Source organism: Pygocentrus nattereri, chromosome 5 (genome assembly GCF_015220715.1).
Source record: "Pygocentrus nattereri isolate fPygNat1 chromosome 5, fPygNat1.pri, whole genome shotgun sequence".
NCBI classification, from domain to species: domain Eukaryota; kingdom Metazoa; phylum Chordata; class Actinopteri; order Characiformes; family Serrasalmidae; genus Pygocentrus; species Pygocentrus nattereri.
The window spans coordinates 24,828,479-24,972,657 of NC_051215.1; the positions used below are offsets into that span (position 1 = coordinate 24,828,479).

The following is a 144,179-nucleotide window of genomic DNA, read 5'->3' on the forward strand; positions in this document are numbered from 1 at the left end:
TTTTTGGTTGGTCTAATAAAATAGCGTTAAAAGCTTTTATTTGTCTTTTGCTTCATCAACAGTTTGGTATTTTGCATGCCATGTTACTAATCCCACAGTGCCCTAGACACAATGTGGGGTCATAACAATTCCAGTAGATGTAAAATGGCAAGCTTTTCTACTGTCCGTGCTCAGCTGTTGTGGTCTGTTCTGTTCCCTTGAGTACTGACTGTTTTAACTGCCACATGTAAGAGCACATGTTGAATTTGTCTTGTGTTTGCTGGGTTCTGTCACTTGCATTCAAACACATGTACTGAGTATGTTTCTCGCCAAATGTTTTCTTGAACAGTGCAACAAAGTTCATGTTTCTATGCTTTTTTTTTCTATTTTAAATAAAACTGCTCAGTCAATGCCCCCCCCCCCCCCCCCCCCACTTGAATGTTTACCTTTAAGGCTGACCTTTACTGTCACTTTCTCTTATACATGCACGCACACACACACACACTCACACACAGAAGATGAAGTGAGAAACTGAAAAAGAAAAAGAGCTTTTATATGAAATCAGGAAAAAATGCACAAAACAGACATCCAATTTAAAATTTGGTGTAAAATTCTAAATAGTGTATTTACACTGTGTTGTTGTGAGCTATGGGGTCCACTCAGTAAGCACAACTACTCTAACTGGGAGCATCCCACAGAGGGCCTGTGTGTGTGCTGTTGTTGGGAGAAAACTTTGTATCTTCATTTTTGAAAGTAAAGTACTTTTTTTCCTTTTCCTGTAAAGTTATTATATAGGTGCACTTCGTAATTCTGCAATTACAGACTGTAGTCCATCTTTTTCTCTGCATACTTTGTTAGCCCCCTTTTATCCTGTTCTTCAGTGGTCAGGACCCCTATGGACCCTCACAAAGCAGGTACTATTTGGGGGTGGATGATTCTCAGCACTGTAGTTACACGGCTGTAGTGGTGGTGTGTTACTGTGTGTTGCACTGGTATGAGTGGATCAGACACAGCTGCTGGAGTTTTTAAACACTTCAGTGTTAGTGCAGTGCTGAGAATGAGCCACCACCCAAATAGTACCAGCTCTGTGAGGGACCATGGGGATCCTGACCACTGAAGAACAAGTGGTCGTAATGTTATGCCTGAATGGCAAATACACATACACTGTATTTCCAAAAGTATTCACTCACCCATCCAAATCATTGAGGTATTCAGGTATTCCAATCACTTCCATGGCCACAGGTGTATAAAACCAAGCACCTAGGCATGCAGACTGCTTTTACAAACCTTATTGAAAGAATGGGTCACACTTAGGAGCTCAGCGAATTCCAGCATGGTACCGTGATAAGACGCCATCTGTGCAACATTTGTGAAATTTCCTTGCTATTAAATATTCCACAGTCAACTGTGATTGGTATTATAACAAAGTGGTAGGCTACATAAAATGAAAATCTGTGCATAGTGCGCAGAGGTTGCCGACTTTCTGCAGAGTCAATCACTACAGCCCTCTAAATTTCATGTGGGCTTAAGGTTAGCTCAAGAACAGTGTTGAGAGCTTCATGGAATGGGTTTCCATGGTCAAGCAGCTGCATTCAAGCCTTACATCACCAAGCGCAATGCAAAGCATGGTTTTCAGTGGTGTAAAGCACTGCCACTGGACTTTAGAGCAGTGGAAGCATGCTTCTCCATCAGGCAATCCAATGGACAAGTCTGGGTTTGACGGTTGCCAGGAGAATGGTACTTGTCTGAGTGCATTTTGCCAAGCATAGTTTGGTGGAGGGGGGATTATGGTGTGGGGGTTTTTTTCAGGAGTTTCATGCTCCCAACTTTGGGGGAACAGTCTGGGGATGGCCCCTTCCTGTTCCAATGTGACTGTGTACCAGTGCACAAAGTAAGGTCCATAAAGACATGGATGAGCGAGTTTGATGTGGAAGAACTTGACTGGCCTGCACCTCAAACCTTTGGGATGAATTAGAGCGGAGACTATGAGCCAGGCCTTCTTATTCAACATCAGTGTCTGACCTCACAAATGCACTTCTGAAAGAATGGTCAGAATTCCCATAAACACGGCTTGAAAAGCCTTCCCAGAAGAATTGAAGCTGTTGTAGCTGCAAAGCATGGGCTGACATCATATTAAACCTTATGGCTTAAGAATGAGATGTCACTCAATTTCATATGTGTGTGAAGGCAGACGAGTGAATACTTTTGGAAATATAGTATATAAGTTTATATGTTGCCCTGTGATGGACTGGCGACCTGTCCAGGGAGTATCCTGCCTTCCGCCCAATGACTGCTGGGATTGGCTCCAGCACCAGGGGGAGTTTATCTGGGGGAGTTGCTGTTTAGACACCTGTTGAAATTATACTCCCCCCATGATCCCATGACTGCAATGCTTGATTCACTTCAATTTTAATTTTGGCTGGTCTTTGTCTGTAGATTATACCCTGAAATACATTTTAATGTAGGTTCAACAGGAGGGATTTTATTGGGGAGAGTAGAATTTTGGTAGGTATTAAAATTGCATTGCCAAAATTCTACTCCCCCTGATAAAATCCTTCCCATTAAACTCATAAACTTTATATGGTATAACATGTTTCCAATAGAGTGAGGACCCAAATTAACACAATGCAAAAACCCTCCATGAAAAACAGACACAGAAAATCGTGTACCCTGCTTGGGAGAGGGTCACCAGGACCTACCCAAAATCATAGAGAGGAAAACTCTGACTGGTTTATGCACCAAACAACAAGTCAGAGTATTCGGCCTTCTTGGAGCAAGTGGGTGGGGTTCTGGAAAGGGTCTCGCCTACAGACTCCGTAGTCTTACTCGGAGACTTCAATGCTCACGTTAGCAATGACTGGGAGACCTGGAGAGGCATGATCAGGAAGAACAGCCTGTCGGATCTAAACCCGAATGAAGAATTGTTATTGGACTTCTGTGCCAGACATGGATTGTCCATAACAAACACCAAGTTTGAACACAAGGATGTTCATAAGCATACACAGTACCACAGCTCCTTGGGTCAGAGGTCAATGAACGACTTTGTTGTTGTTTTATCTGACTTGGGACCATATGTTCTGGACACTCGGGTGAAGAGAGGTGCTGAGCTATCAACTGATCACCATCTGGTGGTGAATTGGATCAGATGGCGGGGAAGACTGATGGTCAGACCAGGTAGGCCCAAGCGAATAGTGAGGGTGTGCTGGGAACGACTGTCAGAGGCCCCAGAACACTCTGGTGGACACCAGTGGTGAGGTAGGCCATCAAGCTGAAGAAAGAGGCCTTTAGGGACTGGATGGCCTGAAGGACTGCCGACTCAGCAGATAAGTACAGACAGGCAACAAAGCGCAGCCAGAACGGTGACAGAAGCAAAATACAGGATGTGGGAGGAGTTTGGTGAAGCCATGGAAAAAGACTTTCAGTTGGCTTCACGGAGGTTCTGAACAACTGTCCAGCCACTCAGGAGTGGTCGGGGTGGCTGCGCCCAAGCTGTATTCAGCAGGGGTGGAGAAACTCTGACTTCAAATGAGGATATTTTTAGTCGGTGGAAAGAGCACTTTGAGGAACTCCTTAATCTGGGAGACATGCCTCCCTCATGGGAGTCAGGGCCAGAGGCTTCTGGTGTGTCAAGCTTCATTTCCCTGATGGAGGTCATTGAGGTAGTTGGCAAGCTCTTCAGTGGCAAGGCACCGGGGGTGGCTGAGATTCGTCCAGAGATGCTTATTAAGGCTGTCATGGCTAACGTGCCTCTGCAATATTGCATGAACCTCGGGAACAGTACCCTGGGACTGGCAGACTGGGGTGGTGGTCCCTATTTTTAAGAAAGGGGACCAGAGGGTGTGTGCCAACAATTGGGGTAATACACTGCTCAGCCTCCCTGGGAAAGTCTATGCCAAGGTGCTGGAAAGGAGACTTCGACTGGTAGTTGAACCTCAGACTGAGAAGGAACAATGTGGATTCCATCCCGGCCATGGAACAATGGACCAGCTTTTCACCCTCTCACGGATTGTTGAGGGGGCATGGGAATTTGCCAACCCAGTCTATATGTGTTTTGTGGATCTGGAGAAGGCTTACCACCATGTTTCCTGAGATTTCTTGTGGGAGGTCCTCTGGAAGTGCCATGGCTGCTACTCCAGGCCATTCGATCTCTTTGCACCCGGAGTGAGAGCAGCAGTAATGTGATCACTGTACTGGACTGTTCTTTACTGGTCGGTCTACATTCCAACCCTCACCTATGGTCATGAGCTGTGGGTATTGACCGAAAGAATGACATCACAAATACAAGCCACAGAAATTAGCTTTCTTTGTAGGGTGGTGGGCTACACTCTATTTGATAGAGTGAGGAGCTCGGTAATCCGGGAGGAGCTCAGAGTAGAGTTGCTATTCCTCAGCATTGAGAGGAGCCAGCTGAGGTGGATCGGGCATCTGGATGCCTCCCAGTGGGATAAGACCCCGGGATCATCCTAGGCCCCAATGGATCTCCAAGTAGGCCCGTTAGTGGCTTGGGGTCCCCAAGAACACGACAAACCTTTACCATCACTTAAAACACAACCACAAACAACTGTATGAGGAGTGTTCAGCAAAAACGTCTGAAAGCACGGTTAGATCTACCTCTTGTCACGATGCAGCTCCAGGTGTAAAACAAAAATCCATCGCTCAAATGTTCGAAAGCGTAAATCCATATGACGTGGGCTCACGGCGTCACAAAGAAATAACCGATGCCATCACACACTACTTGGCTAAAGATATGGTGAAATTTAAAACGGTTAGCAAAGAAGGCTTTGTGCACTTACTAAACAAGGTGGATAAACGGTACAAGATCCCGTCATGAAGGCATTTCTCCCATGTTGCCATACCAGAGATGTATGCTCAATGCGTTAGAAGTGTACAGTCCGATCTGAAGCAAATTGGATTCTTTGCGTGCACAACGGATCTGTGGTCCAGCAGAACAACGGAGCCATACGTGAGCCTGACAGTTCACTTCATTAACCAGGACTTTGAACTGAAAAGTCGATGTTTGCAAACATCCTATTTTCCTGAAGAACACAGTGGGGAAAACATAGCTCTGCGCTTGCGAGACGCTTTGACGAGCTGGAGTTTGCGCGAAGAGTCCCTGGTTTGTGTTACCACGGATAACGCAACAAATATTATCAAAGCCACAGAACTGAATGACTGGCCTAGACTTCAGTGTTTTGGACACAGGCTCCACCTTGCCATTGGTAAGTGTTAGAACGTCACAGCATGGGGGGGGTTTGTTCAAGTTGAAGTTGAGATATTGGGGGGGCCAGGTCTCTCTCTCGCTCTCTCTCTCTCTCTCTCTCTCTCTCTCACTCACACACACACACACCATTGTCACGCATGAAACCTATTTTTATGCATACTGTCTGACCAACAACACCTGAAATTATAATAAAGTTGTTATTTCATTTATTATTCTTTATTTATTATTCTTTATCATTATTTACTTATGTATTTATTCATTTGTTTTATTATTATTTATTATTACTAAATGTTGAGAGAACACAGCCTTGCACCGCACAAAATGTTTGCACTATTATTACTTGTACACGTGTTATCTAATTTTAGATTTCATCTATTGTTGAATAAACCTGCAAAATATTTGGAATTATTCTGGATTCATTACACAGTAAAAAACAAAACAAATTAACGTGCTGCTGTTCAGAGAGACACTACATTTCTGTATTTTAATCTTAATTTATCGTGTTTCACATCGATATCGGGATATCCAACAATGTTATCGCACATCGCAATTCTAGTCCATATCGTGCACCCCTAATGATGATGATGATGATGGTTTAACATACTCACCAAGGTAAGTCTAATAACCACAATAGGTTTGATATGAATCACACCTTGAATCTCAGAGCTAAGTGGTAAGTATAATTTCAGTACATGTTAAAATAGCATTGCCAAAGCTCTACTCCCCCTGACAAAATCCCCCCGTAAAACTTGTAGACATACACTTTATATAGTGTAACATACAAACCAACATAAGTCATCAGAATAAGTTCAACTTTAATCAGACCTTGAATCTAAGAGATCAGTGTGGAGTATCTTTCTGGCAGGTGTTAAAAAACACTCCCCCAGTAAAAACCCCCCTGTTGAACCTGACTAAAATGTAGTTTAGGGCACAATCACCAGACCGAGTCATGACCCTAAAATAAATTTTCAACGAATCTGACTTTGCACTCGTGTAATCATGTGGGGAGTATCATTTTGGCAGGTTTTAAAACAGCATTGCCAAATTTCTGCTCCACCTGATAAAACACTCCCTCAGAGATAAGGGGGGGAGTGTAATTTCGTTAGGTGTTGAAACTGCATTACCCACTATTTACTGCTTTCCTGTTAAACTTGGAGGCGGGCCTTATATGGTACAACATACACCCCAAGATGTCACCAGATTAAGTTTGATTTGAATCAGATATTGCACCCCTCTACAATTTGTTGTGTTGTGTTTCCTCCTGTTCTACCTTTCTCACGCTTCACTGCAACTACTGAAACAAACATGAAAACCATTAAGTGTTTCTATTGGTTCTAATGGGTTTCGTAATGTGTTTTGGATTTTCTAGTAGATTGATATCACAATGTATAGGATCCCAATGGATTAAGAGGTGATCAGGGGATGATTCTGAATGCATTTGATGGGTTTCTAATGGGATCTAAAGGTGTTCTACAGCAAACTAGTGTTCTTTATCAGAAACGATTAAACCAATTCCCATAAGAAAGCAAAACCATTAGGTTTTAACCCTAATGGTTTCTAATGGTCCTTAATTCTGACAGCTCAGTTGTACATCATGAAATGATGTAGATGGGTCATTCTATAGAAACGTCCACTTTTCTATTTCTCCATAGGAGTCACTGGTGTTACCGATCCTCATTGGTGTATTCACTAGTGTGTATATGTTGTTTCATTTCACAGATGGGTTAAATGCGGAGGTGGAATTTCCCTGTTTGTGCGATTAATAAGGATCACTTAACTTAAAGAAGGTCACACCAGTGATGTCGGCTAAAAGCATCATATGAAATCAGAAAATCTCTGATAACTGAAAGACACAGTGGACTCACCATGTGCTTTTCTTCATAGATCCTCAGAAAACAGGTTAAAGGAAGTCAGCAGTGTGACTTTTATTTCAAAATAAGACTTTTTTTTTCAGTAACACCAGTGACATGGCTCATGAGGACAACATTCATTATATATTTTATAATATTTATCTGGTGTTTGTTTTCTTTGTCATTTAATTTCTGTATTTCACAGTCATGTATAGATGTTTGTATAGAAAACCAAAACCTTCACACATGACTGTGGGGACTAGCACTTCTTTCTAATGCTTGGAATTCTGGTGCTTGGTATTCTAGATAATTGATTAAAACCAATATTGCTAAATTGATGGTTCAAGATGGTGTAATCATTAAAATAACGTATTGTTTATTTTTTGAATATAAATAAATTATAACCCCAACATGCTTTTCAAGTGTAATATATCTGTAAATTTTAGGGACACAAAAATGGACGTGTCTGCAGAATGACCTATGACATAAAACCTGTTGACCTTGTCCTTTTTGTATTGCAATCCAACAGCCTGTTATTTACTGTAAATTTACATATGAATAAAATGTTCATTTTAGCAGACCTATATATGTTATTTATAGTTATTTGTTGTTCATTTAAACAAAAGTAGAAGGTAAACTAAACTAATATATTAGTAATACCAATGAGCATATTAATTCCCATGTATTGCTATTAGTGTGTTTTTTCTTTCTCCTGTGAAGTTAAAATTTTGGAGATACGAGGTTTTGATCTGACAGTAGCCATTTACACATTTTAGAGATATTTTTAATTTTCTTACAATTTGCACAAACATCACCAGATAGTACTCAGTATTCAGTGTAAAGCTTTAAAAGAGAGAGAGAGGAACAGAGAGAGGGAGAGAGAGAGAGACAGAGAGAGGGGGGTATAGAGAAAGAGGAATAGAGAGAGGGAGAGAGAGAGAGACAGAGAGAGGGGGGGGATAGAGAAAGAGGAATAGAGAGAGGGAGAGAGGAATAGAGAGAGAGGAATAGAGAGAGAGGGAGAGAGAGAGAAAGAAGAACAGAGAGGAATAGAGAGAGGAATAGAGAGAGAGAAATAGAGGGAGAGAGGGAGAAAGAATGGAATAGAGAAAGAGGGAGAGAGGAATAGAGAGAAAGAGAGAGAGAAAGAAAGGTATAGAGAGAGGGGGGAATAAAGAGAAAGAGAGAAAGAGGAATAGAGAGAGGGATAGAGAAAGAAAGAGAGGTATAGAGAGAGAGGGGAATAAAGAGAAAGAGAAAGAGGAATAGAGAGAGGGAGAGAGAGAGAGAGAGAGAGAGAAAGAGAGGGGAATAGAGAGAGAGAAATAGAGAGAGAGAGAGTGGGATAGAGAGAGAGAGAAATAGAGGGAGAGAGGGCGGAATAGTGAGAGAAAGTGAGAGAGAGGGGGGAATACACAGAAAGAGAGAGAAAGAGGAATAGAGAGAGGGAGAGAGGAATAGAGAGAGAGAAAGAGGGGAATAGAGAGAGAGAAATAGAGAGAGAGAGAGCAGGATAGAGAGAGAGAGAAATAGAGGTATAGAGAGAGAGGGGAATAAAGAGAAAGAGAAAGAGGAATAGAGAGAGGGAGAGAGAGAGAGAGAGAGAGAAGAACAGAGAGAAGAACAGAGAGGAATAGAGAGAGAGAAAGAGAGGGGAATAGAGAGAGAGAAATAGAGAGAGAGAGAGTGGGATAGAGAGAGAGAGAAATAGAGGGAGAGAGGGCGGAATAGTGAGAGAAAGTGAGAGAGAGGGGGGAATACACAGAAAGAGAGAGAACGAGGAATAGAGAGAGGGAGAGAGGAATAGAGAGAGAGAAAGAGGGGAATAGAGAGAGAGAAATAGAGAGAGAGAGAGCGGGATAGAGAGAGAGAGAAATAGAGGGATAGAGGGCGGAATAGTGAGAGAAAGTGAGAGAGAGGGGGGAATACAGAGAAAGAGAGAGAGGAATAGAGAGAGAGGGAAGCCTGTCCTTTAATGAAAGACCACTTTCTCTCAGTCCCCTGTCCATCATGCTGTGAGGTGCCAGCTCGTGTTTCTTTCTGAACACAAACGCCGCTGATGCAGTTTTCCAGCCGAACTTTCCGCGAACAGAACAGCCAGAAAAGCCGCGCCGAACTCGAACAAAGCGGCGCCACAAAAGATCGCTTGACACAGCAAAGGCCGCGCTCGCGAACAATGGCCGGCTTTCTGTTGGCGCGCGCTGCGGCGGGACGTCGTGGCCGCTGGAAGAGTCCAAATGCAAAGTTTTCTCTTTTTTTCTCTTTTTTTCTTTGGCTATTTCGCCGGACGGGCCGAGCGGGCGGCGGTCAGTCCAGCATGAGCCCTCAGAGGGTGAGCAGCCCGGTTTTCACACACTAAAGGCGGACTGAGGGGGCACTGAGCACTGGGACAACAGAGAAGCGCGCGCAGCCATGTTTAAGACCAGCTACACGCGCGAGGTGCGCAAGGAGAAGTTCGAGCGCTCGGATGTGTTCGAGGAGCCCGAGCCCGACAGCGAGGCGGGCCGGCGCGCGCACCCCGCGCTGCCCGCCTGGGAGAGCCTGCAAGAGCTGAACAGCCGCTTCGCGCGCTACATCAACCGCGCGCGCGTGCTCGAGCAGCGCAACGCCGTCTTCCGCAAGCAGCTGGAGACGCTGCAGCGCATGGAGGAGGCCGCGGGGCTCGAGGAGGCCTTTCACGAGCAGATCGGCGTCAACAGACAGCGCATCCGCGAGCTGCTGGCCGAGCGCGCCAAGCTGGAGCGCGAGCTGAAGGACGCCGAGCGCATGCTGGACGAGTTCAGCAGCAGGTTGATCAAAACAGCAACAAAAACTCTTATTCTCGGCTGCTTTAAGGTGACATTGTGATCTTTTTTAATAAGGAGTGGTTACACATTAATATTTTGAGGCCACGAGTTAAGATTTTCATAAATTCTTGTCTCAACTTAGTAATTTATGGCCTCAAAATAGTGATTTGTCGCCTCAACTTAGTAATTTATGGCCTCAAAATAGTGATTGGTTGCCTCAACATAGTAATTTATGGCCTCAAAATAGTGATTACTTACCTCAATATAGTACTGTATGGCCTCAAAAAAGTAATTTCTGTGCTCAGTATATTAATTTGTGGTCTCTATATATTATTTAAAGTGTGGACTCTTCACCTTTATCACAATTTATGGCTCAAAATAGTGATTTCTTACCTCAGTATAGTAATTTATGGCCTCAGAAAAGTAACTTCTCAGATATCAGACAGCTTTGAGCCGATTCTGGCTTTCCTGTGTGAGCATTGGTTGACTACGGGGTAGATGTGGGGCAGTACCAGGCCAAATCTTGGACCTCTTCATACTGTTTTTCCTTGTTTCTACATGTTTGGGACAGTTTTGGTGTGAATATTGTGGACCAACAGTGTAGTTAGGCTGGACTGGGACCAGATATGGGCCATATCCTTTAGGTCTGCTCACTTTACAGTGTGCGGGCCAGATCTGGGCTGAAGACCCAGCTGTATTCTGGGCCAGAACAAACCAAGGATGTGGCCCATAAGTGAACCAGACATGTTTTGCTAACTGGGTTGTGGGCTCAATATATTAATTTGTGGACTCAATGTATTAATTTGTGAGCTCAGTATATTAATTTATGTCCTCAAAAAGTAATTTTTGTGCTCAATATATTAATTTGTGGCCTTGATATATTATTAAAAGTGTGGACTCATCACTTTTATCACAATTTGTGGCCTCAGTATACCAATTTGTGACCTCAATATAGTAACGTGTGGCCATGTCTTATTAAAAAATAATCACTATGTCACTTTATGGGCTCTGTAGCCATCAGCCTTAACCTCTGTACCTATAGATCTATTAATGTTTAAAATTCTTGAAAGAACTTTCCAAAGTATAATCTCCTCTTAAAGGGGACTGCCACCTACTTTTCAAAATGTGTGCATAGTTAAATGGTTAACATGCAAACAGAGTTATTTAGAGTGGTTTTATGTGAAATGCTCAGCTCTAGAGATACTTACTGACTCAGATTTCAGGTGGTGGTGATAGGAACCAGGGGTTGCCATGACTACAACACAAATATAGCCAGTTATTTACTATCCAAAACCACCAATGAACCTACGCATGTCTTCTGGCATTTGTGTATGTAATCCTAATTGTGGTAAAAAAAAAAAGTAGTAAAAATGGTAAAATGATTTTCATTAGATACAATAAAAACGCTGTAAATTTACTAATTGTCGCATTACTTTTCTGTACCATATTAACAGTAAATAACAGTGGAAAACAACTGTGACTTCTGTGGGAACCTGGACCTCAAGATAACTGTGATGTTGCTATACACTTACAGTAATCAGCTGGAATTACAGTATTTTCCTGTATTTTTGCATAACAACCTTAAAACTGTGCTGCAACCCAATAGTCTATAATTTAGATATGTTAAAAAAGGTGACTTTTAATTTTGGCAGGCCTATAAATGTTACTATTAGTTATTTATTGTTAATTTAAACAAAAGTAAAAGATAAACTAAAATAAAAAATAATATCAATGAACATGTTTATTCACCATGTTTTGCAATCTGTGTGCACAGAACATCTTAAGGAAGCATTTTTACATGCATGTACACATTTTACAGATATTCAGGAGCTCTGAACGACTCCATTTATATCTTATCCTCTTATTTATACTGACATTTAAAAAAAAATCAGCCCAGTTTCCTCTTTAATTTCATTTACCCTTCAAAGACTTCATGAACTCATTTTGACTTGCTTTTAAATGCATATGTTAAGCTTCTCTTTGCTTGTAAGACAGCGGCCTTTGATTAATATAAAATTGATATATTGGTTCTGCCAGAAGAAACTATCATATCTCCAAAACAATAACTTTACAGGAAAATGAAAAAACCTACTTTACTTTTAATGCAAGTCAGTGGAACCAGGCGTCTTTCCAAGTCATATTGGGTCGTTTCCTTTAGTCTATTCATCTTGAAATTTACATACAATGTAAAAAGCAACAAGTACTTTCAAATTATTTCAAAAAACTGAAAAACATCAGAAATGGAGATAGAAGAAAGACGTTGTTCCTTTGGGCAGTTCTGAAAGTGACGAACATCGTCACTTTTCACAGTCTAGACTTACCAACCCTGATCCTGGAGAACTCCTGACCTTCACATTTTAGTGCTCTCTTTGCTCTAATATATACACTTCAGAGAGCGGGAGAGAGGATCCTGATGGCTAGTATTTGTCTCTCGTGCATCTACATGCAGTTCTGTGGGAAAGTCAGCCTTTGATTATTTAATTTCCAGTCAGAACAGTCACTAAGTACGACTTATACCTTTTTCAGTGTGCAGAGAAAACAAATTTTATAAAAACAATTATATATATGTATATATATATATTTTTTTTTTTTTCTTTTCTTTTCATATATATTGTGTCCACTGTTTGCCTACTGCAGTGTCCACTCTATTCAGGAGACTCACTTTCAGTTCTTCAAAGAATCTGCAGACACGCCTGGCAAGCTCAGTCTTAGAAGCTGCTTGATGATTTCCTGAATTAATCAAACACATTCAGTGGTGTTGAGGTCTGGCCTCTGGGGTGGTCAGTCCATTGTTCAGCTTCTTTGTTTGATGTGTCCGTCTCCTTTTCTCAGTGAGGTTCTTCTTGATCAGCTACACATCCTTTCAGACCCACGACGCTGAGTGGTCTTCTCACAGTGGAAGGATGGACAGAAACACCTGTGGATGTTTTCAGATCTGAAGCAGCCTGATTTTCTCCTCTCTCTCAGAGATGAAAGCTTTAAGTGCTGTTTATCTGATAGAGGCAGTTTTGGTGTTGACCAGGTCTTGCACGTTTATTAGGAGTCCTAATGTGTTTTTTTTTAACTTATTTTCCTTTGACTTTCTTCTTCCTTATGCAAGTGCATTATCTTATGTCTAATCTCCTCAGAAACATCTACTGAAAAATAACTTGTGCTTAATGGCTGTTTTGACTGGAAATTAAATAACTGAAGGGTGGCTGTGATGTTCATGCAGTATTGTATGTTTCAGATTAGAAAACACAAATGATGCCAGCTATTGATTCTCTGCAGACCACATCAGATGAGCATTTCTAGGGACCCCCAGAGATACAGAAGATACTGATGGATCTTACGTTTCTCTTACTTCAGCTCAGGATCAGTGTTTAGGGACTGAACATGTATTCTATTCACACACACCAGGCAGTGTCTAATAAGAACACCTGTACAGATGTCATAAGAACCATAGCGAACACTTATCAGTGAATTCCATATGCAGCTATGAAGTCAGGGCTTGTGGTTAATGTTTCATTCTGATAACTCTCTGTTGCTCACAGATACAGAAACGAGTGTGAATATCAACAACAGCTGCGTGGGACCCTGGAGCAGCTTAATAAGGTACGAGTGTGTTAGAGAATTCTTTGAGTCTAGAGGCTTCCCCACTCTATCCTACATGTTGCTTCCCTAATTATGAATAATCCAACTGGATGACATTTAAACCAGTTCATCAGTGTCCATAAAGATTGAATGGTAATGAAAACGTGACATGGCATGACTAACGGGAATTTGAGTTGGCGAGAACTCTCAGAAGGTTGTCTGGTTGATCACAGGCTTCTACTGTTTTGCTATTGATTTTCAAGCCAAGCAGCAAGTGTAATTGAGAGGAAAGCAAGGAGTGGAGGGTGATTTATCACTCTGGATGGATCAGGATTGCCCCCCCTGTCAGCAGCAGCACCACACATATACACATCCTCTATTAGATGCGCAGATGTTTAAACCAGAGAAACTGTGTCTTGTCTGTGATCTCTCTCTGAGCGAGTTTTCTGTGTGATCCGCAGGAGGCGGATGCAGCGCTTCTGAGGAACCTGGAGTATCAGATCGACTCTCAGTTCCTGCAGGATGACATCAACTCCACAAGAGACAGACATAAAAAGGTAAGGAGGAACGCGCGGCCGACTAATGATCTAGCTAGGATGGAAATTGGCCACTAAGCTCCCTCCCTTTGCAGGCCCACTTTTGTGATGTTATCATCTGGAATATGTGGCAAGTAAACTGAAAAAAGTGATGGAATAAATTTACTTGATTTAAATATTTACTTCCACAAGAGCCTGACTGATATACACACACACACACACACACACACACACACACACACACACATATATATATATATATATATATATATCAATATTAAGGTTCAGTGTGTTTACTAGTATAGCGAATTTCATATTGTACAGAACAAATGAAGTCATACACAAAAGTTTTGTTGATTTTGTTAGTGAAAATAAGCTTTCGCATTCTCTGCAGGGAATAAGCTTAAACATAGCATTTTTCTGCAAATTTCAGTTCACAATTCCTTTTTTTTTTACTGTGATTAATATATGGGTTAAAAGACTTTTTAGAGGCCACAATTTATGCTTTATTATTTCCCAATATGTTAAATTTCACATTTGTGTGTACAAACTGTTTACTATGGGAGTATATTTTATTTTTAACCCTATACAATTATATCAGCTCAGATTATCATAGTAGATTATCAGACATCAGCAGCCAGTTGCATAGCTAAACATTAGTTTGGCCATTTAACCTGATTTAATCACAGTTGTACAGTGTAACACAGTGTGTGTTTACATGCACTTAATAATCCTGCAGAAAATCAGATTTTGTTAATAATCTGATCAACATCTTTACATGTACTTGAGTAATCAGATAATGGGGAAACTTCAGGTCAACATGAATCAGACAGTAATCAGATTTCTGCTTTACAACCAGTCAATAAACTATAAATAAAATGACGTTGTGATGTAAACATAATATAAAACTTCACGCCGCAGCTTTTTTTAAAACATTGTGCCATTTTACCTGACAATATGATCAGATTTCATCTAGAAGATGAAGAATATGTAAATCCCTCATTTCATCGAGAATGTAGTCGGTTTCAGTGTCGCTCCAAAAGTGTTTGCTGCGTCTCGACTCTGTTCAAGTCAACTGTGTTCAGAGCAATAACAGCAGCTCCATCACTGCTCAGGTTGTGTGTGACACTGACCTTATTATCATAGAATACATAACAGTTAAATTTTTTAAATATAACTAACATAGCTAACATTACATTAGCCACAGCTTCCCTACAGTTACTGGTGGTTCATTGATAAAGTGCCGTTAAAATATTGTGCACGAGAACAAGTTTAAACATCGAAAACAATCCAAGCAGCAGAACAGAATAAACACACATACAAGAGACGGATGCTGCGAAGACGCAACTTCACTGTAAAACCGTCTCCTTTTGAAATATACCTTACACCACAGATGTACCTTAAGTGAAGTAAATGTAGCGCAGAAAGAGAGAAATGCGAGCCATTTCACTGCGTGTGGGCATCATGCGTGTAGTTTTTCCTGCTGAATGGCTGCAGGGTGAAAACAGCATTTGGTGTGACAGTGTTTTAATCTAAGATCACTTTACAGTGTTTGTGGTGCAACCGAAACTGTATGTCACTTGTTTTAAACAAAATACTCTCAACATAACATTTAAGATGGATTTACACCCCAACTTACTATCAAATATACGTTCAGCTTGTGCAACAGACTGCAGATATTTAAAATCAGTGTCTGTATCAGTATCGGTCATAAAACTTTCACATCATTTGGGCTGATATAATTTCTTCCATGAATAAAATGTATTACATCACAAAATATATTCCATTGACAAAAGTAAGTAAACTGAAAGACAGTGTTGTGGTGATATATTAATGTGGAAGCGATGTCCAGTGGACTGAACAATATTTCAGATCAACTCTGACACCAGACATGGTGATTCCTTCCTTACGTCTGATCAATATTCACATGATAAAGCTGTGTTTATTCTCTAATCAGGATCCATTGTAAAGTGTCATAACTGTGGCTGATTGAGGGTCGGGCTACAATAGCTGTAATAACTGCAGTCCCTGCAGAGGTCAGACAGGTCACTGCGTGGTGTGCTGAGCTGGGCCTTTTTCAGAAAAGGCTAGAACAGCCCTGTTTCTGCCAACTGCAACAACAAAGCACACCCAAAGCTACAAAGAGCCATTAGAGTGCATTGTGTACAGGCTTTGCACTGCTGCAAATGAGTGGCTCTTTCTGAACTCTGAATTCTCTGCACAACAAAAGGCTTGAATGATGCCTTCCAATAGCTCAGCTTGGCTTTAGAGTGGATATGAGAAATGGGAAGCATTTGGGCCAGCGTCCAAATTCAAATACAGACGTTAAGTTTTATAGTTCTGTGTTACAGTTTGTGTTTGGTGTTCACACACCATTAAAAATCTATACAGATATAATTACTGAGGTGTTAGGAAGCAGGCAGTAGTTTGCATAGTAGCTGTGAGTGATAAAGTGTACAGAGCCAGATGTATATTGGCCTTTCATTTTAATTGTGTTCTTTAATAGCCTTATTATTTTATTAAATAGCCTTAATAGACTTTAATAGCTGAATGCTCCATCAGCACTGAGAAAAGTGAATGCTTTGAATTGACTTAATGAACATGTGTGCATCATTTCAACATGAAGGATGATTATGGAGCATTTAACTTTAATCTAGAACTTGAATGTATTGCACTTGCTCTGCCTTATTTCTGTACAGCACATCTTTGTTTCTAGGTATCAGCACTCTCTCTTGTTTCTGCCTGTATCTTATCTTAAGGGTGGTGTAGCCTATTTGTTCAAGCTAGAATACATTCTGAGAATAGACAACAGAGCACTTTTGTGAGTTGCTGTGAATACGAGCATTTGCTAAATGCCATAAATGTAAGTGAATAAAATACATTTCATGAATGCAATAATTGCCAAAAGTGAGTAAAGTGAAAGGCAGTTTTGTGTTGATGTTAAGTCTTTTATTAATTGCAATTGGAAGATTTCTGTACAGTGGTGGTGATAGGAACCAGGGGTTGGCAAGTCTACAACACATATACAGCTGTTTAATTTACTATACAAAACTACTAATGAACCAAAATGTGTCTTCTGACATTTGTGCATGTAGACTTGATCATGGTAAAATGGTGGGAAAATTGCTGTAAAATTATGGTAAATTAGACACTAGTTGCATAACATTTAATGCAGTTTCTGTACCATATTAACAGTAAATAACAGTGAAAACCACCGACTTCTGTGACTTCACCGTCACCTGGACCACTAGATAACTGTGATGTTGCTGTACACTTACAGTAATCAGCTGTAATTGCAGTCATTTCCTGTATTTTTATATAACAACTTTAAAATTCTGCTGCAACCCTATAGTCTTTCATTTACTATCAGTTTACATAGGGAAAAAAGTTCACTTTTAATTTTAGCAGACCTATAAGATAAGATAAAACAAGGCTTTATTGTCAGTCCTGGTGGTGGTGACATCCTCAGCACACTTGCTGATGTATCCGAGGACAACAGATGTATAATCCTCTAGATCAAGCTCCCCATCATGCATAGCAGCATCCCTGAACACCTGCCAGTCTGTGCACTCGAGTCACCGTCGCTGGGCCACACAGTAATGGTCTTCTGTGTGGGTCTGGAACGTCTCAGCGGGGATGGTAAGCAGGGACCAGCATGATGGAGATGTGGTCGGAGAGGCCAAGGTGGGGGCGGGGCAGGGCTCTGTATGCGTCACGTATGTTTGTATATACACGGTCCAGTGTGTTATTTCCCCATGTTGGTATGGTGACATGCTAAACTTCGGCAGAGTGTTTGCCAGGTCTACGTGGTTAAAATCCCAAGCCACCACGTAAAATGACTCCGGGTGCTTGTTCTGAAGTGAGCTGATGTGATCATGTAACTCCTTCAGCGCATCATTAGCTTTAGCACCAGGCGGGATGTAGACCGTAATGACGAAAACCGCCGTGAACCGACGAATTAAATAATGAGGCTGACACTTCACAGTCAGGTATTCTATTGCCTCGGAGCAGTGGCTGTTAACCATAACACAGTTTGTGCACCAACCTTTGTTTTATATAATATAACTATAACTATAAATGTTATGTTATAGTTATGTATTGTTAATGTAAGTAAAAGAAAAAGACAAACTGAACTAAAGTAAAAATAATATCAGTAAATATATTTATTTACTATGTTTTGCACTTTATATGCACAGAAAATCTGACCATTTGTAAATGTAAATACACATTTTACAGACATTTTAATTTTCTTCTAATTTGCACAGACACCACCAAAATCTCAATCTGGCAGTATCAATAAACAGTAGTTTTTTGTCCACACCTCAGTATTTATTACTTTATTTACTCTCCAAAACCACCAGTGAATGTGCACATCTTTTTAGTTTTTAAATATAATGTTGAAGATGGTAAAATAGTGGCAAATCTTAAAAACTTTTTAAAAAGTTTTCAACAGAAAACAAAGTTTTCGCACCACCGTTAATAAACAATGTTTTAGGCCAAAGATTTTAGCGTAAAACTGCCTTCCATCCAATGACCGCTGGGATAGGCTCCAGCACCCCCCCGCGACCCTGATGGAGAAGCGGCTTAGAAAATGTGTGTGTGTGTCATGAAACAATTCCGTAGCTGTCGGCAAACATATTCATAACCCTTTGACGTAATACATTTATTTGAGGAAGCTTTAAGAAGCATCAAACTCTTCAGACGTCTGGTTCCTATCCCCACCACTGTGAACAATTCTGACTCTAAGTTTCTCTAGAACTGAGCATTTCACACCAAACCACTCTGAACGACTGTGTTTCCATCATATGTATTTAATTATGCAGAAATTTTTAAATATCAGTGGAATTCCCCTTTAAGATAAGCATCTGAAAGTAGGCTATGATGCTGAAACTACTTATTCATTTAATTAACTCCATAGGAAGTACTGTGAGTTCTGATTTAGGATGGATTTGTTCCCATCCAGCATTTTTTGCTGATATCAGCCACATATCCATGTCCATTGATACTGATATGCCATCTATGCTTGAAAATCTTCTGATATTGCCCCTCCCCTCTTTCTGCCCTCTACAGAACCTTGCCGAGATTCAGACCTATGTAAACATCCTGCATCAGATCAACCAGACGGCCGTTCTAATGCCCAACATGTCAGTTGGCTTCTCAGAGGTAGGCTGATCTTGTGGTGCATAAAGTGCCCCATTGGGAGTAAAAGAGTGCCGAGTGTGTCACTGTCAGGGAGCATCAGCAGGGCACAGAGGAGAAAGTGATGGCAGCAGCAAACTTCAGCCGTGCTGTGGTCTGTGTGACCGCTGTAATTAGACTCAGGTGGTGCTGCCCACTTTGATCTAGTGCTGAAAGAGCAGCTGCCCTTATTTCTGTTAAGTGCCTGGTGTACATGACCTCCGGAGCGTTGTTCTTCACTTAGATCAGGAGAGAGAGATGCAGTGCGAGGGAGAGAGAGATGGAGAGAGCTCAGTAATTTAGTGTTGTGTGGTAAAGATGTCTGCAGTGCAGGTAAAATTACTTTTATTATCAGAAAGACTGGTACAGTGGGACTTAAAAAAGGTAGCATTTTAAGTAGGTTTAGGTGGTATAACAGTAATCAGGTATATCACAGTATTCAAAAATGATGCTATATAAATGATGGTATAAAAAAAAATATAGAACTATATAGAATCTTTTTGAAAGGGGTTTTGTGTAGCACCAAAAGGTTCTTCTATTGTTACGATGTCAGGCTTGTTACAATAGAAGAACCCTTTTTGGTGCTATACCGAGCTATTTTTAAAAGGGTGCTATACAGAACCATCTACAGCACATTCTCTATGAATTATGTGATAGTGTGTGTTGTGCTGGTATGAGTGGATCAGAAATAGCAGTGCTGCTGGAGTGTTTAAACACCGTGTCCACTCACTGTCCACTCTATTAGACGCTCCTACCTCATCAGTCCACCTTGTAGATGTAAAGTCAGAGACGACAGCTCATCTGCTGCTGCACAGTTTGTGTTAATCATCCTCTAGTCCTTCATCAGTGGTCACAGGACGTGGCCAACAAGGTGCTGTTGGCTGGATGTTTTTGGTTGGTGGACTATTCTCAGTCCAGCTGTGACACTGAAGTATTTAAAAACTCCAGCAGCACTGCTGTGTCTGATCCACTCAGACTAGCATAACACACACCATCACACAGATGGACTATAGTCTGTAACTGTAGAACTACATAGTGCATCTATATAGTAAGTGGAGCTGATTAAACGTAGTACTAACAGAGTTGCTGAGATAATTAGCCTAAGGTGCTAAATAAGCATTCTGCCAGAAGAAAAAAGTATACGGTACCTAATTGTGAGGATGTAACTGTGAAGTGGTTAATTAGCCTTACATGTATTATTATAATGTAGTGGTTCTTCATCCTGGTCCTAGAGAACCCTGCTTTGCATACTTTCTTTGCTCTGGCCCACCTGATCCTACTAATGGGCTAATTAATAAGCCCTTACTGAGCTGAAGTGGGTGTAGGAATACACTAAAATATGCAAATAAATAGTCCTGGTCCTGGAAATCTACAACCCCAATTCCAATGTTGGGACGTTGTGTAAAACATAAATAAAAACAGAATACGATGATTTGCAAGTCCTTTTCAACTTATATTCAATTGAATACACTACAAAGACAAGATATTTAATGTTCAAATGGATAAACTTGATTGTTTTTTGCAAATATTCACTCATTTTGAATTTGATGCCTGCAACACGTTCCAAAGAAGTTGGGACAGGGGAATGTTTACCACTGTGTTACATCACCTTTCCTTTTAACAACACTCAATAAGCGTTTGGGAACTGAGGACACTAATTGTTGAAGCTTTGTAGGTGGAATTCTTTCCCATTCTTGCTTGATGTACAACTTCAGTTGCTCAACAGTCCGGGGTCTCCGTTGTCGTATTTTGCGCTTCATAATGCGCCACACATTTCAACAGGAGACAGGTCTGGACTGCAGGCAGGCCAGTCTAGTACCCGCACACTTTTACTATGAAGCCACCCTGTTGTAACACATGCAGAATGTGGCTTGGCATTGTCTTGCTGAAATAAGCAGGGACGTCCATGAAAAAGACGTTGCTTGGATGGCAGCATATGTTGCTCCAAAACCTGTATGTACCTTTCAGCATTAATGGTGCCTTCACAGATGTGCATGTTACCCATGCCATGGGCACTAACACACCCCCACACCATCAGAGATGCTGGCTTTTGAACTTTGCACTGAAAACAATCCGGACAGTCCTTTTCCTCTTTGGCCTGGAGGACACGACGTCCATGATTTCCAAAAACAATTTGAAATGTGTACTCGTCACACCACAGGACACTTTTCCACTTTGCATCAGTTCATCTCAGATGAGCTCTGGCCCAGAGAAGCCGGCGGCATTTCTGGGTATTGTTGATATGTGGCTTTCGCTTTGCATGACAGAGTTTTAACTTGCACTTGTAGATCGAGCGACGAACTGTGTTCACTGACAGTGGTTTTCTTAAGTGTTCCTGAGCCCATGTGGGAATATCCCTTACAGAATGATGACGGTTTTTAATGCAGTGCCGCCTGAGGGATTGAAGGTCACGGGCATTTAATGTTGGTTTTCTGCCTTGTCGCTTACTTGCAGAGATTTCTCCAGATTCTCTGAATCTTTTAATGATATTATGGACTGTAGATGATGAAATCCCTAAATTCCTTGCAATTGCATGTTGAGAAACGTTGTTCTTAAACTGTTGGACTATTTGCTCACGCAGTTGTTCACAAAGTGGTGAACCTCGCCCCATCCTTGCTTGTGAACGACTGAGCCTTTCAGGGATGCTCCCTTTACACCCAATCACGACACTCAACTGTTTCCAATTAACCTGTTCACCTGTGGAATGTTCCAAACAGGTGTTTTTTGAGCATTCCTCAACTTTCCCAGTCTTTTGTTGCCGCTGTCCCAACTTCTTTGGAACGTGTTGCAGGCACCAAATTCAAAATGGGTGAATATTTGCAAAAAACGTTTGAACATTAAATATCTTGTCTTTGTAGTGTATTCAACTGAATATAGGTTGAAAAGGATTTGCAAATCATCGTATTCTGTTTTTATTTATGTTTTACCCAACGTCCCAAATTCATTGGAATTGGGGTTGTACCACCCTAGTGAGTTCAGATCAAACACACCTGGATTGAATAGCTAAGCTTTCATTCCAAAAGCTTTCAGTACCTGGATCAGATGTGTTAAATTAGGATTGGAGCTAAACTTTGCAGGGTGGTAGATCTTCAGGACCAGGATTGAGCACCCCTGGTTTAACTGATCCTGTAGTTTTTCTGTGACGCTTAATTAGATGGCTGATGTTGTTGGGCAGCTACCAAGTGCTGGATGTCTGACTAAAAAAGGATAGTTGCAAATGGACTGGTTCACTTCAACAGGGTTAGAAGCACACATGTTGCATTTATTCTCCAAGTCACATGAAGCCTAACACTCCGTTCTTTGTAAAGTTTGGATTTGTTGGTTTTCTCAGATTTCTGAGCTTTCCTTTTTGAGACCTTGTTTTTAAAAATGTACCCATGTTAATTGATAATGAATCCCATATGATTGGTAGAAAAGTATAAATGTTTCACAATGATTTGCACTGAAAGCAACTAGCTAGCATGCTGAACTAATTAACACGCACAGCATGAATAGATTCTTGCAAATAATGATCACAGCAATACAATTGGTCATATTTAAAACTACTTTTGAAAAAAATTTTGTATTTTTATGGTAATTAAAAAAACAACAACTGGTAATTATGGTAATTAAAAAAGTGACATAGAAAGGACCCCTAGTCGTACCACCATTGCCGCTCCGTCATTGGGCAATGGTTGAAAAGTACTCGTCTATGTAATTACACTCAGGCTATGGGATTCTAGCTGAATGAATTACTATGATTATCTCCAGATTATTTACAGTTGTACATGTTCTCTTTTTCTCTCTCTTTCTCTCTCTCTCTCTCTCTATCTCTCTCTCTCTCTCTCTCCTTTTCTGCAGGAGCAAGAGAGGCTGATAGCTCAGAGGCGAGTTCCTGCCCTGCAGTGCCAGCTAGAGGAGTACAAGAGCGCCCTCTGCCAGCTGAAGGCGCAAAAACAGAGGCTGCAGACAGAGGTAGGTCACCATGGAGACGGGAGAAGGTGGTTGGTTTAGGGAGGATGTAGGTGGAGATGATGTTCATGCACTGGCACTGTGGGGTGCCTCAAAGGCTTTTCCATTGAGAGAAATTGACAGAACAGATGTATAGAACATCTTCCTTGGTCAGGGAGCATGAAGGAGCACTCAGTGATTCATTCATGAAAATTTTTAATCTCAGAATAGGCAACATTCAGTGTAATAAAGGAGGTACAAGGACTAAGTGCAGAGTATTGTGTACATTTTATGGGGACATACTGTACAACGTATTTTTCCACTTATGTTATTTGTGTAAGTTTATGTACCAAAAACAGTCCTAATTCATGTTAATTTGGCCATTTTTAAAAACTCTATCTCATAATTAAACAGGTGGTTATGGTTCTAAGCCTTTAAGACTAATATACGTAAATGAGCTCTATTTTCATTTGTTGTCCTCTATTGCACCTCTATTGCTCTGTATTGTTAATGTGTTACTTCCATTATGCCAAACTTGACCTTACCAACCTTAACCAACACCTAACACTAATCCTGGGCCTAATCCTAACCCTAACCTTAATCTCAACCATAAACCTAATCCTAACCTTCACCCTGGCCCTAATCCTAAACCTAACCTTAACTTCAACCCAAAACCTAATCCTAGCCCTAACTTTAACTTCGACCCAAAGCCTACCCTTCACCCTGATCCTAATCCTAAACCTAACCTCAACCTCAAACCAAAACCTAATCCTAACCCTCATATGTTTTTGACATGTTACTGAGAGTCCATTTGTTTCATCTGCTCAAAATAGTGTCTCCAAAAAGTGTCTCAGTTAATTTCAACCAATAAGCAGTAATTGTGCATTAATATGTGCAGAAGTGTTTTCTCAGTAGAGGATGTGTTGTTTAAATTAACTTCAACCAGGGCTAAATGTGATTGGCTGTATTTCTTGACAGTAATGATTAAGCATTGAGAAATATTCTGCGAGTTTGTGTGAAATACCTGCATGTGACCACTTTTCTCTCCATGTCTCATTTGGACTTGAATAACATGATAAAACACCACTTAACTGTCACTATCACCTCTCCCAGACCTCAGTGTTGGAGCAAACCATCAAGAGCACGCAGGAGAGCTATGACGACGAGATCCAGCTTTACAACGAGCAGATCGAGTCGCTCAGGAAGGAGATTGAGGAGGCCGAGCGCTCACTGGAGAAATACACCAACGAGTGCCGACAGCTGGCCATATACCAGACCTCCCTGGAGAACGAGCTGGAGAGGTACAAGAGGATCATCGAGAATGAAGACAACAGGTGAGCTAGGCCCGTTCGTCCACACGTGGTCCACAGCTCAAAGATTTATGATCGCCACAGTCATAACTTGCCTTGTGCTGGAAATGGCACGTTTTGCTCATGGTGGCTTAATGTATGTCTGGTATATGATTCTTATTTAGCCTCTTGTGATCATGTAATCTTATAATATACCCAGTGAGTCCACTGAACTGATTTATCACCACAGGATGGCAGTAGAGTCTCAGGAATGGGACGGGGCCATTGTATCTGTGGCTTTCCCTAATTTTTGGGGGGAAAAAATAAAAAAATGATATATTATTAATTCTAGACATCTGCATTTAACTTACTTAAAACAGTGAATATTGTATTTTTTGCATTCTCCATAGGTTTATTGTAAGCTTGAGAGTTTAACGACTACAGTGTCTCTTGATATGTGGATTTCTAAGTGCTCTGTGTATATACATTATAAATACTGGAAATAAATTTCCAATATTCATGAATTATGAGTTTTATAACCATTTTCATGAAAACTGTTTGTTCCAGCCCGAAAACTGTTTTAAATGAGGTACCCCTGATGTTCCTTTTTGTGATTACATTTCTCTCTTTCACAGATTGAATTCGGCTATAATTGGAACACCCATTAGCCTGTTCACCACCAATTACAGATACACTCCCAGTTCCACCTCGAGCAGTCGAGGGAAAGGTGAGGATGGGGAAGGGGGAGAAACAGAGGGAGGGGAGTTATGTAACATTGCTGCATCTGTTGTGTTAGCCTTAAAGGAACAGGCCTTTAAAGAATCAGTTTGAAAGATTTTGGTGAGGAAATGATTTTGGTGATGAAATGCATGCTTATAAATTAAGATATGGTGCAACAGTGACCTTCCATAGGATTGCAGAGGCCACAGAACTACATTCAGCGTTAGCTTCAAAACAATGACGCCACGTCTTTGAGTTGTATTGAGTGTGGCTGAGTACACTCGTAAACATAAAGTGGTGCATTTGGAGCGATGCTCTAGAACAGGAGAGGGGAACTACAGTCCTGGAGAGGCGTTTGATGATTTACCTGCTTGAGCTACACCTGATCCAACTCATTGGCTAATTACCAGGTGTAGCTGATGAGCAGTAAAATCGCCAAAAAGTGCTGGACTCCGGCCCTCAGTTCCCCATCCCTGCCCTGAAAGAAGCACTTTTGGTTCCCTAAAGAACCTTTTTAACTGATGATGCTGAAAAGAATGATTGTAAACGAGATGTGAGTGTGAAGAACCTTTAAGAGAAGCTCCACATAATGTAAAGGGTATTAATTAAAGAGCCAATTCCTATATTTTTCTTGTATTTTCGTTTTTCCTGAGGTCCACTTATTACAGATGTGTGGGTTTATGCACCAAAAATGTTCATAATTCAGTTTTACATGAGCATTTTCCCAACTCTCCTTATTCCTTAAAAAGAAATCTTTTAGTGCCTTTAAGACTGATGTATGTAAAAGATTTCTGCTTTGATGTGCCTCAGTCAAAAATCAGTCCAAGCTGAAACACTGCTTCTGTGTGAATGGGAAGGGCTAAAATGTTGAATAATTTTTTACTTGTATAATATACACAAGTAATATAGCTGTTGTCTGAACAAAACCCTCGTATCTCCAAAATGATAATTTTACAGGACAAAGAAAAAACATGGTTTACTTTTAGTGGAAGTTCTGTTGGAACAAAATCTTGTATCTCCAAAATGGTAACTTTACAGGAGAAGGAAAGAACCTACTTTTCTTTTAATGTAAGTCAATGGAACCAGATTTTTCCAAATAATTTCAGGTCATTTCGTTTAGTCTGTTCATCTTGAAATTAGCACACAATGTAAATGGTAACAGGTGCCTTCAAATTATGTCAAAAACTGAAAAACAACAAAACTGTAGATACAAGGTTTTCTTCCAACAACAGTGATATATTGGAGCTTAGTTGAATGGTAGTTGGAACAGTGCTTACATATTATTTCAAGTCTTTTCAAAGACTTCAACATATGAAGAGTTTCCTTGAATATAATGAGTTTTGAAAGGAAAAACAGCTAAAATATAACATAAAAACACATTTTTATTTCTGTAATAAAGATGGTTTTAATTAAAATATAGCACAGATATATTGATATAGAATATTTTTAAAAGTGTTTTGGTATATAACCCTTTGTTTTCACCGTAAAGCTTTTAGCATTAAATCATTATTTACTTCTTGATGTCTGTTCCTCTGACCATACCATCATCAGTTCTCTGGCCTTTTTATCAGACAAAATGCAGCTTTTTACAATCGTTGACATGGTTCTGCTAATTTGCCTATGCCTTTATATGTTTTCATTTATTGATCTTGCAGAACTCACTCTGAAATATGACTGACCACTGGCTGGGTACTTTGTTCTAAATAATTCAGGGGTGATTCTGGTTGGTGATTAGCATGTATATAATTAAATTGAGCTTTACTGTTTCATTAAACCACAGTGTGGAGGCATCAGAATGTCCTGCACTCAGTTCTTGTAAATGTGACATCATCCTAAACGCAAATGTTAAAAATATCTGATTAGTATAAGACTTAATGATCCTTCACTAACGTCAGATTTGAAATATATCCCAGCTTCATCATTTGAATGGGTTATAAAAGCTAGAAAAAGCTTCTTTGCCTGATCGGGACTGTGTAGACATTTCAGAGATGGTGGTGAAGCCATGGCAACATTAACAACATGACCTAGCAAGTGGTAGGCCTTCAGTACACGCTTTAAAAAGGTGGTTCTTCAAGGGTTCTTTAGCAAAGAAAATGGTTCTATATTGAACCATGAACACTCAAAGAACACTCATGATGATTAAAGGGTTCTTCAGATTGATGGAGAGTGTTGTAGGTGGTTCTTTATAGAACATTTTTTAAAAGGGATCTATATAGCACCAAAAAGGGTTCTTCTATTGTTATAAGCTTGACATCATCACAATAGCAGAACCCTTTTTGGTTCTATATAGAACCTTTATATATGTGGTTGGTTAGCGTAGTGGGTAACACCTCTGCCTTCTACGCTGTAGACTAGGGTTCAATCCCCACCTGGGCAAACACCCTACACTATACCAATAAGGGTCCTTCGGCAAGACTCCTAACACCGCCTTCGCCTACCTGTGTAAAAAATGATCAAATTGTAAGTTGCTCTGGATAAGAGCATCAGCCAAATACTGTAAATGTAAATATATAGAACCCTTTCAAAACGGTTCTATATGGAACCATCTATAGCACATTCTACATCAATCTGGGGAACCCTTTAATCATGCAAATGGTTCTTTGAGTGTTCATGTTTCTAGATAGAACCGTTTTCTTTACTAAAGAACCCTTGAAGAATAATCTTTTTAAGAGTGCAGCTTTTTGAAGCTTTTATTTTTTGACAGAAATCAACCTGAATCTGTGTGATATCAGGCTGCGGAGGCCTGACGGGCTGCAGGTCAGAGTTTACTGTATTACTAACACAGCACCGTCACTTAGGTAGAAAATCTCTGCTTTAGCAGTGTTCTACTTGAGGTGTATGCTACCAAATTTTATGGGGTATTATCGCCCTCTACTGGGCTAGAATGCTCTTGCGAGCGCTTTTGAGTCAACAGAAATATTCAAAACGCTGCTGATGTGGGCAGATTTTTCTGAAGATGGATCGAGTAAATGTTTTAAAAAATATGATACAGGTCAACGAGGCTTGAGGTGCTGCATATTAAAGTGTGTACAGTTTTTTCTTTTTTTGCTTTATTCTGTGACTCGAGTAATCTATGAAGTTTTGACCAGTTAATCAGTAATCTTTGATAATCTCCATGAAATCAATAAGTGAAATTCATTGATTTTTTTTCCCCTGTTTGTATTTAGTGTTCTGTGCTTTGTTATCCCAAACTGCAGTATTGGTTTTACTTTATAAACACATACAGTCAGTTGAAGTCAGCGTGAAAAGGCCTTAATGCTTTGGTGCCAACTCTGACAAAACAGAAACTGTCTGAACATGAATATCACTGCTGTTGGAGCAAAACCTTGTATCTCCATTTTTGTTGTTTTTCAGTTTTTAACAATCAAAAAATGGCTCTTGGCCTTTGCATTGTGTGCCAATTTCATGAAGAATCAACCAAAAGAAACAGGCAAAAAGGACTTGAAAAAATGTCTGGTTCCATTGACTTACATTAAAAGAAAAGTATGTTTTTTTTTCCTTCTCCTGTAAAGTTACCATTTTGGAGATATGAGGTTTTGTTCCCACAACAGCAATTTAAAAGAGTTCAAATTTAGTCCAAATTTTGGCCCAATTTATTGATTTTTCAAAACTGTTCATCCTCTCAGTCGTAGAAATGTCTGCACTTATGAATCACCAAAATATACAAAAAATCTGAAAAAAAGACGTGTATGTGTTGAAGTGACGTGTATGAGATGAAATGTGTGGCTGGTTTGAAACCCTTCACTCATTTAGCTTTGGATCAGGATGCCCACGCTGCTTTTCTCTCTGTGTGTGGCGCTCTCGGGAAAAAGCTGCAACTGTGAACTCTGGAGATCAGCGCGCAGCTGCTGTAGCAATGATGCATGACGCTGACCTTTCCAACGAGCTCTTTTGGCACAACACTGTGCGAGCGTGGATCGCTTGACTAATTGCTGTGTTCACAAAGCAGCAACACCTAGTGATTCATTTGGCACAATAGTGGCTTTAAGCATAAAAAAGAAAAGCCTTAGGCGTGATTGTTCTCTTTTTGCGTGTATTTAGGGCTGAGCAGACGAATGCATGTTAATTGTGCGATTTTAGCCTCTGCAATTACTTCAATTGCATCAAAATTAATAGCTGTAAACGGCACCCCTGCTCAGTGAATGAGATAATATCCACATCAGCTAATTCAGTTCTCGCATGAGGTAATTCAATTCTCAAATCAGATTCTTCTATTCAGTGTGATGTGAGCATGCTGGCAATAAGTTGTTATGTGAGAAGTTGTTTTTATGACTAGTAGATGTTCTTTCACAGGTGTTTCCTCAGAATGTGCTGTTAGTCACTGGTAATCAGAATCAAAACATCACATAATGTAATTAACTATACTTAAAGAGGAATTCCACCAATTCTTAAAACATTTCTGTGTAATTGAATGGTTGAGATGTAATTCAGAAAACCAACCGCATCAGAACTGTTCACAGTGGTTGTGAAAAGAGCCAGATGTCCACCTCTAAAAGCTCCCTCATAGAAAGTTATTACATAAGATGCCTAACTGCTTAATGTCTAACACAATGTTGTACATTAAGATTTTGGCCTAAAAGATGTTATTTTTAAAATACATTCATGATGGAGCGGGACATGCAGGGTGTTGTAGGGCAAACTAGTTCTCAAATTCCTGTTTAATCCTTTAGATATACTCATGTTTTACCACTATCAACGTTACATATAAAAATTCAGAAGACATGTGTAGGTTCATTATTGGTGTTGGATAGTAAATAAAATGGATAGATTTGTGTTGTAGACATGGCAAGTCCAAGTTCCTTTCACCGCCACTGAAATCTGAGCTGACATCAAACCTCTCTGAATATTTTTTTTACATCTCAATGACTGATCCTTTAACATAGTGTGGTATATGAGCATGTAAAATTCCATATTTGGGAATTTTGGTCAATCTTCTTAACCATCTTTGCAGATATCACCCAAGCCATCCAGGACATCACCAACATCAAGCCTCGTCAGAAGTATCTTGCCAAGAAAGTGACCAAAAAGAAGGATCTCACTTCCAAAGACATGATGGACAGTGCCCAGGAGGAAAGAGGAACTGGCGAATGTGCGGAGGAGGACAGAAGAGGAGCAGAGGAGGTGGAAGGGAAGGTGAAACGGGAGGAGCACACTCCTCTGTTCAAGGGGGTTGCTCGCGAAGATGTGCCTGATGGTGCCCAGATCAGCAAGGCCTTTGACACGCTCTGCAACATCGTCCGGGACAGGATGCGCAAGTACAAGAAACCTGAGCCCATAGCCGACTTTTTCACCAAGGGCCGCTATGTCCTGGTAACGGGCGAGTCCAGCTACCAAGACCCCTGCTTCTATTCGTCCACGCCTTCTGCAGGCCACGTCTTCGTCACCATCTGTGATGACATGTTCCCCCCATACGGGCCCTACGCGCGCAAAACTCCCTCTCCCACTCCTTCTCCTGTCCCTCCCCCCATCCCTCTAACCCCACCCCCTCCCTTAGACGACGGCAAGGACGATGAGAGAAGAGGGAAGGAAGGTGGCGAAGAGAAGAAAGAAGATAATCATTTGAAAAATGGAGATTCTGACAAAGCCAGACAACCAAAAAGCCCAACTCCACCCCCTGGTCCCATCCCATGCCCTAACAGCATGCCTCGAGGCCCCTATCCTGCACCAGAACCTGGCCAGCCTTCATCTCAGCAGAGTGACAAGAACAAGGGTGCAGAAGACCGCAGCAGGCAAAGGGGACCCTCACCTCGTTCCAGAGGCCACCCCCCAGACTCCATGAGCTACGAGAAAGTGGAGGTGGTGGAGTCAGTGGAAAAGCTCTCGCCAGACCACAAAGTCAAGGGCTATGAGGAGACTGCCGTGGTGGTGGAGACCATGATTGAAAAGACCAGCAAAAAAAAGCATGGAGACCGGTCCACGTAAGAAGCTTCTGGCCCCTGACCAAAGAAAAACACAAAAATGACAAAAAAGTACATTCCACTTATTCCTTGCCATTCCTGCCTCTTTTCTGCTCCAGCTCTGGCCTAGCTCCACTACGTAGCTGCACCACCCGCGGTGCTACTTTACAACTCCCTGTGCCGACAGCTTTGGCCTTTACTGTCTGAAAACTTGGGAATGTCAACAGACAAAGAAAGCCCCGTCCTTCACCCCCAATAAAGGAATGTTTTGATACATTGTTTCAGCTTGAAACAATAGAGTGCCTTTTTCTAATCGGAATAATGCTGCTGCCCTCAGGAATATGTTTGCCCTCCACCCCCAAACTCTAGAAAGCCCTGAGTTCAAGAGATTGAGTAGCTTCCAATTTGTTCAATTGGAATATTAGTAATTGCAAATCGCACAGTCCTGCTGTGTATTAATTGCTTTACAAATAAAAATTAAAATGTCCAAAACTGCTATTCTCTTGTGTTTGATTTTCAAAGCTATGTTTTGGCAAAAAATAAATTACACTGACCATTAAGCTGTCCATTGTTATCCATTGTTTTATCAGCATGTCGCATAGCTGAATCACTAGTAGCAGCTGTTGAAAATGCCAATACCTTGACATAGTCTGAGGTGTGTGATTATTTAAGCATGGGGTTTGTTTTCTTCATGTGTTACCTTCATTAGCCTAAGAAACTAGCAAATGAAGCAAATTCTGTATACCAAAAAGAGTTTGCATTGCCCGTCATATAATAATAATAACAACTAACCAGATAAGGTATCACACAGGTATGGAATCTGAACGGTATATTTAACATCATTTAAATGCAGTACTCTTTAAAAAGGGCTGAGGGTTTTTAAACTTATGCACAAAAGCAGTGATTTATACTCCCATGTTTCTGCAGTCTTTCTCTCTGCAACGCAGACTGGAGGTGTTCCTCTTTGTGAGCCAGCTGGAGATGACACTCATCCATTTTTCATGAAGGTGACCTGCTGGAGTGCAGATGTGACCTCTGCATAATCTACTCTCCCAGCCAGAGACAGCGAGAGACAATGAGAATCTGTTTGTAGTCTCTCTCACATTGAGAAATTTACCACTGAATGTAAAGCCTGATTACAGAGAAAGCTCCAGTCTTTGTTAGGGCTGCCGGAATAAAATTCATATTTGAAGATCCATCAAAGTCAAAGTGGGAAAACGCATATTCCAATCAAGAAAATGTCCACTCTTTTACTTTACTTGTATGGATGCTCTTTTTCACAGCAATTTACAAAACTGTGTCACTGTTTGCTCAGAGAATGCATCCTAGCTAGTACAAATAGGTTAAGCGCCAAAGAACCCTTGAGCTCAAACACTGTAGAAACAAAAGCCAGTCCTGATGCCTAGAAAGAAAAACACAAATATAAAATTAAGAAATAAGTGCAACACAATAACTGATAGATTAGTGTTAATGTAAGTACATAACAAAAAGTTGGGTCTTGAACTGGCATTTGAAGACTGCAAGGGACTCTACTGTCTGGACAGCCAGTAGAAGTGAGTAGAGAAAAGTTAATGTGTCTTGAATATGGCAGGTCAAGCTGAGAAGTGACATGAGCAAGACTGAAGACCATGCTATGCATTCTGGATCAGTTGGGATGACCTGATGACTCACATAGAAAACCAGCCAGGATTGAGTTGCAGTAGTCAGTCCTTGAGATGACAAGAGACCATGCACCTGAGCAGCCTCCCTAGAGATAAAGGATCTAATTCTCTGGATGTAGAGGAGAAACCTGCATGACCCAGTCAGGTTTGCAGTATGAGCTGAGAACGATAGCTGGTCATCCAGAGTTACACCAAGGCTTCTGGATGGAATGACCAAAGAGTTCTCAAATGAGATGGTAGGATCATGGTGAGGATCTGTAGTTCCAGCAACCCAGTCCTGCTAGGGTTGAGCTTTAAATGGTAAGCTACCTTCCATGAAGAGATGTCAGATGCAGAGATGCAACTGGAAATCTGAGTATCAGAAGGTGTCAAATAAAGAATTGAGTGTTATCAGCGTGACAGAGGTAGGAGAAGCCATAAGGGGATATTACTTCACCAAGAGAATGGGTATAAAGTGAAAAGAGAAGAGGACTCAGTGCCGAGCCTTGTGGGACACCAGTGGAGAGCTTGCATGGAGTGGATGTCAATCCTCTCCATGTTACCAGATAAAAGCATCCTTCTAGATAGGTCTAGAACCACTTTCATGCTATTGATCCGATCCATTGAGCCATTGATTCCAATGTTGGTGAAGACAAAAATGAGGGTAATGTGGTTGACCGTGCCAAAGGCTGATCTTACTAACTGTTAACTAGGCTGATCTTGCTTTCTGGATTTTCTTAGTCACTGCTACAAGGGCAGCTGAGTGCACCTGGTTTATTGCCAGTCTCGTTGTGGTCCTGGAGCTCATTCTGAGTGAGAAAGTGAGACTGAACTTTTTAAAGGGAAAGAAATTAGTGATACTGGTCAGTAGCTGCTGACATCAGAGCTGTCGAGCTTGAGCTTCTTTAGAATGGGTGTCATCCTGGCAGTCTTGAATGCTAATGGAACATGATGACAAGGAGCTTCTTATGATGGACGTGATGAAGGAAGCAGGTCTCTCAAAAAACGTACCTCTTAGTATGTTCCAGGCCAATTGGCTGCTTTTTTTTTTTGTTTTTTTTTTATTCTGGGGCCAACATTCCTTGGCCACACCACCACCCCCCTTTTTCCAGGGGACATAGTATTATTTTTATTTTTTCGCTTTCACTTCATTATTAATGTCACAACTCCTCATTTATTAATGGTCATACAAATATGACCGGAGGGAGAGTGGCTGTAGTTAATATCTTTGAATTCCACCAGGTGTTCAGGGTGGTGCTTCTTGTGCTGTATTTATAAATTTATTTATTTATTTATTTTAGTTTTGTCTATGAATGGAATACTATTAATGTCCAGTTCTTGAATTAAACTTTCCTCACTGTCTTGCCAGGGTTGGTTTGAGCTACTTGTCCAATGTCTAATATAAAGCAATTGATGTGATAGAAAGTAGTAGTGGAAATTTGGAGCTTTAAGTCCTCCAACATGTTTAGGTTTCTGGAAGGTACCTAACTTAATTCGAGGCTTTTGGTGCTTCCAATAGAACTTAGTAAGTGCATTGTCAAGAGAGGAGAACCAGCCTTATGGTGGGGTAACAGGGGTCATAGAGAACAGATATACAGATTTTAGTAAGGATATTCATTTTAACAGCTGATATTCGGCCTATTAAAGTTAATGGCAGTTTATTCCACCTTGCTACATTTTCCTCTATTTCTTGCATTAAAGATATATAGTTAAGTTTATACAGATCGTTTATGTTAGAAGACATATGAGTACCAAGATATTTAATAGACTGTGTGTTATGTTCAGGCGATATATCATAGACCTCCTCATCCCAGTTGAATTTACTTAGGCAGAAACTCAGATTTGGACCAATTAATGGAATAGCCAGACACCCTGCTATACTTATTTATCAGATCATGAACTGATGGAAGGGACAGTGAAGGGTTAGTAATATATAGTTAAACATAATCTGCATATAAATTGATTTTATGGTGGTATGACTTTGACTGTATACCTGACATTTTATCGCACTGTCTGAAAGAGGCAGCCAAGGGTTCAATAAAAAGACAAAACAATAAAGGTGATAAAGCACATCCTTGTCGACATCCTCTTTGTAGCTGAAAGGGTCTGGATATATGTCTGTTTGTTGATACTGAGGCAGAAGGTGAGTTGTATAATGGTTTTATCCAGTTGGTAAAGTATGGGCCAAATCCAAAGTGTTTAAGAGAAGCAAAGAAAAAGGACCACTCTACCCCATCATACACCTTTTCAGCATCCAGAGATGTTATTATATATGGTGTTATATATATGGAGATTTTTCGCTTTCATACAAATGAATTAGATTGAATAACCTCGTGTGTTCTCTGAGGACTGTCTCCCTTTGATGAACCCAGTTTGATCTGTGCTTATGAGAGTGGGTATGACCGATTCCAATCTGATTGATAAAGCTTTACTTTGATAAAGCCAATCAGCTACTAACAGCATAACAAATGATGACTATCAAATGGAGGGAAACACATGCCATTGCTGACCATGAACAAACAAAGCAGCAAATTATTCTGGTCTTAATTAGTTGTATTAGGTTCTCCCAGAGAATACAGAACGAGGGAATTGCCACTCACTTCTGGGTTTGTCAGATGCTAAAAACCCAGGAGGCCAATGAATGGGTTCTTATGGACATTTGTACAAAATTATAATTTGCAAATACTTCAGAATGTCTATACAAAAAATGCATGTTTTTCTCGACATAAAACAGCATAGAATATTTAAACTTTACATTTTGGCTTTACTCAGCCAATGAGCTGTTCCACTCATCAACCAGTCTTCTACCTTCCAAAATGAAACTTTATGGATAGAAAAATAATTTAGCTGTTTAGCTCCATTTAATGAGGACTCCCTCATGGGCGCCCTCTAGCTTTTTCCAGGGATTTGTGTGTTATGTGTTAATGTTAATGGGCACAGTAGACTTAACCCAATGATATGCTTCAGATGGCAGACTCCTCTGACAAGCCAGCACTCAAATGGTGTATGCATTGTAGTGCAGTAAGCTAATAATCACCTAATATTTAAGCAAAGTTGTGTGGCTAAGCTGCTAAACAGCTACTGCAGCCACTACTCAATTTCCCAACAATCTATTCAAGTGTACCTCGTACATTATTTCATGAAAATACATGAAACTGGATTTAAATAATGCAATTAGTGATCCTAATAATGTTTCACTTACAGGTGTTTTCATAAAATGTATTTTTCTTCCATTGTAAATTGCTTAAAAACTGCCCATTTCTAACTAGTCTTAGGATTTTGATTCCATTAGCACAGAATTGGCCTTAAAATAATGTCAGGCATCCGTGGGTTAATGATTATCAAAAAAGTTGCCCACAATAGTCGCCACATATTAATTAATTGTGGATTTTGCCATTCTAAATTACATTATTACTTGATAATTGTTCGTTTTTTCATTTCAAAATTTAAACCAGTTGTATGAATTGAGATTCAGATTAAGCATGAACATATCGACTCACATTGGCCCTCAAGGGACTGCAACAGATCAAAATGAGACCTATTAATTAAAAATCCAATCAACATTATTTTATTTGTCCTACAGACAAATAACAAGTCTAATTTGATTTGAAGTTTTTTAGCTGAATAACTTTGTAATTACAAGTTATTTCAGAAATGTTAATGCTTGCCTGGCATTTTGACTTATTCATTTAAGGTCTAGGTATATACCATTTTCAATGTGGTCAATCTGTACTGATCAGTCTGTACGTGATCAATAATCGTAACGTTTGAAGGATTCAATAAAGTGTAAATGAAATATAGGAAATAAAGTTGATGAAGCCCGACTTAACATTTATACTCATTTTTTTTTGTTTGTTTGGTTGGTTGGAGAAATAATGAATTTAAAATTCCCTTTATTCTAATATTTAACAAACACGTGGAAAATTTGATTTCTAATGCTATCTAATAGGCCTACTCTATGTACTTAGAAAGTATTCATACGTGTAAGAAAAGATGAAAGTGAGGTAACTACAGTCAAAAAACCCAAAATTAAAGATTAGCTCACTGGGGCTAATGTTGAATAATGTTAATATTACCTACATAACCTCAGTTCTGTAGTCAGGGTAAAAGTGAATGGGGCTATTAATAATTGATTTGTTCATTACTGAAAAAGCTTTTCTGTAAAATCCTGGGGCAAAACATCCTCTACATCACTCAAGTGCTTTAACAAACAGCAGAACAGGTTTATTATTAGATATACCGAAGGATATGAAATATGCTGTAGTCGTCCACAAGCTGTGATCACACATTCCATCTCCAACCGCAGATATAAACAGCTCATCCTCACAAAAATATATAACAGAAAAGAAATACCACTGCTGTGTTTGCAAGGTACTAAACATTAGGTAGGTAGAGTAACACAGAAAGTCATTTACAGTCACAAACTGTACAGTAGTTGTCTTCGTAGAGGTGGGTAAGACAGCAAGATAAGCAAGAACTTAATATAGTATCTATATATTCTGTTTATATACATTTTTCTTAAATTGTAAAAAACAAAACATAATACAGAAAGCAAGATGCCATATTTTCATCTGTAGGGCAGATCATTTTTGAGAATATACTTTTATTTTGACGGGGCTACATGAAACATTCATTGTGATTGGAACCACAGGGGGAGGAAAAAAATCGAAACTAAAAGGTGCGAAGAAAGAAGAAGTGAGAGAAATATACACTGACAGAAGAGAGAGAGAGAGGGAGAGAGAGAGAGAGAGGGAGAGAGAAAGAAGAGAGAAAAGGTGGGTGTCATGCAGGGCCGTCCTGGGGCTAGTTGCTTTTACTCATCAGGCTCTTGAGGCTCCTCTCCACGGCCTCATCCAGCTCCTCCTCCAGCTCCTCTTTTTTGGACATGGCTAGTTTGGACTGGTAGTCCCTCACCACCTGGTCTATGTAAGGGGCACTCTGCGTCCCATGCAGCATGAGGGTCCACTCCTTCAGCGTGCCGCTCTGGGGGGCGTCGCCATGGAAACCCACCTCCAGCAGCCAGGTGCCACGTGGGTCTTCGCCCCAGGTGTGCGTGGTCATGAAGGGCCATTTGTCGAAGCCCACCTTGGCGTCAGCATCGCGCGGCCGACGGCTCAGTAGGATGGACTTGGTGCCCATGGGTGAGGTCATGTTGATGGTCAGGTCTCCACGGCGGCTGGCGTTCACTGTCACCACGGCCTGCACATGCTCCAGGTAGCGCACAAAGTTCTCCTTGCCCTGGCAGGCATCTGTGGAGATGGTGAGAGAGAGCTTCTCACCTGACTGGATCTTACTGCACAAAGAGAGAGAGAGAGAGAGAGAGAGAGAGATTCAATAACATGCTGTTACACACTACAAGCCAAAAGTGTGAGACATTTTGTCATTTACAGTACAGTACAGTAGCAAAAGTTACAGAGCACCCCTCATTAGTTTAATTTCCACTCAAAACAGCTATTAAGTACAACTTATTCTGGGTTCAGGAGATCCACTTGCATTAGGAAGGATAAATTAATCAATTGTACCAATCAATGTAACAACTCTCTGTGGGCGAGCTTTTAGAGACAAACTCTTCAGATGTCTGGTTCCTATCACCGCCACTGTGAACAATTCTGATTCGGTAAGTTTCTCTAGAACAGAGCATTTGACACCAAACCACTCGGAAAGACTCAGTTTACATCTTGACCTTTTTATTTAGAAATTAGAAAATTTGGTGGAGATCACCTTTAAAGCTTACATCTTTGAGACAGAGGAGAAAATCAAGCTGCTTCAGATCTGAAAACATCCACAGGTGTTTCTTTCCATCCTTCCACTGTGAGAAGACGACTCAGCGCTGTGGGTCTGAAAGAGTCCTGGGTGTGTTTGATTATTTGGACTGAACTATAGAGGCGTTTCTTGTGTGGTTTTCTATTTTTTCCTGATGCTAAAATAAGTAAATAAGTTGGCTGTTTTGCCTACAAATCACATACATCATGCATCTCCTACATTCGCACCTCAACACCACTGAATGTGTTTGATTACTTCAGAAAATCATCAACCAGCTTCTAAGACTGAACTTTGGAGGCGTGTCTGCAGATTCTTTGAGGAGCTGAAAGTGAGTCTCCTGAAAAGAATGGAGGCTGTAATGAAGGCTGAAGAGAGACACACTGAACATTGAAATAAAGAGTTTATATTTAGGTGTATACATATTAGTACTCAATGACAATTTTGACTGGAAATGAAGTAAATGAAGGGTGGTCTCTGAATTTGTACAGCACTGTATGTGTTGAGCATGAACATTTACTGACAGAGTTCTGCAACTGCCCCTTGGCGTCTGTTGTAAATGTGTTAACAGGTTTTCTGTTCTTTTCAAAGCATTCGGAAATGCATAAACATTATTATCTGTGGTAATCAAGCACACAATACAGATGTGTCAGATAGAGTATTTCTGTAAGCACTGAAGTCATGCACAGCAGAATCTGATAAATCAGGCTGAATCAGCATAAATCACTCTGATTCTTGCCCAGAGGGTTTGCTCATCAGGTCAACAGGCTGTTAATAGCTGACAGCTTTTCATGTACGGTTCAAGTTGAGGGTTAAAGGCCTTTTTAATAGCCGATGACTGTGTTAATGCTGTGAAATTCTTCAGCGTAGAAGCTCTGAGCGTTTTGTCTAAGCTACTGAACAAAGGTCAAGAAAACATGCTCTTCTTCAACATACTTAATCATCTTATGCTGATGAGAATAGTGAATAATACCACTGAATTAATAATAAAAAAAATGCTAAGAGTAAGATTTAGTGGAGACAAAACAGTAAATTCACTTAGCTGGGACAAAATTAGATTTATATGCATCCGCTGACCACTCTGAATAATGCAGTGACACTTGGAGGGGTAGCACGAATGTAGTTATCTAAAGAAATATATATATATGTGTGTGTGTGTGTGTGTGTGTGTATGAGTAATTCATTGAATGGAGCCTACCCATGAAACCCAAATCAGACTCAAATCTATTTTTCTACAAGCGCGAATATGTCTAACACATCCAGCTCTGTGGTTTTATGGCCAAAAATGATCATGTGTATACCTGGCTGGAGAAACAAACTGACCCATCAATTTCTGCTCTAAAAAAGGCTGTAATCTTGCAATTATTCCTCTCTGGTTTAATAAGAACGGGCTGTAAAAAAACAGGCCATGACAAAACTCTATTATGTACCCCATCTTTTCAATAATGCACCACCCTGGTGCCAAGCAAATTGCTTTGGCCAGATGAAGGGATCTTGTCCTCACCGTAAGAGGCGAGTTCTTTTTGTTGTTGTTCTAGCACAAAGGCACAGCGCTGCTGACAGGCTGTTTTGTGCCGCCAGGATGATAACAGTGGAGGGCTGGAGCGAGCGGCAATAAAGTGGACGTAATGGCATTATCAGAGGCATGTCTCCCAGCCTGGTCCATTACTGCACTCAGATTAGTGGGTCGTGTACGTGTGTGGCTGCGTGAGCTGGGCGTGTTTCCCAGGAAACTAATTCATAGAAGTAGCTGAACATAGGACGACATTCAACTGCGTAAGCGTCAAGTATTCATGCGGCCTGTAGGTCACTTGGGACTTGAGGCTGCTACACTACACTATACAGAGGCCTGGAGCTCCTGATTGCGTCTAATTACACTTTTCATAGCCAAAAGTGCTCATGTGATTAACATAACAAAAGTAATAAAGCCATTAACGGCACTATAAATAGGTCTGCAGTACCGACATAAAAATATGTGTATGCCATATGTGACCAACATGAATCTTTCCAGTACATAAAGACTCCCAGAGGAGCTCCTACTCTCATGCATTCTAGTATGCAGGCAAAGATCATTTCAGGGGGACTTAACCCTTGGGTGGTGTTGATGTTTGTTACTCAGTGGTCCGATGGACAACAGCGCATTATTGTTTTTCTAGATCAACACAGCCATAACAATTTACGTAAAAAAAAAAACAGATTTAAAATATCACAAGTGTCCAGTGTAGGGTTCTCCTTTAGCAGCTGTAGCCAGTCAGCAACCTGTGCATGTTGCACACACACACTAGCAGGACATGTAGGAGGAGAACAGAGCAAAGTACACCGCACCTCCACAATTTTACTCCCCGCAGGTTCAGCCCAACACCACATGTGTAATATAAATGTGTGGGGGGGTGAACAGTGTAAGGGGGAGCGAGGAGGCGGATGCACACACTGAGATAAGCGAGATTTATTATGGGCAAATCCAGGGTCGTGGTCATAACAGTCCAGGTTCATATAGCCGACACGGACAGATCGGGGGACAGACATGACAAAAAACCAGAATCCACATCAAACAAAGACCAATACAAAGATACAAAGACTGGCAAACACAAGGGGCAAAGACAGGGCTTAAATACACGGAACAATGAGGGACAGGTGAACACAATCAAGGGCGGAGTAACAAAACCCAAACACATGCACAGGACTGGGAGGGGCCAACCGTGACAAACAGAGTGAAGACCCTGAAAATGGGTTATTTTATATGTTCTTCACAGAAGAAGAACATTTTTCATTTTGATAAACATTGAAAATGGGTCCTACAGACCCCAACACCACACAAGGGTTAACCACTCACAAAACCACATGTTTATAGCTCATGAATAGCTCAGTCCATTTGCATGAAGTCATCGCATTTAATTACTGAATAATAAGCCTTAGTATGTAATAAGACTGGGATATTATGGGGTAAATAGAACTGGATTCAGCCTGAAGTCATGTGCCATTCTGTAGTTGACTTCATGCCCATATTAGGCCTATACTGCTTCTCTCTACAGGGAAATGAATGGCGATAAACAAAAGCTCTCTTTTATAATTTGTGCTGTGTACATTTTCCCCTGCAATTCTCACTATGTAGGATATTATGGTAAGGTTGCTAGACTTATGATGTTAATTCAGTACATAGCAGTGTTAGCCTGCATTTAGCAATAGTCATATTTGACTCCTTGGCGATCTCTTAATTCAGAGGATTTGGCGACATTAGGAGGAAACATGCCCGTGCAGCAGAATCTGTCAGCTTTGGGGCATTTCTGTACACCACAGGACAGGGAAACCTGTGATTTTCAAAAATCCCATTTCATTTTTGTCAGCTCAGACCCGCCGTTCTTATCATGGGCATGATACTGACTGCAGAATGGCAGAACATACATTCAGTGGTCTATGAATTCATATATAATGGCAAAATGAACGAAAATGCTAATCCAAATGCTATGGCAGTTAGTACGGCGCTAAAACCCCATCAGCTTTCTCTGCCGGTCTTGAGGTGGGGTTGCATACTATTGTCTATTTAATAAAGTTAATTTACTGCATAAATTGGGGCATTGGGGGAGTCATGGGCTAGAGGTTAGTGAATCAGCCTCGTGACCGGAAGGTCACCGGTTCGATCCCCAGAGGCGACAGTCCATGACTGAGGTGTCCTAGAGCAAGACACCTAACCCCCAACTGCTCCAGGCAAGTGTGCTCACTGCCCCCTAGTGTGTGTGTGCTCACTAGAGTGCATGTGGTGTTTCACTTCACGGATGGGTTAAATGCGGAGGTGAAATTTCGCCATTGTGGGACTAATAATGGTCTCTTAATTAATTAATTCAATCACATAGTTAAAGTTAGTCTCAGCAGAACACATCTGCATTTCACACCCCTGTGTTACTCAGTCACATTTCACACTGCTTGTTACTCAGGCAGTCTAGCTCAAGTTAAATATTAAAACTCATATTATAACTATGAACGTAATGAAAACTAAATGGCTCATCTTTTAGCAAACAATGGAAGGTGTTTCCACACAGGCTTATCACAAGGTGCCGAAAGGGTTCTTTGGATGACCATTTTTGGATTTCTAAAGAATCTTTCAACAAAAGTAAACTGTTCTATGTAGAACCATAAAAACTAAAAGTTGACTAAATCTGCATAAGCATAGTTTTTTTTTCCAAGTTACATGCACTATATTTTCTAAAGCGTTCACTCACCCATCCAAATAATTGAATTCAGGTGTTCCAATCACTTCCATGACCACAGGTGTATAAAACCAAGCACCTAGGCCTGCAGACTGCTTCTACACACATTAGTGAAAGAATGGGTCGCTCTCAGGAGCTCAGTGAATTCCAGCACTCCAGCATGGTACTATGATCAGACGCCACCTGGGCAACAAGCCCAGTCGTGAAATTTCCTCGCTACTACTAAATATTCCACAGTTAACTGTCAGTGGTATTATAACAAAGTGGAAGCAATTGGGAACGACAGCAACTCAGCCACGAAGTGGTCGGCTGCGTATAAAGACAGAGTGGGAGTCAGCAGATGCTGAGGCACATAGTGCGCAGAGGTCGGCAACTTTCTGCAGAGTCAATCACTACAGACTGAGCACCAGTGCACATTACTAGGTCCATAAAGACATGGATCAGCGAGTTTGGTGTGGAAGAACTTGACTGGCCTGCAAAGAGTCTTGACCCCAACCCGACAGGGATGAATTAGAGTGGAGACTGTGAGCCAGGCCTTCTCGTCCAACATCAGTGTCTGACCTCACAAACGTGCTTCTGGAATAAATGGTCAAAAATTCCCATAAACACACTCCTAACCCTTGTGGAAAGCCTTCCCAGAAGAGTTGAAGCTGTTATAGCTGCAAAGGGTGGGCCAACATTAAACCTTATGGATTAAGAATGGGACGTCACTCAAGTTCATATGCATGTGAAGGCAAATGAATCGATTACTTTTGGCAATATAGTGAATTTTCTTGCCTGATTCTGAACCTTTATCTTGCTGTCAATATTAATAAGAGTTCTTTTAAGAACACCCTTAGAGTCCCAAACTAAATCAAAATGGTTTGGAACCAAAAGTGGCTCTCTGTGGCACCAACTGAAAACAGTGAAAACAGTTCTTTAAAGAACCATCCATTTAAAATCTACTTAGGGAATCACGAGTGGTTCTTCTACTCTATGGTTCTTCTATGATTTTTTTAGTAAAGAAAATGGTTCTATATAGAGCCATGAACACTCAAAAAAAAACTTTGCATGATTAAAGCGTTCTTTATTACACATGATTACACAAAGGATGGATGTAATTAGGGGTCTCCCTCTTAAAAGGCAGATATGACTGATCAGCAGGTGGAAAGCATCAGATCAGCAAGATCCTATAACTTCAGGTCAGCAGGAAACAGGTCACAGCACTGCTGCTGCAGAGACTGTGATACTGAGCAGTGTTTTTTTTTTTGAGCGAGGTATTAAAGCGCATGCTGGATTATTAATAGCCCAGCGACTGGAGGAGGTTCACAGCTCTGCTCTGATTGTAATTACTGCTCTGGAACAAAAGGTGCTGTACTGTGAGGCTAGAAACACCAGCGTCTGTGGATGAGCGCTTTATGACTGCAGTGTGGTGAGGAAAGAGCAAAGAGCTGATGAAAAAGAACACACATATATACATATATATATATAAAGGTATATCTATCTATCTATCTATCTATCTATCTACCTTTTATCTCAATTGATATTGTTTTTTTGTGTGTTTTTATATAATTTGAAAACACCTCTTGCCCTTTATATTCATTGTACATTTCATCATGAACCAAAAGAAACTGCTCAAAATTACTTGGAAAAAATTCTGGTTCCATTGACTTACAAGTCACTTAAAAGTTAAGTATGTTTTTCTCCTTCTCCTGTAAAGTCACCATTTTGGTGATACAAGGTTTTGTTCTGACAGCAGTGATATAATCTATATAATGAAAACAAAGGTGTGTCTGACTTGTGTTAGACTAAGAAAAATGACCCTTTACAAATTTGCCATGTGTTTGTTGACATAAAAAACAAATTGAATTCTTTAGCATTTGTTTATCTTGTTATTCATTTCTGTATGACTTTTTAAAGCCACAAATACTGTCCCCAAAAATAAATTTCATCAGCATAAATAGATCAGTTATAGTTAGAATATATAAAATGTTAAACCTGAATAAATTATAGCTGGTTTAGTTGAACGCATCATAAGTGCAGGCATCTGCATCACTTTGCTTCAGAGAGTAACAAACTGCACCACTTTCACTTTCACACTTTTCACAATCACTGATATGAAGCTATCTGAGTACACAGGTTCAAACCCGGCACAAACAGCTGATCTGTTTATTGCAATCAGGTTTTTGCAGTTCTATCAGAGAAGATTCTCCACCACACAGAGTTAGTACAGCACAGGAGCTGCTCTGCAACTATCACTCCAACAATATTAGCACATTTTAGCAAATTATTACTTTTAAAATTAGAAGACAGTAAAGCATGTGTTATGTTCCAGACATTGTGGGCCAAAACACTGCACGTTTCAGCCCACAGCCTCATTAAACACACCTGACTCAGCTCATCAGCTAAGTAGCAAGGGCTTCATCAATTTAATTCAGAGCAGTATGATGGTTAACACTGATCTCCACAGCACTTTGGCCTGGAATGTCCCCAGTTTGACCTGCCTGTTATAGAGTGGAAGTTTGTTTTGACTGGATCACTGTGGAGTTTACACTACACTCATACATGTAAGAAAAAAAAAACGTCAGGTTGGATGGTCTCATGTTTTGACAGAGGTAAGACACACCTCTAGTTCAGATAGTGTAACTAAAGAACTGATTACAATGCAACCATATCTGTTCTGTCAGATGGACGACTAAAGAACAGTTGAGAAATATGCCTGTTGTAAATTGTCTGTTAGAGAGATTTTGAGGACAAGTATTAAAGAGTATTTAAAGCCTGAAAAATCTTCAGGGCAGCCCTAGATGTTCTTGCAAACACATGCATTCAAGATCCTGCTAGTGTGCATTCATAGCTCTTTAATGATGCACATAAAAGCAACCTACATAGTAACTTCACACTAAACATGCTAAACATGTGTGAGCAAGTGAGTTCCAAATACATCTTCATGTGCTTTCCATTAGTAGTAAAATGAAGTGTTTTCTGGAGTCTCTGTGGATTTCAGCTATCGATGCTAGATTATGAAGTATTATATTTTTTGAATTTGGCAAGTTATCTCAATTATTGTGACCTTTTAGTTATACAGAAAAATGCTGAGAATTTTTCTCATATGGTGTGTCACACATAGGGAAACAGCAGAGACATTTCTTTACCACAACAGACCAGTAAAGAGCCCGCATCACTGCTGACCCAGCACCAATCCGCCTGTCAATCTCCCGCTCCCTTGTACCATCACTCGTGAACAAGACCCCGAGATACTTAAAGTCCTCCACTTGAGGCAAGAGCTCATCCCCGACCCAGAGAGGGCTCTCCACCCTTTCCCGCATGAGAACCATGGCCTCGGATTTGGAGGTACTGATCCTCATCCCGGCCGCTTCACACTCGGCTGCAAACCGATCCAGTGAAAGCTGAAGTTCACAGCCTGATGTCCCCAATAGGACCACATCATCTGCAAACAGCAGCGATGTGACCCTGAGGTCACCAAACCGGACACCCTCCATCCCCTGACTGCGCCTAGAAATTCTATCCATAAAAATTATGAATAGAATCGGTGACAAAGGGCAGCCCTGACGGAGTCCAACTCTCACTGGGAAAAAGTCTGACTTACTGCCGGCCATGCGAACCAAGCTCCTGCCTTGTTTGTACAGGGCCTGAATGGCTTGTAGCAAAGAGCCATGTACCCCGTACTCCCGAAGCACCTCCCACAGAATACCCCGGGGAACACAGTCGAATGCCTTCTCCAAATCCACAAAGCACATGTGGACTGGTTGGGCAAACTCCCATGAACCCTCAAGAATCCTGGAGAGGGTAAAGAGTTGGTCCAGTGTTCCACGACCAGGGCGGAACCCGCACTGCTCCTCCTGAATCCGAGGTTCCACTATAAGCTGGACTCTCTTCTCCAGTACCCTTGCATAGACCTTACCAGGGAGGCTGAGGAGTGTGATTCCCCTGTAGTTGGAACACACCCTCCGGTCCCCCTTTTTAAAAAGAGGCAAGACCACCCCAGTCTGCCAATCAAGTGGCACCACCCCCGATGTCCACGCAATGTTGAAAAGGCGTGTAAGCCAAGACAGCCCCACAACATCCAGAGCCTTGAGGAACTCGGGACGGATCTCATCCACCCCTGCAGCCCTGCCGCCAAGGAGCTTTTTAACTACCTTAGCGACTTCGGCCTCAGTAATGGACAAGCCTATTGCCGTGTCCCCAGACTCTGCCTCCTCACTGGAGAACGTGTTGGTGGGATTGAGAAGGTCCTCAAAGTATTCCTTCCACCGCCCAATGACGTCTTCAGTCGAAGTCAGCAGTACACCATCTCCACTATATACAGTGCTAGTGGCACACTGCTTTCCCCTTCTGAGTCGCCTGACGGTTTGCCAGAATCTTTTTGGAGCCGACTTAAAGTCACTTTCCAAGGCCTCACCGAACTCTTCCCACACCCGGGTTTTTGCCTTGGCAACGACTGAAGCCACAGATCGCTTGGCCTGTCGATACCTGCCAGCTGCCTCTGGTGTCCTACAGGCCAACCATGTCCAGTAGGACTCCTTCTTCAGCTTGACGGCATCTCTCACCTGGGGTGTCCACCACCGGGTTCGAGGATTACCGCCACGACAGGCACCAACTACCTTGCGACCACAGCTACAGTCAGCCGCTTCAACAATGGAGGAGCGGAACATGGCCCTTTCTGAGTCAATGTCCCCCACCTCCCCCGATATCTGGTCAAAGTTCTGACGGAGGTGTGAGTTGAAGATCAATCTGACAGGTTCTTCTGCCAGACGTTCCCAGCAAACCCTCACTATACGTTTGGGTTTGCCTGGTCTGACTGGCATCTTCCCCCACCACCTGATCCAACTCACCACCAGGTGGTGATCAGTTGACAGCTCAGCTCCTCTCTTTACCCGAGTGTCCAGTACACATGGCCGCAAGTCCGCTGACACGACTACAAAGTCAATCATTGAACTGCGGCCTAGGGTGTCCTGGTGCCATGTGCACTTATGGACATCCTTGTGTTCAAACATGGTGTTCGTTATGGACAAACTCTGGTTTGCACAGAAGTCCAAAAACTGAACACCACTCGGGTTCAGATCAGAGAGGCCATTCCTCCCAATCACACCCCTCCAGGTCTTACTGTCGTTGCCCACGTGAGCGTTGAAGTCCCCCAGTAGGACAATCGAGTCTCCAGGAGGAGCACTTTCAAGCACCCCTTCCAAGGACTCTATGAAGGCTGGGTATTCTGAACTGCTGTTCGGTGCATAAGCACAGACAACAGTCAGGACCCATTCCCCAACCCGAAGGCGTAGGGAAGCTACCCTCTCGTCCACCGGGGAAAACCCCAACATACAGGCGCCGAGTCGAGGGGCTATGAGAAAGCCCACACCTGCCCGCCGCCTCTCACCATGGGCAACTCCAGAAAAGAAAAAAGTCCAGCCCCTCTCAAGGAGATTGGACCCAGAGCCCAAGCTGTGTGTTGAGGTGAGCCCGACTATATCTAGCCGGTATCTCTCGACCTCGCGCACCAACTCAGGCTCCTTCCCCGCCAGTGAGGTAACGTTCCAAGTTCCAAAAGCCAGTTTCAGCAACCGAGGATCAGAACGCCAAGGCCCACGCCTTCGGACACTGCCCGATCCACAATGCACCGCACCCCTACTACTGCCCCTCCCATCGGTGGTGGGTCGATGGGAGGGGGGACTCATGTAGCTCCTTCGGGCTGGGCCCGGCCGGGCACCATGAGTGAATGCCCGGCCACCAGACGCTCGCTGGCGAGCCCCTCCCCCAGGCCTGGCTCCAGGGTGGGGCCCCGGTAACCCTGATCCGGGCAGGGTACACAAGTCCTGCTTTGTTGTCCTCATAGGGGTGGTTATGGATCACACTTTGTCTGGCCTGTCACCTAGGACCAGTTTGCCATGGGAGACCCTACCAGGAGCTTTTGCTCCAGACAACATAGCTCCTAGGGTCCTTCAAGCACACAAACCTCTCCACCACGATAAGGTGGTGATCCATGGAGAGGATAATAATATATAATAATTATGTTTTAGTAGTAAAATCAACATTGCATGTACATTTTTATCACAGTATCTAAACCTCTGGGGTTGATGAACTCTGTGTCTCTGTTATCTATCTTTATGATAACACTGCAGAAATACAGTTCATAGAGTTCCTGAATCTGTAGAGTCACCCTTTCGATTCCATCCTATTGCGAGATCATATGTGTCTCACATTCAAAGTTGTGAACCAATGCAGCACTTCGGTAAACCCCTTTCAAGCACCAAAACAATTCTACCACATGAGTAAAGCCACGTCCTCACAAGCAATATTAAGAATTTCTAAAATTGGATTTCATGTTTTTTTTCGTCTTTCAGGCCCAATTATCTCTTAAAATGGCCTTGCATGGTAACTTCACGCTAAACATGCTAAACATGTGCGAGTGAGTCAGTGAGTTTACATGGAGAGCTGAGATTGTTCTAAACATTTTGATGTATAATATGTGGGTATCATTTCGATTGCAGGTGCCTTTAAAGTTGAATTTAAGAATAAATGCAAAAGTCAATTCAGCACCCTCAGACCCCACAGTGTTAAAATTAAGTATGTCCTCTTTTAATTCTCTTTCCCACAGTTGTCAGGTAATGTTAGGTTACATCGCCCATCGGCATATAACAAAATTCGTTTACACATTTGAATAAAGTTAATTTAACGCATCACTTTTTCAGTGTAGAGAATACAAATGTAAAGGTAACTCATTATGTAATTAAGTAGCCTCTGCAATAATGTAATTACATTTAAATGGTCTAATAAAATAAGAATACAAAGTCTAGACTTCTAGGTGTTAGGATGCTGCATTCACTCTCAGCCACCTACACACACGCACCTTCACAGTCCACCCACACAAAAACATCCCCGACATGTTCTTTTTTCCTCTCGTTATTCTTGCACACATACTCTCTTTTCTTCTCTCCTTTTTACACATATTTCAGTATAAATGAGGCAGGCTTTTTTAGGCCTACATAATGATGCAGCGGCAACACTGCCAGCATCCTCTGAGAGTCATGCCTTGTTTCGGGAACCTCCCTACAAATCAATTAAAGCCTTATTTTTCCACACGGCCCACGGCGGAGACACGCGTCGCATTGTTCCATGCAGGTTAGCTGTCAGCCTGCTTGGAGGCATTCATTAGTTGGGGCTGATAGAGGCCTTATCATGTGGCAGAAGCCCCTGCGTGCCCACGCTCATTACCATTCAGCAGCGGATTTATTTCACTCTGCCTCTGTTTAATTGCTATTCTCGCCTGTTGCCGTGGCTAAGGCTCCTGTGGACTTTCCGCTAGGTAAGACATGAGATCTGCCACTTTGACAGTGTGGGGTTCGACAAGGACACACAGATGTAAACACATACAGTCTATTTGTTTTCATACAATGTCAGGACTTGAGATCATATGTATGTCCACTCTTTACTTTCATAACAGCTTCCATTCATGTCTGGAGACTCACTTTCAGTTCCTCAAAGAATCTGCAGACACACCTCCAAAGTTCAGTCTTAGAAGCTGGTCCATCATTTTCTGAAGTAATCAAACACATTCAGTGGTGCTGAGGTCTGGACACTGGGGTGGTCAGTCCATTGTTCAGCTTCTTTGTTTGATGTGTCCGTCTCCTTTTCTGAGGTTCTTCTTGATCAGCTACACATCCTTTCAGACCCATAGCGCTGAGTCGTCTTCTCACAGTGGAAGGATGGACAGAAACACCTGTGGATGTTTTCAGATCTGAAGCATCTTGATTTTCTCCTCTCTCTCAAAGATGAAAGCTTTAAGTGCTGTTTATCTGATGGGGGCAGTTTTGGTGTTTACCAGATGTCCCAGGTGGTTGTTAGGAGGCCCATTTTTTCTGTAGCTTTCAAGATTTTGGAAAACTCCATATATCTAATGCCTCAGAAATATCTTCTTACTTTATTTAAAAGTTATTTTTGATTGAAAAAGACATGAAGGGAAGTTCTCTGACTTTTGCACAGTACTGTAACAATAACCTCAACCTCAGTAACCAAAAAGAAATTATTTTGCCTTTTTAGTTTAACAAATGTAACATATGGCCTTTTTGAAAGACCACTTCACAAGATTAGGACCATTTTGATGCCCTATTAGTCCCATGTTTCACTTGGTTTTCCTACAAAGACATGTTGGACCTTGAAATGTACAAAAACAAACATACACACTCAAACACACATGCACATCCCCTCCATTGCCACTCAGGCTCAGACTAATTGAGGCTGTTGCCATAGCATGCTATGCCCAGCAGTGAGTAGGAGAGGACTAATTATAGCAGACGTGAGAATAAGGAGCACAGGTGCTGAGAGAAAAGAGGGAGGGAAAGAGAGAGAGAGAAGGAGAGAGAGAAAGAGAGAGAGAAAGAGAGAGAGAGAGAGAGAGAGAGAGAGAGAGAGAGAGAGAGAGAGAGAGGGAAGGGGTGAGGGACTCCCTGGGTCTGCTGGTCGAGAGAGTGAGGTTTGACACTAGCAATATGCCATCATGTGGAGCTCAGGGGTGGATCAAAGCTGAGAGCTGTCAGACTGGAGCAGTCCCTCCGTACAACATCTACACCCAGCTGACACATGATGAATGTCAAAAAAGGAAGCTGACGGCTGGGTGGAAAGCTTCCCTACTGCAAACTGTAACCTCAGCCAATGCAAATTTACATGGTTTCTTACAGGGGCATAAGAAGAGGCAGCACCCTCAGATTTCAGAACTGCTTTACTGCAACCACAAAACAGAAAAATAACAAAAGAACAGAGCTTTAATATTCTGGCCTAAGCAAAGACCCATGTTGGCTTTCTGTAGGATAGAGTTTGTAATTTTATTCCATTATATTTATTTTTGTTCACACGGTTTTACGTCTCTGTTGCTATAGGTAAGCTCTAGCCATCTGACTTTGATTCCCCACTTATCAGACTAAATTTGCGCCCCAGGCCTGTTGAACTCTTTTAACCGATAACCAACCATCAGTAGTCAGCAATCAATAGTGGCCTGACAAGCCTAAAATCAGTTGATGTGAGCCATCAACATATCGATTCTAAAACTTACAGACCTAAAAGCTATCTGGCTGAGCAACATTCAAAGCTACTTCCACTACCTCTGTCTGTAATACTGCACACCCATGTGTGATGTGTGATTTCCTCACAGCACCATGCATCACACTTTCTTTCAGGTTATGTAGACAAATACTGGCGTGTCTTGTGGTATAAATAGTTGCCTGTATTTATGCTCTAATCCTCTTTAAAAATGCTCCTAAACATTTTTAGCTGCCCTTCATCTTTTTTAGGAGGACTATCTAGACCCAAATGTTAAAAATAGACATTTTGTCCTTTCATCAAAAATCAAACCACCTTGAGAGCCACAAAAGTTTGTTCATTTTACCATCTTGGCTGTAAACATACACTATATTGCCAAAAGTATTCAGTCACCCATCCAAATCATTGAATTCAGGTGTTCCAATCACTTCAATGGCCACACGTGTATAAAACCAAGCCCCTAGGCCTGCAGACTGCTTCTACAAGTATTATTGAAAGAATGGGTCGCTCTCAGGAGCTCTGTGAATTCCAGCATAATACCGTGATCGTACGCCACCTGGGCAACAAGTCCAGTCGTGAGATTTCCTCACTACTAAATAGTCCACAGTCAGCTGTCAGTGGTATTATAACAAAGTGGAAGCAATTGGGAACGACAGCATCTCAGCCATGAAGTGGTCGGCCACGTAAAAAGACAGAGTGGGAGTCAGCGGATGCTGAGGTGCATAGTGCGCAGAGGTTGGCAACTTTCTGCAGAGTCAATTGCTACAGACCTCCAAACTTCATGTGGCCTTCAGATTAGCTGAAGAACAGCATAGAGAGCTTCATGGAATGGGTTTCCATGGCCGAGCAGCTGCATCCAAGCCTTACATCACCAAGCGCAATGCAAAGCGTTGAATGCAGTGGTGTAAAGCGCTGCCACTGGACTCTAGAGCAGTGGAGATATGTTGTCTGGAGTGATGAATCGTGCTTGTCTGTGTAACAATCTGATGGATGAGTCTGGGTTTGACGGTTGCCAGGAGAACGGTACTTGTCTGACTGCATTGTACCAAGTGTAAAGTTTGGTGGAAGGGGGATTATGGTGTGGGTTGTTTTTCAGGAGTTGGGCTCGGCCCCTTAGTTCCAGTGAGAGGAATCTTAATGCTTCAGCACCAAAAGATTTTGGGCAATTTCATGCTCCCATCTTTGTTAGAACAGTTTGGGGACGGTCCCTTCCTGTTCCAACATGACTACGCACCGGTGCACAAAGCAAGGTCCATGAAGACATGGATGAGCGAGTTTGGTGTGGAACAACTTGACTGTCCTGACCTCAACCCAATAGAACACCTTTAGGATGAATTAGAGTGGAGACTGTGAGCCAGGCCTTCTTGTTCAACATCAGTGTCTGACCTCACGAATGTGTTTCTGGAAGAACAGTCAAAATTCCCATAAACACACTTCTAACCCTTGTGGAAAGCCTTCCCAGAAGAGTTGAAGCTGTTATAGCTGCAAAGGGTGTCATCATATTAAACCCTATGGATTAAGCATGGGATGTCACTCAATTTTATATGTGTGTGAAGGCAGATGAGTGAATACTTTTGGAAATAGTGTGTTAAGATTAAGATTAAGTGACCCTTAATAGTCCCACAATGGGGAAATTTCACCTCCACATTTAACCCATCTGTGAAGTAAAACACCACATACAGTAGTGAGCACACACACACTAGGGGGCAGTGAGCACACTTGCCCGGAGCGGTGGGCAGCCCAATCCGCAGCGCCCGGGGAGCAGTTGGGGGTTAGGTGTCTTGCTCAAGGACACTTCAGTCATGTGCTGTCGGCTCTGGGGATCAAACCAGCAACCTTCCGGTCATGAGGCTGGTTCCCTAACCTCCAGCCCACGACCAAAAATATAAAGTAGAATACAGACATACTTGTCTGTGTAGCCGCAGACATAGCCACTTTTCTTGCATCTCCAGCAGGAAACTATGCAAAAGTGGAACAGGTTTGTAAAATGTCTCCCAACCATCATATCTTTACGAGGCTGAAGTCTCTTCTCGTTCTCCAGGTTCTTGTTCTTATGTTCCCGTTAGGAGGAGATTGGACAGTGGTTGGAAAATGAATAGGAAAGCTTGTAACACTCAACATGGAATCTGTTTACAGACAAATCTCACCCTTCAGAGGAGGGTATGGAGTAACATATGGAGTAACCAAAACAAGCTGAAAAATATTTTTGTGTCTTATTTGAGACAAATTATTTATGCTGTTTTTGTCTGATTGTTCATGAAACGTTAATGTAGCTTTTACCTTTGAGTTTAAAAGTCTCTCCTCATTCAAACAGGCGCCTGATCTTGTATGAGTGGAAATAACAGCCTACTGGTGTCATGATGGCTGTCAAGTGGACAGAATTTCCTATAAGGACTTTGGCTGATTAGGATATTTTATGCCAGACAGCAAACAGATTTCAACCTAACCAGATTGGACATGACTGGCAATTGGTAAACGCATGTGGTTAAATTCTTATCAAGTTACGATCCAGATCTAAGTCACTGGATATGACCAGGTTTAAATGGTGTCTGAGGGGACAGTCCCCTGCTTTCCCTGCTGCATCACTACTGCTAAATCTGGAAATGAACTGCCCCTCATGTACTGGGAGCAAAAAAGTGTCATAATTTATTTGAAATTTTTCCTAATTTTTTATCTCTTTGAATTTAACAGACGTAAATATACAACAGTGTTTTGGGGCCACTGTTAATAAAAATAAAAATAATAGACTTTGAGAATAAAGTCGTAAAATTCTGAGAAAAAAACCTGTACTATTTCGAGAAAAAAGTAATAGAATTACGACATTAAAGTGGCATTAATACCAGGAAAGATTGCAATATTATGGCCAATGGCTTTGCAAATGGAAGACAGCACCTTCTCGTGTTAAATGAGGGGAGTTGAGTTAGCGGAGTTATACTTTCATATCAATTTCACCCATAAAGAAACACTCAGTCTTCCCTACAGTTTATCCTAGAAATATTACAAGTTTTTTCCTCTAAACATTATGATTTTTTCTTGAAATATTATAGCTGTTTTTTCTCAAAATAGTATGACTTTTTTTCTCAAAATAGTATGACATTTTTTCTCAAAATGGTATGACTTTATTCTCAAAGGCTATTTTTATTAACAGTGGCCCTAAAACCTCATTGAATAAATGATCTCTGGTTCTCTGTCTTGCACCTCATTCACAGGGCAGTCTGGGCTACAACACTCCTTATAACTTCAGTGTGAATGGGCGGAGCTAAACTGCTGTAGGCTGAATAGGTGGATGTATGTAAATGGTTTGCTTTTTCAAAAAATAATAAATTCAAAAATGGGTCATTTTTGTGGACATGTGGACTGTGTGGCCTGAGGACTAACTGTGTTTACATACTACATCAAACAGTTTTGTTTCAAAAAAGCATAGAAAATTTGGACTCTATTTAAAAAAAAATGAAAAGCTATACGTCCCCAAACCTTTTACCGTCATATGCACTCTGTGGGCAACACTTACTGCATCTCCTGAACAGAGCCAGCCACGCAGTGGAAACGCTCTGGCACAGTCTTCCAGTCCCGTGCCAGCTTGACCATGCCGCCAGCGTCCAGCACGCCGTAGCCGAACAGATGGTTAAACTCCAGGCCCACTCCATTCCTCCTCCACTGGTGCACTTCATCATGGAGTTTGTTCCTCTTGGAGGTGAGCACTGTCAGGTGTTGCATGTCCCTCCACGTCAGGTTCGGACTGCACACAGACGAGAAGTGGAGATTTAGGTCAAAATAAGCTCAGTTAAAAATAACTAAAACCCTTCCTTTCTCCTAATGGTCAACAGACAGTTACTAAGTAACCCTGCTTGATGAAACACTGTCCTCCGCCAAACAGGAAATTGCAAGTCAACAGGAATATTCTCTTAGATACATGGGTTCTTAAGAGCACTTTAGAAAAGATGGAAAGCAAACATTTTCCTTTGAGTGCTGGTGCAGAAGTGGATTATTTGTGTTAATGCAACGTTCAGAGTCTACCGTATGGATGGGCAGGTCGATACTGAAGCGTCCGCCGATCCGGTTGTTTGCTTTGGAGAATCAATTCTCGCATAAAAATATTGATCCAGAGCGCATTCTTCTGGCATTATTCTTAAGAGTTTTATTTGAAATGGGATGTGTTGATGTTAAAATGACTGAAACGAATCACTTTGTAGGATAGGACTATATTGCATAGCTGATAAAATAAAAGCTAGTACAGCTGAATGCTACCCTAGTCAAATGACATGTTATTGTTGTTGTTTTTTTAAGCGAAAAAAGCTAACATTTCTTCTCCTGAACATTTTAATACACAATTTCATGCTGAAGTTAACACATTGGGATAAAATAAAAACAAAATATGGCCTGTGCAGAAGTTATGGCACATTTTATGTTTTATTTTTTTCATTATATTAAACTTAACAGTGCACAATTTGCAGATAACATTCCATATTTAGGTGTGTTCCCTGTAGAAGACTTTTGCAAGTGACTATCATTTAGAACATCAATATTTGAGTGCTCCATTCTGTTACTCAGTGCTTTTCTATGGAGATTATTGAAGGTGCAATTTCAATAATTGTTGAAAAATCTCATTTTAAACTGTATTGCAGATACTCTCCGAGGTTTCTTCCAAGATTTTCTTATTTATCATCTTTTGTGGAAATCAATGTCAGTGAGCAAAACTAGGCACATGGGTGCAATCCTATCAGAGTGAAGGCTTATTTTATGCATGCCCCCACACTCAAATGACTGGCCTTTTTCATAAATCAATCAACCTGAGTAAATCTGTGTATAATCAGAGCTCTGTATGTAACATAATTACCATACAAAATATTGAAAAAATGAATCTCCTCCTCAGAAATGAAATTTAAATCTAAAAATGTGCCGATATGTACGTGCATATAAGCTGTGCCTAAAGTGCAAACATTAAAATATTAATATTAACATATAAACTCATGGAACATATTCAGACACTGCTTATTTTTGCTTTATCGAAAAACCTATTGTATCAAGATACTATCACATTGTATCAAATAGATTTTTGTATTTTGTGTTTCTTCCTGCCCTTACAGTTTAGAAAAAAAGGGTGTGTGCAAACTGAATTCCTGTATCAGTAATAGATTCATATCAAAGTAGTTGAATTCACTTATCAGTTTGTCGTTGCTGTCTGAACGAAACTTTGCATGTCCAAAATTGTAACTTTACAGGAGAAGGAAAAGCATTCTTAACTAGTGATGGAAGTTCACGTCATGGGATTTCATTTCTATTGGTCCATTCATCGTGATATTTTAACACAATGCAAAGAGAAAATGGAGTTTTCAAATCATGCAAAAATGATTTTTTTCTCCATAAATCACCATTTTTTTTAATGTGCACAACAAGACTTTCAAACCTACCAGTGTTCATATAGGGAAACTAGAATTGGTATCAGAAGAAAAAGAAAGTATCGCGCTTCCCTCTACAACTGTCACTAGTCAATCCTCAGCTCTTCAGCGAGATGCAAAGCTCATATCATTACGGTGCCATGAGTGTGTTTGGGCAGTGGACAAAACACACATGCGCTCCCAGCCTGCAATCAGTATTTACTTTTGGCAGGAGTGAGTGACCCGCTCGGCCGTCAGCTACATCATTATTCAACGCTGAGCAAACACAGAGGCTTTACAGAGGCAAGGTCATGTCAACATTCATTAACACCAGTCCCAACACACTAACGTCCGCATCAAACAGCAGAAGGAAAGCAAAGATGATATGAAGGCAACTGTTTTGCCTTCGTTGCTAGGACCAGAAAAGATTGCTAAAATAATATTTAGCATTGTTCTGTTTTGATCACGGGATGAACATCAGCAAACACTTTTATAAAGTGATATATTAAATCAGTTAAATGCGTCAAGAGTCAAGGGATTAATTAAGGCAAGACACCACAGGTGATTTGGTCTAATCATTTTTCAGATTTTTGGATTTAATTGTAATCTTAAAAAATGTCAAAATTCAGGACTCCTGAGTGGCACAACTGTCTAAGCGTTGGCTCTATCATCAGGAGATCACAAGTTCGATCACTAGTGATACTACAGCCGTCCATGGCCGGGAGTCTAAGAGAGCTCAATTGGCCTCGTTCTCTGGGTGGGTAGTATGGCCCCCCTTCTCCCCCATCACTCAGAGCAATACTAGTTAGCGCGGGTGTCTGTTAGCTGACATAACAGATGACGCTTTCCTTCAAGCACGTTCGGGTGTCCAGTGAGGTTGCGTGTGCCTTGTGCTGGCAGTATCGTGTAATTAGTGGATGAAATTGGGGAGAAAATTGGGGGAAATCCAAAAACAAACAAAAAAAGAAGTCAAAATTCAACAGAAATGTGTTTATTTCAGCATGTTTGGTCAGTTCACATGTCTAACTTGTATTTTCCAAAAGATGCCAACATTATTGAAGGCTTAGCTCCCCCCACATTTGGTACAATCAAGCCATGTTATACATCACTAAATATATATATATATATATATATATATATATATATATATATATATATATATATATATATATATATATAGTGGTTCTAAGGTCTGTTCGTGAACCTTAAATACATTTTTCAGGTGAAAGGTTTGTATTTGTACCTTTTCATAACTGAATGTTTTAAAGCAGAACAATAAAATAAAAAAGCCTGGAGGCAAGTCAGTGTGTGTGGAGTCAGTACAGCTTAGAACATATAATTTCAGTGGATTATGATTCAGTTATGTTCCCTGACTAAAGGTAATGAGATGTACCCTTGAAGGTCCCACCCCAGTGACAAGAGGGGCACAGTGATGGTTTAATACCTTTATTTCTGAGAGTGCAGTTGTTCTCAAAATCAGCTTTTCTCTCCATTCACTACCAATATGGTACTCAGCTGGAGGATATACTAGAGGACTTTCCAATATATTGCTTATAGCTGGATTTATGTTAGATTTTGTGCTACATTGATCTAAAAATGTTTTATAATAGGAATGCTTGGTGTTTTCTTGATTTAATAATAAAACAGTAAGCAATTTCAGTATTCTATTCTTTAAGCTCTCTGGAGCTTTTCCAGTGGAATGAACTTTTAAGTCTAAAATCATCCAAAGTGTAGAGCTCAGGTATTAAAAGCTAAGATTAGGTATTAAAGAATCCGCGTATCTCATATGCATAATATTCACTTGAAAAAAAATAATAGTTGTATTTATTGTTTTACAAAAATTGCCTTATTAACCTGGTGCATCTCACCTTAAACACTGCAGTTTATGTGAAAGGGGCAAAACTGATACATTTTCTTACTCCTGGAAATAAGTTCTGGATATTTTATGAAAGATTGAGGTCACTCCATGGCACTACGCAGCTGCCTCCTGGACCTGTCTCTCCAGCACGTTACGTCTACCAGGTGATGTTCACACTCATCCATACCAGACATTCAATTATCTGAACGAAGGAGAGCTTCAAGCCAATCTGCCCGTACAGAGCGTGAGCTCCACACTGATGTAATTAGCTTTAAGCACCAGATGCAGGCAGAACATGATTTTCATTCGCTGGCATTCGGACAGCGATTTCCTAAGCATTGGCTTCGACTACAAACGTTGCACATTCTTTCGCTTTATAGAGCAATCAGCCAGTTTCGTGAACGGCTGAGAGCATATCAGTATGAAGTGTGTCATCCAGGGGTCTTAGAAGCACTGAGGAAAACACCTCAAAGAGGTTTCTTAAAGGTACTGGCAATACGACGCTGCTATGACACAGACTCATCAACGGTAATCTACAGCTGGGAGTGAATCCGCCTGAGAGGAGCTCTCCAACGTGTGAGCTACACGATTGTTCCATAAATCTTTAAGCAGGTTCACTGGGTGGAAAGCAGAGGTGTACGTACTTGGCTTCCAACGCCAAGGCAAACACGCCAGCAGCCTCGGGAGCAGCAGCCGACGTGCCAGAGTGACGCAACGTGCAGTTTCCATACAGATCTGTGGTGGCCTGCGGACAGAAGGAGAGAGAGATCAGATCTCATGTTTCTATCACTGCTTTCATCCTATGAAAATTTCATGTTACAATGCAGCTTTGGCAAAACTGCAGCTCTAACGTTCACGCCAATAACGCTCTTTTGAACTGAAAAGAGACAAAGTGGTGAAAAAGGGAGATGCGTGTCAAAAACAGCAACTCCGGCACTTACAGGCACACTCAGGGGAAAAAGATGACTCAGCTAATTAGCGTAGAACACACTGCATCTAAAAGGGCTGCCATCTTGGAAACAGTTGAGATTGGAAGTGCCAAGATTTGCTAAAAACCACATGATTGAAACCAAAAAAGGTAGCGATCCAAAAGTATTGCACCCATAGGTCAATTACATTTCAATCTACAGTGTACTCTAAACTACGTGATAGGCCTGTCACATGTATTACATAATGGTTGAATCGCAATTATTTCAGCTGATCGCATTTATTATCCAGAGCTGTTAGATTCCATAATCACATGTTTTATGCTGCTTCAAACAGAATGTGAATTCAGTAGGTTTTTATCTGTTAATTCAGTGCAAAATCATGTAAATAATGTAACGTTTGTTTACTTGAGCTTAAGCTGCTTCAGTCTTTAGTTAGAAGCTACTAAGGCTTGTTCAGACACAGGCAAATCGGATTTGTTTGTCAAATCTTTTGAGATGACTGTCCACATTCTTATTTGAAAGTGGTCAGATCAGATTTGTGTGTCCAGACATCACAAGCCTGGATGCTGCCAGACATCATCAGACATCACCAGCCAACCTCTGCATGGGTTGCTGTGGTAACGATGTAGGTGTCAGTAACCATGTAACTAAGGTGGTGATGCGGATTTCAAGCGCAGATGCAGGAGAGATGGAGGTGCATCATCTTGCCCTCCAAACTCTTCAGAATTCTCTGCCATAAGCATAAATCTCTAGCACTCTTTTTTTAATCCCAGCACTTCCATCACTCTGGATTTTACGTTGTTGTTGTTTGTTGCATTGCAAATGAATCAAAAGTCAGAGACTGTGACTGTGGTGTGAAGGATTTCTTATTACTAATTAAAGGTAAGCCAGCGGGTATCATTTGTAAAGAAACTACTTGAGTATTTAAAGAATGCAATTTCACCACATATACTGGAAGCACATGAAAAAGAAAGCTATTGCTAGTTATTCTGGCCATCAACCAACTAATTAACTTTTTGGGTGCCCCATATCTAAAAAACACCTCAAAAACATGGCTACAAAATGCTGGAGTCTGCAATGAGTGTAGGTAAATGGAAGTAAACTGATAAATAAATAAATGTGTCTAGCTATTTATGTGGGAACTTTATTTAATTTTGGAAAGCATAAAGATGCGTTCCATTAAAAAAATCAAAGAAAACTCACCAATATCTTTTAATTATTCTACATCAAACAGTAAGATGCTAACATTACTGCTACTGAGTGCTGATTGGTTGGTGAGCTGATCAGCCCATTGGCTGAAGAATACTGTTTGCTCTTACTGATGTCATAAATGTACCAAGAATTTACCACAAATCTGAAAAAGTGATGATGTAATTGTTCAAAGCTGAACTCTTAACAGGAACACATCACATTTGCACTCAAATAAGGCTTTAGTTAGAGCTAATTACTAACACAGAACTGCAATTTGTCTGGAGGTGTGACGTAGGCTGGTAATAAGTGTGCAGAAGTGTGTGCAGAAGTCAGTCAGTCAGCAGAGGGACAAAGCTGAGCTTTCTGACAGCACAGTTCAGACATGATTGTTCTTCCTTTTGACAGGAGCGCCAGACTGATGCTAATGCCCCACCCACCCCTCCATCTTTGTCTTTCTTCTTCCCTCCAACTCCATTTTACAAGATCCTCGCTGACAGGCTAAAAGTGCTCTTCATCTCCGCTTATTTCTTTAAATCGGGAGATGGGGCTGAGATTAAGAGCCACGCTGAATGCATCCCTCTGTGCCTCTGACTTCCATTTCACAGGTAATTGTTCGCACACAAAAACGGCGAGACAATTAGTTCTCTCTTTCATCTTGCTCGGTATTGTACGTGGGTGGGGGAAAGGTATTACATTTCCAAGGGATGTGATATGGCTCCTACCTCCTCCACTCTTTACATCTCCAGATCACCACATCTGAGATTAGACCGAACAAAGCACAATACCTGAAGACCATAAAGCAGGGTTCTCAAAATCCTGGAGGGCCAGCACAGTTTGGTGATTTTCCAGCTCAAGCAAACCCTATTTCAACTCCACTACTAATTGCCAGGTTTGGTGGGTGTTTTTGAGTAGAGGAGCCTCCAAACATCACACAGCACATTCTTTACTGGAGGGCCCAAGTCCAGCACCTGAACCATGGTGTAAATAATGTGCTGTTTGATTCTTATCAGAATAATATAACAGAAATATTTTTAGTAGTTTTAAGACCATAGACATTTACTTACACTTGGGGTTCGATTTGGCAAAAATATGACATAAACCATTTCCTTTGCAAATGAACCCCCCCATCCCTTTTAGATTAATGTGATGTCATGTAAGATCTCAATTATTGTTATTTTCATACTAGCCATATGCAAGATTTACACACTGCGCGAGTTCTTCAGGTCAAACAACACAATCTGATCTAGCAGAGCATGCAGACCTACGAAAGAGGTGGTTATGTAGAAATGCATTTTTTTCTCTTTTCATTGGTTGTGCTAATAATGCTGGAGGAACTCTGCTAAACCTTTAAGGCTATCACAAAACGAGGCTATTGCTGCCATTTAACCCATTCTTTACCATTTTCAGCGCTGTGATGGAAATGTATAAATTTTTATTCAATGTGTGAAAAACTACCTTTATGGGAACTGGCCCTGTGACCGGAAGTTTGCCGGTTCGATCCCCAGTGCCGACAGTCCATGACTGAGATGTCCTTGAGCAAGACACCTAACCCCCAACTGCTCCCTGGGCGCCGTGGATAGGGCTGCCCACTGCTCCGGGCATGTGTGCTCACTGCCCCCTAGTGTGTGTATTCACTAGTGTGTATGTGGTGTTTCACTTCACGGATGGGTTAAATGCGGAGGTGGAATTTGATATATATCAAAAATGTAATAACATGACTTTTAAGAGCTGGAATGAATGTAAAACTGCAAGCTGCTTATAAAACTGAAGTTTTTCAACACAAGCTACTCACCACGCCTGCCTCGGGGTTCCTCTTGCGGCCGTTGCTGAAGGTGGAGGCCAGCGTGGAGGAGCAGCTCTCGTCATAGAGGGCCGTGCGCCCATCGTTGATGGCCGAGTTAATGGAGATGGTCCACATGCTGGAGGCATAGCCATCACAGTTGCAGTCATCATAGCTACCACCGTCCCCCGAAGCCCACACATAGATACTGCCTTTACCCCCTCGGCCCTGTGGGATGACGAGAGCCATAGGTCAAACACACATGCACATATGTCCATAATTAACACTACATAAATGACTTCATAAATGAGGTATTTTCAGAAGTGAATGTCGGTCTAATCAAGCTGTATAATAGTATCATGATGTACACAAGGGCTGAGTTATTTTAAGCCATTTTAAATTAGAAGAACTGTTCTGAAGTCTTTTAATATGTAAACAGACTTTACAGATGTCCAGCATCTACCTCAAAATCTGAGAACCACTATCCCCTTGATTTTTATCAGTGACCACCTTTAAAAGCATCTGCATTTACACTGCATTACGTGTAATATAACATTTAAAGTTTTTTGTTCTTTTATTTTCTTTTGCATTTCAGTTCTACTGTATCTGATCAGTTATTATTTTTTGTCTCAGTACATTTATTAAATTTTGTGCTTTTTCCACTTTATATTCCACTTCGTAAACTTGCTATAAAAAGTCCACATAGGTAACGTTTATTGGTAAATTGCTTTGTCGAGGGTCTTTACTGCAAAATACTGCAAAAGACTTACATTTGTACAGAAATGGTTGAACACTCCTGGTCACTCCTGACACGTTTTGCGGATTTTCTAAGGAAAAAATAAGTCACACATCCTCTACAGAGACACAATTAAATATGGCAACTGGTAACTTTAATGCTTGATTTATATGTATTTGCTGAGTGAAAATGAATAAATAAATCAAATGTGCTATAACTTTCGCACAGGCCATATATTATTTTTTTCCCCCAATGTAAATAAGCAGTAACTGTGCATCAACGTGTGCAGTAGTGTGTTCTCTGCAGAAGATGTGTAACTTATTGTCAGTTAGAAAATCAACCACATCTGTTATTTGACTGGGGTGCCAACATTTTCCACAGGACTGTTTCTTCTAATTAACTGTTTTTTTTCTTTTTTTTTTTTTTTACTTACTACATGAACAGCACATTATATTAGCTCAGACATCTCAAATTGCATTCGGTGATGCTCTAATGCTTTTGCTGCTTGTTCCTTCATTATCTTTCCCTAATATGTAGCTATTAACGACGCCTGGTTAATCGGTCTGCTCAGATTTACGCTGTGATGCTCGTAAAACTATAAAGCTAAAATGAACACAAATTCTTAGACCAACTGCCAAGGGTTTCGATTTTCTCTCCTCTTCCAGCTGTATGTACTCGTTTATCTATTTATTCCTTTATCTCTCTCTCTCGCCCTCGCTCAGCCTCCTGTCTGAACAGAGACCAATCAACTCCGTTTGGCCGCAATTATATAAAACAAATGATTGCACTTTAAACGCTGCCGCTGCTCTAATGAGCTCTGTTCATGAGGAGAGCAGCTGAGAGGGAATCTTGAAGGTGTGGGAGAATCACAGTCTCTCCTGCTGAAGGGTCACTTGGGTGTTGTAGGAAGAAGTTGCAAGGCTTTCCACACAGCTGCCATGACAACATCATCACTGTTGTGACTGATTTTGAAATGAATTTGGAATGTTTTTGACATTTTTTTACATACAAAAAAAGTGTGCTTTAATAATCAAATAAAGAAAAGTAAATGCATTTATAAAAATAAATATAGTTACAATTGTTACAAAGGAGTTGCACCAAAATGCTGTATATCCATTTGTAATAATTTTAGACGTATATATTTTTTCTTTTATTGATGGCGATGTATATCATATATATATATATATATATATATATAAAACATAAAAAAGACCATTTGAATTTGAAATTCATTCTATTAACATGACTTCTGTAGTAGTAGCAGTTGGTTTAATGTAGAGGGAAATAACACTACCCTTCACACAACAGGTTGGGGTTTGATTCCCCACCCAGGCAAGAACACCACCAGTGAGAGCACCACCAGTATGAGTCCTTGAACGAGACTCCTGGCGTTACATTCACCTACATCTGTGACAAGATTAAAACTGTAAATTGCTCAGAAATTTTCTATTCAGTGAAGAAAAATTAGCTGTGGTTATATCCATTCATCCATCCATCCATTTTCTGAAGTTTTTACATTTTGGGCAACATTTTTACTTTCACTCCACTACATTTCAAAGTCTAATCTCTGACTTTTTCCTCCACTACATTTTGAGAAATCTGTTGTTCCTTTTGGTTTCTGTGTGTATAAAAACGTAACATGTCAAAATGAAAGAAGCGCAATCAGGGCACAGCAGTCACTTTGTTTAGAGCTTGTTTTGACCTGTTGGTCATACCAAACCAGTAGGACTACAGCCTAACTTTGTGTAAATAGAGCACAATATAGAAATATGTCCACATATGCAGTCGTTTTTTTTCTGAATTTATACAAACACTTTCATTTTATAGTAAATTAGTTTGGGCTGGTTTATGTTTATGAACAGAGACCTACAGATCAATATAGTAAAGGAGCTCATTTGTGATCCTGAGTTTAAAGCCAGTTTTTATTAATTAACTTAAACTTGGAACTAAGTTGTAAATAAATCTTAAACTGAAACTTTGCTTGTCTGTAAAAAGTGATTTCAGAGCCACTCGGTTCTCCCTGATGGAAACTGTTTACCTTCAGTGTTTTGTGTTTATGATCATTTTAATAGACGTCAGCGTCACTAATTAATGACCTTCTATTAAAAGACTGGTTTACCAAGAGAGACACTGGAGGATTTTCACCTAAAATGAGTTCATGAAGCGAGTCTTGTTATAAAAATGATAACAGGACATCAGAGCCATGATTACTCTTTTAGTACTTTTACTTTTGATACTTAAGTACATTTGATGGCAAATACTTTTGTACTTTCACTCAAGTGGAGGTCTAAAGGGAGGAACTTCTACTTTTACTGGAGTAATATTTTACTTTGTGTATCTTTACTTTAACTCAATTACATGATTTGCGTACTTCTTCCACCACTGGTACTTCGAGAGGCCATTTTATTGCACCTTTTATCTAAACGCACAGGCCATTTTATCAGGTATATCTACCACACGTGCGTGTGTTACAGCAACTAACTATAGCTCATCTACTGCTGTACAATTTATTAGCCACCCTCTACTTCATTCATCAGTGGAAAGGGACCACCACAGGACCAGATATTACTTGTGTGTTGGACCATTCTCAGCTCAGCTGTGAAAGCAGCATGGTAGCATGGTAGTGTGAATGGTGCTGGTATCAGACACAGTGGTGTTGCTGGGGTTTGGACACACGTCAATGTAGGGTTACCACATGTCAATAGCAGGGTTAAGAATAGTCCACCCAACAGTGGTCCTACAAGGTGTAGCAACAAGGTACATGTCTAAGAGAGTGGCCAGTAAGTGCTCGTTATTTCAGTATTGAGATAGAAAAGCATTCTTTGGACTGACGCCATAGAAGAACTACCTTGGGTTTCCTAAAGAACCTTTTAATGAAGTGATATGAGATACTGAGGAGGGTTGTAACATGGGGTAGGTTGTAGCACCACTTAGAAATGAGGTCCAGGGTTGGTATCACTAGTGTGCACACGAGAAGTCTGAAGACTTTGTGTGAAACAGAGATGTGTTTATGTAACGTATACAGGAGGTTAACAGCGTTAACAAATAGGGAGCAAACGAGCCTGCAAATGTTCATTCTTTATGAGCTAGCTTGGTGTCTAAATAAAAAAGTGTGTAAAATCAACTCATCAAGGGTGAAAGTAACTGGACTCTGGACATTAGATCATATCATGAATAAGATATTTTAGCATTTTGATTGCAATAGTGGTTGTTTTGAAAAGCATTTGGCATTTTATAGATTTTTCATTCTTGTAAGAAAGCTTGTTTGGATTCCTGCAAGTTAGTTTTGTTTTATATATATATATATATATATATATATATATATATATATATATATATCTTAGCTTGTGAAGCAATTCAGTGATGTTTCCAAGCATTTGAAGAGCCAGACTTTATTCCCATTTCCTGACTGTTCTTTGTCTCCACATAAGTGGTATGATCTGTGTTTAAGATCAATAACTATTTAAGGACTGAGGTTTAAGTTGCAATTGTTTTGTTTTAGTGGATTAATGTTTGGTGTCATAATGTTGCCTCAGGTGGATAAAGAACTCAATTTATGTGCAAAACGCGATGAAAACCGTTGTTGCCAACAATATTTCAGTGTTTTTTTCAGCTTTTTCATTTAAAATGTAAATGTAAAGTTTTTAAGAAAAAACATTCAAGCTGTCAACTCTTTAAATAGAATTTTTTGCATTTTTAATACAGTAAGTGCACTTTTCCATTTATGTTTATATTGTTAATTTTGTGAAGGATAGAGTTTCTATTTTCTATCTTTAGTATAATATTGTCTATACAGTAATTCATTGTTTCTTAAAAATCTGTGCATGGAAGTTTTTTATGGTATATTTTAACATAAGAATGGAAGAGAAACAGACATTTTAGCATATCACTGTTGTCGAAAGAAAACCTCGTATCTCCAAAACTTAACAGGAGAAGGAAAAAAACTACTTTGCTTTTAATGTAAGTCAATGGAACCAGACTTTTTTCCAAGTCATTTTGGGCCGTTTCTTTTGGTCCATTCACCATGAGATGATGTAAAGACTAGCAGGCATTTTCATATTATGTCAAAAACTGAAAAAAGGAGATACAAGGTTTTCTCCAACAGCAGCAACACTTTTTTTATCAAAAAAAAAAAAGTAAGGTTCCCCCAGTAAAATCTGCCCATTTCCAACCCTGATTATAAGAGCGTTGATTCAAAACACTATTATAATAGAAACTAAAAAACGCCATTTTTGGGTCAATGGCTCTTCTGTTGCCAGGTACAGGGAAACGTGTCTAAATTACAGTCTGTGGTAAGTGACTGTACATGATTACCAGTGTATGAGATTACCTCGTGTGCTGCCTCAGCTCACAGAGTGGAGTATTCTGATAAAAACACAGCAGCAGTGGCACGCTCAGCACCATTTGCTTCCATTAGCTGGGGCAATTTTCACAAGCCAAGCTACAGACTGCAGACCCAAAACCAATTGACATGTTTAGGGGTAAGTGTTATAAAACTGCCCAGGAGAATAAGGGCAGATCGGCTACTACATAGGAAATATCTAAGTGAATGACTTCCCCCCAGCCCCCTTCTCATCAACGGGAGACTTTTCAGAGCGCAGGAGAAAAGGCTTACATAAGCTACCATTACTACTGAGTGTTTGAGTGGAACATGGCTTGATTAGTGTTGTTTGTTCTGGCCCGTTTTAGAGGGAAGAATAAGAGGGTGGCAGTAGCACCTACTCAGTAACACTTCCTGCCTGCTTTGGAACTTGAGGGCATCACTCCATAGTGCTGTGATTAATTCATCAAGACGTTAAATTGAGGCCATCACTGCGAGCCCCGTTAGTCACGTCTGAACAGTAGGGGCACAGCTTGGTGTTTTACACCAGCGCTTCGTTGGGTCTCATAAAATCGTACTTCATCTAGCTCAAAGTCCCTCGAGCCCCTGGAGCTCCACCTGGAGATGAATTATTTCTTCAGTTGGCTGGTATGAAAAATGGTTGTGGCCGGGAGGACTCCAAACTCCAGTGGTTATGAGCTAGCACCAGCTGTTACACTTGTAATAGTGGGCTTTTTTCACCCAACCACAGGTGTGCCAGCTCTATAAAACACGCAACACAAAGAAGGAGCTGAAATAAAGAGTGGCTGAACAAAACAATCCTCTTATATTGAAACTGACAGATTCTGTTGGTCAGTGAAACGCTACATTTCCCACGAGTACCTTGTTGACACCATCTGCCATGGCCTGCAACGTGAGCTCGCGGGGTCCATCCACCGTCTTGCCGTCGTCAGTGGGACCCCAGCTGGCGCTGTAGATGTCAATGACCTGTGGCATGTGGCTGATGGAGGAGGCCTCGATGATGTCCGTCATGAAAGGCTGGTCCAGCATACGGATGCCTGCACAAGGGTAAGAGCCATGTCACTCTTTTCATCTCCATGAAGTCCTTGCCCAGAGCTGAAAGCCCCCCATCACCTCAGACTGTCATTATTTCCTCAGGGCATCTCAGTGATGCTGAGAATTAACTTCCAATTTCAAAAGCCTTTGCAATACCTCAATTCATTAATCTTGTCCTTTCTCTTATCTCTTAGATCTGAGAGCCACACTGAAAAAAATAAAGTTCTCAGAAAGTGTCACTGACAATCATCATAAACATAAAATCAAAATAAGCACCATTACATCCATGACAGGCCATACAAGACGTACCTGCCACCTTGGAGCTGTAGGCCACTCCTACTCCACAGATGTTGTTGTTAGCCACTGCAGACACCTCTCCAGCACACCTGGTCCCATGACTGAACATATGCATTCAGAAAAATGACACCAATTAGCAGGAATAGTCTACAATACTTTTTTGGTATCTCAACAAAAGTTGTTCAGTGTTCCCCACCAAATCGGTTCCCCACTGCATTCTTACAGAGGAAGATAGAGGGTATAACTGCGCTTTCCACAGACTTCCAGAATATCAAACTCTTCATTGAGAAACACTTATACACACACACACATTTTCTAAGTTGCATCTCCCTCAGGGTCGCGGGGGGACACTTATAATGTAATGTAATCATTTACACTCTAGGCAGACACTATAAAGCTAATTTTCAACCATCTGTCTGCTTTAATTCACCATGAAGATGAGGTGCAATTTTTGACTTTTGCAATTTTAGCTCAATTTTCCATGGAATATCATCCATTTCCTGAAACCTTACATGGCAATAAACACTGAAACAACATTAGTTTTTGCTTACTTTGTTTTCACTTGAGCTCTTGGCACATTGTCAACACTGTCTGAAATAAACCATTTAAATCGATTTTGTATGCCAGTATTTAAAAGTAGCCTGTTATGCATCCTTATGACCATGTCTATCTTATATTTATCTCAATAAATCACAGTTTTTCAATGGTCACGACCCACCGGCAGGTCCAGAATTTTACTACACACTTCTAGAACTTAAGAATAACTCAGCCTATTTGCAATGAAGTCCCTGTAGTTACTGAATAGTAAGCCATAGTACGTAATAATACTTCTGATGGATGTTGACTGAAGTTAATGGTTTTGAAGCTCAGCCAGAACCACTAAAAATCTGACTCAACAGCTAAACAAATACAGCCCAACTGTTCAGTGTTTTTTCCAAAGATTCTCTTCTAAAACAAAAGCATGTACGGTGCTTATTGAGTTGAGATTGATTGCGATAAATAAAGCAATCACAAGAGCAGACATCCAATCAGCCAGTACTGAAGATAGCTATATACTGACCACCATTAGCCTTGTTGGACTGACCTCCTCAAAGCACAGATGGTAACAATGGTAACACTTTCTATGAATGTCACGTTTGTAAGCATCATAAACACATTCATAACATAATGCATTCATAAACATGGATATAAAAAGTTACAAAAATGTATTACATGTTATACCTATGTTTATTATGCATTATGAATTGTTAATATAATGCATTTTAAGTACTGTTAATAATAAATTATAAGAGCTCATAAGCTGTATTTGTCCGCTCTAAGTAAAGTGGAGCGTACTGTACTAAAGCCTCCTCCAGTGTTAAGAGTGACGTTGAAGTGAAGTATTTACTGAAGGATTTACTGAAACACTAAAACATACACAATAAAGCTCATTACAGGCTTCAAATGTCAGAGTTTAAACTAGTGCTGCCATCAGTGTTTAACCCAATGTGGGAAAGTAAATGTACACCACTGTTAATGTCCACCACTGTTAATGTCCACCACTGTTAATGTACACCACCGTTAGCCTGGTTAACTCAACACTGCATGTCCAATAGAATGCTAGCAGAAATTAGCATTACTGTACTGTAGTGTTACAGAGTGAAGGGTTCTAGTGCTTGATGTTAGAACTAGTGCCAGAACAATTTACAATGACAGCGCTCTGCTATCTCACCTCTCCCTCTCCAGGCCTTCACTCCACAGTGACTTTATGCTCAAATAAAATATTGGAAATCTCACGATGTAAATAAACTTTCTATTTGACTTTACTTAAGTCTCTCCAAGCTGGGACTGACTTCTTTGGCACTGACAGTATAACATGTTATTAACACTACTTATAATGCATTATATTAACAATTCACAATGTATAATAAACATGGCTATAAAGTGCAATTCAGTGTAATTCATTTCTATAAATATTTATAACCATGTTCATAATGCCTTATGAATGCGTTATAGCATGTTATAAATGTGTTTATAGATGCTTACAAATGTGACATTCATAGAAAGTGTTACCACTAACATCTCTGAATTTTCTGAACATGCCCTACAGCACAGTGACTTGCATCAGAGCTATTGGGAATGAATGCGCTATGCAATATAATTATCTCTAGCAGAATCCTATAGATCAGTTACACAGCATTTTTTTTTCAATTAGCTTTTTTTAATTTGTAAGTCATAGGAATTGGTGGAAAGGTAATATATGGTAACTAACTGGCCGTTGCAGTGGGTCATATGAAAACATACCAACACATATCAAGTAAACTGACAGTAGTGAGTAGATTAAATTTTTAGCAGATTTTATTGGTTATCAGATTTTTTATCCCCTTAGCATCAGTATTGGTATCTGCCACAGACTTTTCATGATGGAGCTCAGATCTGAAGCCTCTTTGATAAGCCTCTTTGGCCTGATTGGCTGAATGTTGGATGGTCCACTTCACTTATTTTTTTCTCCTGTTTATAAAGCCTAGGGCAACTACATATGTATGTGTATATATATATATAATATAGCTAAAATGTAAAATCAAAATAAAATAAAATAAGAGAATCAAAAAGTAAACAAAATTTTTTAAAATAATAAATAATAATAAAATAATCATAATTAAAACAAGATAAAAATGGTAATCAGGTAAAACAGGTTTATTTTGGCTTTGAGACCTGTATATGAGTTCACCACATAATAAAAGTTATTAAGACACTTACTTACATATTTTTATTTATAAAAAATATGTATAAGAATCATTTGCATTCAGAAAATGTTAACTTTCAAAAGGGGGCTAAATAATTTGGCAAACCACCGTATTTATTAGCTGGCATCTTAACAGCAGCGTTTTCACTAATTCGTTACACAGATGGCTACCTATTTGAATAACAATGAATTTCAGTAGTTTTACAGTTTACACAGCTAGACAAGTGGGTTGAAGCCGGAAGCTCACTTCAGATGGAAGCTGGCTCTTGTTTCATGTCTGCTAGAGGCCTCTATGGGAGGTGGGTTTCTGTTTTGTACCCTGAAATTATTCAAGGCACTTAAAACCTCCAAATCACGACCGCTGTCTGATGTAATGTTCCACATGTTAGTATTTCCCCTCACCGCAAATGGAGACGACTCATAATTTAACATGCATAATCTAAAATCAATGGGGGCCTCCCTGTCTGCTGTCATCTTAAAGTGATCCTCCAGCGTTTTTCAACCTAATCTCTCTGCTGCAGCTGTAATGAATAATTGATTACCACAGATAATGATTTTGACGCATTTCTCTGAAACTCTCTTACTTAAAATGCATTTAAAGTAGAGGCCAATAGGCGGGTGTTCTTGTTGTAAGTGTTTACATTTAGTGGGGTTTTTTTTGTTCAGTTACTGAGTTGAAACTATTATTATTGTTGGTAATCACTTGTGCACTTTAGATACGGTTGATTTTACGTTGAATAATGCCACAGTATTCCTTTAATAAACTTTAAAGGGCCCACATATGGCATTTTTCTTGTGCTCTATTTTTCAATTGTCTGTCTCATGACCTACCCAGAAGGATAAGCTGCTTAGAAAATGTGTGTGTATGTCTTATGACCCATATGTGATTTTGATTTACCATTTCCCCATCTCTTGTTAACTGTTTGTCACGATTGGCCCCTCCCAGTCCTGTCCATGTGCTCGTGTTATGTTTAGTTCCCAGTCCTGTCCATGTGCTTTGTTTTGGTTTTCAGTCCTGCCCTCTTGTTTTGTGACTCCACCCCTGATTGTCTCCACCTGTGTTTCCACCTGTCGCTCGTTTACCCTCATGTATTAAAGCCTGTGTTTTCCCCTGTGTGGTTGCAGGTCTTTGTATGATTTGTTGGATATGTTTGATGTGTTAGATGTTTTGCTTGTTCTGCTTGTTCTGTTTGAAGTGTTTTGTAAAGTATTTCTGTGTTCTTTGTCATGTCTATCCCTCCTGCTCTTCGTATGGGCTACCTGAACCTGGACTGTATCGACCACAACCCTGGATTTGCCCCGAATAAATCGTGCTATTCTCCACATATGCGTCCGCCTCCTCATCTCTCCACATTACACTGTTAAACAGGCTGTTATTGCAGCTTTAAGATCTATGGCTGTCCTGTATTCAGCCTCATTCAAAAAGCAATACACTGAAACTCTCCTTATAATTTAATTTCACCGTAAAACGATGGGGCTAAACTACTGTAGAGGCTGATTAATGAAAATGCATTGGTCTTTGTGACATCACAAAAACGATGAAGTCTTAGCAGGCTGTTTTTAACAGCTTTCTTTCCATAGTCTGTATGGACTGAGTAAGAGATGGTATGTTTAGAAATCCTTAAAAATTCCAACATACTACATCAAACGTATTATTTCAGTGGAAAAAAATCCAGCACACGGACCCTTTAACTCATGACAGATGTGACAGATGTGTCATGTTCAAAGCACAAGCAGAAAGAGGCTTCTTTCTCTCAAATAATGCTCTTATCCATTATAAGGAAACTGCACGGCTGTTTCCAAGCCAGCACAGAAAGGGAACTTCATCCGTGGAGGAAGCCCAGCGTGACAGACAGTGGGTGACTCCCATCACTCTCAGCCAGACAGAGCCGCTCTATTTATAAACAACCGTCTGATTAGCCTGCGAGTCTGCAGCACTGATGATATTACTGCTGCCATCACACACAGCTCTTCTCCCTCCCTCACATACAAACACACAGAGGCGAGGACAAAGAAAAAGTTATGCTTGTCCTTCTTTTCCTTGAGCTGTCGCGAACTGCCTGTTGTGGATTTTGCAAAGGCGCCGGTGATGGAAGGTGTAATAAGGTGCCAGTGTTCATTAAGGCTGAGTCTGAGAGCAGAGCCATGTTAAAGTAGGAGGCATGCCAATCTGCACTGTCTCTGTCCCTGCTGAGCACCTTCTGTCTACCACTGCATACATACATGTATTTAGCTTTTTTATACAGTGTCAGGAAATCTAATCATACATACAATACAGTACAAAAGGCACTAGAGTAAATTATATATAATATATATAAGTACACATATTTATTTATATACAGGGTGATTCAAAAAGATTAATCCCATTTCAAGGTGCCATAATTTTACAATCGTGAGGTGCCTAGAAACCAATCACATACCAATTGAAAGAGGGAATCAACAGTTTCTGACTGTCACTATGGCAGTTAACCTCCAAACGCTCAGACCATTTGTCGTTGGTACCAACAGTTCAAAGTAAAAGATCACCAGCATCACCAGATTTCATGCCGTGAGACTTTTTCGTGGTGGTACGTTAAGGACTCTGTTTATGTGCCAATCCCCTCAACACTGGGTGATCTCCGAAATCACATTCAAAGAGCCGTGAGTGCAGTGACTCCCGACATGCTCGATTGAGTATGGGACGAATTTGGCTATGGCGTTGATGTTGTCCGTACAGCTGGAGGAGGTTCATATTGAGACCTTGTAAAATTACATAATAAACTTCATGTTCACTTAAACCATTTAGAATTTACTGCATAGTTTTTGAATCACATCTTTTCCTGAGTGCCTTGCTATCCCTTTGCTGCTGTAGCACTGTAAATGTCCCCGTTGCGAGACTAATAAAAGATTAATTAACCTTTTTCTATTCGCAGCAGCCAACATATACCACAGTATAACCATTTATTTTCCTCCTGACTCAGTAATGCTGCTTCTTTCAATTTATCAAAGAAACAAAAAAAGCAGCTTCAAATCATGTAAAACATACGATCTGACATCTAGGGTTTTCTAATATTCTGTTATTTTAATATACATAAGAAAGCCACAGTTAAGACAGGAACAGAAGTGCACTGTGAGGAGTCAATGTGGGCCATGCTCTCCGTATTTGTGCAGCTAGGCCAAGAGCCCAGAGAGAAAGATGACTTAATGGGGTTACGTGTAAGGAAAATCAATACGGAGAAGCAAGCTGTCCTTTAGCCAACCACTGCCAGGAAACACAGACACGGGTCAACACACTCATCTTCGCCGATCTCCTGCAACCCCCTCCACCCCTCACACAGCCTTGAGTCACAAAGCAAAACCCACTGACGGACTGCTGATTACCTGTTAAACCAGTCATCCGTGTAGCGGGGGTACGGGTACGGGTCGTTGCTGCTGAAGTCATAGCTGGCCTCTGCATTCTGAAAGAAGAAAATATTGGCTATTACCACCGCTAGCCATGCATTATGGAAATAGAAGCGAGAGTACAATAGGTCAGCACTAATAATACAGTACGCTTCATAATGTTGGGAAGAATGGAGCACACAGGCAGGCTAGAAGAATCATTTTTTGATGATGAATCTCCTTCTAAACAGTTTGCTATGGATATTAGATGCTGCATAATCTTATAAATGAGCAATGAATCTTTTTATCAAATATGCAAGCAGGAACAGTTGGCAGAGCAAAAAGAAAATTTGGCTGTTTTCTCCCAGGAACTGTTTAACAGGCATTTTACCAGCACAGCTATTCCGAACCCAGAACTATCTATACTCCAGTCAAATACCGTTTCCCAGCACACAAAAGAACTGCAAAAGTAGGCAGGGTTCTCTGAAGGTTGTGTGCTAGATACATGCGCCGCAAGTGTTAACAGTAAACACAATAGCAACAATACAGGAGCTTGAAGCTTTTATTTACCTTTTACTGCATTTGGTTTGTGCAACATCACCGATGGAACATAACAGTGTGACCATTATGTGATAACAAATCAGTGGTCTGCACTAATTGAAGCTCCACCCACACATCCTGGCTCAGTGTGCTTGGTACCCCTGCAAGAAGGGTAACTATGCACTCAGGTTCAGTTTACTTGGGCCCAATCCCACTTCAACCCTCTCCCCTACCACTAAACACTTAGCCATCTGTTTTGTTTGTTCTTGTCTAGGAGTAGGGTGTGCCAATTTTTTCTGAGATAGAGGGGTAGGGTGAAGTGTTAGTTACATGGCCCTCCAAACGGAGATTTTTCAGAGATACACTCCAAACAGAGTGTGATGAAATAAATGAAAAACTGGCAAGATGGCTGCACAAAAGACCAAAGAAACACACAAGATTTGTGATGTGAGATTTGTCTCTGTTAAAAATGATGAAACCATTGTATTATCTTAGTTTAAAATCATATCAGTGTACAGTATTATGGTCCTTTACTTCATAACAAGCATAAAGAATCACTAGTAGTAGCTGATGTTGTAGTAGCTCACTAGCTAAGTCTCCTGTTCCACCTTAAATGTTGCAGCATTTACATTCTGGCACCTCAGGTATCAGAACTGCTGCTCCATTTAAGGCGGAACGGGATAATTTGGGATAATAATAAGAAGCTGATCTTAGCTACATATCACTGAAGAATTAGGGGTGGCGATGACACATCCCTGCCTTAAATCCCCATAAATTCAACTAAAGACCAGCAGCGAGGTTGCTGAACTTTTCCCTCCTTTGCTGTAACTGCAGACTGGCAGAATTTTGTGTATCTTTCATACAGTGATACATGGCAGCACACAGAAAGCTCAGATTCTTCATGCAGATGAGTTTTACTCTGGCTCACATGGATGTACACACGGCAGTTTTACAGTAATTTAAGATGCCACCACCAAATTCTCTGAATGGATCACTGGCAACACATTCAGTTTGACAGAAAAATGCACACTTTTCATCATTCTATCCACTCATCTCTGTTTGTTTCCACAGCTCTGCTCAGGATACTGGTCTCAACTCCCGAGAGGTCCATAAAGCATGCATCTTCTGTCTGAGCCTAGCCCCTTATACCTGTAGGGAGGCTATGGTTCGATCAGCAGACCATGGCACAAGACTGATTTCATCAAAGCTAGCTTGCCTGTAGACATACTGCCATCTGATGAAGTCCTATCACAGAATCCTTTTTCTTTCAGTGATTAAATTTCACACAACTGCTATTATGTCAATACCTTTGGGGCATTTAGAAAAAAAAGGCATCAATGACCTCCCAGCTTTGGAGGTGTCTTCTATAACTCCACCTCTGAAGGCATGGCAGAGGGGGAAGCAGATGGCTTGCAGCCTCTTCACTGTGGACCCAATCAACCAGCCAGATGTCCTCAGTGCCTGTTGTCAAGGAGTGTCCACTCACATGCCGAGTGGCCTCTGGCTTCGACCTCGATGACAACAATCAGAATGGATGGAAAGTTTCTGCTCTTGTCGTAAGTTGTATCAAGGTCTCTTCTTCCAAGATTGTGTCAACAAGTCATGCTCCGCTACAACACTGAGTTGGAGTCCTACATAAAATCTACAGGGAGTTTTCTCGGAAATACTGCCTGCGACCTTGCCTCTAGCTATGTGATGCTGTCAGTTGACACATACATTAGGGCAGTATTGGCCTTCATATGTAGCAGGCTGTCAATGTCCCCATCCTGTGAATGCATCAACTTGCACATAAGGATATCACTTTTCTTCAGTTCTGGTTTGCTTAAGTTCTGGTTTGCTTTGCCTTTCAGACTTGTAGTCTCTTAGGGCAACATGCCCTATATTCACCAGCCATGTTTTCCACTAGAAGATGATGGAGCAGGTTCAAACCACTTTGTCCCGTTCCATCTCCTCAATGGGGGTACTAAAGGATCTCTGTCTGGATGTATGATGCTTTCATGATAGTGGGCCTGTTGGAGCAGTATGTCAAGATATGTAGCCACCACACTCTACAGTCTACTATAGATTCTGTGCTGTCAGTGCAAGATACTGGGCTGTGCATCACAAATCTCTAGTAGTGTTAGTTCTTTCTCTCAATAAGGCAATAACACAATGGATCCTTTGGCACAGGTCTTGTACATTCTTGGACACTTTTTCACCAATCAGTCTATTCCTCATTGCCTAACCAAGGTCAGGGAGGAAGGAGGCCTACTTGCCCTTTCTGTTCCTATGCGGATAGTGGAATTTTCCACATATCCCAGATGTAGCTCATTCGTCCAGACATGTTTGGAGTCCAAATTTTGCTTCTTTAGTTGCAACAAGGTCTTCAGCTACTTTAGACAACAGGGTGTGTTTTCACAAACCTCAGTAGTAGGACTGCTGATCTCGACTCAGTATTTGTGACAATGAACATCATAAATACAGACAAATGTGAAGCAAGATCAGCCCTGCTTTGTGAACCAGCCCTCATGTCTGTAATGGCTGCACACTGTGGTGAACTTTTGTTTATTTTATACCTCACAGTAAGGCATACTATTCTACAAATAACACCAGCAAGTCTATGTGACCTTCAGTAAAGTCTAGATGTAGTTTGAGGGGGTTGAGAGAAGTTTTATGAATGTATTTTTACAGAAATAAATTCTGCTGTCTGGGTGACTATTGTTCCAGTGTTTGTTAGCAACATTAGACTTGTAGCTAAACTTCTAAACTAAAGAAGCAAAATTTGGACTCCAAACATGTCTTGGCTGATCAACTACATCTGGGCTAAGTGATTTTTTTTCTTTATCAGCTCCATACTAGTTGTGCTCAAACTCTATTAATTCTACTGATATAACTTTATTAATTCTACACAAATATATTTAATTCTATTAATTCTACCTATTAATGTACAGCACTTTGCTGTTGTCATGCACAGTCATTACTCCAATGCCATTCTTCCACTTTACACAGTAGCAACAGGATTGATATGCTAACAGCCATAATAGCCGATCTGTCTGAGGTTTTTGTGCACTATATATTACATTCCTTTTAAAGTTACTTAAACTAACGTAGCTAGCATACTTGCTATACAAACTATGGACTAACCGACTGTTTCAAGTTGTAGTGTAGTGGGTAACACCTCTGCCTTCTACACTGCAAACTGGGATTCAATCCCTGCCTGGGTAAATGCCCTACACTATACCAATAAGAGTCCTTGGGCAAGACTCCCAACACTACCTTGGCCAACCTGTGTACAATAATCGAATTGCAAGTAGCTTTGGATAAGAGCGTCTGCCAAATATATAATGAAAGGCTCATTATATGAAGCCATATTGAACTTGACATGGTTTAGTTGAGGTTTATTTTTGTATAATGCTGTGCCTGCAGCTAAAAACAAGGCTAAACTATAACTCTCTACTAAAGACTTGAAACCCGACTCCCACACACACCCCCAGAGACTCGAGACTCACATGAAGCAACTTGGTTAAAGATTTGCTTGAGGACTTGTGAGATACAGCTCAGATGTAATCTGATGTAAGGGCTTGTTATGGTAAGCTACTGTATCGGCTGACTAAGAATTTCCAAAAGGTTCTGTGTTTATTAACACAATCAATACTTTACATATACTCTATTTCAAAAACTATCCAGACAGCCCTTCTAATGAGTGAATTCAGCTAACACAGGAGTTCAGTTGCACATGAACAAGCTTATATACTCTCCATAGAAAAGCACTGTTGATACTCTTCACAGCAGGTGCAAAATGGCTCTCACACCTGCTATATAATGTAGGATCAAAAGTCTCAGTGAGCCCAGGTAAAGTTCTAAGGACCTCTACTGTTCGCTACCAATGCTGTGGTAACAAATGAGTTAGAGAATCTGTGGCATAAATTGTAAATACTGGGCTGGGTTTTTGGGGTGGGGCAAGGAAAGGGGTATCGCTATGGGCCTGCAGTGACTGGGCCCCCGTAGAATCTTTATAGGGCCCTCATATAGATACCGACACATTGCCTACCCATATCAGTTATCTTCATCAACACCACACAGACAGAGCGGATGTCTTATTCACAGTGATAACAGTCAGACAGATCCTTCACAACCTGCAACATCACACACACACACACACACACACACACAAACACATATTATCTCAGCCGCTTATCCTTCTGGGTTACAAGGGGGCGCAGGAGCTCATCCCAGTGCTCACTGGGCAGAAGGCAGGAAACACCCTGGACAGGTCACCAGTCTATCACAGGGCACAACATCATACTTTCATTATTTGGGACCTTGTCCACTTGGATAAGGGGCCCATGTCACAAAGGCTGCAGGGCTTAAAAAGATGATTAAAATATTAGACACAGCTCCGAAAGTCAGTATATACATTTGCACAGTTAACCTAAGATTAAATTATACTTTTCCCTTATGATTTTTCTTTATTTATCCTGTTTCATAGTCGCTCTGCATCTGCAAAACAGCTCATGACAAAAACAATTTTCCATACTTTAAATATAATATTTTGAAGAGGTTTAGAATTTGTATAAACATCATGTTTACTTTTTTATCATTAATCTTATACTACATTAAAAAAAATATGTATTTTATTTTAAAAATTCATTTGATTTTGGTGACTGGTGTCATCAGGACTCTTATATTACATTTCAACACAGTATGTTCAGCTCTACTAAACTGCTTCTTGGGTCGAGGCTCAGCAGAGAGGAATCATCTCAAGGCATGAGAAGGCAAATCCACCCTCGCTCACTATAGTTCATTAATTTATTCATAATTTTGTTTATCAGGCAGCACATAATTTCTATGTGTAACCAGTGTTATGTGCTTTAATGTCTGCGTCATTAAAATTTTGTCAAAATAATGCCAAATATATCATTTTTATTACTGATTTTAAAAAGTTGCAACAAGGTCACATGACCAACCATGAGTTAGCCAGTTTACACAATACTCAGACCAGAATGTCACTGGAGTCACAGTCATTGGTGTTACACTGCATTCATATAACACCAGTGACTGTAAAATGTGTTTGGAATTAAGCTTAAGCTTAGGTTTTAGCATATACGACAAAAGGAGATGTTAAAGGACATATTATGATTATTTCGTTTTGGGATGAAAGAAAGTGATTTTTAAGAAATGTATCCACCTGAATTCTCACTGTAAATGGATAATGACCCATTTATAACTCTAATCTGAAATAAGCGGTCTAACACATATTAAGTAGGTGGGCCAGCGTGCCTTGAGAGCATCAGCTAGTTTGAGACATAAAAACAAGCAAAAAAGCAAATAACATTGTCATTTTTCTGTTCATTGGAATCATTTTCATATGGGAGTCCATTAATCTTTTTTGCACTGCGGCTTTGTTGTCACAGCAGCATAGCTAAGATCTTACTTAGTTTTGCTGCAGTTCACTCACTGTGACAACAAAGTTTTGAATAAAGCCACACATTTATCTCAAGAGCATGGAATTCTCTGGAACACTCATTGTGCATTTGATTTGCTAATGATCTGTTAACAATTTCCTAATTAAAAGTCACACTTTTCTCAGATGTAACATCAGCGAAATAAACACAAGCTACTGACACGCCAATTATAAGAGGAATTTAATTTCAATGTGGCAACAGGCAATAGGAATAAAATGCCAGATGGAAAGAAATGACGCAGTGAAACAGATGCAGCAGCCGTAAATATCTCTCCGAGACTCATCAATTCAGCAAATGCAATCACCAAATGGTCCTCTCTGGAGCAGAGCCAACTGAGGCAGGTATTGCCCAGCCGAGAATAGTCCCCCCGCATCTTTCTCTCTCTCTATGTGTCGTCTAGTAGCCTGCGCAGCACTGTGGCTCTAGATTGCTGCTCCTGATGGACAGATTTGGCTAGTTCTTTCAGCACTGAACTGAATCTGCCTTGCAGATTTGCATTATCCAAAGCTACTATTACCCAGACAGCGGGAAGAGACTAGCATTCATTAGGCCGCAGTCGAAAAGATCATTCACAGAAGTTGTCGATGGCTCCAGGCTGATGAGGGAGCTGGCTGGCATTTACCATGATGAGTCAGTGAGGGACAAAAGGCCTCTCATCCCTGTGCCGCTGCGCAGTGTAATGACATGCCTGGAGAAGGTAACTCGGTGTACAAAATGGCTTTGAGAGGTATTGACACCTCCAGTCTGTGTCTGATCACTATAGCAGCGCAAAGCAGGTAGAGATTACTGACAGGGAGACCAGCGACAAAAGCTGAGGAGAATCTTTGCTCTCTGCACTCACACATGTCCCAAACACAGCAGCGGAGAATCTAAACTCAGCACCTCCAGAACCCCTGACCTAATTATTGTGGTGTCTTCCCTGCTTTTACACACCTCAGCTAATGAATCACTCGATCAAAACTTGGCTGAAAGGCGTTTGAAAGTCAGATGCATTCGACCTACATGTTATGTTATCAGGTTCTTAAACTCACAAGGACTGAGCTAACCCCCCCCCCCCCCCCCCCAACACACACACACACACACACACACACACACACACTCCACACACACAACTCTTTTGATGCTCTACTTGCACTATCTGGATCATTGCTGCTACACTGTGTTTACACTGGTCTACTCAGGTTTTCTACCTCAGTAACTGCTGTGTTTCTGTCTGTCATCTGACTGCGTGACTCACAGATCACAGCATGTTAAACATCTCTGCACCTTATTCCAGGACCTCATGTCCAGAATTAGTGCTGTGTCAGTGCTGCACTGTCCTGTCTGTTTACTGTTGTCATGGTTGGCTCCTCCCAGTCCTGTCCATGTGTTCTAGTTTTGGTTTTGTAACTCCGCCCCAATTGTTTTCACCTGTCGCTCGTTGCCCCCGTGTATTTAAGCCCTGTGTTTGCCCCTTGCATTTGCCAGTCATTGTATCTTTGTACCTGGTCTTTGTTTGATGTCTGTTTGCTGGTTGCTCTGGTTTTTGTCATGTCTGTTTCCCGTTCCGTCCGCATCGGCTATATGAACCTGGACTGTTATGACCACGACCCTGGATTTGCCCATAATAAATCTCGCTTATCTCAGCGTGTGCGTTCGCCTCCTCGCTCCCCCTTACAACTGTGTCTAATGTCTGTTTAATTTATCATATTTATTTGATTGTTTCTAGCTAAATTTTTTGTTTACACACGATGTCTGCACGTTCGCATTTTGTACTTTTGTTCCTTGTTGCACCGTGTTGTTCCTGGAGGAACGTAATTTTACTCCACTGTGTACTTGTACATAGATGGAATGACAATAAAAGCCTCTTGACATGACTTGATGGACAAAACTAATAAACCTAAATGTGCAGTTTATTAAACCAATTAGCCATGAGAGGCTGTGTGTTACTACATTTTTTCACAAGAAGGGTAATAAAATCACAGGAACACTCAGCCTCAAGTGGCTTAATGCTTTTTTTAAACAGCGGTCAACATAAAATGCACCATTTTTCAAAAAATAATTTAAGTTATTAGAAATAATAATAATAGACATAAACAAGTATTCCGCTAAGAAATGTAATTCCTTTAGCATATGGTACCATTGCCAAGCAACCATGGGCCGCTGAAAGTTCAGTTGCTCATTGCTGTTTACTGCAATCATTTCATGAACTTCTTAACTTTTTGTTGTATAACAATGATCATATGATAACTCAGCACTGTTTAATGCAAAACCTTTAACTTTATAAGTACTTCTGGTCACCAAACTACCATCGCGAGTCTTATTTAGCACCAATCCAGCTGTGCCCTTCTTTTCACACTGGGGCTGAATGTCAAATGGTTCCTTGTTCCCTACATAGTACATTACGTAGGAATTTAACTACTGGATCCTGCAGCCCAACAGTGCAAAATACAGCTAAGAAATGGTCATTTTGGACTCAGACACATCCACACTCCATAAATGATGCAATATTTGGATGTTAAGGCTTGAATTTCTAAACATTCATAGCTAGCACAATTTTTAGGAAGTACAGAACTGTTTTTTTAGAAGCCTATACTGCCGTTTTATGATTAATCATACCGTAAGTACTTTAATTCAAGTCTGTGATATTAATGATGGAAAAACATAAGTTGCCTCTCAGTTTAAACAAAAACGGGTTCTTACCTTATCAGTATACTCAGAAATCCATGCGACCAGCATGAGAGTAAAATATTATTCCATTAACAGCATAAGGGTATCTGTGCTGTGGCGCATAATATACAATTCAGTTGCTGTGAGGTAGTCATAGGTGTGTCTATATTGTGGATTTTACACAGCTTTGAACGCAACTCAGCAATCAGATTTTAGGACCAGAAGTATCTGTTTTATAACTGTATGAAACACTTTGCTTGGCCACTGTAATACTGTAAGAATACTGTAGTGCAAAAATAGCTTAGACCAACATGCATTCAGTGCTGGTCTGGTGCTGGTTTGGCTGCATGTTCATACAGTTTGACCAACATGTTATGATGAGATATTGCCATTTAGGTCATGAGGCATCAAATGTATTATCTTCAAGAATCATGTGGCATGCACCACATCTGCTGTGCCAAAACTCATAATTGACTATGGTTTTAAAATACCACAAAAGACCAAAAACTACTATGTTCAACTGTTAAAATTACTACACTCTTGAAGATCGTGTGCAAATACTGCTTTAACTCCCCGTAAGTAGACTACCAGCAGGGACAATAACAGACCGAAACGTTTAAATGGCTCAGGTTGATTACAGGAGCTGTGAAGTTAATGGGTGACTTGCAATACTATTCGCCTTTTATTGGGGAACTGAGTAGTGATTATTGAAAAAAAGGGAATTGTACATTCTCTTGACAATTCTTGTGCCAGCAGGCTACAACTACCTCCTTCTAAAGAGGAGGAAAAACATGACACCAGATGTGATGAGGATTTCCCTGTCTGGGCTTTAAAAGAGAAGCACTGTCACAGGCAGTAGCTCTTATTCAGAACACATGGTCAAACCTGATTGCACAATGAGCGGCCAGAAATTTCCCCGACAATTTTATTATTTCACCTTTTCCCTGTCTGTATCTTGAAAGACGTGTGTGTCAATTTGAGCATAATACTTTATCCACCTGAAAAAAATACTTGAATTGTGGTTAACCAACCAAATTGATCATCTTCCAATGATGAGAATAAAATGAGGAAATAACAATAATGCCAATAGTTTGTGCACACGGCAATCCAGTATAATAGTGGATGTACTTATTTTACATGCACATTGGCTTAAACAACTGCAGCAACTGTTCCACGTTCCATTTAAAGACATATTAAACTGTGCTTTTCTATTACCGATTCACAAAAAAATTCCAGTCATCCTGTCCAATCATTGTCATTTTAGCACAATAAAGTTTGGCCAGTAGGGGGAGCAGTGCGCTCACTATCCGACATCAAACTCTGCGTACTAGCATAGCTACTGGCTCACAAGCTGTTGTCGTTTTACTGGCTCTGTACTGAAACCTCTGGGTGCATTAGGGCGTATTACATGTAAATGTTATGTAAATGAGATGCTGGTACGCTGGTGCTTGATTTCACACGCTGATTCGTCATTTGCACTCAAATCTTCCACAGCATAGAAAAGATTTCACATATCTAGCACAGAGTAGTTTGTACATCCATAAAAGAGCTAAAATATGCACTATTTTTATGCAACGTTAATTAATAAGGGTCATTGTCGCTATCAGAGAAACTCACAGAGCAAATCTACAAAATAATCTGATAACTGCAAAAATCTGTTTTAGTCATAATGCATTCAATGCATTTACATGCAATTATATAATCCGATCAAGGGAAAACATTGAGCCATGAGTCAGTGCATAATCAGTTTTACTTTCTAAATACATGACGCATGCAGTAAAAGAAGACTTAAACCTAAGACGTAGAAGGACATGACGTTGGAGCAAATGTGTGAATCTAACATAAAACAAAGAAACTGAATAACACAGATAGCTGACAAACTTAAGGAAGACTTGAATAAAGTAGTCCAGATGTAAGAAAATGCTGAGCAGGTTCAGCTGACCTAGATTTTGGATCAAGAATGCAGGAGAAAAAGATCTAAGTGACTTTGAAGAAGACGTTTTTTCACGGGCAGAAGCTTCAGTCACAGAGACTGCTTGACTGGTAGAAGCAGTGACTAAAGTGGCATCCGCATTTCGATCTGTTGGAAAGACGTCAGCTGGAATATGTGGTGAAAAGTGTACATTCAGTGCATGTGATGCTCATGCGTCTGTACAGTATATAAGGAAAAACAGCAGCTGACTAAGAAGTTTAATGCGTCATGCATCCCTCAGGCTCAGATGTCTCTATGGACTCCATTTCCCAGAATCCCCAGGGGGATCACATGATTCTCAGCTCTCCATCTTGCTCCAACTCCCGCTTTCTGTGGCCTGAGTACTAACTGGTTACACCTGTTCTGTTGTAATTAGCTTAGTATAAAGCCCTGGCGTTTAGACTAGATCAGTATGAGGTATTGTTTCTTATTCAATAGCTACTGAGTGGTTTTCTTCTGACTGTCACGATTTTTCCAGTTTTTGACTCTGTTTGCTATTTTGACTTTTTGCCTTGTTATGTTTATCTTTTTGTGTCTCTTATCTTTACTGGATTTGACCATTGCCTGTTTTTTGACAACGTTTTTAGGTTACGACTCAAATATTAAAGTCTCACTCTCATTTTTTAATGAGTTATTCTGCCTTGTTACAAATGCTGGACATGATCAGACTGTGTCAGCAAGAACAGTCTGTTTACAACTACACAGAGAGGGATATTACAGCAGGGCTGCAGCGTATAAACATTCATTGCAAAGACATGTGGCCATCTAAGAGGCTGGTGATGCAAAAGCCATGAGTGAATTCTGTGGCTATTAAAAGATAAAAGATGTGCTATAAGGCTGGGTAACACTGCATTTGGATAGTCCATTTTTGATGATTTGTAGATGCTTACTTTACTGTCAAATTACATTCAACTAAATATCTACTAAACTGTCCACAAATTGTCTTTAACTCTAAACCTGACTCTAATCCTAACCTTAACCTCAACCCAAAACCTAAACCCAACCCTCACCCTGGTCCTAGTCCTAACCCTTGTCCAAATCCTAACCCCAACCCCTCCACTGTTTAGTTTCAACAGACAGTTTGTTAACAATTTGAACATCTGTAGATAATCTATAGGGGTCCACATAGGACTATCCAAATAAAGTGAGACCTAAGACTGCATTAAATTTAATCTTAACCTTAGTTTAAGCTGCATGTATGCTACTCATACAGAAAGCAGTTTCCTGCACATTGTGAAAATAATGAACTTCTGGTGAAAGATTTATGAAGTTTTTGAAGTTCACAGAATCCTGTCTTTAAAAGTTTTGAGTGTTTTGTCTGAAGCCGCTGAGTCACTCTTTCACATGGGTCTGTTTTGCTGTAGTTGTTTTGAGACATGTCTCTTCTTGTGTTGCGCACAGAAAACAACAGTCTGTGCTCGTTCTGCTCTGCTGTCTGAGGTTTGGATAAACCGGGGCCGTTTTTCAACAGGTCCAACACCTTACTATCACACTATATGGCTTTTTCTTTTGCTGCTTATCTTTATTTCATACCATTATTATTCAGTAACTACAGGGACATCAATGCCAATGGAGCTATTCTTAGGTTATAGAAGTGTGTGAAAAAGAATTGAGCAGTTAAACAAATGGACAAGCAGCATGTCGCTGCTATCTGAACAAAGCCTTGTTTCTCCAAAATGGTAACTTTACAGGAGAAGAAAAAAACACACTTCACTTTCAATGTAAGTCAGTGGAACCAGACTTATTTTCAAGTCATTGTGGGACTTTTATTTTGGGTCATTCATCTTGAACACATAACATAAAGGGCAACAAGCATTTTAAAATTATGTTAAAAAAACAGAAAAATTAAATAAAATGGAGATACAATGTTTTGTCCCAACAGCAGCGATATTTACATTTTTGGATCAAAAAAAAGTTTTATTTGGTAACACAATGTCACAATATAAGGAGGTGCTGGAAGCAGGATGTTGGTGTGAGTTATTAAGAACGGCTTATTAAAAACGAAAAAGACTTATTAAGAACGAAAAAGTCAACATTTGTAAGGACGGCTGCCATTATATATATATATATATATATATATATATATATATATATATGCTGTTGTCGGAACAAAACCTTGTATCTCCATTTTTGTCAATTTTCAGTTTTTGACATCATTTGAAAATGCATGTTGGCATACATTGGAAAAAATTCTGGTTCCATTGACATTGAAGTAATGTGTGTTTTTTCCTTCTCCTGTAATCATTTTGGAGATATTTTTGTTCTGACAGCAGCGATATTTATTGGCGTATGTGTGTGTATGTTTATATATACATACATACATACACACACACACACACACACACATGCGCCAAACAGGCATAATATTATGACCACCTCCTTGTTTCTACACTCATTGTCCATTTTATCAGCTCCACTTACTCTGTAGGTGCACTTTGTAGTTCTACAGTTACAGACTGTAGTCCAGCTGTTTCTCTGATACTTTGTTAGCCTCCGTTTACCCTGTTCTTCAGTTGTCAGGACCCCCATGGACCCTCACAGAGCAACACTGATGTGGTGGTGGTGTGTTAGTGTGTGTTGTGCTGGTCTGAGTAGATCAGTCACAGCAGTGCTGCTGGAGGTTTTAAACATCTCAGTGTCCCTGCTGGACTGAGAATAGTCCACCAACCAAAAATATCCAGCCTACAGCGTCCTGTGGGCAGCGTCCTATGACCACTGATGAAGGACTAGAGGATGACCAACACAAACTGTGCAGCAGCAGATGAGCTATCGTCTCTGACTTTACATCTACAAGGTGGACCGACAAGGTAGGAGTGTTTAATAGAGTGGACAGTGAGTGGACACAGTGTTTAAAAACTCCAGCAGCACTGCTCTGTGTCTGATCCACTCATACCAGCACAACAAGACCCATTGATAAGACCCATAGCACCGCAAAATAAAAAACAAGCTGCGAACACAGAAAACACTTTAATCGAAATGACACCAGCGCTGCATTTAACAAACAAGCTGCAAATACAGAAAACAATACAGCTTCGAAAATAACAGCAGAGCCAGTCACAGCACAACGGAAATGTTTCCATAAGTCATACAAACGTTTAAATACTAGACAGCATCAACACGTTTATGAGCTTGCAACACATTTTTCATTGCACTGTGCATTGGGTCTTGTCGGTCACTGTACTCTTCTCTATCCCGGTCTGTTTGTACGCATGCATACATATAGACAAATGAAGGAGACCAGATTAACATTATTCACACACTGTTTTACCTGATTATTGGGCTAAAACCCAGATGTCTTGAAATTCAATAATGACTTAGTCTGATATACTATAGTGTCCTGCTTACATAACCACATGAATCAGAGAACGATCGTATTGTTAGTGCGCATATAAATGCACTTTGTGTTTCAGCAAAAGGTGAAGATGACAACAACCCATCATCACCCATCTTTTCCTACTGTATTCCCATTTTCTGTTTACTTTTCTAGCCAGCTAATATAGATTTAAACATTATTCCATAAAACCTGTGCGAGGCCCTCCACATCAATTCTATTACCATAATGTTCATTACTACATGGCTAATTCTGACACCCAGTACTATAGCAAAGCATATGCACATCAACGAAAAGCACCTACAAGAGCCAAACTTGAAAAGATGTTCATAACATAGATGTTATGTTTGAATGACATCATGTGTCATTGCCATGGCAACATGATGGAAGATAGCTGTACTTTGAAAGATATACATAAAGCTGCGCTGAGCTGAACAATGACAGCCTGGGCTTGCTTCTGTTCCCTGCTGTATGTCTGGCAGGAAAGAGAGAGCGAGCATGAGAGAGAGAGAGAGAGAGAGAGATAGAGAGAGAGTCTCTGGCAAACCTCCATCTGGCTGCTGCCTAACAGTGCGGTTATCAAGCAATGAATTAAACGCAGTCCCCTGTCAAAAAAAATAAAAAACATCCTTCAAACGAGCTCACAAATTCCCTCCTCATCACACATTAGCCAGCACAAGCATCTATTTTTTCCCGCCCAACCCCAAATCGTATTCCACTACTACAAATATAGGGGGGAAAAAGACAAGAGCATGCTGTTCTTTCTTTCTGGCGCTAAGGGTAAAGCTGGTATATTTTCAATGCTGCTGCATAGGCACCTCCATGTGTTGCGATAATTCAGAGGGAGCGAAGAGTGGGAGCTTCTGGGTGGAATTGGTGCTAAATAAAACAGTAGCAGTGAGAGGAGGGGGGGGGGGGGGGGGGGGGGGGGGGGGGGGGGGGAATGGAAGCAGAGGGGAGGATGCAGTAAATGACTGTCTCAGCCCAGCTCGGCTGGAGACATCAGCCCAGCGGAGCGTGCTCTGGCATCACCCACCGCCGCAGATAAGCAAAGGTTATTTTTGGGTTAAGACTCATCTGTGTTCAAAGGCACGGCCAGACCCGGAGCCCACACAGTGCGCTCACACACTCTGGCCTGGAATCAGGGTCTCTCTGCGTGAATGCCGCTGCCAGCCTCCCAACACAGCAACCGCGTGGCTGTAAAATTGTCTGCTTCCTAATTTCGAGACAGAAAGAGAGAGAGTGCTTTCACTGGAAAAGGGATGGGGAACGCAGAGATGTTTATTTTGTCTCTGCTTTGCTGCATCCAGAAATCTCTGCGGAATGACATTTGTGATGGAAGAACGGCAGAATTTTTTAATTGCCAAGGTGCAGTCTGCTCCCATTTCACAAAGCAGGCAAAAAACCTTCATTAGTTTCAGATCTGATTGCGTGCATGACCCAAATGTGTCTTTTGTGGAAAGCGAAGGAAGATACTGAGATTCTTTCAAATACCTATTCGCAGTTAGGTGCATTTCTTAAGGATCAAGTGGGGAAATTACAGTAAATGGGAAGCTGGTTTCGTCTCAGGCTTTCGGTCAGCACTGCAAACTGGGATCTGTGCTAAATAAGAGATGTGCATTTCAACTAGTTTTGATACTCAAGTATCCATAAGAGTTACTAAACAGCTAATCAGTTATTGCTGGAAGGAAAACAAAAAGAAATAGACTTGGGATGACATTAATGTGGGAACACACATTTGAAAACGGTAGGTTTTCGTGTAGAGTAACAGAGGCTGCCTCTTCAGGTGAGCTAATAAGCTAAAGGCGCTAACTGGAAGTGGATGAAGAGCCAATAGCAAATTTATCAGAGAAATATCTTTACCCTGTTTCTGGACTGAGCTTACACCAGCTAGAGTAGTTAATGTCAGCCAAGTTAGTGAGAAAACAGCATCAGAGCCGGCTGCGCCTTCTCAGTTATGTCCTTAACAACTTCTCCTTGGTAACACCGTCCTTTTCACATACTCTTGTTTCAGTAGTTGAATATTTCCATCTTATATAGTTAACCTAGTACCCATACACATCTCTACCACAAATGATCCAAATGAAGATTCTTTTGCTTTTGGTTAATATGGTAAGAATCAGGCTAACGCTGTGCTATATGTCGCTTTAGCAGTTCCTGTACTGCAGCAAAAAGGCTAGAACAAAAAACAGCAGCCCGCTGCCAATATAGCCTGTGTGGTAGGAAATCACATTTACTGTGTACGTCCACGTTAACATTAAGTAGCATTGGTGCACACAGTAGAGGAGCAAGATTAGCCCTGTAGAGGAGCCACAGAAAACCCTGGCTGTGAAGATATTTAGAACAGAATGGCTATGAGTGTCAGCTGAATCAGTGTACTAGCCAAATTAGCAGAAATTAGCAGTAAGGAACCCCCAGGACCTGTCTATAATTTTAGTTCATTTTCATTTAACACAAACATTGTGCTTTTTGTGCAAGCATTGTGCATTTTTTAGAAGCTTTGGAAAGACATGGATAAAACATGGAATGCCTTTTACAAGCTTCAGATGGCCATGTGTAATCTATGGCCAAAAAATGTTCACGTGAGCTTAGTGCTAATATGCTACTGGGGTCCCATAGGTATGATAGCATAAATCAGCATTGTAGAGGTGTGTTTTTCTTTATTTTTGACTGACTTCTGACACTCTGACATTCATGGCTCGAACTGAAGGTCTAGCTTGCCTATGGAAATTAGCATAAAAACTGTTTTTATCATACAAAAAGTGTACTTACATAATTCAAGGCGAGGTCTGGGTGTAGGTAGTCGATTCCTGTCAAAAACACCAACATGTGATCGATCAGTGTGCTTAAACGAAGACAACAGCTTCATATTATTATTCTACAGTGCTTACAGTAATTAGGAGTTAACTAGTGACAATGGGAGGACAAATTAGCTTTAAAGTTAACACACCATCATCCATGATGGCGATGGTGACTCCTTTTCCAGTGTAGCCCATCTTCCAAGCCTCAGCCACGTTGAGGTCCAGCCCGGGAGTGCCGTCAGCCTGCCCTGTATTTATCTAATCAGTGACACAATATGGACACGTCGCATGAGCTGAGCGTTCCAGGTGCGTGGACATCAGAAAATTAGTCACAAGCACGAGCGCAGCGGGACAAAATAAAGGTCACTGATATTGCACTTCGTCGAAAACCCACTGGGAAGCATTTCAAACTGACAAGCTCAATAAAGGGGATGCTCCCTTTTCACAAGGCAGACAAGGTTTCCCATGCATGATAAAGCTGTGGAGAAACAGATCAGGCACTCAGAATATGCTGGCTCACGCCTCAACGTTGACACAAATTGCTAACGAGAAAAATTATTTAAATCAAGAGTCATCAACCTTTCAGATTAATTCAGTATACATAGCCCCAGTGCTGAAGGTCAGGCACTGTGATGACAAAATAAAAGGTAACTACTTACAAGATACCACTGCTTGGAGAAAAGCGGGTCACTCATGCTGACGTCAATGTCGTTGATGTCTCGGTAGCCCCTCTTCTGACGGTCAAAGCCCTCCTGAGCAATCACATTTTTCACCTAAAGCACAAAATATTTTTTTTTTTTAACCAAGGATAGAGACTCTTTATTCTGGGCCATTTTATCCTGTGCTGGGACAAAATGATCAACATTCCTTTAAAATTGTTTTTCAGTATCATGCTCAATTATTCTGAACATTTCACACAGTAATTTCATGTCTCAGGTTTGTTCAAAGCTACATATACCGAGGAGCACATGACATGCTGTTTCATTCAGATTGCTTCGTCCTAGTAAGAGTTATTACAGAATATTCGGGGCCTCTTTCGAGTGAATCTCCCTGTAGAACCATGAACAGTCAAAGGACAATTTACAAGCTTAAATGGTTCTTCAGATTGATGGAAAATTTGTTGTATATGGTTCTATATAGCACCAAAAAGGGTTCTGCTATTGTATATAAGCTTGACAGGTTGAGACTGAGAGAGAACTCAACAAAACATTTTTATTCCAGCAGGGAAAATAGTGGGGTACGATTTGGTCCTAACAGAGTGTGGTTGTGCTAACTGTGTGAAGAGTTTTGAAAAAGAGAAATTAGTACAGAAATTGATGGTTAAAAAGATGTAAGGACAATTACAGTAAGAAAAATTAAGTAAATGTGATTTACGTCTGGAATAGTTCAGGCACAAACTGTGCATTTTTTATTCTGCTAATTCCGCCTCTGAGTCTGGACCCCGTACTTCAACAGAAGCTCAATCCCACAGAAGCCAGATGCTCGTTCAACAGGCAGTATGGGGTGCGATAAGGCCTTGGAAACAAAGAATGCCTCAATTATGTTCCCAGATTTGCATGTTCTCTCGCCTTCATCGTACATTGTACATATCAAAGGCAGGTCTGGACCCATTTAAGAAGAGCTTTGAAAGCCCTTTGATAGCCACTAGGACTGTCCCTCCAGACAGCACAAGGGTGGGACGGAACTGTGTACTTTAATAATGAATATTCACAACTCTCCTACTTATTCTGAATTTAAATGAGTGAAGCCCAGCTCTGATTTCTTCAGCTACATTTGCTTCATAAGGCACTGCAGTGATAGAAAGATGATATAATCTATTATAGCTCATCTGTAATGGAACAGACAGAGGTTTAAGTTGAGGGTAAGGCTGAATGAGGTTTGAGGGACATTTACAAATGATATGAGCGACATTCATACAGTCAGCATGTTCAGCTGGTGTACATGCTGAAGTGGCGCCTGCCAAATGTCACTCTTCTCTAAATCGAATTCTATTTTTATACAACAGAGTGATGAAAACAGTGAAAACCAGGGAAGCTAATAATACTGCTTGGGGTTGCGACACCATGAGTGAAGGATTCACAGCCAGTCTATTTATTTGTTTAGTATTTGTTTAATTGCTGAGAAAAGTGTTAATATTTGAATAAACAAAATGTACAGAATATTAATTAATAATGATGCAGACCGAGCATCAGAATGGGGAAGAAAGGTGATTTAAGTGACTTTGAACGTGGTGTGGTTGTTTGTGCCAGACGGGCTGGTCTGAGTATTTCAGAAACTGCTGGTCTACTGGGATTTTTTTTTGCAGAGAATGGTCCAAAAAAGAGAAAATATCCAGTGAGCGGCAGTTATGTGGACGAAAATGCCTGATGTGACAGGTCAGAGGAGAATGGGCAGACTGGTTCGAGATGATAGAAAAGCAACAGTAACTCAAATAACCAAACAAAATCTCTGAGGAACGTTTCCAACACCTTGTTGAAAGTCTGCCATGAAGAATTAAGACAGTTCTGAACGCAAAAAGGGTCCAATCTTTTACTAGCAGGTACTAATAAAATGGCTGGTGAGTGTATATGAAAATGTAGATACAAGGTTTTGCTCCAGCAGTATATATATAATAAATAGTAATTTTATGGATGTTAGTGTGTTTGTTTAACCATTTTCAAACTTCTCCTCGAGGAGGCCCCGTATTATATATAGTTAAAAAGCAACTCCTGATTTGACCAATCAGGGCGTCATTAAATTGTACTCATGATGTAATTGATATTAAGTTTCTGTGGTGGCTGTGGAGGTGTCAAGGAAAAATATGCCCCAAGAAATTCTTGTTACTTTTTATTGTTTAATGTTTATTTGAATTATGAATAGGATTTTATTCTGATATATATTGTGATAAACTCACTGCTGAGGTAAATTGTTTAAAAATTTGCATACATGCCTAAAACTTTCACACAGTACTGTATGTATGTATGTATGTATGTATATATATATATATATATATATATATATATATACATCGTTGTTGGAAAAAACCCCATTTACAAAATGACAACTTTACAGGAGAAGGGTGTAATGTAAATCTAATGGAACCAGAGTCGCCATCACGAAATTGACATACAGTGTAAAGAGCAACAGGCAGTTTAAAATTATGTTAAAAACTGAAAAACAAAAATGTAGATATGAGGTTTTGCTCCAGCAATATATAAAACCTCGTATCTCCCAAATGGTAACTTTACAGGAGAAGTAAAAAACACACTTCACTTTTAATGTAAGTCAATGGAACCAGACTTTTTCCAAGTGATTTTGGACCGTTTCTTTTGGTCCATCCTTCATGAAATTTTCACATAAAATAAATCCATTTTCAATTCATGTCAAAAACTGAAAATCGACAAAAATGGAGATACACCAGTTTGGTTCCGGACAACAGCGCTATATCCTATTATTTTTTTTCTTCTTTATTTTTTTCTATTGCTTTCTTTTTTTTCCTTTTTTTCACATAAACTACCTTACCATGCTAATAGGAAATTACATATTTAATAATATTTATTTTTTACTGTTACTTATCATAAAACATTGATTTGAGTTTTTATTCAAAATCTACCAATTTTCTCTTGAAATTGTATCAGCATGTCTGTGACTGCAGGATAGAGGTTTGTAGATGGTGGTGGTATCCATAGAAACAGATATTCAAAATTGTTAATTAATCATCATATAGAATCAAAACCTGTGCTGAAGTTTTCTTCTTCCTGATTTGTCATACAACTTGAAACCTCATCATTAGTTGTCAGTATACAGAAACATCCCAGTAAAAAAGCCAGTATACAGCACATACATGCACAGACGCCCTGACATCTAATCTGATAAGTGTGATGAAAAGAACTGAGTGCTCTGTGATGAAAGATCACGCTTCCTAATGAAACATTTTGGAACATATGAAGCTCATAAAAGTCCCTAAGGACAATTCTTTATGAAAATGTGACATTTGGAAGAGCATGGCAGAGGTCTTTTTGACAGTATATATTCACAGCACAGACCAGTTTAAACTACATAACCTTCATTCTGGCACTGCCTATATAACCTAGAAAGTACACAAGGGCCTAAACTGTCAAAAAAGGCCTTACATATGCAATATTCTCTGAACTTGCATTAATATTTATACTCCTAAATGCTTTGTTAATATTATAAAATGTCCGTTTCAGCATTCGAGTCCCTTAAGATTCAATTAGCTCAAGTCTTTTTGTAAATAGCAGTGAGATTTCTGCCCACATAAGAAGAACTGAACTCAGACTGCAAGGGGAAGCACACACACACACTTTCTAAACCGTTTATCCTTCTGGGTCACAGGGCGGAGCTGAAGCCTATACACAAAAGTCATTTGGAATGTGGGAGGAAATCCCACACAGACACAGGAGGAACATGAAGAATCCACACAGAGAGGACCCTGATCACCTGACCGAGGAACTGAACCCAGGCTCTTCTTGCTGTGAGGTGACAGGGCTACCTACTGCACCACCATGCCACCACAGTGGAAGCAGGGATCTTTAAAGCAATGCTTTAGAAGAACCAGCATTGTTTCCTAAAAGACGGATGCTCCTTTAAAGGGCAAACAACATGGAAAACAGAATTTAAAGGTGTCTTAAATTAACTTGTTGAATACTGGTGACTTAGTAAATCCAAAACATTGCCTTTCTTTTCAAAGCTAGTACAGAAAAAGGTTTAAAGAAGCAGGCATGAAAGAAGCTGGAGACAGCAAGCAGGCTTACAGCTTAAAAGCAGGCTATTTTTCCTTAATTAGTTTAGAAAGGAGAATTCCCAGCGGTGCCCACGCTTGTTCTGACTCAGTGCACAGTCAGAAGAAAAGATGAAAAAGTTGTGCACTGTCGTTGAAAGCTGGTGTTGTGAAAAAGGAAAAAAATGTGCACTGTCCTTGAAAACTGGTGTTTAATTAAAACACAGCTCCCAGGCATTTGAAGCAGCAAATAAAGCTAAATTCATCTGTTGGTACCTGGATGCACTGGAGCTTATTTTTATGTGTTCTCTATGTCTGTGGCATATGTGCCTTATTGTGGTTGTTGATGCTCTAAAATGAACCATTTCAAGCGCTTGGAAAGAGTCAAAGGTGTTTAAAGGGAAAGTCCAATGATTTTCAAAATTACTACATCATTCAGTTGTTGAGATGTAAACAAAGTTATTCAGAATGGTTTGATGTGAAATGGTTAATTGTACTGACTCAGATTTCTTTATAGTGGTGTTGATAGGAAGCAGGGGTTACAATGTCTACAATACAAATACAGACATTTTTTTCCTGCCTGAAACCACCAGTGAAGCTACATGTGAGTTTTATATGCAATGTAAATGATGGTAAAATCTGGTAACTGGAAAAAATATCTTTTCTTTGAGGACTATTTGCTTTACAACACCCTGCGTGTACCTCTACACCATGAATGGGTTTTTTAAATACATTTCAGGCAAAAATATCTTCTCAAAACTATTATAAAAAACAGTGTCTCGTTCATCAGACAGTGTATTCATATTACATTTCATGTAATACCTTTCTGTGAGGGAGCTTTTAGAGGTGGACATCTGGTTCCTATCACCACCATGGTGAATCATGTGTTATTGTGTTAATTATGGTGTTGGCTGTGGTGTTGGCTGTGATGCTAACTGCTGTATTGATTTTGGTGTTAGCTGTGCTGGTAACTGTGGTGATGGTTGTCGAGTTAGCTGTGCTGTGGGTATAAACTGTGGTGTTAACTGTGGTGTTGGTTGTGGTGCTGTCTGTGGTGTTGATTGTGGTTTTAACTGTGGTATTGGTCATGCTGTTGCCTGTAGTATTAACTATGGTGTTAGCTGGTGTGTTGGCTGTGGTGTTAACTGTGGTGTTAATTGTGGTGTTAGCTGGGTTGGTAACTGTGCTTTAACTGTGGTGTTGCCTGTAGTATTAACTGTGGTGTTAAGTGTGGTGTTAAATGTGGTGTTAATAGTGCTGTTAGCTGGGTTGTTAACTGTGCTTTAACTGTGGTGTTGCCTGTAGTATTAACTGTGGTGTTAAGCGTGGTGTTGGCTGTGGTGTTAAGTGTGGTGTTAACTGTGGTGTTGGTTGTGGTGCTGGCTGTGGTGTTGATTGTCGTGTTAACTGTGGTGTTGGTCATGGCGTTGCCTGTAGTATTAACTATGGTGTTAGCTGGTGTGTTGGCTATGGTGTTAACTGTGGTGTTAATAGTGGTGTTAGCTGGGTTGTTAACTGTGCTTTAACTGTGGTGTTGCCTGTAGTATTAACTGTGGTGTTAAGTGTGGTGTTGGCTGTGGTGTTAATTGTGGTGGTAACTGTGCACATATATGAATATATTCACACACAGACACGTAGGCTATATAAGAGGAGAACAGTACCTAAACATTTTTTCCCCGTGGGTTCAGCTCAACACCACATGTGTAATATAAATGTGTGCGGGGTGAACAGTGTGAAGACACTGAAAATGGGTTATGTTTATATGTTCTTCACAGAAAATGAGCAAAGGCCAAGGCCAAGAATCTGAGGTTGAAAGCTCTTCTATTTGGATTAAATTGGCTCCACGGTTCATAATTTGGTGATCTTTAGCTCCGAGATCTTACATATAGTAATTTTCTGTTCATATTGTGTCATTTCCCTGAAATCAGAGGAACAGCCTATTTGACATTTTTCTGTCCTCCATCCAAGTGACTGAATTACAAAGCAGAATAGTGTTACGAGAGCATTACATAGGAACATATGCTGTCTAGCAGTGCAGTATATATATAACAGAAACAGAGATGTCAAAATTGCTAACGAGTTGCTTAGCTGCCATCAGTCCACGCTCTCATTTTATTGGGTGCTATTTAATCAATTTCCTCCATAAATTATGGAATTTGCAAGTCTTTATAGGCACTGATGCTAAAGTTGCACTACTCTGGGTGTTTCAGCAACACAACATCACAGAAATAACCTGCAAAGTGCGCTCACTCGAAGATTCACTACACATGTACACTGTAACATAATACACATTAACTGTGGTACTGGCTGTGATGTTGATTTTGATGTTAACTGTGGTGTTAGTTGCATGGTTGGCTGTTGTGTTAGCTGTGGTGTTGAATATGGTGATAATTGTGGTTTTAACTATGTTGTTCGCTGTCATTTTAGCTGTGCTGTTAGCTTTGTAAGCTGTGGTGTTGGCTGTGGTGTTGGCTGTTGTGTTGACTGTGGTCCAACATAGGACCCAAATTCCTTAGTTGTAATCATCCTTCCTGTGCATTAAGACACCATATGTTGATGCTGTAGGCAAAAGGTCATGCTTAGCAAACTATGCTTACTCAACAGTTTGAAAGGGCAGAGAAGCAGAGGATGAAGAGGATGAAGAGCAGAGCAAACACTGGCGTTGTCTCAGGGTAAACAGGCAACAGCCCAGGCATCAAGCGGGAGCTTGGCCAAAGTGCGAAAACAGGAAAGCAGGATCAATACCAGGCACTCTATCACAACACCTGAATAATGTTTGTGGCTTACAAAAAAACTCCTCTGCATCCTTTTGCATTGATTTTGCAAGGCTAACCATCGCAGGTCTGAATAGTCTTTTGTTTAACAAGCATTGATGCCTGACACTGTTATATGCTGAAATGCTAATAAACCTAATGATAATTTTAGATTAAAACAGAGCCGTTAAAAGCATAGCTAATTAAAATTTTCATACTAATGGCACCTGAGACATAATTCAGAATGTTATTTATAGCCATTTAAAGCAATCGTATATTAGCATTGCAGTCGGGTTAGTATGTCATGAATATGTGATGTTGAATGGACCAATAGAAATGGTTCATAATAAATTTTCATTCCATTAACGTACATTATGATTATGAACATTTTCCCTTCTCCTACACACTTACTATTTTAGAGTTCCAAAGTAACTTTGGAAGAGTTATGTAATATGTGTGGCAGTTAATGAACAATATTGCAGAAGAGCTCTCTGGGTGTGTTCAGGCCATGCATTCTCAACTATTCAGCCTCAACCCTGCTGAAAAAAACAGCATGAAGTCCATGCTGGTCTAAGCTGTGCTGGTTTAGCTGGTAACCCATCATTGCCATGCTGGTCAAAACCACAACACATGCTGGTTTTGATGGTGACTAGCAATGCTGTATTTTTTCCAGAAGGACAATGAAATCTGACTACATTTAATTTCTCCTTACACAATTCTGTCCCAGACCATCAGTCCATAAAGCTCTTTGAGCTTTTCAGCTTGATAAACTAATAAATAGACCTTGCTATATTACACCATTGCAATATTTCAATTAGGGCTGTACCCAACAGGCTTCACCCCAAACATGTCAGCTTTAACAAGTACCAAAAAGACTAGACATCAATGTCTATTTTCAGTATTTTGGATGAAAACAAATGTGCACTGCAAAAAATGAAAAACTGTCAAGTGAAACGATCTTAAATCTAGTCAATATATCTGCTGTTTCCCATTTTGAGATGGTTGTAAATTCTTTCTAGCTTATTTCTAGATACTTTTCACTTGTAATCATCTCACCTTACTTGCAGGTATTTATGCTGTTTTCAAGCACATTTCTTAAAACAAGCAAAATGAGCTGAGAGTTTTGACAGTGCTATGGTCAGTTCTACTCAATCTCTAAATGTGCTCTAAATGTCCACCAGGAAACCACATTTTTCAAAGTAACAAAAAAGCAATGATCACCTTTACATGCACTTAATAATCTGATAACTGCAGAAAATGAAATTTTGTCAGTAATCCAATCAACATGTTTACCAGGTCTACATGAGTCAGACAGTAATCAGATTTCTGCTTTGAAACCGGCCAATAAACTCGCAGAAGAAGATGTGACATAAACATAACATAAAGTCAAAACATCGTTGAGCAGCTTTTTTTAAAAAAAAAACAATGCCACTTTACCTGAAAATATGAACATACATCATCTAGAAGATGAAGAATATTTAAATCTTTCATTTCAGTAAGCATCCAAAAGTGTTTTGCTGCATCTCAGGGCAGCGCTGTTTGCTTATTTCCAGTACGGCCGTCTGTTTTCACACATGCATAAACTGAGAAACCGAAAGAAATCAGAGTAAGAGTTCACATGCACTGAGAAATCTGATTACTGAGCTAAAATCCAGCTCTTTTATAGGATTTCCAGACCTTCAAATGGTAATGTAAACAGCATTTCTTAGATAAGAGTATGCTGTTTGCATGACCATTTGAATAATCGGACAACTGCAGTAATCTGATCATGATCAGACTACTGAGTGCATGTAAACACACTCAATGATTACAGTCTTTTTCAACTGTTTCAGCTCCCTAGTTTAAGATGGCTAACTAACCAGCAGGAGAGATGTTTTTCCTCCATTTCATAAGTATATTTAGTATCAGACTCTACAGTCATGTTATTATCAAATCAATACAGTATCTTTAACTGCATCATCTAAATGATGTGATTCATGCCAATTATGTCTTAATGTCTTGTTTGCCACAAAATGTATAAGAAAAGCATCACTTTAATATCAGTATCAAATTCAAGGAATTGGATCAAAAGGAGAAGTTTCAAAGGATTCCCAGCCCTAATTGCATTGTAATGACAATACAGAGTTAAGTTCACCCTACAGCTCTCAATCATCTCGATTTATCAACTGCAGAATGCTGGGGTGGTGCAAAACTGCTCTCTCTGTAGAAAAGTCTGAAGAAACATGTGCCTTCAAGGAAAATGTGTTCTTTCAAGCTTATGCCCTCAACAAACAATGGGCTCAATTCATGAATCCTTCCCAAATGTGTGTAAATTTGCTGATAAATGCAGCGCTTCAGAAAAATCCAGCCGGAATTCTCATTTTGTAGCTGCATAAACATGACATTCATTCTTATTCACATGTATCACGATGCGTCTCAGTCTACCCTAAAGGCCATGCGTGCACCTGAAGTAGCAATTTGCATAAATCTACGCCCATGAACCTCTATATAAGGTGGCAACGGAAGCAGCAGAATTCATGATTCCCATGGAGTCGAAGGAAACAGGAAAAGCAAATAAAAATTATTTGCACAAAACTACTTTTAGTATGTAATCAGATTCAAACCTGCAGTTCTGTGTACAGAGGGAACTGAAGACTGTCTGCCTTATATAAGCATCTTAACGGGGAAAACATTGGTTAAAGTTCTGTTAGCATGTGTGTTCTTTGGGATTACCTTTACACAGTCCAAGACCATGTTATCTCATGAAATCTGGGATCAGCTGTTGAGCAACAAGAACAATGTTTCTCTAGGGATACACAGCACATGGACCCACAAGAAAAGGGTACTAAACTGTCTTTGAGGCAGTATTCCTCTTGTCACTGGGGTGGGACCCTCAAGGCTATGTCTTCAGTACCTCTACTTAGGGAACATAACTGTACTATACTTAGTTGTAAATATATTTTTAGGTTGTACTGACTCCACATACACCGCCTCCCTCCAGGCCTTTTATTTTACTGTTCTAGTTTAAAACGTGTGGTTATGAAAAGGTACAAATACATACTTTTCACCTGGAAAAACACATTTAAGATACACAAAGACCTTAAAACCACTGTACTACTGTTGTATTTTTGAGGGTACAATTACATTGTTTGCACCTTGATCAGTGAAAAATGTACCTGCGCAGTGCCATTTTTTCACTCTAACTAGAGGTATTTTTTATTTTCTACCAATACTTAAAACTTTACAAAGGATCATATGCACTCATATTCTTTGCAAATTCACTTTGCTCACCAAAATGAGGCCCAACATGCAATACAAACTGATCAGACACCTTCTAATAACTGTCCTTGACAGATGCCAATGATCAGCTAAATAGTCCACAAGCAAATTTAACAGCACAGTAGTGCATATTACCGTTGTACTACAATATATCGCTGCTGTTGGATCAAAAGCTCGTATCTCCAAAATGGTAACTTTACAAGAGAAGGAAAAACCTTCGTTACTTTTAATGTAAGTCAGTGGAACTAGACCTTTTTCCAAATAATTTTGGGCTGTTCCTTTTGGTCCATTCATCATGAAATTTACACACAATGTAAAGAACAACAGGTGCTTCCAAAGTATTTAAAAAACTGAAAAATGGAGATACAAGGTTTTGATCTGACAACACCGTTATAAAATTATATAAATTTATATTAATAATACTATGGCATTTTCCAAAGCTCAACCTTATTTTTAATAAATACCATAATTATACCTTAATGGTATAATTAGCTAGAGAGTGAAGATATGACATTGTTGTATTGTTCTACAACCCAATTCCAATGAAGTTGGGACGTTGTGTAAAACATAAATAAAAACAGAATACGATGATTTGCAAATCCTTTTCAACCTATATTCAATTGAATACACTATAAAGACAAGATATTTCATGTTCAAACAGATAAACTTAATTGTTTTTTGCAAATATTCACTCATTTTGAATTTGATGCCTACAACACGTTCCAAAGTAGTTGGGACAGCGGCAACAAAAGACTGGGAAAGTTGAGGAATGCTCAAAAAACACCTGTATGGAACATTCCACAGGTGAACAGGTTAATTGGAAACAGGTGAGTGTCATGATTGGGTATAAAGGGAGCATCCCTGAAAGGCTAAGTTGTTCACAAGTAAGCATGGGGTGAGGTTCACCACTTTTTGAACAACTGCGTGAGCAAATAGTCCAACAGTTTAAGAACAACGTTTCTCAATGTGCAATCGCAAGGAATTTAGGGATTTCATCATCTACAGTCCATAATATCATCAAAAGTAAGTAAGCTCTGCTTACTCTGCAAGTAAGCAGCAAGGCAGAAAACCAGCATTGAATGCCTGTGACCTTCGATCCCTCAGGCGGCGCTGCATTAAAAACCGACATCATTCTGTAATGGATATTACCACATGGGCTCAGGAACACTTCAGAAAACCACTGTCAGTGAACACAGTTCGTCGCTCCATCTACAAGTGCAAGTTAAAACTCTGCCATGCAAAGTGAAAGCCAGATATCAACAACACCCAGAAACGCCGCCGGCTTCTCTGGGCCGGAGCTCATCTGAGATGGACTGACACAAAGTGGAAAAGTGTCCTGTGGTCTGACGAGTCCACATTTCAAATTGTTTTTGGAAATCATGGACGTCGTGTCCTCCAGGCCAAAGAGGAAAAGGACTGTCCGGATTGTTTTCAGTGCAAAGTTAAAAAGCCACATCTCTGATTTGGGGGTGTGTTAGTGCCCATGGCATGGGTAACTTGCACATCTGTGAAGGCACCATTAATGCTGAAAGGTACATACAGGTTTTGGAGCAACATATGCTGCCATCCAAGCAACGTCTTTTTCAGGGACGTCCTGCTTATTTCAGCAAGACAATGCCAAGCCACATTCTGCACGTGTTACAACAGCGTGGCTTCATAGTAAAAGAGTGTGGGTACTAGACTGGCCTGCCTGCAGTCCAGACCTGTCTCCTGTTGAAATGTGTGGCGCATTATGAAGCGCAAAATACGACAACGGAGACCCCGGACTGTTAAGGAACTTAAGTTGTACATCAAGCAAGAATGGGAAAGAATTCCACCTACAAAGCTTCAACAATTAGTGTCCTCAGTTCCCAAACGCTTATTGAGTGTTGTTAAAAGGAAAGGTGATGTAACACAGTGGTAAACATTCCCCTGTCCCAACTTCTTTGGAACGTGTTGCAGGCATCAAATTCAAAATGAGTGAATATTTGCAAAAAACAATAAAGTTTATCCATTTGAACATTAAATATCTTGTCTTTGTAGTGTATTCAATTGAATATAGGTTGAAAAGGATTTGCAAATTATCGTTTTCTGTTTTTATTTATGTTTTACACAACGTCCCAACTTCATTGGAATTGGAGTTGTACTTATACATATAGCACTGTGCAAAAGTCAGAGACCACCCTATATTTTGTTCATTTCCAGTCAAACCAACCAGTAAGCACAAGTTTAGTTTTTTTAAGGAGATATTTTTGTGGAGATTAGACATACGATAAACAAAGGAAAAGCAGAAAACATGTATTTAACAGAAACTTACAAGGAAGTCACAACTAAATGTGATGTGATGTTTTTTGGTATTTATTGTGTCCACTCTTTACTTTCATCACATCTTCCATTCTTTTTTGGAGACTCACTTTCAGTTCCTCAAAGAATCTGCAGACACACCTACAAAGTTCAGTCTTAGAAGCTGCTTGATGTTTTTCTGAAGTGATCAAACACATTCAGTGGTGCTGAGGTCTGGGCTCTGGGGTGGTCAGTGCATCGTTCAGCTTCTTGATTTGATGTGTCCGTCTCCTTTTCTCAGTGAGGTTCTTCTTGATCAGCTACACATCCTTTCAGACCCACAGCGCTGAGTGGTCTTCTCACAGTGGAAGGATGGACAGAAACACCTGTGGATGTTTTCAGATCTGAAGCAGCTTGATTTGCTCCTCTCTCTCAAAGATGGAAGCTTTAAGTGCTGTTTATCTGATGGGGGCAGTTTTGATTATCTACCAGGTCTTCCAGGTGGTTGTTAGGAGCCCAGTTTTCTCTGTAGCTTTTTAAACATTTTTAAAACTTTGACCCTCTCTTTCATTATGCAAGTGGAGTATATTTTATCTAATCTCCTCAAAGGTATCTCTGACATTTGCACAGTATTATATGACATACATATTGATCAAAATATGACCAGTGTTGTTATTGAAACCCGTGAAAACATTGTTATCTCTTTGAAAATGCCATGATCTCATTTTTAGGCCGCATCATCCATCCCATTGTTTTTCAGGGACTGGAATCAGGCCGGTTTCTATGGGAACCACACACGGAGCCGGTAGGCTTACCCGCCGGTCCTTCTCCAGACGCTGGCGGTGGCGAAGGCTGCGTTTCCTCCTGGTCTTAGGAGCGTCCCGCGGGTAGAAATGAAAAAGCCTCTCGCCAAAGGGAAGCTGGAAGAAAAGACAAAGACCATATGAGGCCATTAAAAAATGCGTTTGGAGACACGACCGTCCGACCGTGGGCAGCGCTGAACGAATGCAGTGTTTTGCTTATGTTTTATTAAAGGTTTAGTCAGGGTCACTGGATAAACCATGATATCTGCTCACTCTGTCTTATCCATATAGATCAGCATTCTGACGGGGAGTGTTGTATAGACAATCCAGGCTAATGCATTTTTCAAAAATACACTGAAATTATTCATGCATGTAACGACAAGCAGATAAAATGCCTGGCAAGACACAAGGCCAGAGGATTAAGTTAAAAGAATCAGGTTTGAGATGAATCAGCACGAAACATGATGTGGTTCTACACATCCCATCTTACAGTGCATGCGGGAGCGAGCCAGGCGAAGCAATTACGGGAGAATCGCAGAGTTCACACAATGTTTAATGAAGCTTGTCTGTCTGATGCAAATGAGGAGGGATGTTGCATAATATCTGTGAGATACAGTAAGCCCTGAAGTCTGAGAGTAATAGTACACAGTCAATCAACAAAGCGATGTTACTGACGTTTTTGTTTATTGAAATAAACTAATATGACACTTTGCTTCAATGCTAATCAAATTTTGCCCGTTGACAATAATCTACATAAAATATAAACCCTTTAAACCGTGTGTGTGTCAGGTTGTATTGTATTTCATCTTCCCTTCAGAATACTGAACAAGGTCTGTTTAAATGATTTGGTCATCTGTTAGATTGCTTAATGTGTTTAACATAATAGACTTGTATATACATATAGACTGTCTTGTCCAGAGTAATCATGTTCCAAAAATCAGAGTTTACAAATCAGCGTAAAATGCTCACATTTCTGCATAACTGCCTGAGCGCAGAACTGAACCCAGTCTCCAACACACAGGACAGTTGTGTCATGTACTACACTACATACTGGGGCAGAGTGAGTGACAACTCTGTTTGAGCAGGTTCTTCCGTTAAAGGGTAATTACTATTAACATTTTTGAATACTGATGAATATTGAATTTGCATTACTAATTGATTAAGATGTAAGGTGTTAGATGTGAAATGTTCTGTTCTAGAGAGACTTGCAAACTCAGAACTGTTCACAGTGATGCTGATAGGAACCAGACGTCTAAAGTGTTTGATGCCCTAAAAGCTCCCTCACCACTTCACAAAAGTTTTATATACAGTACTGTGCAAAAGTCTTAGGCACCCAAAACACATTTTCAAAGTCTATTTATTTGTGTAGCATGTGTTTATTTGCTGAGAAAAGTGTTAATATTTTGATAAAATATTAATTCATTATTTTATACATATATATATATATATATATATATATATATATATATATATCATATAAATAATAAATAGTGATTTTATGGATTTTAGTGTGTTTGTTTAACCATTTTCAAACCTCTCCTTGAAGAAGCCCAGTATTATATGTAGTTAAAAAGCAACTCCTGGCTTGACCAATCACTCCTCCCCTGTTTGTCTTCACCTGTTTTCTGCCTTGTCCCTCGTTATCCCTGTGTTTTATAAGCCCTGTTTGCCCTGGTCTGTGTTGTTCTTTGTTTGTTAGTTATGTTTGTCTTGCTAGTCTTTGTTTGATGCATGTAGACTTGTTGGATGTACTGTTTGTTCTGTCGGAACTGTTTGTTTTGCGGTTTTTGTTGTCTGACTCTCGTGCTCTTCGTGATGGATATATGAACCTGGACTGTCATGACCATGTCCCTGGATTTGCCCTCAATAAAAGTCACTTATCTCAGCGTATATGTCCACCTCCTCGCTCCTTGTTACAATTACTTTAGGAGCTAAACTGCTGTAGGAGGATGTATGTAAATGCACTGTATTTGTGGCATCACAAGATGCATTTGTAGCTTAGCTTCCATATATGGACTGTACGGACTTTAACTCACATACCAACCAGTCTTATTTCTGGAAATATTTCTGCGATATGGGACCTTTAAAGAGACATTGTCATTGCTTTGTTGCCGTGTGTCTGTGACATGTCAGAGTTACTGATATAAAATCTCCGCAGACAGAAATTCAGAGTGGGGCGTCTAAGAGGAAGCTTGTGAAACCCGAGCTGCCCCACAAGCACTACCGGGTCTGAACTCACTGAAATGGAGGAGATGTAAAATGCAATTACTCCACACAAGGACATTTGTACAGTCTGAGGACAAAAGGGCAGTGCAGGTGTCTGCTTGGTGTTGATATCAGAGCCAAAATTCTGGTATCACGACACCTCCAGCCTCGACAGTATGAGCCAGTGTTAAGAGACCAACTTTATGAGATGCTCAGTGTGGGCTGAAGGATTTTAAATGCCACACATGTAACCCCGCGTTCCACATCGACGAGCGCCACAACAGCCCACCGCACACATGCACCTCAAATTCTGACATTTGACAGCACTAATCTGTCAGGCTAATAATGTCCTCTGTTCACTAATAAACGGCTCTTTATGGAGAATAAATAAGAGCTGTGATGTCAGATGAGGGCAAAATGTTGCCCTAAATGGATTCAGCTCTTCAACACTGATGCTATGTGATGGGATGGAAGTATTTCTTATCATCAGCAAGTCTTCTGTGGACAGAAGGTGGCTGCCCATCTGCATGTTTGCTGTTCATATCTAAATGTATCATTTGAATGTAGAACAGTCCCAGCATGCGTCATAAATATTAAACTAGCTCTCAATCTGAACTAATGATTTTACAGCTCTACAGATTTTTCCAGCCCTAAACTCTCAGATTCCCTGACACTCACACAGAGACCTGACATCATGTTCAAGCTCCAGTATTGCATATCTAAGAATGTCATGGGTCGATTAAAGGAAGAAAATAATGTGCAATGTAAGTGGAAACCCATCTTGATGCCATGAACTCATACAGAAAAATCCCTAATCCTTCAATAGACTTTCAATGCAGTGTATGTAATAAAGCCTTTATCAATCCATCCATGCTGAATACAGAACACATGATTCAGGACTCTAGTATGTGCTGTTTATAGGACATATTGTTCTCTTCTTGTCTCAACACACAGGCCCAACATTTTTCTTGTATTATTTCTTGTAGCACTTACATAGTTTTATGTACCAAAACCACCACAATTCATTTTTACTTGAGCATTTTCTCTCTTTATCCATTTGAAATAAACAGGCAGGGCTTTCAAGACTGAGATATGTAAATGTGCTTTCTTCTGATTGGCTGTTGTGCATTTTACCTTATTCAAAACGCAGTGCAAGCTGTAACACTCCAAGTTTAATCACAAGATTTTTTGCAAGAAAATTCAATGTGGTTATATAAACGACAACCAAATTTATCAATTTAATGTCCATTGTAAGGGGTCCTAATTGGGCACAGATCATGATCTCTTGCGACCCCTCCAACCTCCACACTCCACATAAATAAGCAGGGCTAAAACACTGTAAGTTAAATAGGTTTGTATAGGTTTTAATTACATCACAAAAACCAATGCATTCAAAACAGGTGTTGCAGCTTTGTTTTCATATATGCACCCAGGAGTGAGCCGTATGTTTTAATATTACATCCAACTGTTTTATTTAAAAAAAAGCAAGTAAAAATAAAATTGTCCATGCTATGGGACCTTTAATATTAGACAGTAGCCTGGTCTATTTAGAGAGGTTAACAACATTATCAACCAATTCTGTTACTGTTTTATGACACTTCTAGTAATGAAAGGACCATTTATTAGCTCCTGGGTCATAAATCTCAAGAGTCCACTATCACAAGTGCCCAATTTTATCTGAGGATGAGGAAAATAGGCCTTCGCTGCCGGACCTCCGTTTCTTAACTTGGACGCTTTTACTTGGACGGTTTTTACACCCAGACTGGTTTGGGTTCTCTAAGATGTTGCTCCAGGCTTACAGATCTAATCCTGTTTCAGCAGATAGACAATCTGAAGACTAGAGGTAAACAGCAAGAGCCATGAAGACTAAAGCTGTCAATCATATTAAATGTCTATACTCAGCAGATTACAATATTATTAAAGTAAATCACATCAAAACAAGAAATCGTACTATAAGTCAATATTAACCAGACTAAATATTAGAATACAAAACCATATCAAAAGATTAAGTCATACTAAATATCAGACTAAAACATAATAATAAGTCATGTTAAAAAATAATAATCCTATTAAAATCCAATACCCACCAAACTAAAGCACTATAGTTAAAATATGAGATTACTGTAAAAGGCAGTATGAACCAGGCTAAAACATTATAACACTAATTCATATCGAAAACTGAAATATACTAAGTTCCAATACTAACCAAACTAAACCAGAATAATAAGCCATATTTAAAAAATTAATAATATTCAATTTCACTACCCACCAAACTAAAGCATTATAGCTTTAACATTAAATCTGGTTAAAATATTGGGTTATAATACATTCCAGTACTGACCAGGCTAAAACATGATAATGCTAGATCATATTTAAAAATCAAAACATGCTGAATTCCAATACTAAGCAGACAAAAACACTATCATATTAAATCAGATGCATTTTTTGGATTATATTGAGTATTATAATAATGCTCAAAGTCCACAGTGACATCACAGCCAGGACTTTTATTATTATAAGGTTATATATGATATATCAAAACACCATAATGTACAGTGCTGCTTAAACAGGGTCACTTCTTGTTGTTTGGCAACACTAATTGGTCCGAAATCTCCTGGTATTTGTATTGTTATGGTAGCTAGTTGTGGTCATTAATGCTGCTGGGTATGAAACTATGTTCATAAATGCATTGAATGTACAGTAGATGCTGTTCCAGTGAGCGCTGCTCACCTTCCTGGCGCTCCCGAAGCCGTACTCCACTGCAAGTTGGTGGGCGTCCTCGTCGACCCCCTCGTGCAACTGGACCAGAAGGTGGTGCGTGTAAATGCCCTCCTCGGTGGCTCCGGTGCCAAGCAGCCACGCGTTCAGCAGCGCCAACGCGAGCGCCGTCCCGTATTTCAAGCATCCCAGCATCGTGCCTCGGTCGGTGTGGCCGCGGTGTGGAGTGGATTCCGGAGATGAAGCAAAAACCACGCACACACACACGCGCACGCACGCGCGCGCACGCACGCACACCCTGCTCCTGGACCAAGAAGAAGGCTCGATCAGCGCCGCGCGCGGTTCATCTCCTCCTCGGGAACGGCCGTTGTTTTGCTTGCGCGACCCCGATCTGCATGTTTGCAGCCTTTCATCTATAATTCAGTGGCACCAACGTGCTGGGGGGCTTCTGCGCGTGACGTTCCGCGCAGCGACGCCCAATCAGGGTGGAGTGGGCGTGGCCCGTGGACACACGCCCCGCCCCGTATGCCTACTGCCCACCCCCCACAGCTCCACACACACACACAGCCCACACACCCCGACACCTATCCACCCCCCCACGCGCCTCTCGGGTGGAGACGAAGCCATCGAGAAGCGGTTTCAGCACCCTGGAGAATTCCTGCGTCCAGCCGAGCACAAACAAATAAATAAAGAGAGTTGGTGCAACCAACGTTCGTCTTCCTTAACTAAGACACTGGCTCTGGCTCACTTGGATTAAGTGGGGAGAGGGTCACTAAAGGTGCTGTGCAGGCCACCCCTCATTTATTTCATGATTTAATCAAAATATCCATAAAACATAATAATAAAACAAATGGAATTTTTTTTTTAGTGCTCAGTGAGAGTCACTCTTTACTTTCATCACAGCTTCCACTCTCAGGCCCGTAGCCAGCATTGTGATGGGGGGGGATCTTTTTCCCCCAAAAGTGGACTTCATTTGGCTCTCTACTCCAATGCCCCCTAAATACACGAGCACACTTCAAACCTTTTAATTTAGACATATTTTATTCATTATAAGTTTGTTGTGCGTCTGTTGTTGCTGTCCTTATTTTTCGTCTGTTGCTCCCCACTGTTAACATAAATTTGCTTACTCAAACTTCCTACATCTGTGATGTGACTTCATTGTCTGTCTCTGTTGCTCACCTCAGTTGTCTGTTGCTTTGTTCCATTGTCTCTGTTGCTGCCCTCCATTGTCTGTCTCTGATGTTGCTGTCCTTTATCTCTCTACTGTTGACATAAATAGATAAGAATTACTTCATGAGGTACACTATCGGTATGGTCATTAAAACTTAAACATGAATTAATAATGATATAAATTGAAGTGTTCCGTCTTATTCAAATCTTCCTACAACTGTGCTGGGACTTCATTGTCTCTCTCTGTTGCTCACCTAGGTCTGTTGTTGCTCTCCCTCCTCTGTATCTCTGTTGCTGTCTGTCTCTGTTGCTTTTCTTCATTGTCTGTCTATTTTTCCTCTCCATCTTTTCTATCTCGCCTTCTTTTTCTTTATTTTTTAATTGGGTCTTGCCTTCACTGTCTGTCTGTTTTTCCTCTCCTTTAGGGTCATTTTAAGGGAAATCGGACACTTTGGAACTCAACCGACAGAGATTTTCATCAAACTTTGTGTGCCTTTTTAGTGGCAATGTAGAACCCCAGAACTGCATTTGCATGAATCTGCCACTAATATAAAGGGAGAAATGGACTAAGAATGTTTTAAGTACGAGGGTAGGGCACTACACATTCAACCTTGATTATGTCAATTTAAATTACAAACAGATGGTTTTGATGCTGTTTGAAAGCTCTTTTCTGGCTCTACAGAGTACACAAACAACACTGAACTCAACAGTTAAGCCCTTTTTAGTGGCAAGGTAGAACTCCAAAACTGCATTTGCATGAATCTGGCACTAAGATTTCAGAGGTTGTTCATGACGTTGCAGGCTATGTGTGGAAAAGATACTGACCATTTTAAAATAGTTTTTTTTTATATTCAGATTTTAGTATTTTAATATCTCATAATTTATACTCGGCTAACTGTTGAGTTTCACTGCTACTAGCTGTTGATAGCTCACCCTCCAAATGCTGACCCACTGAATAAATACAGCAAAATAATAAATTTAAAAACATTTCCATATTTAACCCCTTTTTTACACCTCTATACTGTATTTTATTTACTATGGCCTTAGGAGCAACAGGCATGTTGAGAGTAAAATACACCCTAGCTTGATCATCAGCATTGCAAAGTGAGTGACTGAATGTTATTGTCACTTAACCTACATTTCTTAAAAATCAACTAAAATCCAGACTTTGGAGTTATCTGAATAATAACACTAATAATCCGGTGTTACATGTACAATATACTATTGGGCTAAGCTGAGCCCAGCACTGTTAACGCAGGGGAGTTGTAAAGAAATAGAAGCCCTGCACTCAGCAGCAGCAGCTTACCGATTTTGGGCCTTTTTTTGAACAAGAACCCTTCGATCCCCCCCCTGGCTACGGGCCTGACTCTTTTCTGGAGACTCACTTTCAGCTCCTCAAAGAATCTGCACACATACCTCCAAAGCTCAGTCTTAGAAGCTGGTTAATGATTTTCTGAAGTAATCAAACCCATTCAGTGGTGCTGATGTCTGGCCTCTGGGGTGGTCAGTCCATTGTTCAGATTCTTTGTTTGATGTGTCCGTCTCCTTTTCTCAGTGAGGTTCTTCTTGATCCGATACACATCCTTTCAGACCCACAGCACTGAGTGGTCTTCTCACAATAGAAGGATGGACAAAAACACCTGTGGATGTTTTCAGATTTGAAGCAGCTTGATTTTCTACCCTCTCTCAGAGATGAAAGCTTTAGGTGCTGTTTATCTGATGGGGGCAGTTTTGGTGGTCTTCTTTTGGTTTTTTGGAATGCCCTGTTTTTTCTTCTCAGAAACATCTCCTGAAAATGTGCATTATGGCCACTTTGACTGGAAGATTCAAATCAAGTGACATCAATTCAAGTCAAAGTTTATTTATATAGCACGACTTACAGCAAGTGTTGTCACAAAGCAGCTTTGCAGAAAAATCGGGGTCCGATCCCCCATGAGCATCGCCAGTGACGACAGTGGCAAGGAAAAACTCCCTAAGAGTGAGAGGAAGAAACCTTGAGAGATACCAAGACTCAAAAGGGGAACCCATCCTCCTGAGGTTTGACCATCAGTATAAGATACAGAAAAAGGGGAAAAGCAGGAGAAGCAAAATCTATAAATTATAAAAATGCGGCAGTGCTATGGTGGTAAAAATGTACTGCAGATGCTGCAGACAAATTAGGATGAAAAATATCAGAGTCTTCCTCTCAGTGAAAGGTTTATCAGGCAACCAAATAGCCACATTCTGCCCCTTTTATATATAACATATTACTTGGTGGGGTGGACAGATGGTGACCCTCTCTTCCCTAAAGGGCAGGCTATTATTACATGTTACATGCGTTTTACATGGACTATCACGAGAAGCAGACTAAGTAGGACTAGTCTGGCAATTAGGCATTTCCAGTCCAACCATTAGCAGCACTTCTTAGTCCGAGTCACAGGGGACCTCCGCTGTACAGCTTTCTGTTTCCCAAGCTCCAAAACACCTGATTCAGCTCATTAAAAGGCTTATAATTAACTGATAAATCGAATCAGGTGTGGCAGCTATGTGAGGGAACAACTGTGCAGTCCAGGAGTTCCACTGAGCTGGAACGGAGCATAACTGCATTAGTAAAATCCTTAAATCATCACTACTACAGATGGTCGAATTCAATTCATATCTGCAGGAGAAATGTAGCATTTCACGGTTGGTCTTTGTCACTTTGCCAGCTTCTTGTCCGTTGGGCCTGAAGAACTTGCTCTCGAGTTTCTGTGCGCCAGACGTGTGTACAAGTGTAAAATGCGCAAAGTTGTATGCAAAACTTGTGAAAGGCCATGCTGATTTTCTAAGTGAAAATAAGTTAAGATGTCTTGTACAGGGAACTAAATGAAAGTACATTTTTCTGCTAATTTTAGTGCACAGTTTCTGTTCCTTTGCTTGCTTTAACAAATCATGAAAAATAAAACAAACAGGATAAAGAGTCGCATAACTTTTGCACAGGCCACATCTTTTTTCACTTTGAAAATCCACAAAATGTCAGAATCAGAATCAGAATCAAGCTTTATTGGCCAGATGTGCTACGCAAACGAGGAATTTGTTTTTGGTTACAGGAGCTCACGGTGCTCAATATCAAATAAACATTTAAATGTAGTGAATAAAATAAAATGAAATACATCTAAAATAAAATCAGATAAAACACACACAAACACACACACACAGACACACATCTTCTAAGCCGCTTATCTTTCTGGTTCATGGGGGAGCTGGAACCTATCCCAGCTGTCATTATGTGGAAGGCAGGATACACCCTGGACAGGTCACCAGTCCATCGCAGGGCAAACACACAGACACATATACACACCTAAGGGCAATTCAGAATGTCCAATCAGCCAGACTGCATGTCTTTGGACTGTGGGAGGAAACCAGAGTACCTGGAGGAAACCCACGCAGACACAGGGAGAACATGCAAACTCCACACAGAAAGGACCCTGGTCTCCCGGCCGGGGAATCGAACCCAGGCCCTTCTTGCTGTAAATAAAATACAATAAAATAAAATAAAAATGAAATAAAACATGCATTCCCACACACACACACACACACACACACACACACAGTCGTAACCTTTACATTGTGCAAAGTATGAGGTTAAAGTTAAAGTTCTGAGAGCAGCAGCAGTTAAAGGGTGCATAGTGGCAAAGCAAAGGATCAATAAGGTGACAGTCAAGATAAGTGGGGTGATAAGGCAGGTAAGTTGGGTAATAAGGCAGGTATGCAAGATACTAGAATTAACACTGACAGTAGTTTCAGAGGATGGAGTTGAGTGTGATACTATATACCAGTATATTTAGAAGTGCAGTTTAGAAGCTGGGATATTGTTTATGTGTAATATTTACTGGTTAAGAGGGTAATGGTCAATGTCACTTGACCAGGTGTACCCAAACTCCTGCATTTGACTATATGTGCTCACAATGTGCCTAAATTTAACAGTCAGTTTACTAAAACCACAGCTTATAACGCAAACTAAGCACAGTTCGGCGCATTAAGTACACACATGAGGCACAGCGTTTAAAGGGCACAGTGAAATAATGGAGCTGTTAATGAGCTTAAGACAAAAACAGAAAACGGAAGGTCAGTGACGAAGGAGTAATGGCGTAATGAAGTGCTTTCCCACCAAACAGTCTGCAGGAGTGCTATTTTACTTTAGCTAAGAAAAACTGGACTGATAACAAGGACTGCGCTGCCATAGCATATTTTGCATTTGTGTCTCCTCCAGAGGTGGACGAAGTACACAAACCATGTACTTGAGTTTAAGTAGAGACACCCAAGGTAAAATCCAGTAAAAGTAGAAGTTCCTTACTCTAGACCTCAACTTGAGTAAAAGTACTAAAGTGTTTGCCTTCAAATGTACTTAAGTATCAAAAGTAAAAGTACTAAAAGAGTAATTATGGCTCTGATGTCCTGTTATCATTTTTATAACAAGACTCGCTTCATGAACTCATTTTAGGTGAAAATCCTCCAGCGTCTCTCTTGGTAAACCAGTCTTTTAATAGAAGGTCATTAATTAGTGACGCTGACGTCTATTAAAATGATCATAAGCACAAAACACTGAAGGTAAACAGTTTCCATCAGGGAGAACCGAGTGGCTCTGAAATCACTTTTTACACACAAGCAAAGTTTCAGTTTAAGATTTATTTACAACTTAGTTCCAAGTTTAAGTTTAATAAAAACTGGCTTTAAACTCAGGATCACAAATGAGCTTCCTTTACTATGTTGATCTGTAGGTCTCTGTTCATAAACATAAACCAGCCCAAACTAATTTACTATAAAATGAAAAGGTGTTTGTATAAATTCAGAAAAAAGCCGCGTCAGTCACGACTGCATATGTGGACATATTTCTATATTGTGCTCTATTTAAAAAGTTAGGTTAGTTCCATAGTTTAGGTAGACATATGTGCTCCCAAAATTTTACTGCTGATGTTGAACCGTGTGCTGCACTGGGTTGGTATGACCAACAGGTCAAAACAAGCTCAAAACAAAGTGACCGCTGTGCCCTGATTGGTGTTCTTGCTTTGCACTTCTTTTGTTTTGACATGTTACGTTTTTATACACACAGAAACAAAAAGAAATGACAGATTTCTCAAAATGTAGGAGGAAAAAGTCAGAGATTTGACTTTGAAATGTAGTGGAGTGAAAGTTAAAAGTCACCCAAAACAGAAATACTTAAGTAAAGTACAGATACACGAAAAAACTACTTAAGTACAGTAACTAATTACATTTACTTAGTTACTGTCCACCACTGGTCTCCTCACAAGCTTCCATCTGGTCCCGACAGTTTAAACAGTATTTTTCTAAAGGTGAACATTCCTTCAGCATGTATTTGAGGCTCAGGCACCTGTCTAAACCTCTTAAAGAAGTCTCACAACAATGAGTCGCTGAGACGCTGAAGGAAAACTCAAACTTTGCTCAAACTGTAGTAAATCAAGCAAAATGTGTAACCACCTGTACATGCCCACATTCTGCACAGCCTTCCCTCAAATGCATATGCATTAGAAAGAGAAACGTATTTTGTGTCTTTCCATAGTCACGGCCCATAAACTGCATGTTCAGACACACATCAGGCTCTGTATGTCTTCGAGGATGCCATGTTTTTGAGAACTGGCTAGCATCCCAGTTCCTTGTATCTAGGGGCCAAGAGGCAACCTTGCAAGGATCTAAAAGTTACATTACTGTTGGGAACTCTTAAACTGCTTTAGTAAACTGTTCACATTCTCTGTTTTACATATACCCAAACAGAACAAAACTAATTCCATCTCCCTGCCTTTTTCCAAGTAAACGACCACCCACCTGTCCAGCCGGACACTGATGGACGATAAATCATAATATAACTTCATAAATTGTGATTTTCTTTTTTATTAATACAGCACAAGGTTATGAACATAAGTAAGGAAAGTAAATAGAGTTGGTACACAACTCAATGCAAATACACAATAACAGGAGCCACTGTGAGGCAGACAGAATGTGATGGGACACAATGTCTATTAAAGGCCTTTGCTGTTGTTACCTGTATTCACGTATTTTGTTTTATTTTTTATATCTCTTTCCTGTTGTCTCCTTTCACAGCTGTACCTGCTCTGCAAACAATCAGAGGCCTGGCTGGTGTAGCTAGGGGAGGAGCCTGAGACTTAAAAAAGGCCTTCAAGGTGGATGAAAAGAGATAGTGCTGTTCAAATATGTTGTGCTTTAATATCTTGTGTTGGGGGAAGTGCTTTAGTTTTAGGTATTTTACCTGTATTCTTAACTTTGTTTTACAAGAGACTGATTATTTGTACCACCTGGGGTTTCAAACAAACAAGAGGGGCACGCCTATACGTTCTCTCCATGTAGAAGTCTACTCTATCTAGTTCTCAGGGTCAGAGGGCACCAGCACATGTACTTTTACAAGCCAGGGAATAGTAGACTAGCTAGCTTTTAATTCCACTTCTCTTTTTGTTTCAGAGTAGGTGAGTGTGGTTAGGTTTTGTTTTTTTCCTTTGGTGCTGCCCACAGTTTGATTCTTCCAGTGTGGTACTGGGTTTGCAGCACAGTGTTTTATTGTGGTTGGCTTCAACAAAATGGTTTCAAAAGCTCTGTTGTTCTGTTCTTCTAGCTTTCAGCCCAACACGAATTCAGACTTTTAATGCCACTGTGGGATGTTGCTAAATGACTTTGGCTTTTAAAATTTATACTGGTAATAATCTGGATGGCCCTTTTCTTTTTTTGACCTGAGAGAGATAACATCCATTATTTTCATCCATCCATCCATCCATCCATTATCTTCCGCTTCTCCGGGGTTCGGGTCGCAGGGGCAGCATCCTAAGCAATGAAGCCCAGACCTCCCTTTCCCCAGCCACTTCCACCAGCTCTCCAAGGGGGATTCCGAGGCGATTCCATTATTTTCATACATATCTGAAATATTGACTCATCAGCCCATCATGTTTCCACAGTGTATCAGGCCATTTCAGAGAGGTCAGCTGCATTTCTTGATGTTGACTGTTGTGCACAGCCTCAAGTTGCTGTAGTCCTGAGTTCATGTGGTGATGTCCTGGACTATATGCAACTTTCCTGAGTGGTGCAACTATCTAAACATCGGCTCTCTCACTGGGAGATTGCAAGTTCGATTCCTAGCAATGTCATAACTCTCCATGGCCAGGAGTCCAAGAGAGCACTTGGTCTCATTGACCAATACATTTCTAAGTGTTTTTGAGAGAGATGCTGAGGAAAAAGTCTAGGGCAGATTCATGATGTGCTCTTAAACCACAGAACTGTCCTCACCTCTCTCTCGTGTGTTTGTGTGTGGATTCTGTTCAAATTCCAAATAAGAAAACACTGGTGATCATCAGAACCTGGTTTTAAGAAAAAACTTCTTCTTCAGAGTGAGATTTCTCTGGGTAGGCAGCATCGTCCTCCTTCTCCCCCATCATTCAGCGTGATCCTAGCCAACATGGAAGGGGATCTGTTAGCTGTTGTAATTTTGAGTGAACAATCTCCTCCAAGCGTATTGAGCTGTTCAATGAGGACGTGCAGTCAGCAGTTTGAAAAGATGTGGTGGAGCTTCATGTGTCTCAGAGCAAATCTTGTAACCAGTCCAAGAGAGCAACCAAGAGGGCAAACACAAACAGGTAATGGAAAACAGGTTTGTAGGTTCAGAATTCTGGTAAATGCAGCACTGGAATGAATGTCTATTGGTTGAAGTCATGTGATCTGCCACTGAATCATGGGAACTGGAGTTTTCCGGACAGTCAGTTGACTAAAGTGAGCCGGCAGGAGAAAGGGAACCAATAGAGAAGGCGTCCTCAGGAGGTGGTGTGAAAGGGGGAAGAACTAGCTAAAGGGTGGAACCGACAATTACTAAATTGATGAGAAAAATTCAGTGAAATTCTCCCAAAAAGTATCTCTTCCACTTAAAAACAAAAATGTAGCATCAGTGGTCTCTGTCCTTCATACAGAATATCCATTTACTTTACCTTTAGGGAGAAATACAACTCTTTTAGCTAAGAAGTCTCCAAATTTTAGTGAAAGAAGAAGTTCAATGTCTGAGTGATGCTGGCGATGACACAAATCCACATGGGGCTAAACTGGTGATCTCCAAGATGTTAATATCAGTGGTGGGTGAGGCAATACCCCTGAGTTTTGCTAAACCCCAAAGGCCATTATACATCCAGCGAAGCATGGTTGGAAGGACATGAAAAAGCATACACAAACACCCACTCTTCCTGCTGCTGATCTGCATCCATTGCAGGAGGGAATGCAATCTCAGATCTGCCAATTATTCTGAGTGACCTTCATGAATCTCTGCATTGTAAGTGTTCCATGCAGAATAGCTGAATAGGTTCAGAATGGAAAAAATGACTACATTCCTTCTGATCTCCTTGTCAGATGAGTACTTTCTACTGGACATGACCTTTCTGCTCTGAATAGTGTCATGGTTTCAATAAATCTACAACAATCATGGTTATAGGACTTGCACCATTTCTTTCAGACCGTGCTACAGCCTTGTAACGGAACAAGCTGGGGGTGTAAGTTGCCTCACCACTGAAGAAATGATCTAATATCTGCACTGAGCACCATTAGAAGTATCATTCGATGTTGGCACGTTGCAGTCCTCCCCTCATGCTCCCTGAGGAGCAATCAATATGCTAGCACCAGCCAATTATCTGTCATAGGTGTTTAAGCAAACGCTAAGATGAAAAGGAAATCATTTTCATGCTCTGCAGCCTCATTTGATGATTTTGTAAATCATGTCTTAGAAACACGGAGACTGATAAAAATTAATGAAGGAAGTGCATCGTGTGTTTGTGATGATTGATCTGTTCTCTCCAGGCTCCCAGATAGGTAAAGAAAACTTGTCTGGAGGGCATGATGAGGCATACTGATGCAGAGCTGAACAAGCAGCCTGAGCCTTTCCTCCCCATATGCTCAGGTACATTCTCCACCTTACGAAACAGCATTGATGAATCTTCCACTGACATCAGAACCTAGAGAAAGGCCATCTTCCAAACATTTCATCAGTCATGTTCACTAAATGGCCAAAAGTATGTGGACACCTCATCATCAAACCTATGTGGACATCCCATTCAAAATCCTTAGGCATTAATATGGAGTTACTGCATCTGTCCCGCTGTAGCTTTAACAGCTTTTTTAGGAGTGTGTCTGTCGGGATTTGTGGCCTTTCATTCAAAAGAGCATTTGTAAGGTTTGTCATAAGTGATGGACTAGAGGGCCTGGCTCACAATTGACTTTCCAGCTCATCCCAAAGGTGTTCAGTGAGGTTGAAGTCGAAGATCTGGGCAGGCCACTGGATTTTTGCCACATCAAATTTGTCAATCCATGTCTTTATGGAGCTCGCTTTGTGCATAGGGGCTCGGTCATGCTGGAACATGTTGCCACAAAGTTGGAAGCATACACTATTAGAAATAAAGGTTCTGTGCAGGTACATTTTTCATTCGTCAAGATACAAACAATGTAAATGTTCTCTCAAAAGTACTACAGTGGTTTCAAGGTCCAATTGTGAACCTTAAATAAGTATTTCCAAGTGAAAAGTATGTATTTGTACCTTTTCATCAACTAATGTTTTAAAATAGAGCAATAAAATAAAAGCCTGGAGATGAGATGGGGTGTGTGGCATTAATACAATTTAGAAAAAATCATTTCCATGGATTATGGTAGTTATGTTCCTTTCCTGAAGGTACTGAGATGTACCCTTGAGGGAACCACCCCAGTGGCAAGAGGTGAACTGCCCCAGAGACAATTTAGTACCTTTTTTAGTCTATGTTTATGTCTAAAATGTTTTTGTACAATGTAGCATTAACACTGCACTCACTGGATCTAAGGGGCCAAATCCAAACTCTTTTTGTGAAGTTTTTCCAATACAAATATCCTTGAACTTGTATGTGTAAATGTGTATGTACTTGTTCTGACTCATCATTTATCATTAAACATGTTGAGAATGAAAGAAAAAATGCAGGTCAAATGCAGAGCAAGGATGTCAAGAGGGGGCATTCATGCTGTTTGACTTTCGCCTGCTGTAAAATTTATACCATTACTTTCATTTTCTCCACAAATGATGCAGTTCAGACTCTGGACTGCTGGAATATGTAGTTTTAGTCAGAATTGAGCATAAATATAGTGCTTTAAATAATACTTTATAACAGTAAGTAGCCTGTTGTGATTCATATGCAAAAGTATGGGCACTCTTTAACATCCTCTACAGAGAACACACTTCTGCACATATTAATGCATAATTATTTTTTCTTTGCTGAATTTAACATACTGGGAAAATGTGGACTGTGCAAAAGTTATTAATTAGATAAAATTTCCCACAACATTTGTGCAGGGAAACACCACATACACAATCGTGAAGACACACACACTAGGGGGCAGGGAGCACAACTGCCCAATGTGGTGGCCAGCCCTGTCCGCAGTGCCCGGTGGTTTGGTGCCTTGATCAAGGGCACCTCAGTCTCATACTGTCAGTTCAGGGGATCAAACAATCAGCCTTCCAGTCACAAAGCTTGTTCCCTAACCTCCAGCACATGATTGCCCCATAAAGCAAGTCATGCCCAGCATTATGGCACATAAATAAAAATTATGCTCTATAATTTACAGGAAATGAATGCCAATGTGTTACCTGGTAGTTTGCATGCTTACTCATTTACAAATCTGTTTATTTCCTTTTTATTTTTCTGTGTGGTGTCCACTCTGATAAGTAGCTGAGCAAGAAGTCTGAGCCTTTTTCCCGTATTATCACATCAGTCCTGTGTCCAGCACACATATAGTGCCGATGAATCCTACGCTAGTATTAAAGACTACAGGAACAATCAAGTTCTAGCTTGAATTTAATCCATGGCCAGAGAATTAATATTCACACAACCTCTTTTCACAGGATGGAGAAAATTACTTGGTAGCACTCGCTGTGCTGGGTTCCTTCTGTGCAAATTAGGAGTTTTTTAATGGAATTTTCTTCCAATCTATGTCCCAATAGCACTGTAGCTTATTAGCAGCTCTGTAGTCTGTTATTCATGAATTTAAATCTAACTGTGTAATTGGATTTGATAAAATAACACTTTTAATATTGGTTGTCAAATGTCAGCGATGTTGTGGATTTTCAGAATGCAAGCCATTGTGTTGCTTGGTCTTTCCCAACTGCATCCACTCATCAGCTCATTTACTTCCTATTTCTATGACCCACCAATTCTTGTTATTGAAATAAGTTTTGGCCTTGGCTTATATAACAACCCTGAGGTCATCACGCCATATCTTGTCTTACTGCACATTTGTGAGGAGTTAGAAAGGGCAGATTCTTGTGGGACTCAGGGCCAGGACCATCAATTTTCTGCCAAGAGCAGGCTGGCGTGCAGACTTCTGCCTGGCTTACTCCCCGTGAACCTTTCCCTGGGCTTCACTCAGACCAGAGGAGCACCACTACACAGCAGTGTGCCTTACATTTCAGACGGAAAAACCATGCCTGTGCTGACCTTTCCGGCTATCAGATATACTCAGCCTGGTCGTACTGGCCTTTTGAAGATAAGAAGATATTGATCTTTTTATTTCTCTGGTCACCCGTGGCTTGATATCCTTGGGCTTCGGCCTGTTTTGCATGTGCTTCCGTACGAGTTCATTTAGAGCCACAGTACGTCTGATAAGATGTCTAGTCTCACATCAGATGTACAGCGATGCTGTCATTTACTCACCCACTAAAATCTTGCGATACTACAATCTCGCTGTTGCCTGGGAAACAAGTAGAGCACAAAGTACATCAGCTGTAGTTACTGGAGAATGCATTTTTCTCTTTTTCTGAGCCAGAGAGAAAGTTCTCATCCCACAGCTTGAGTCAGAGGTCAATACAGGATTCCCAAGTAAATGAACCAGTAGATAATCAGCCTTACATTATAAAAAGTGTAGTCATACAGTGCTGTATAATAGCGTTAGGCAGCCAAGAAAACTGTTTATCTAGGCAATAAGTGTATTTTTGCCAGTAAAACACAATATAAAATCACAAATAAACATAAATACAATACAATGTGAGAAGAATGTGTTGTTTTCAGTAGAGTTTTGAATATGTATGTTACAAGAAGACAGGTGGCGCATATGTTTGGCTCTTGATTTTTCACTCTAGCGATCATATGTATTTGTTTAATTCCATCACTTGATGTAACTTAATAAAGGATTAATTAGATGAACTAACTGTAATGGTAACTGTAGATGGGTCACTCTACAGAAACGTTCACTTTTCATTCTATTCATAGGCATCACTAGTGTTACCGATCCTCATTGGTGTTACACATAAGAAAGATAAGACCAGTGACATTTTTAATGAGAAATGCATTTTGCAAAATAACTGCTACAGAACATCAAGCCACATGGTGTCAATCATGAAATATCATTTCATCCATTTGTACTCTGTTTCGTCACAATTTCCTAAGAATAAAGTCGATCACACCACTGATTTCAATTAAAAGCTTCATATGAAATCATGAGCTAAATGAGAAAATCTCTTCAGAAAACGGGTAAATGGAAGTCAAGTGATGTCATCAGTGTGGTTTTTATTTCAAAATAAGATTTTTTTTGTCATGTGGTAACACCAGTGACACGACTCCTAAGGACAACAACTTTCATTAGATATTTTATAACATTTATTTGGCGTTTGTTTTCTTTATGTCATTTAATTTCTGTATTTCACAGTGATGTATAGATTGTCACCTCACAGCAAGATTGGCCTGGGTTCGATTCCCTGGCCAGGCGACCAGAGTCCTTTCTGTATGGAGTTTGTATGTTCTCCCCACATCTGTGTGAGATTCCTCCGGTTTCCTCCCACAGTTCAAAGACATACAGTCAGACCAAGTGGACATGCTAAATTGCCCCTAGGTGCCTCATCCGTCTGTCTGTCTGCCCTGCGATGGACTGGCGACCTGTCCAAGCTGTATCCTGCATTCTGCCCAATGACAGCTGGGATAGGCTCCAGCCCCCTACCACCCCGCCCACACACCCCCACACCCCACAACCCGGAGGGAGAAGCGGCTTAGAAGGTGGGTGTGTGTGTGTAGATTATTGTAGTTAAAATTGCAGAAAAACTTTTTTACTTCAAAATATAGCCTCACCCTTTACACATCCCTGGGGACTAGCACTTCAGTGGTGCTTGGAATTCTTAATAATAATAATTGATTTAAAACCAATATTGCTAAATTGATGGATCAAGGAGGTGTAATGGTTAAAATAATGTATTGCTTTATTTTAAGATATAAACAAATTGTAACCCTAACATGTTTAAGTGTAATATAACTGTAAAACTAGGGACACAAAAATTGACATTTCTGTAGAATGACCCAAATACTGGGCTTCAGAAATGGTTAAGCTTACACTGACACACATCAAATCATGTCAAATCTGAGGGGGAATAAGAGGGGCTGCCATGCAGCCGTTTAAAAGGAAAAAAAGGGATATAAACCATTCTCCTTTCTGTTCCCTTTGAATTTATAAAGATATCTATTATTTATATTTACACTGTATCAACACGTGTGAGATACACATTGTGGGAGTTCAGACAAACTAGTTCTGAGCAAGATAAAGTTTCAGCTTCTTGTGGGCAGCTTTTAAGCAAACTTTATGCTGTAGATCTTTGCTGGGCTTAGCAACCCTACTCTCTGTGGGTAAAGCTAAAAACACAGCAAGACGTGTGGACAAACAGGCATGATCACCAGCATTAAGAATAAAACTGAAAACTGGAGCTTCTAAGCAGCAGTGATTATCTTAATATTTATTCAAATAAAAGCTACCGATACTACAAGGCGGCGGCACTGCAAGCTACATCTCCAGAACAGCTGCAGTGTTGCTAATGCTACATGTTTACATCATGCCCCATATTGGAAATGTTGCTGGTGTCTCAAGCAGAGGAGTTCTTTGGAGTGATGAATCACACTTCTCTGTCTGGAAATCCAATGGACGAGTCTGGGTTTGGCAGTTGCCAGGAGAGCGGTACTTGTCTGATATTGTGCCAAGTGTAAAGTTTGGTGGAGGGGGGAATATGGTGTGGGTTTTTTTCCAGGAGTTGGGTTCGGCCTCTTAGTTCCAGTGAAAGGAACTCTTAATGCTTCAGCATCAAGAGATTTTGGACAGTTTCATGCTCTCAACTTTGTGGGAACAGTTTGGGAACAGCCCCTTCCTGTTCCAACATGACTGTGCACCAGTGTACAAAGCAGGGTCCATAAAGACATGGATGAGTGAGTTTGGTGTAAAAGAACTTGACTGTCCTTCACAGAGTCCTGACCTCAACCCAATAGAACACCTTTGGGATGAATTAGAGCGGAGACTGTGAGCCAGGCCTTCTCGTCCAACACCAGTGTCTGACCACACAAATGCGCTTCACACTCCTAACCTGTAGCGTGGGCCGACATCATTAAACCCAATGGATTAAGAAAGGGATGACACTCAAGTTCATATGTGTGTGAAGGCAGACGACTGAATACTTTTGGCAATATAGTGTATTATAGATCATTGTGACGTGCCTAATCTAATGTGCAAGGCCCTAGGTTCAGTTCCTGAAGGCCTAACCAATGTAAATAATTTGCTTGGCTGAATGTGCCTAAAAACCACACAAATATATTCTGATTAAACACCTTTGTTTTCAACCAAAACTTAACAATGAAATTAGAGTGTAACTACTGCAGAGATTAAATACAACAAGAATGATTAACAATAAATGAAATCTAAATCACAATGTAACTTCTCTGAAGGCCTAGATGGCCCTGAGGCTTCCCTACTGTGGCTAGTGCAGTCTATTAAGATTATTGCAAGAAGAAAAAACCCAAAGCAATAACACAGGCTATCCCAAGACATTCTGCCAGGAACAAGAAGTCTCAATGGCTTTAGTGATCCACTTTCTTCGACATGGAGCCCTGTAGCTATTGGTGTTCTATACACAATTGCATAGTCAACAAGACACCTGAGAACATCCTGCTGGATGACATCATCTAGAAAACGCATTGCTTCCAATAAGCTGCAAAGCAAGTCTGAGGCAGGGTGGGGGATGACGTGCAGAAAACACCTGTTTATTCTGCACTCACAGTAGCAGAAGATGACTGACTATTTGTCATGTAGCACAGCTCTGGCCGAGGTAGATTAAATTGAATCCATCAGTCTCGCTCTCCTCTCACCGGAAACTAAATTGTCCTGCCACCGTGTCAGTGCTATTTATATTTCCACTGCTGGGTCACTAATCAGATGACAGACGAGCCACATGCTTTGCCAAGCCTGTGATTTGCTGTGTGTTTTTCCATTTTCGTAGAGATATGAGTCCATCATACTTGTCACTTATCAGGGTAAAGCAATGTATTAAATAACAGGTATTTTGGCAGAAATAACTATAATATTCTGCAGTGCAGACTTAAAAAATAAAGATTTCTGAAGTTACACTTTGTAAGTTTTGAGGATTTGGCCCTCTCTGGTGGAAATGTGTCATAGCACATGATGTAAGAATATTTTAAAGAATTGTGTCATATGCACAGCAGAACAGGCAGTTACACTGCATGATGAAATTCTTACTTTGCTGTTCATCCGTTCATCAAATATAATCTTAATATAATCTTGAAGACAATAGAAAAATAGAAAATATAAAAAATAACACTAAAAATAATTTTATGTGCAAGTAATAGAGTTAAGTTGAAAGAAAAATTAAAGTTACACGTGCATATGTGCAAATATGTAGAGCAGCTGTTCATAAAGTGCATGTTGAAAGTAGCAGACGTAAACAGTAGTATTCTGTGCAAGTAGCAGACGTAAACAGTAGTGTACTGTGTAAAAACAGATGTGAACAGTAGTGTTCTGACCGCTACAGTACAGTGTAAATAAGGTGCAGTTACTGAAGCCAAGGTTGGCCAAAGTTAAACCGGTCAGATTTTGAGGGGGGAAGAGGTAGTGAGCGAGTGAGGTATTCACCAGCCTGATGGCCTGTGAATAGAAACTGTTAGTCAGTCTTGTAGTCCTAAACTTCACACTCCTGTAGCGTCTGCCTGAAGGTAGGAGTGTGAAGAGTCTATGCTGGGGGTGTGTACTGTCCCTGATTATATTGTGGGCCCTAATGATGACCCTGGCGTGATAAATGTCCTGTAGCAAGGGGAAGGCTGCTCCTGAGATGGACTGTGCAGTTTCTGTCCTGAGTAGTGCAGTTTCCATACTAGACCATGATGGAGCTGGTAAGAACACTCTTGATCGTACTCCTGTAGAAGGTGCTGAGAATTTTGGCTGGCGTGCCATATTTTCCTCAGTCTTCTCAGACAGTACAGCCACTGATGGGACTTGCTGATGATGAGGTGTGTGTTGTGAGATCCTCACTGATGTGGATGCCAAGAAATGTGAAGGTTTTCACCCTCTCCACCTCAGTCTCAACAATATACAAGGGTGTGTGCAGCTCCAACTTCCTCCTTGGATTAACAAGCATTTCCTTGGTCTTGTCCACATTCATGGAAAGGTCATGACACCAGGCCACCAGCTCAGCCACCTCCTTCCTGTATGCTGTCTCATCCCCACCTGTGATCAACCCAATGACTGTAGTATCATCAGCAAACTAGATGGATGATGATGGTGTTGTTCTGGGAGGCCACGCAGTCATAAGTGAAGAGCATGTACAGAAGAGGGCTCAGCGCACAGCCCTGGGGGACCCCTGTGCTCACAGTTCTTGTACTGGATGTGTGGCTGCCGACTCTGACTGCCTGGGGTCTGTCTGTTAGATTGTTCAGCACCCATTTGCAAAGGGCAGGTGATCAGTCCGAGGGTGAGGAGCTTTTCTGAGAGTTTATACGGGATGACCGTGTTAAATGCTGAGCTGTCAATAAAGAGCATTCTGACATACATGTCCTTTCCCTCCAGGTGTGTGAGGGCTGTGTTCACTGCATCGCCTGTGGACCAGTTCAGTCAGTATGCAAACTGAAGAGGGTCTATGGTGTTTGGAATGGTCTCCTGGATATGAGTCATGACTATTCTCTTGAAGCACTTCATCACAATTGGGGTGAGTGCAACAGGACGATAGTCATTTAGGCAGGTCACATGTTTTTCTTTGGGAGGGGCATGATGGTGGTGGTCTTGAAGCATTTTGTAATGTGGGATGTGCTTTGGCCCCCCCCCTCGGAGCAACTGACTCTAAATTCAGTGAAAGCATTGAAAGAGAATTCAATGAGAGCTCAGACAAAACTTGGAAGGACGCATCTTCTGTGAGTTAATGATCTACTATTGTCTTCATACCTTAATAAGGATAATGTTGATTTTGCATGTGAGACCTAACAATCAAGCTGAACCTTCTTCGCATATAATATCAGTATATAAAGACATCTCATGAAACTCATGAAATTCAACTTGACTCCTCTGACTTTTAAATGATTATTTCAGGCTTTACAGGGTGACTTGCAGCAGCTTACTGGTAGCATAATTTAGCGTTTTGTTTGTTTTTTTTTCTCCTGACTAATGTCAGTAATGCCACTTCTTTCCTCTTTAACAAAATAAAAACTTTTTTTTCACACAGTTCTGAGGGGAAAAATGAATAGGCCTGAGACCTTTACATTATTCAAACTTGGATAAACACTAACATTCTTAATTTATAAATTGGTTCTTTAAAGAAATGCCTTTGAAAGGTTCCCTCAGACCAGAACCAGACCAGAATTGCAATATAACATCTAACACAGTACAGTGTCACTGTCCACTTTATCTGAAACACCTGCCTTGTAGCATCCATCTTGCTAAAGTACATTCACATTTATGCATTTGGCAGATGCTCATATCCAGAGGGATTTACAATTTTCTACCTAATTGCTGGTGTAGCATGGTATCCTTGCCTGGGCAGGGAACTAAACCCCAATCTGCTTCACTGAGTGGCAGTAGTATTACCCACTATGCTACACCAACCAATACATTAACATTTACAACATTTAGCAGACCCTCTTATCCAGAGCGACTTCCAGGGTCCAAGTTCCTTCCACCACCTGACCTTCAGAGAGAAAAGTCTTGATGCTTGTGCTTCTTGTGTCTTGAAGGATGATGGCTCAAGCCAAGCCTTACTTGAAGCTTAAAGAGAACAAACAGAAAGGTAATGCAGCAGTGGACTGGCATTAGGAAGACTGAATACGAGCTATGCTGCTGCTGTCTGGGTAAGTTGCAAGTCCTTCATAGGAAGTCCAGTCTGGAGGGAGTTACAGTAGTCAAGCCTGAAATGACAAGAGGCTAAACAAGCGACTGTCCTCCCTGGAGAGAAAGGGTCCAATCCTCTGGATGTTGTAGAGGAGAGTCAGGTTTGCTACATAAGCTGAGAACGATAACTGGTTATCCAGAATCACACCAAGGCTTTGCTCATTTTGAGAAGGAATGACCAAGGAGTTGTAATAATATCTGGTGAATGGTCGTCCTGTGGTCAAGAACTGGTCAAATCAATGTGTTCAATAACAGGTATTTTGGCAGAAATCACTGTTATATTCTGCAGTGCACACTTAAAAATAAAGATTTTTAAAGTAACACAAGCAGATGAATCTGCTGATTGAGAAAGCATTGAAAGAGAATTTAAGAGAGCTCCGACAGAACCAACTGCGAATAAGCATGGCATGGGATTTTACTTCCCATGTCAGGGAATCTTTATGACTCCGTCTTGGTTTTATATTTTAACCTTGACGAAAGGATGCAATGGAAAACCGTTTTTGGTTGTTGTCTCTGTTCCTCATCTAAATAGCACTCTAAATAAAATGTAAATATGCACAGCTTAGCTGAGGACCTTCCCACCTCACACGTAATGTACATCATTAATGAGTGCACAATGACAAATAAACAACACTGCCCTGCTTACGAGAGAGAGAGAGAGAGAGATTCCTAGGAGTAATCTGCCCATTGTTATTCCTCCCATGCTTACCAAGTGTATTCTGTATAATTGAAGAAAGGAAAGCAACAGGGAGAAAGGGGAGCTGACGCATAACCAGACTAATTCCTTCCATTCACTTTATGGTTTATTCCGAGCTGAGCACTTAGCGCGCCCTAATGAATGAGCCATCAATGTAAACCTGCAGCCGAAAGTAAAGAAAGAGTGTGATTCACTGCTGGGGACAGATAGAAGAGGGAGAGTGAACAGTGATCCAAATCAAAGTCAATTACATTGATAAGTCCAGTTATCAACCCATGTGCAGGATACTGAGAACCGGATTTGAAAAATTAGCCTCTTTGCTTCCCTGAGGCAAGTTGATGGTCCCAACTTGGAGGAGGAAATCCACAGTGAACTACAATGAGTGCATTAAGGAGGTCTGTGGTTTAGCTGTATAATGTAGGCCACCGTATTGAACCTATTTTGGGACCACCTAAAGTAACTAGGCAGTGATTTTCTAGGCTGAGAAACTGTGCCAGAAAAAATGTAAAAAGCCCAGGCAGAGCAATAATTGACCACTGGTGAGAGGGCATGATGTCATATCAAAACCTGGTATCTTATAATTTAATACAATCTTATTACATTAATGTACATTAAAGGTTAAGAATGTATGTTTTCACCTGTAAAGTTACCGTTATGAAAAGACATTCATACTTAAAAATGATGGCTCTTCAAGCGGCCTTTAGTAAAGAAAATGACTATATAGAACCATGAACACTCACAGAACCCTTTGCATGATTAAAGGGTTCTTTGCATCATGAAGCGGTTCTTCAGGTTGACATAGAATGAGATGTATATGGTTCTACATAAACCCTTTTTAAAAATGGTTCTAAATAGGACCACAAAGGGTTCTGTTACTGTTGCGATGTCAGGATTTATACAATAGGAGAACCCCTTTCTGTTCTATATAGAACCATTTTCAGAAAGGTTTTCTTTATAAATCCATCTACAGCAGCACATTCTCTATTAATCTATAATATTCTCTTTAATCATGCAGAGGGTTCTTTGAGTGTCCATAAGTGTCTACATAGAACCATTTTCTTTACAAAATAACCATATTTTTTAACTGTGTGGTTTGGTTTGGACAGCGGCATTGCTTAAGAGTTGCACCTAAAGGGGCCCCTATGAGAGATAGAATGAAACCTGGGGGGGGGTCCTGTATTATTTACTTAAATTAGATTTAAGTTGTCAGACAAAATGAATGCCTTTACATAAGGAACCATCTTCCTTTTCCTTCTGGACAAACTTTAAACTCACCCAAACTGCAGAGAAACAGCAACAACCATTAAAACACAGAAAATGCATGTTGTTACCAGCCCTGGCTTAAGCCAACAGATATGTTTTTGTTAGTAAAGAGTTTTAGGCTTTTTGAGAATGGATACTGTTCACACTGGCCTATTGTACAGGGAGATTCACTCGAAAGAGGCCCCGAATATTCTGCTGGAACTCCCGTTAGGCAGAAGCAATCAAAAAATATTAGCGACATACCTTGAGGCATGTATAATCGATTGCATTACATACGATGCAAGAAGAGATCTTGTTTTTTTGCCAGACACATATGGTGTTATGGGCGTTGTGTGTAAGTGTAGCACCTGTGCTTACTAAACTAGTAACAAGTGAAACTAACATCTAGCTAGGTTCGGCTAGCGGTACGCCTTAAAGTCACAGAGGACCTTGATGGGAAATTGAAGGATTAAGACATTTAATGCTTCACAAGAAATGCAATAAAACATTCAGCGCTGAGAGGAATGTCCTCTCTGATCTGAACCCGAGTGGTGTTCAGTTTTTGGACTGCTGTGCAAATCACAGTTTGTCCATCACAAACACCATGTTTGAACACAAGGATGTCCATAAGTGCACATGGCACCAGGACACCCTAGGCCGCAGTTCAATGATTGACTTTGTAGTCGTATCATCGGACGTGCGCCCATGTGTTTTGGACACTCGGGTAAAGAGAGGAGCTGAGCTGCCAACTGATCACCACCTGGTGGTGAGTTGGATCAGGTGGTGGGGGAAGATGCCGGTCAGACCAGGCAAACCCAAACGTATAGTGAGGGTTTGCTGGGAACGTCTGGCAGAAGAACCTGTCAGATTGATCTTCAACTCACACCTGCGTCAGAACTTTGACCAGATATCGGGGGAGGTGAGGGACATTGACTCAGAATGGGCCATGTTCCGCTCCTCCATTGTTGAAGCGGCTGACTGTAGCTGTGGTCGCAAGGTAGTTGGTGCCTGTCGGGGCAGTAATCCTCAAACCCAGTGGTGGACACCCCAGGTGAGAGATGCCGTCAAGCTGGAGGAGTCCTACCGGGCATGGTTGGCCTGTAGGACACCAGAGGCAGCTGGCAGGAATCGACAGGCCAAGCGATCTGCGGCTTCAGTCGTTGCCAAGGCAAAAACCCGGGTGTGGGAAGAGTTCGGTGAGGCCTTGGAAAGTGACTTTAAGTCGGCTCCGAAAAGATTCTGGCAAACCGTCAGGCGACTCAGAAGGGGAAAGCAGTGTGCCACTAGCACTGTATATAGTGGAGATGGTGTGCTGCTGACTTCAACTGAGGACGTCATTAGGCGGTGGAAGGAATACTTTGAGGACCTTCTCAATCCCACCAACAGGCATTCGACTGTGTTCCCCGTGGTATTCTGTGGGAGGTGCTTCGGGAGTACGGGGTACATGGCTCTTTGCTACGAGCCATTCAGGCCCTGTACAAACAAAGCAGGAGTTTGGTTCGCATGGCCGGCAGTAAGTTAGACTTGTTCCCAGTGAGAGTTGGACTCCGTCAGGGCTGCCCTTTGTCACCGATTCTATTCATAATTTTTATGGATAGAATTTCTAGGCACAGTCAGGAGATGGAGGGTGTCCTCAGGGTCACATCGCTGCTGTTTGCAGATGATGTGGTCCTATTGGGGACATCAGGCTGTGAACTTCAGCTTTCACTGGATTGGTTTGCAGCCGAGTGTGAAGCAGCCGGGATGAGGGTCAGTACCTCCAAATCCGAGGCCATGGTTCTCAGGCGGGAAAGGGTGGAGAGCCCTCTCTGGGTCGGGGATGAGCTCTTGCCTCAAGTGGAGGAGTTCTCGGGGGTATCTCGGGGTCTTGTTCATGAGTGATGGTACAAGGGAGCGGGAGATTGACAGGCGAATTGGTGCTGGGTCAGCAGTGATGCGGGCTCTTTACCGGTCTGTTGTGGTAAAGAAAGAGCTGAGCCATAAGGCAAGGCTCTCGATTTACTGGTCGATCTACGTTCCCACCCTCACCTATGGTCATGAGCTTTGGGTAATGACCGAAAGAACGAGATCGCGAATACAAGCAGCTGAAATGAGTTTCCTCCACAGGGTGTCTGGACTCTCCCTTAAAGATAGGGTGAGAAGTTCGGTCATCCGGGAGGGACTCGGAGTAGTGCCGCTGCTTCTCCACGTCGAGAGGAGCCAGTTGAGGTGGTTCGGGCATCTTGTTAGGATGCCTCCTGGACGCCTCCCTTGGGAGGTGTCACAGGCAAGTCCACCCGGGAGGAGACCCCGGGGAAGACCCAGGACATGCTGACGTGACTATATCGCCCAGCTGGCCTGGGAGCGCCTCGGGAATCCCCCCCAGGAAGCTAGTGGAAGTGGCTGGGGAAAGGGAGGTCTGGGCCTCATTGCTCAGGATGCTGCCCCCGCGACCCGAACCCCGGAGAAGGATGGATGGATGGATGGATGGATGGATGGATGACTATTTTATCAATAACCATGTATTACCATTTTTACTGTTTTTATCAATAACCAGTATTTTTAACTTTAACATCAGTTTGAATACAAATAGCTAGACTTATAAAGTGCACATTCTGATATCCAAAATACACTCAATAGTAACATATTTACATCAAAACCATCAAAATACATAAATTCAACCAGCACAATCCGTAAAATACTCTTTTTTCTTTTAAGGTTTCACTAAGCTAATAGTGCTCTTGGTAACCGCTTAGCCCTAGCTTAGCGATTAATGCTAGCTAGAGGTTAGCATCGAACACTCACTTTATTGCACCAACTCAATTGCTAAAACATTCTTATCACTCCGATTGGTTATTTATTTCTTTCATTTCTCTTGCAAAAGCATCAAAACTTGGAGTTGGGTGAACTCCCCCTTTCAGAGCCAAACTAGAGCAAAGAAACTGCTTCTCTCACTCACTGGAGCTCTCAGCACTGAATACACGACGGAACCGCTTCTCTTCACGGTTACAGCTGGAATACTAACATGGGAACAGCTTATTAGCCTAAATACATGTCAATATTCAACATTTTACTGTTATTTTGCAATATTTTTATACCGGGAGTCTTCAGCTGTAGCAGCACATTGTTCACGGGGCTCGGTTATCGAGACAAAAGGGAAAAAAAACGCTAGAAGCTACTTCTACTACTACTGTCGTGCAGACAATGTGTGGCGCCCTCTTTTGGATGTTACATGCTAGTGCACTTCTAATGATATGGGATTTTAGTAACTCCATATTTCATGTGGGTTACATAAGCATGCATTTCACCCCCAGAAGGTGCAAACAGAGGTTAAATGTCACGATGGCTGTCCGGTGGCTTATCGCTCCCACGCAGGGGCATCCCAGCTTGTTTGAAGCTCTGTATACTGAGGAGCACATTGCACATTGTTTCATTCAGATTGCTTCGTCCTAGTGAGTTATGACATAATATTCTGGGCCTCTTTCGAGTGAGTCTCCCTGAGATTTGCTCAAAGGAGGTCCCGAATATTCTGTTGTAACTGTTGTTAGGATGAGGCAATCTAAACCAAAAAAAAATAAGCTACAGACCTTGCCATATGTGTAATCGTCTGCATTACATGCAATGCTGGAAGTGACCTCAGTTTTCTGCCAGAGACATTAACAGGTAGGGGGGTATGCCCCCGGAAGTTGCAAACGGAGGTTAAATGTTGTGATGGCTGTCTGCCGCCTACCTCATCGTGCTGAGGCAGGGACATCCTGGCTTGTTTTAAGCTACATATACTGAGGAGCACATTGCACACTGCTTTGTTCAGATTGTTTAGTCCTAGAAAGGGTTACCACAGAATATTCAGGCCTTTTTCGAGTGAATCTCCCTGTATCATGTATCGTGATCATTGCGTTTTTTCCTAATATCCAAAATATGACCAGAATTTTATCTAAGGAACTGAATCATCATTTGTTTTTACTTCTTATGGGACATTTGCCCTACATGAATGTGTCTAAATTACACATTTTTTTCATTACCTAAGTGTGATGAAGCATGTCACTCGAGCCCGCAGTATGTTGTAGTAGGGGGACACTCTTTATGGGTATTGTCGGGTAAATGGTCTGAGGAGCTGGAAAAGGGTTGGGCTTGCACACGAGTTCCACTTGGCCCATCACCTTTATTTACACACCAACATTCACCGCTATATACAACCCCAATTCCAATGAAGTTGGGACGTTGTGTAAAACAAATAAAAACAGAATACGATGATTTGCAAATCATTCTCAACCTATATACAATTGAATACACTACAAAGACAAGATATTTAAATGTTCAAACGGACAAACTATTGTTTTTTGCAAATATTCACTTATTTTGAATTTGATGCCTGCAACATGTTCCAAATAATTTGGGACAGGGGCATGATTACCACTGTGTTACATCACCTTTCCTTTTAACAACACTCAATAAGCGTTTGGGAACCGAGGACACTAATTGATGAAGCTTTGAAGGTGGAATTCTTTCCCATTCTTGCTTGATGTACAACTTCAGTTGCTCAACAGTCTCCGTTGGATTTTGCGCTTCATAATGCGCCACACATTTTCAGTGGGAGACAGGTCTGGACTGCAGACCCGCACTCTTTTACTATGAAGCCATGCTGTTGTAACACAGGCAGAATGTGGCTTGGCATTGTCTTGCTGAAATAAGCAGGGATGTCCCTGAAAAAGACGTTGCTTGGATGGCAGCATATGTTGCTCCAAAACCTGTATGGACCTTTCAGCATTAATGTTGCCTTCACCGATGTGTAAGTTACCCATGCCATGGGCACTAACACACCCCCAAACCATCAGAGATGCTGGCTTTTGAACTTTGCGCTGATAACAATCCAGACAGTCCTTTTCCTCTTTGGCCTGGAGGTCACGACATCCATGATTTCCAAACACAATTTGAAATGTGGACTCGTCAGACCACAGGACACTTTTCCACTTTGTGTCAGTCCATCTCAGATGAGCTTGGGCCCAGAGAAGCCGGCGGCGTTTCTGGGTGGTGTTGATATATGGCTTTTGCTTTGCATGGCAGAGTTTTAACTTGCACTTGTAGATGGTGCGACGAACTGTGTTCACTGACAGTGGTTTTCTGAAGTGTTCCTGAGCCCATGTGATAATATCCGTTACAGAATGATGACGGTTTTAAATGCAGTGGCGCCTGTGGGATCGAAGGTCACGGGCATTCAATGTTGGTTTTCTGCCTTGCCACTTACTTGCAGAGATTTCTCCAGATTCTCTGAATCTTTTGATGATATTATGGACTGTAGATGATGAAATCCTTGCTTGTGAACGACAGAGCCTTTCAGGGATGCTCCCTTTATACCCAATCATGAAAACTCACCTGTTTCCATTAACCTGTTCACCTGTGGAATGTTCCAAACAGGTGTTTTTTGAGCATTCCTCAACTTTCCCAGTCTTTTGTTGCCACTGTCCCAACTTCTTTGGAACGTGTTGCAGGCATCAAATTCAAAATGAGTGAATATTTGCAAACAATAAAGTTTGTCTTTGTAGTGTATTCAATTGAATATTGGTTAAAAAGGATTTGCAAATCATCGTATTCTGTTTTTATTTATGTTTTACACAACATCCCATCTTCATTGGAATTGGGGTTGTACATATTTACACGTGTGCACTCTCAAAATGAAAAACCAAATGAAAAGAATAGTCTCTACAACTAGACAACAGATCAATGATTGCAATGTCACACAGATCAGACATTCATTATGTTCAGTCAACGGCTGAGCTGAAAGAATCCCCTTATACCCCCAGTAATGCTGCTTATATAGACAAGCTGCTCCTCCCCTAGAACAAAACCATTACTGGCCTGAGGGAATACAAGAGCTTCAAATATTTAAATATGTTTAGGTGCAACAGATAATATAATTCAGATTCTCTACTTACTGTTCATATTCATGACGTCATTACCATGCATTTGCAACTAAGTTTACGCTTAAACAATTTCCTCTCTTACAAGTTTTGTTCTTTCCTCCTTTTTTACAGAGGTAAAGTAAAACTCAGTCGAACCCATTTAGTCCTCTTGTGGTCCTTAAAGGCAAGGATGATCAGTCCCCAATCAGTCTTTACTCTGTGTTAGGAATGACTTACATCATCACACTAAGAAATGCACTTTAAATAAAGTTACTTTATATAAAAATATTTGCTAAGTTTTTTTTAATGCTACAACACTGTTGTTTTTTGTGCGAATCATTTCTTTTCTTTAATTTAGATTACACAAGATAGTCATAACATAAAAAGGTGAACCACTATAAAGGCTGTAAGATCTAACAGTTATTAGTCTGTGAAATAATGTTCATGCATATATTAAGAGGCCTGCCTAATAACACGTGAAAAAACGTCATGTATATGTGGCTTATTTAGCCTACTAGCTAAGCTCTCGTTAGCTTAGCCAAAACGCTGCAGTTCCAAACACCACAGAACAAGCTGATTTTGGCTTTGTCACTCCAACAGCAGCCACTACACTTTTGCTCTCTCAGACATTAGTTTTTATCATCTACACTTGTTTCAGCAGAGCAGCAGTTCAAATCAAACCTGTACTGTGATCATTTGGGTGTGTAGCCTGATCGGCTAATTTCACTCTAATCAAACACCATTGAACAGGTTTCTGTCCCTTCAACACCAGCTACTCGACTTCACTCCCTCAGATTTGAATCCCTACCATCTAAACTTGTGTTGGTGCTTTAGTCTAGCTAGAATCCAACATGTTCTGTGGTGAGCAGAGCTGTTACAATGCCAGCCAAGCTAACGCGAACCAGCTCCTCCCTCCTAGTGAGCAGCACTGTTCAACACTTGACTCACTGGCTGGTTTGAATGGTGCACTGTGTTCCCTTATTTGGCGATCATGTAAATGAACTGCCCTTTTTGATTCTCCAGATGATGCCAGAAGCTCAACAACCAGAAGAATTAACTCCATTAGCAATTAGCAGTAGGTGTAGGACCCTGTAAAAAGGGGAACAAAGAAATGACAAACACTCCAGCGTCTCGCCTACGTCTTTATGTTGAATGAATTTAAGTACACATTACATAAATGTCTTTTTTTCCCAAAATCTCCACATCAAATCGCTTTTTACTCCTTTACACATTGCAATCAAAGTTAGTATATTTTATCCACAGGTTACATATCCACTTAAAACAATAAACAAAAACATCTTTTATCTTTTTTCTATTAAGCCTCTTCAGTATAACTCATCTGCTTGAGTATTGTTAGAATAAGCATTAATAATGACATTTGGGCCGTTTCCATTTCACCATTTAAAAGCATGTCAGAGACTTTAGTAACATTTTATATCAGCTTCTAATTCAGAAGCTCAGATACAGTAACATCATTTCTTCTTTACCTAACATTTTTAACATTCAACAAGTTCTTATGTGACAAAAATACGGTTTTTAACTTCAAACGCATCGTAACGAAAGACCACACGCAAGACTTTCAGCGGCAGCGGCGTGGGTGCCTCGTGGTGCTTTGCTAGCTACGGAGCCCAGCGAACTCCTGCTTGCCACCACAGACTCATTTAACTTCATTTCAAACGGGTTTCTAGTGACAAAGTACAGTTTAGAGAGGGTTATACACTGGATTACTCGGGTTTTCACAAGAAACATTCAAGTTTTATGTGTTTTTACCTGTAAAAAGGGGAAGAATGAAATGACAAACACTCCGGCGCCGCGTCTCGTCTCGTCTCGTCTTTCTGCTGAATGAACGGAGTCGCAGCGAGAGCGCCCCTCTCGGGTTGAAACAGGCATGAGTAATCGATATCCAGTATATAAGCCACTACCAACAGAATTTCTCACTGTACAAAACAACAGCTTGTTTTTAATCCCAAATCTTTTTAACATTGTTCACTTTTAAAACTAGCTACAGTTCATGTATAAGAAAAATCAAAGCAGTGAAGATACAAGAAGAAAACTCACAATTTCTAACCCTCTTTTTTCTGTCTTGTTCCCTTCAAAGAGCCGATGAATTGCAGTGCTGTTGTATTTACACGTTTAACCCTTACACACAGGCGTGTCCACGTAGAGCATATTGCTGTCGACGGAACAAAACCTCAGATCTCCAAAATTAGAACTTCACAGGAGAAGCAAAAAACATACTTTACTTTCACTGTAAGTCAATGGAACCAGATTTTTTTGGGCTGTTTCTTTTGATATTCATCTTGGGTATCTCCGTGCTGAATGCTGATGCTTGAGGATTGTCATCACTGGAATAGCCCACTGATTTCTCAGATCATCTCAAAAGGGCACAGAACGTCCTATTAAACACAGCAGCTGTTTTTCAGGCTCCCCACTTGCCCTCTGAGTGTATAAAATCCACCGTGCAGAAGCTGTGAGTCACCGTGAAATTGATTCTATTGCTTAGTGTGGAAGACAGAGCTTGATTATTTCCTAAATTATGTGTTCAGTGTAGCCTAAAGGTGATTATGATTTACGTTCCGGCAACCAATCAGACAGGCTCAGCCGCACCTGTCCTTCCAGCACTTTTTTGATAAATAAATGACCAATAACATAAACATAATTTAAAGGCCTGTCCTGCCTTTGAGTAACACAGCCAGTTATACTTGATTTTAAAATGATGAACGGCTGAAACTAGACAGTAGAAACAGAAACGACATAAATGAATGAAACGTAATGCTCTGTCTGTTCAGGTGAGGCTGGGTTTCTCTTCAGCCATGAGTCTCATATTAGCATCAGCACTTCTTGCACTCACACTGTGCTGCTGCTCACACTCATAAAGTTGCACGGTCGGCTGACATAGGAAGCACATGGACACACAGGCACACATATTATATGGGCCATTCTAATGAAAGACTTCAGACAGGAATAACAGAGAAAATAAAACAATTGAATCAATGAAGGATTCAGACCTTAGACATTTACATGGATTGTTATGATCTGTGTTACGATGACCTTCGGTTGAGGAAATTTTCTCTAACTGGACCTTAATGAATTTTAATTAAAGACCCCTGTCTTAGATCATGGTAGTAATATACTGATAGCTTTCAAAATGCAGTCATATGCAAAGGTTTGGGCATACTTGGTTAAAAAAAATGTGCTGTTGATTTTCTAAGTGAAATGAAGTGAATACATCCTCTACAGAGATTTCTGCACATTTTAATACAAAATTGCTGTTTATTTCCTGAATTAAACACATTGTATGTCGGTCTTGTGGTCTGCACAAAAACTATGCCATAATTCATATGCTATGGGTTTTTTTTCCCCCAAATATGTCAAACACATTTGTGAGTTAAATTTAATTTGCTAACATTTGCAGAACAAATCGTTATATTTAAATGTGTTCTCTGTAGAGTCTTTATGTCATTTGACCAGGGGTGTGAAAACTTTTGCATCTGATCGTATAGTAACTGTCTTGTCGTTGGGTGATATGGCCGTCATATGGCTTCTGTATAAGTGAAATTTACTTGAGCAGCAACAACATGCTAAGCAAGTCTTGGTTGTGAGTCATACGTTAGAAGCAGACATGGCTAAGAGCACATCAAAGTAGACATTTTTCTCTTCTGCAGCTCAATTCTTTAAAAGGCCAGGGGTAAATATGGGAAGTCTGGTGCATTACCACCAGTTTCCTACTGATTTAGACGCTAACAAACTGCAGCTTTTGGTAGTAGCAAGAAAGACATTCAGTAATGTTACTGTGCAAAATCTGTGTATGTAATGAAATCTATTTTCCAGGTGAGGGTAAGTGCTGTTCACTTTTCCTCCTCCCTCGTCTTTGCTCTGCTCACTTAGTGTCACTATTAGACTGTGTAGCTAAGAGGTGTGGTCCAGACAGTCAGTAGTGGGTCCAGCATCCAACTGAAGCATTTCTTTATGTGTATAATCACAAACACATACACACTTGAAGAGATCACACAAATGTTTCAGACATTGTTATATGTATAAACTCTATGTGCCTAAAATTTATCTGCATCACTGATGTTGGGTAGGAGTTCAGCAGGCTGTTTACATCCCCCAAAGCTCAAACGAGGGTGCAGAAATTCAATCTGAGGGTGTAATGCGTGCTTTAGCAGCCCTGTAGAACCAGGTCTGTGGGAGGCTAGAACGACACTGCGCTGACCTTCTAGCAGGACGATGATGCTGATCTTTGTTCCCTGAACCTGTGGGTTGAGCTGAAGGGAGCTTATAAGTGAAGAAGGAGCAGAAATATTATGTATGAAGCAATGGCCTCAGATCCATTGCCATGTGTTTTTCCTGTGCAAATGTTTCACAAAGGGCTGTATCATTTTCTCAAGGGGGAAATGACGATGGTGGGTTGCAGGTGTCCAGGCAACAATATTGGACAATGCATGTGCATTTATGTGGTGGAATGGGGAACATGCTTCAAAAGATAAGTACATCATTTTCTTCTAGCAAAAAAGCACATTGGTGAGGTGGGACATACCACCAATCAGACTGAATCTTTTCAAATGCATAGAGAAATTACACTGGATCCAGATGGCATCACGAAATGTACGGTAGTTTGGACCTGTCAAGTCTATAAGTGTCTTTCATCTGCCATCTGAATAGAAATGCTGTCTTAAAAAAATCCATTTTCTCCCCTGTTCTAAAACATCCATGTTCTCCTCTACAAAAATGAGTGCAGCAACTCACTTCTCATCCTCTGCAGCCTTTCTATATGTTCCTTGTTCCAGGTTCTCAACATTCTTATATTGACTGCACTCAATTAAATTTTAAGAGGCCTTGAAGACAAAAAGTGGATTAACAGGTGAGCAATAGCTAATTCTAATTATATTTGATGTTTTTTTTAATAGGATGCAATGCTGTTCTACAGGAAAACTGTGGATTCACATTAGAAAACATAAACATAGGTTTTAATCATAATGGATTCTAATGGTCCTTTTTCAGCAGAGGTTGAAGTGACAGAAAGACTGAGTCTAGCCTGTTCTTTGGTGTACTGAGTTTTGTTATTAAGCTAGCAATAGCATAATCAGCTGCACTGTAGTCTCCTTAGTTCTGTTCAGTGTTCAACAGCTGTTCATTTATAGTTTAATATTTATTAGTGATGAATTCAGAATCTCACTCGTTTCTGCTGGTCTTGAAGTGGGATAAGGGAAGGGGGTTGGAAAAAGGGAGGCACGGGGGAATTCACAGTTTGCATAATGGCTTGTGTTCAGAAATCTTTACATTCTTAATGCACTTATGTTTTAATGCCATTTCTAGTATTTTCCTGAGCACAAAAATTATGCATAAAATATTTAACAATTTTTATTCAACATAGATTATTTTTTTAATGTTCACAATTACCCACAACCCTGAGGGAGAAGCGGTTTAGAAACTGTGTGTGTGTGTGTTCACAATTATGACTTTAAGACAGGGCTCAGCAACATGTGGCTCTGATGAATGGGGATTAATAATAATTAATAATAAATGCTTAAATGCATGTCATAGCAATGCAGTTTATAACTGCTAATTCCCCAATCTTTAACCCTGAAGGTTGCTACATAGACTGCTGGTCACCATAGCAATGCAGACAACAATGTCACCTAGCTAGTATTTAATGAAAATCAAAGAGAAAGATTTAAGACTAGCACTGATATTTTGGAGATGAATGGACTTATTTGCATTTATAAGCACTTCAGCTGGTTTCCTGATATGTTTAATTTGCAATGAGTAACTGTCAAACACTAAAAAGTCATGAAGCTGCAAGTCAGCTTCTAATTCGAATTGTCCTGTTCCACCTTAAATGGTGCAACAGTTACATTCTGTTTAAGGTGGAACAGAAAAAAATTCTAACAAGAAGCTGGTGAATAAGAAGCAACTTCAGTCTTGTAAAAAATCTAATGTTAGTACAAAAACTGTATTATTTTTGTGGAAAAGTTTCCTGCTGGAGATGCGACATAAAATGTTGTGGCTCCCAAAGTGGTTTGATTTATGTTGAAAGGACAAAATGGTTCTTCCTAAAATTTGGATTACCGACCCCTGACTGAGGGGTACACTAATGTTTTATTTGTTGCCTAAAGACACAGAACCTGCCAAACATTTTAAAAGGAGAAGTGTTTGAAAGCTTCTGCCCTTTTGTTCTACTTGAAAAAGGTTCATTCTAGTATTGTTTTATATAGAACTGCTTTGATGAACCTCTTCTATGAGAGCAGCAGTTGTGTTTATGAACCATAATTTATTTTTATTGCTGAGCGGTACTGTAGAGCCAAGCTCTATTGGGTCAAAACACTGGCCAAAATTCTGAGT

At 40.6% G+C, this 144,179-nt stretch overlaps 2 protein-coding genes across 2 annotated transcripts; one reads left to right on the top strand and one right to left on the bottom strand.

Moving 5' to 3' along the window:
* Positions 1–9,047: 9,047 nt before the first annotated feature.
* Positions 9,048–31,451, top strand: LOC108425410 (filensin). The gene is made up of 8 exons (XM_017694039.2): positions 9,048–9,839; positions 13,370–13,430; positions 13,871–13,966; positions 19,016–19,108; positions 22,964–23,077; positions 24,167–24,387; positions 24,978–25,069; positions 30,014–31,451. The coding sequence occupies exons 1-8, from the start codon at positions 9,463–9,465 to the stop codon at positions 30,982–30,984; spliced, it is 2,025 nt and encodes a 674-aa protein (XP_017549528.1). The 5' UTR covers positions 9,048–9,462; the 3' UTR covers positions 30,985–31,451.
* Positions 31,452–36,798: 5,347 nt separating this feature from the next.
* Positions 36,799–111,098, bottom strand: pcsk2 (proprotein convertase subtilisin/kexin type 2). The gene is made up of 12 exons (XM_017694106.2): positions 110,691–111,098; positions 105,768–105,872; positions 92,619–92,732; positions 92,109–92,217; positions 91,931–91,968; positions 75,223–75,299; positions 69,150–69,238; positions 68,667–68,842; positions 62,740–62,955; positions 59,472–59,572; positions 55,103–55,330; positions 36,799–37,892 (listed from the first exon to the last, which is right to left on the bottom strand). The coding sequence occupies exons 1-12, from the start codon at positions 110,871–110,873 to the stop codon at positions 37,403–37,405; spliced, it is 1,926 nt and encodes a 641-aa protein (XP_017549595.1). The 5' UTR covers positions 110,874–111,098; the 3' UTR covers positions 36,799–37,402.
* Between the last annotated feature and the right edge of the window lie 33,081 nt (positions 111,099–144,179).

Bases quoted from the DNA above. Each gene is read 5' to 3' on its own strand.
- pcsk2 (XM_017694106.2), bottom strand. From the start codon at position 110,873: ATGCTGGGATGCTTGAAATACGGGACGGCGCTCGCGTTGGCGCTGCTG. The intron at 68,843-69,149 runs GTACGTCTTGTA...ACCCTTGTGCAG, and splicing joins CTACAGCTCCAAGGTGGCAG to GCATCCGTATGCTGGACCAG. The intron at 55,331-59,471 runs GTACGTACACCT...GTCTGTGTGCAG, and splicing joins GCCTTGGCGTTGGAAGCCAA to TCCGAACCTGACGTGGAGGG.
- LOC108425410 (XM_017694039.2), top strand. From the start codon at position 9,463: ATGTTTAAGACCAGCTACACGCGCGAGGTGCGCAAGGAGAAGTTCGAG. The intron at 13,967-19,015 runs GTAAGGAGGAAC...TGCCCTCTACAG, and splicing joins CAAGAGACAGACATAAAAAG to AACCTTGCCGAGATTCAGAC. The intron at 24,388-24,977 runs GTGAGCTAGGCC...TCTCTTTCACAG, and splicing joins ATCGAGAATGAAGACAACAG to ATTGAATTCGGCTATAATTG.